This window comes from Mytilus californianus, unplaced genomic scaffold (assembly GCF_021869535.1).
Source record: "Mytilus californianus isolate M0D057914Y unplaced genomic scaffold, xbMytCali1.0.p SCAF_2, whole genome shotgun sequence".
Lineage (NCBI taxonomy): Eukaryota > Metazoa > Mollusca > Bivalvia > Mytilida > Mytilidae > Mytilus > Mytilus californianus.
In genome coordinates this window covers 21,370,756-21,514,934 of record NW_026262668.1, presented here as the reverse complement: position 1 = coordinate 21,514,934, position 144,179 = coordinate 21,370,756, and the positions used below count along the sequence as shown (strand labels likewise).

The 144,179-nt window shown below is 32.7% G+C and overlaps 6 protein-coding genes across 6 annotated transcripts; 3 read left to right on the top strand and 3 right to left on the bottom strand.

The window, feature by feature from the left end:
- The first annotated feature begins 4,011 nt into the window (after positions 1-4,011).
- On the top strand, positions 4,012-9,849 carry LOC127729490 (uncharacterized). The gene is made up of 2 exons (XM_052237330.1): positions 4,012-4,055; positions 7,777-9,849. Exon 2 carries the CDS (start codon positions 7,809-7,811, stop codon positions 8,904-8,906), a length of 1,098 nt encoding a protein of 365 aa, XP_052093290.1. The 5' UTR covers positions 4,012-4,055; positions 7,777-7,808; the 3' UTR covers positions 8,907-9,849.
- An 18,504-nt stretch (positions 9,850-28,353) lies between these two features.
- Positions 28,354-44,122, bottom strand: LOC127729496 (glutamate--cysteine ligase regulatory subunit-like). The gene is made up of 7 exons (XM_052237337.1): positions 43,903-44,122; positions 41,354-41,419; positions 39,479-39,560; positions 38,524-38,583; positions 36,670-36,872; positions 32,757-32,871; positions 28,354-29,513 (listed from the first exon to the last, which is right to left on the bottom strand). The coding sequence occupies exons 1-7, from the start codon at positions 44,026-44,028 to the stop codon at positions 29,335-29,337; spliced, it is 831 nt and encodes a 276-aa protein (XP_052093297.1). The 5' UTR covers positions 44,029-44,122; the 3' UTR covers positions 28,354-29,334.
- Positions 44,123-53,585: 9,463 nt separating this feature from the next.
- LOC127729499 (prefoldin subunit 6-like) lies at positions 53,586-63,552 on the bottom strand. The gene is made up of 4 exons (XM_052237340.1): positions 63,438-63,552; positions 58,644-58,714; positions 56,208-56,332; positions 53,586-53,768 (listed from the first exon to the last, which is right to left on the bottom strand). The coding sequence occupies exons 1-4, from the start codon at positions 63,496-63,498 to the stop codon at positions 53,648-53,650; spliced, it is 378 nt and encodes a 125-aa protein (XP_052093300.1). The 5' UTR covers positions 63,499-63,552; the 3' UTR covers positions 53,586-53,647.
- A 49-nt stretch (positions 63,553-63,601) lies between these two features.
- On the top strand, positions 63,602-87,652 carry LOC127729492 (surfeit locus protein 1-like). The gene is made up of 9 exons (XM_052237332.1): positions 63,602-63,681; positions 73,750-73,875; positions 77,631-77,752; positions 79,564-79,761; positions 81,986-82,064; positions 82,745-82,792; positions 84,482-84,596; positions 86,082-86,163; positions 87,497-87,652. Exons 1-9 carry the CDS (start codon positions 63,655-63,657, stop codon positions 87,600-87,602), a joined length of 903 nt encoding a protein of 300 aa, XP_052093292.1. The 5' UTR covers positions 63,602-63,654; the 3' UTR covers positions 87,603-87,652.
- Positions 87,653-92,489: 4,837 nt separating this feature from the next.
- On the bottom strand, positions 92,490-109,252 carry LOC127729495 (uridine-cytidine kinase 2-like). The gene is made up of 7 exons (XM_052237335.1): positions 108,975-109,252; positions 107,529-107,688; positions 106,672-106,768; positions 103,250-103,392; positions 98,254-98,351; positions 96,095-96,143; positions 92,490-94,264 (listed from the first exon to the last, which is right to left on the bottom strand). Exons 1-7 carry the CDS (start codon positions 109,161-109,163, stop codon positions 94,155-94,157), a joined length of 846 nt encoding a protein of 281 aa, XP_052093295.1. The 5' UTR covers positions 109,164-109,252; the 3' UTR covers positions 92,490-94,154.
- Positions 109,253-109,298: 46 nt separating this feature from the next.
- On the top strand, positions 109,299-138,236 carry LOC127729487 (nonsense-mediated mRNA decay factor SMG9-like). The gene is made up of 13 exons (XM_052237325.1): positions 109,299-109,499; positions 119,048-119,116; positions 120,368-120,503; positions 121,574-121,668; positions 122,853-122,965; positions 124,072-124,183; positions 124,809-124,904; positions 126,034-126,119; positions 126,838-126,932; positions 129,018-129,125; positions 134,004-134,114; positions 135,018-135,150; positions 136,310-138,236. Exons 1-13 carry the CDS (start codon positions 109,383-109,385, stop codon positions 136,386-136,388), a joined length of 1,350 nt encoding a protein of 449 aa, XP_052093285.1. The 5' UTR covers positions 109,299-109,382; the 3' UTR covers positions 136,389-138,236.
- Positions 138,237-144,179: the final 5,943 nt, after the last annotated feature.

Genomic DNA, 144,179 nt, shown 5'->3' with positions numbered 1-144,179 from the left:
TAATAACGCTGATGTCAGTTGGTCTACCATAAGGTATGGAAGTACTATACAATAACAAAGACTTAGTTACATATATATAGCATATAATTCATTGTCACTAATTTTCTCTTTTTATGCATTATGTTTTATTTACATTATTTGTCATGTTGTATATGTCATGTATGCTGTACACTTGGATTACACAATGTCATATTTATATGCGCTTTATCCAATACAATATTTGAATTTCAATTAGGTGCGAATCCTGAAATACCATTTTTACTGTATCTGTCATGTTTTTCTGATGTAGAATGATAAAAACAGACGAATAATTGATGGTTTTTGAATAAAAGAAATAATATGTCAAATGCGATGTTTTAATAAATTCATGATACACATCAGAGATGCAGATCCATCCAGATGTGAAATCGATACACAAATATGTGAATATTAAGAGTATTTCACGAACAGAGCATACAGGAGATTTAAAAGCAGCAATTAAGTTTTATTTTCAGAAAAAAACATAATCGTTAATGTTGTATAACTTAAAACTGGTTTTGTCATTCAGTTTGTTGATATTGAATTAAATTCCGCTATGCTGCTTTCGATATGCGATTCATGTTTACTGTCGAATAATGATCTTGTTCACTGTAGGGCGATTCATTTCTATTGTATATGCGATGCATTTTCATAGTAGGAATCTTCCTCAAACAGAGTCTTAATTCAGCCGTTCCACCAACTAAATAAAGTCAGTAGGATTTGATAATGCTTACTTTGTAAATTATTTTATTGGTGTAAAATCGAAATATTGGGTTGTTACCAAGACAAACTTGATAACATTTAAAAACATACAATATTCAAAGTTCACCAACATTCATATCATATAAGTATATCATATATTTAGATATTTGGACTTTGTATATGAAAGTCTTACAAATTACGAAAATGAATTCCGTAAAGATAGCATTTATTATTATTCTTATTTTTTCTAATAATTAGTCCGAATATATGTGTAAGTTAAAATTTATCAATTCCAATGACATTTTATCATTAAATACACACATCTTGGACAGTTAAGCTCATCCACAGCCACCGACAACTCTGCTTAAGTTTCGGTTTCAGTCTATATCTAGGGTACTATACATCACATACTCAAAAAATGTCATTAATGGATGCAACTTGTATAATAAAAGGCGCAAAGACCTACATTTCACGCCTCATTGACTTGTTACGTTTTCAGTTTGGGTTGATATCTAAGGTGCTATACATTACGTATCGATGCAACTACATCAGTGTGTATATCTTGAACATGCTCGAATGACTTTGGATAATTTATATGTCACATGGATCTTTAATAGACTAAGAATCATACACAGTAAAAAAACGTTCAAGTAACAATTGAGTCACCTTAATTTATGTTTGAATGTCTTGGATATTGTTGTTACAAATAAGCAAATACGTAATTTTGAAATTACAATGATATATTGAAAACAGTTTGTTGTTACAAGTTTTAATGATTTATATCACGGGTATATAAACTACTAACATTTGTTGTTGCGTATCGAAGCGAAATTGGTAGCTAGAACGTCCAAATATTATTTCTTCAAATACTTATGGCCGTAACAGTATGTTCTCAATGTTAATGATCAAAAACAAAGTTTACTGCGTCCTGCCAGCATGCTAGCATTGTATATTGCTTATATTACATGAACACCTATTATGAATTTAAACCACAAAAAAATCACAAAACGCACGTTCACTTTTAGTTTTCGAGTCAATATACCATGCTTTAATTCATAGTGTAACCAAATTTGAGTTACACTGAGTATTTCACGATGCTTACACGTAATTCATAAACATGTTATCACAACTAATGAGAAACAAGTTGTTATATTTCATTTATAGACGGTTAAGGAATAAACTCTGAATTTCGTCATGATTCGTTAATTGTCTTTGTTTTATACCGATCAGGGCAAATTATTGTACGTGCTGTTTCTTGTGCGTTTTGACTCCAAAGCCGACAAATATGGTAGAAATAATTATGTAACTACTGCGTGACATGTTTTCAAAGCTTATCAAAGCAAGTACTTAAATTTTCAAGGAAAGTTCGCCATAAAAATGCGCTGCATGCATGTTCCGATTTTGACACACTACTGAAAAGATAACTTTTCGAAAGTCTGTGAAAATGCATGATATGAACGTGTATCACTTCAAGACTATGTGTCGCATATCATCATGACCTTCGTGTGACAAAATGACCTCAAGATCAAATAACTAGATTTTTATGGATATTTTCGCGCATATCCCTGATATTGGATTGCAATCAGTTGTTCCCGATGAGTGGGCTCCTCTTGCTCCAGCAAGTTCTGTTTCACCAAAATGCAGGTGTAAGTTTAATTTTCAATATGAAATGTTAGTCTTATAAAATAAGCCTTCGTATATAGGTCCATGCCTCATATCTATCGTACAATGATGTGTCATGTCTCAAATCGTCCATACGATGTGTCATGCCTCTAATCGACCATACGATCTGTCATTCCTCATATCGATCAAACTATGTGTCATGCCTCATATCGACCATGCGATGATGTGTCATGCCTCATATCGACCATACTATGTGTTATGCCTCAAAGCGACCATTTGGTGATGTGATATCATATGCCTCAAAGCGACCATTTGGTGATGTGATATCATGCGCCACGTCTACCAGACGATGTGTTATGTCTCAAATCTACCGTAAATGATGTGTCATGCTTCAAATCGACCATACAATGTGCCATGTCTCAATCGACCATACGATTATCATGCCTTGAATCGACCATACGATTTGTCATGCCTCATTGACTGTACAATAATGTGTCGTACCTCAAATCTAGCATACTATGATGTGTCATGCTTAAAATCGAGCATACGATGTATATACCTTAAATCGACCATACGATGTACCGGTATCATGCTACAAATCGACAATGCGATGTGTCATGTTCAAAATAGACCATACAGTGTGTCATGCTTCAAATCGACAATACGATGTATCATGCTCTAAATCGACAATAAGTTGTGTCATGTTCCAAATCGACCAAACGATGGTTCATGCTCCTAATCGACAATACGATGTGTCATGCTCCAAATTGACAATACGATGGTTCATGCTCCAAATCGAAAATACAATGTGTCATGTTACAAATCGACCATACGATGGTTCATGCTCCAAATCGACAATACGATGTGTCATGTTCTTAATCAACCATCGACCATACGATGTGTCATGCTCCAAATCGACAATAAGCTGTGTCATGCTTCGAAATGACAATACGATGTGTCATGTCCCAAATCGACCACGCGATGGATCATGCTCTAAATAGACCATTAATGTGGTTATCTTGTTCAGAATACTCAAATGAAAGTCATAAAGGATGTACCCTTTAACTTATGAGCCATTTTTTTTACATACGCATAACTTATTACGATCGAATTCAGTGTAATGTTATATTGTAGTGTAAATCTAACCAATGAAGGTTGAAAATTAATATATCCTTATCAAAGCTTTTGTCACGTGTTACTGAAATCATATTTTTAACTTTCAAAATAAGTAAGCCTATTATCAATTAGGAAAAAGTCAAAGGTTTCCCAACTTTCAAATGAATACAGGAATTTAAGCATTAAATACATCCGTGCTAAGTTATTATTGACAGGTAGCTTTCCCTTTAATAATAAAACTACAATGTGATTAAAATACCAATCTGTGTCCACGCTTCCTTGTTAGTGAAGCGTGAAAACAGGATCTGTATTTAATCAATTGAGTAACACTATATTTTTTTACACATGAGCACGAACCGCGCAGTAGTTATGGTGACAGGTCTAAGCTGTCATACGAAACACATGTTCGTGGAAAACAATTATTTCATTCCATTAACTCTTGTTCCGTTTTATACAAATGTCCAATGAGAAAAATTACAGGTTAAAGTAAATCCCCACTCTACTTATGGAATTTTAAAGTTATTTATAGATAAAATTGCGGAAGTATGCTCGTTCACTAAATATCTAATATTTAGGTAAAATCATTGCTAATTAAGGTATGTAGATATCATTTAAGTTATTGAAGTTAAACATAATCAAATTTAATTCTTAAACTTTACCAAAAGACTTTGAAACATTGACGGAAATATATAGTGTACAGTTGTACAGGTATCTTAAAAAGAACTGTTACGAAAAGAGAGACATTTTATGAAATTTATAATAATCGATAAAGAAAAATTTGGAAAAAAATATGGGTTGAGTAAAATGTAAATACATTTTTTTATTTTGATAATATTCCGTAAAAATACATTTATTTATACAATTTAAGATCCTTTTATGTTTTGCATGAATATTGTCATTAAATTTCAGTGAAATAGTTGTACATTTCTCGTGTGATTGTATAAATTGATTAATCGTTGTTTGTATGACTCCAGTGGCGAATATTTCATGCTTATTCAGTACGACATGTATATGAAATGTAATGAATAATTGTATCATCTTAACCTCAATAATATCAAACAAACCATTTTCAGGAAATTAGTTATTAGCTTGAAACTGCAGTTGATAAAACTTCATTTATATTTCCTGACCGTGTTATGATTATAAGTATTTGAACTATTTAAAGGAAGAGCTATATTATCATTATAATAGTTCCCCTCTGTTATTTTCTTCAATTCAAACGAACTAGATATTATTATTTTATTTTTATCATTATTATAATCATTATTATCATTATCTATATAGCGGTCATGATTTCAAGTTTTAAAGTGGACTGAAAAACTGTATATTGGCAAGTGATCACATATGTCCAAATTTGTTCGATGGTTATTGTATGGTGTATTGTTTATCATACACAGTTCACTGCTATGTTTAGCGTCTCAGCTTATTTGTCGCTATCATGTTGAAGGTTTTTACCCCTCAATAATCATTATTCTAGTACAGTTGCTTACGACCGGATTCTTTAAAAACGAAGTAGTCTACAGAGTTTTACACGACGACAGCTTCTACCCGAACAGACAGTGATAGTTAACAGAATTTTTATACACGTATTATTTGAGCTTCTATCCGAACTGACTTTAGTTTATAGAGGTTATATTTATAAGTCGAATGACGAATATTAAATGGCAAAAAAACATCGGGTCATTATTACATAATAAGATTATTCAGGTTAGCGGTCTATTCTTGTGATAATTCCTTTATACTGTACTTTATATGTTTGACCATAGCGATAAAACTAGTGATAGAATTTAATATTAAAATAAGAGGATGTGGTATAACTGCCAATGAGACAACTCTCCACCATTTGTTTATGCCCCCGCAACTAAAAGTTGGGGGGTATATTGTTTTACCCCTGTCCGTCCGTCTGTTCTTCCGTCCCATTATAAAACCTGCTACAGTTTGAATGCTAGGAAGTTTTCACTTTGCTGGCTGTTTTTACATATATTGAAGGTGTGCATGTGGTCAGGGTTTTGATTTTTATTAACATTTGCTCTTTTGGGAGATAGTTGAACTTTGTCAAATTGGATTATATACTCGCATAAGAGGTGCATAGAGTTTCCGGATAACTCCTCATACATGGAACCATAGACCTATGTGCTCACATGCTCAACTTTGTGTATTTTAAAATAACACTTTGCATCTGCGGGGGCATCATTTGTGTCTCCCAGACACAATAATATATCAAAAAAAGTCCTACATTTACTTTGTTATAATACAGATACTTCAGAGTGGAGTGCGGGGGCATCACGTTGTCTAGTTTTTATAAAAATGGTTAGTGTATTATATTTTGATACGATTTAACCGATTTATAGCTTATCATATACTAGTATTTATCATTTACTATAAAATGATAAACCATTATTTGCCGTACATAAATTAATAAATATAACTTATATGATAAACATACAAAGCCTTGACGCGTATATGATATATCTGTTGTAACCAAGACTGACGATGTTAACAATGATTTTGTTGCAACCTGGCTTGGAATTTTCTGATTCATCTAAGTAAAATACATATTGCGAGTCTGACCCGGAGAAGGTAAGGCGTTAAAACATCAGGGACGATCTAGGATTTCTTGTTACAAGGGTGCCACACAATTTATATTTTAAAATCGGTTCGACTAAAAAATATACTCATTCGGTATTCAAGAGCTTGCAGCTGTTATTCAGTCTTTATAAATCGTCCCCAGTGTCTGAGCAGAAAGTTGATGAACCAGGGTTATGTCAAAGAACGTCCCGTCCTTTTTCCAAAAAAAAAGTTCATCGGAAGATATCAATACCTAGTTGATAAATATTCCGTATTAACTTCACAAATCATACATGATGGTCTTGAAGTGTAATTTCTAGGTACTGACGTTGTTTACCATCTTAATTACGTGTTCTTTTTTTATTTGTCTTTGTATCTATTTTTTCAACATTTACTGTTTAGTCTATTTTTGGTGATATCCTTTTGACGTGGCTCGGTATTTATACATCCCGCAATTGTGTTATTGTGCTTTGGTTATTTTTGATATTCTTGGGGTTTTTTTTTTATTTTTGCTTGAGTGTCTATATGCCATTTTGTTTTTCTTTGTTGACACAGTTTTTTTTTGTTTTATAGTGATTAAGATTATAGCACAATGTTGACTGCTGTGGTGTCTTCAACGTATACCAACATTTGATAAATATATATTCAACCCATTTTTACAAACAAAATACAACATGTTGTTATAACAATTATTAATTAATAACAGGTAAAATACAGTCAGTATCGTTAAGCATTAAATATTACTCTTTAAAAATTAGAAACAAAAATTAAGTATTTGCAAAATTGTGTAGTAGTAAGAATGACTTTAATAAACATAAAATCAAAAAGACAATAATTATCAAATAGAACACTTGATACTTGCAAACTTGTGTTGAAATAAATTCTAAATTAATAATAAAAAGTCATACAAGCGAGAGGTTTAGCTAGCTATATATATAACCAAGATTAATCCACCATGTTCTACATAAGAAAATACCTGTATACCAAGTCAGGAATATGACAGTTATTTTCCATTGTTCATTTGATGTGTTTGAGCTTTTGATTTTGGTATTTGATAAGAGACTTTCCGTTTTGAATTTTCCTTGGAGTTCGGTATTTTTGTTATTTTACTTTTATTTGAACGTTAATTTGATCTGGCATTCTACAATCAATTATGATAGCCATATGTTTTGTCGAAGGCCATATTTCAAAATAGCTTTATAGCTATTTGTGTTGTGACTGGTCTTATTCTAAAGCCTTAATTCCTATACTCTTCAAGTTATGAAAAAACAGTCATCTTTAGCTTTAACTATAAGTGTTGTTACTGGCCATATTTTTAAATCAACTATAGTTGTTGGTGTTGTAGCAGGCCAGTAAAAGGCCATTTGCTAGCAAAGCTATAAATTTTGACATGGTCATATTCTAAAATCAACTATTATAATAGCTATTATTAACTATTATGTATTACAGTGTTGCAATACGTCAAACTCACCTAATATTGTATATACATGTTCTGTGTATCAACATTTCGTAACCAATCATTGATTGTGTATGGCCAGAAACGAAAATTCTTAAAGAGTCGAAAGGTTAAGCATTTCCAAATCCTCTTCCAAATTTTTTTGACATATTGACCTTGTTTACGAACACTAAGTTTGCGAACGTATCAAATATAACATGTTACAAAGAGTAAGTATTTCTCATAGTTTTGTTGAAAACAGGTGTGCATACAATTCTTAAAGTGAAACTAAAATTATATTTGTCTGTTTTCAGAAAATCTCTAGGTAAAATCTAGTTATCCTGCGATGGAGGATGATTGTGATGATTGTTGTGCATCATGTTGCTGTGTTGGATGTTCAGTACTAGGATATGCATTTTGCTTTAAAAAGATGCGTCGTTCTATCAGAATTCGATTATTTATGATTTATTTAAATATCTTTTGTTTGACATTTGGTATAATAACTGGAGCGATATTTTTCGGACCGTATACTACATATTTTACGTCTACAGATATCCGATCTATAAAAGATCGTCTATCTTTCTTATTTTGTGAAGGTGTGACGATAACAAGTGTCGGTGATCTAAGATCCTCATTTTCTGCCTATATCTTAGATTCGGAACCAATTATAAATGAGACATTTGTACAGACTTTTACAAGTGAAGTGACGATGTATGTAAACCAGGAAGACTACAAATATCATTCATTCTATTTACTTAGTGGTTCCGTCATCAGTGTAGGTGTTTGTGCAGATAGTTTCATACAAATGAATATAATTAAAGGAAAGCACGATCTCAAGGAATTTATCGACAACAATTTTGCGTGTGACAGCTGTATAAAAAAGACCATTAATGTATACCAACATAAGTGTTTACGGACGTCTGATTTCGACGAGGTTCTTTATAATGTTTCAGAATCTGCTGATTATTTCATCTTTTACTTAAGCCCTCTAGAGGATGTATGGGCAACAGCAAAATATCATATAAACCGGACATTATACGATGTTTCTGCCGCACGAAATGCGTATTCCTCTGTTGTTCAGTGCGCATTTACCTTGGACTTAAAACCTCAGTATATTATCGTTCACTTAGATGACACGGGATCAATGGCACAGTATAATATAATGACTGATTGTAAAGGTCGGACTTGGGTTTATCTGTCAACATTTTTTGTTGTCCCATATCTAATCGGTATATTTGTTTGCATACTCATATTTAAATGTTGTAAAGACCCGGATCCCTCGGAGCAGACAGGTGAAATATCACCTAGTATCAACAGTCCTTTACTTTATAATTATCCTAGTTATCAATCAACTGAAATTATTGGACCACCAAAATATGAAGACATTGTAAGGGACGAGGCTCCTCCACCTTATTCCGAGGCGATAGGACCCATTATTAATTAGAATCGGAGTCATATTAATCCATTATTAATATATGTGCGTCACATAACTTAAAGATGATCTTTTTCTAAAGTAGAAATATTGTAATTAAACTATGGACTTTTCTTAGGCGACTATTCTTTGTCTTATTTAATAGCTTGGTTTAAGGAAAGCCTATTAAAGTACTAGTATATATTTTTACTCATGTAAAGTTGCATTGGCTCTCTTTAATGAATGTTTTTTATGAACAAAAACTGCACAGACCAGATAAAAGTAGAATTAATTTTAAAAATTGTCATCATGATGAGAAAACGTTGAACTTTCATATTTGAAATCGAGTTAATGCACATTGATAAAATAACAAAACCATCATACAGTACATTTTTGAATATACGTTTATGCTTTAATTTTGAATAAATATTTTAAATAGCATTAAGGGTTCATCAATATAATCATTGAGCATCTGTTATCACTTTTAAATCATATTTCTTACTTTAAATCCAGCTTGCAATATACGCTCCCTTTCCTAAAAACCTCATTTGTCCCTGGTAGTAGCATCTAAATTTTACATTGAAGACATTATATCCTCATTATTACATGTACTAGTATGTTAATAAACTGAATATGTAAAAGCTTTTATTATGGGCAATTCACTTAGTCCAAAACGCTGGAAATTTTATGTAAGAAATATTAAACGAGTGCATTGACGGTATAGATTCCCTTTAAATGTTGTGAGCAAGTTGTTATTTTGTAAAACAAACAAAAGTATAATTTGTAGAATATTTGTACAAGTAATCAGAATTTTAACACCCACCTTCTTTCCTTAACCAGTTTTATTGTTTGCTTCCATATACATATACTACAACGTCTATCATTTGAATTAATGTCCTTATTAAATATTTGTTCAGTGTCATGTATAAAACTATATCTTCCGTATATGTGAAACATTTGACAGTAATAAACTAAATCAGAGACAATGTGCTTGTTTTATCTAATCATGTTACGATATTTCAAATCGTACGTTTCCTTTCATGATGCCTTTGCTATAGGGTTGCTTCATACAAGGAAGCTATTGAACTAAGAGTTCCAAGAAACCCCCTTCGAAAGCTTAGCAGACGCCCTCATGACTTGAATAATTGACCGTTAGGAAATATCTGTGTTATAGATAACCACGAGTATGTTTTAATTGCCAAAGCCATAATCCCGTCTTTCTTTCCTCGATTGTTACATCATCGAATGACTCTTATAATCGAATGCGTACTTAGTTATACCACGAAAAACACGACGAGTCTATATGGAGCAGGATCTGCTCACCCTTACCCCCAAGTGCTAGGTGGGTTTATTGTTGCTCAGTCATAAGTTTTCTATTTCTTGTTTTATAGAATCGTATTTGTCGTTTCGTTATGTTTTTGTTTTTTTCCATGGTGTTGTCGGTTTCTCTTCGACTTATGCATTTTTCATTGTCCCAGTATCTTCCGATTTTTTATAAGTGTTTGGCAAAATGCTGATGAATTACACAAATATTCTGTACAAATTATGATTAGTAAACAACATATATACCAAAAATAATGTGTATAAAATCTTCCGTTTAGGAATACCAAGAAATTTCTTTAATATCAATAAAACTAATCTAACCCTTGGTACATATGGGGTGAATATCAACAATAAAAATATACAATTAGTGCTAGATAAAACTTCCTGTACAGGTCCAAGAACAGCATCTAAGGAAAAATGAAATAATTTTGATGTTCATAGTACGAAGAAGTGAAAAATTGTAGTAATTAAATACCAAATAATCAAAGCTGGTATATAGACAAGATCCATGTTAAAATTAAATAAAAAAAAAGCATTACAAATAGTATCAACAGGTCAAATTAAAAAGAAAGTACGATTTGAGAGAACTCGCAGTTACTGACAGCTAGTTAAAAGCCAAAACAATTAATAATAAAAAATCATGCATCAGAGACTAAAATCAACTAAAATACATCCCAGGGATTTAGTATTTTAACGTCATGAACAGTCAAAGAAGACATGCCTTGTGCAATGCCAAAAATAAATGTATCAACAGGTAGTAGGATAGTTAGGAGTGACTTCTTTATAGATAAAAATGAACTTTTGTGTGTCTCTATACATCCCGTTTGAAAAGAAAATACAAATTTAGTTATGTTTTAATTTGCTAATGACAAAATCGATATTAGTGCAAGTGTAAACTATATTCAGAGATCTAATTACAACATTGGTACGATAACCCTTACTAATAAGTTTGTTTAAAGGTTCGATGAGTTTACACGGATCACATAATGATTTCCGCGCTTTAAGTACAATATTACCATAAAATTTAGGATGTGAAATACCATTTTTGATAAGTTTTCTAAAGGTACAGCCTAATTTTCTTATCAAATCTTTGTATCTATGAAAGAATTTAGTAAAAGTTTTAAGTAATTATTGTTACGAAATCCCTGACTTAATAATTTACCAGTGATGCATTGATTACGTTCGTTAAAATCTATGACATCACTACACACACGGGCATACCGAACGAGTTGGGATATATAAACACCGTATGATGGAGCCAAAGGCACATCGCCGTCTAAAAAAGGAAAATTAACAATAGGGAATGAAAATCGTCTCTTTTGTCGTAAATTTTAGTATGGAGTTTCCCTTTAGAAATTGAAATGTCTAAATCTAGAAAAGGACAACTGCTGCTGTTTATGTTGGATTTAGTTAAAGTAAGTTCTTTTAGATAAATTTCGGTAGTATATTTAGAGAACTCTGGATTATTTAACGAAAAAATGTCATCCAGATAACGGTAGGTATTGTTGAATGTATCAACCAAATGTAACAATGATGTGTCTCTACTGAGTTTGGTCATAAACTGAGATTCATAGCAATACAGGAATAAATCTGCTATTAAAGGGGCGCAGTTAGTGCCCATTGGAATACCTACTACCTGACGATACACTTATCGCCGAAACGTACATATATGTTATCTAGGAGAAAATTTAAAGCTTCAATCATATCCTCACATTTCCAGTAAGTGTATCTAGCATACTTTACTTTTTCGTCACAGAAAAAAGCTTTAAACGAGTTACAGCAAATAAATTTACAATGAGATTTTTCGAAAGACCATTTTATTAAATATGATTTTTTTTTTCTTTATTAGATTGTGTGGAAGTGTAGTGTAGAGAGTAGAAAAATCATGACTGTCGACAGAACCAAAAGGACCATCAAAAGCATGTATTTTATCTAAAACCTCTAAAGAATTTTTAACACCCCAAAAATAATTAATACCATTATTTTCATAAGCTTTATTACAAAAGTTAATAACCAGTTCTTTGATAGTAGTAAGGGAGGTAGTAAGAAGCACTGGTATATTAGTAGTAGAACACTAACTAGATGCGGAGATGAAACGGAATTTAAATGGTTTTTTTGTGTAATTTCGGTAACCAGTACATGGTAGGGACTTTCAAATGTTCGGAAGATGATTTAAGCTGGGTAGTGGCAGTGATATGCTTGTTAACGATTTGACTCTCAGTGGTGCGTACGGACCTGAATGTAGAGGAATTGATAATTTCGTTTTGAAGAACTTCCGTGTAGTATATGCGTCATACTACCACTACATTATTGGCTGCCTTGTCTGCCGGTACGAACACAAACCGCTCTGCGAGTACTTGGAATTTATTTTTTATTCTAGAAATGGGAATATCATGGACCCTATTATTAATTTCAGAATTGTTTTCAAAATGAGATATTCGAATATTAACAGTATTCATAATTTTATTTAAATAACTGTCTAGAGATTTTTTATCAGAGATTTTTCACGTTTGCACCAATTTTTACAGTAGGCAGACAGAGCGTCTTTAATGACCTGACGACACTGTTTCCAATCTATTATAGATGGAGGACGGTATTTCGGTCCTTTCTTTAGAAAAGTTTTGACCTCACGGTCTTCGACGATGTTGAGGTCTCCTGTAATAACATGACCATAGGGAACATATCTAAAACTAGATGTTTCATAGTCTCAAGTGGAAGGAACATTATTTTCTATATTGACGTCTGATGTAACTGACGTATAATTAAAAATCAAACTTCTGCTCGGTTTTTTTATAAGAATACGAAATAATGGGTGGTTCTATATTATCAAAATATGGAGGTATTTGGCTATAGACGGAAGAGTCATTGAATATGCTAGATAAGTTAATAAAATCAATGCCTCTATGTATATATTTTAATTTAAGAAAATGTCGTTTATGATTTTCAGGTTTATCGATACTAGGAAACAGCCTGTGATGAAAAAAGGCTGTAATAATACGGGTGTATTCATAAAACGGGCTAAAAAAAGAAATTTTGTCACACTCCAGAAAAATAGCATATAATTTACTTATTGGTATCAGACTCAGTTTGCATAATACTTGATGTCTGCCATTATTTTTTTATTATAGATAACAGATCAGCAAGTGTATAATTTATATGATTTTTAATACGTTGATTACGGTTTTTGCGTTTACCATCAGACCTATTATTTCTATGTCGTTTATCAACAATATTAATGACATCGATAGAAGTTTTAGATATGTTCCCCTGTCCTAATATTTTGTCATTGAGACCGAGAGGATAAGCTGTTTGAAGTCTATTTATCCAAAATAATTCGCGAACTTCACGTGGTTTTTCAAATTGCTTGTGTGATTCTCCTGGTTGTTTCGAGTGGTTGGAAATTTATAAATTTAAGATTGTGATTATGCTTATCTAAATGTTGATATACCAAACTTTTGAATATTTTGGGTCTACGAAAGCGGTAAAGGTGTTCTTAATTTCTTTTGTAATACTGTCATCCCGTCTTTCCCACATATTGAATACTGTCTTGTAATACTATATTTTTTTCTAAGGGGACAAAATTTCTTTAGAACATTTCTATTTAAAATTTGTACGGTTTTAAAAAAATCATAATATAATACTTATCGGTTTGCCTGATGTAACAGATTTTTATCGATTGAAGTTGTTATTTGCCATTATTTTCAAGATTTATTTCTTTCCCTTAAGGAAAAACTATTTTTTCACCGTATTTTATACCTTCAACAGACGAACCAGAGTCGATCGACTGAAATAGATCATAAATCACGATTTTGAAAATGAAGGGTAATAGATAGGAGGTTATCATGCGAAGTTCAAAAACACAGTTTAATATTCCAGATAGTTGATCGATAGCAATGGCATCTGCCTTTTGGAAATTACAATTTCTATTTGTTCTGCTTACTGTTTGGTTCTATAGCTGCGATGCTGGTAAAAGTGAACGGTTATTGACCAGTAGTTCAGACGTAAATGAAGAACGTTTACATCAAATGGACCTTTCTATTCAGAACATGATGTCACAGATAAATGGATATGACAACATGATCAAACAAATTCAGACGCTCTTATCCCAAAAGGATACTGAGGTAATCAAATATTTATGTTTCATTCAATAGCCTGAAATGAAATATATTTTACTTACATCAAGATTGTCATTTTAGACATTATGTGGTGAATGCCTATACTGGGATATAGAATTTAGTCATCCCTTCAATTCTACCGTCCAGTAGTACCACCCAGCTAAAGTGGGTCTACTGGGATATAGAATATAGTCATCCCTTAAATTCTACCGTCCAGTAGTACCACCCAGCTAAAGTGGGTTTACTGGGATATAGAATATAGTCATCCCTTCAATTCTACCGTCCAGTTGTACCATCCAGCTAAAGTGGGTCTACTGGGATATAGAATATAGTCATCCCTTCAATTCTACCGCCCAGTAGTACCACCTAGCTAAAGTGGGTCTACTGGGATATAGAATATAGTCATCCCTTCAATTCTACCGTCCAGTAGTACCACCCAGCTAAAGTGGGCCTACTGTGATATAGAATATAGTCGTACCTTCAATTCTACCGTCCAGTAGTACCACCAAGCTAAAGTGGGTCTACTGGGTTATAGAATATAGTCATCCCTATAATTCTACCGTCCAGTAGTACCACCCAGCTAAAGTGGGTCTACTGAGTTATAGAATATAGTCATCCCTTCAATTCTACCGTCCAGTAGTACCACCCAGCTAAAGTGGGTCTACTGGGTTATAGAATATAGTCATCCCTACAATTCTACCGTCCAGTAGTACCACCCAGCTAAAGTGGGTCTACTGAGTTATAGAATATAGTCATCCCTTTAATTCTACCGCCCAGTAGTACCACCCAGCTATAGTGGGTCTACTGGGTTATAGAATATAGTCATCCCTTAAATTCTACCGTCCAGTAGTACCACTCAGCTAAAGTGGACCTACTGGGATATATAATATAGTCATCCCTTCAATTTTACCGTCCTGTAATACTACTCAGCTAAAGTGGGTCTACTTGAATATAGAATATAGTCATCCCTTCAATTCTACCGCCCAGTAGTACCACCCAGCTAAAGTGGGTCTACTGGGATATAGATCATAGTCATCCCTTCAATTCTACCGTCCAGTAGTACCACCCAGCTAAAGTGGGCCTACTGTGATATAGAATATAGTCGTACCTTCAATTCTACCGTCCAGTAGTACCACCCAGCTAAAGTGGGTCTACTTGGTTATAGAATATAGTCATCCCTATAATTCTACCGTCCAGTAGTACCACCCAGCTAAAGTGGGTCTACTGAGTTATAGAATATAGTCATCCCTTCAATTCTACCGTCCAGTAGTACCACCCAGCTAAAGTGGGTCTACTGGGTTATAGAATATAGTCATCCCTACAATTCTACCGTCCAGTAGTACCACCCAGCTAAAGTGGGTCTACTGGGTTATAGAATATAGTCATCCCTATAATTCTACCGTCCAGTAGTACCACCCAGCTAAAGTGGGTCTACTGAGTTATAGAATATAGTCATCCCTTCAATTCTACCGTCCAGTAGTACCACCCAGCTAAAGTGGGTCTACTGAGTTATAGAATATAGTTATCCCTTCAATTCTACCGTCCAGTAGTACCACCCAGCTAAAGTGGGTCTACTGGGTTATAGAATATAGTCATCCCTACAATTCTACCGTCCAGTAGTACCACCCAGCTAAAGTGGGTCTACTGAGTTATAGAATATAGTCATCCCTTCAATTCTACCGCCCAGTAGTACCACCCAGCTATAATGGGTCTACTGGGTTATAGAATATAGTCATCCCTTAAATTCTACCGTCCAGTAGTACCACTCAGCTAAAGTGGACCTACTGGGATATAGAATATAGTCATCCCTTCAATTCTACCATCCTGTAATACTACTCAGCTAAAGTGGGTCTACTTGGATATAGAATATAGTCATCCCTTCAATTCTAACGTCCAGTAGTACCACCAGTGGGTCGCATGTTTGACTGCAGGATGTATAAATACGCAACCACGTTCGGTCGGAAGGGGGTTGTTAAATCCGATGCCTCTTGAAAAATAAGTCCCACAACGTCGATTTATGCACCTTTCAAACGCACCTTCTTTTCGCATTGACAGTCCTTTCCCGCGTTTTATCCCGGTCGACCTTCTTTGCAGAATCCACTGATTGTATTAATTGTAACTTTTTCTCGTCCTGCATATGTATGAACGTTATATTTTACTAAAAATGAATATAAATGTTTGGAATAAATGCCATTAATCGAGTGATAAGTAATTATGAAGGGTATGTTAAAGAGAAAGCACTGTATTCAGATGCTCTAAATGATGCTTTAATTTCTATTGACTTCGAAGGGTTAGGTATGATCATGGATCAGCAAATTCTCCAAAACCATATAACACATTAACTTTAAAAGAATGTTAAAACAAACCATCGTTTATGACTCCCCTATTTTCGTATAATATAAGTTCTTGTAAGTTATATGAAGTATTAGTTAAAGAAAGGAACGAGTTCTTTGCCTTATCACATACAGTATACATGATAAAAAGAGGGTATTTATGTCTTGGATAAAAACACAATTTAAGTCTGGAGTTTTATATTTCAAAGCTTTCTTTTCTTCAATATGTTTATTGTGGTTATTTGATACTATGGAGAGTTTTGTGCAGCAATATATGTTATTTATCATCCTTGTTTTTGAGCGTTGCCAATAAAAAATATACCCATAAAACTCATAAAATGCACCAATATATAAGGTTTTATTTCAATTTTGGATGGTAATGCACTTCATTAACTTTGTCTACCGACAGATGTAAATACAATGATAACATTACCTAAGTATGTCACACTTTTCTGTTTAAGATGTGTTATACAGTTCGGAACACTCACCCAAATGTATTGGGATAACAATAATTGTATAATGTATGGAATAAAGAGTTACTAGGGTTTTTTGCCATTTTAGATTTAATTCCCATATATCAACAGATATTTTGCTGATAATAATAAAAAAGAAATAAGCAAATTTGTTAATTAGATATTAACCGAAGGCTTTCATTGTCATTTTAAAAATACTTGTATTGTGTTAGTTATGTATTTTACCATATTAGAGTCAGTTCCAAAAATTTATAAAAGTGTTTATTGATCCAAAAATAGATTGTTGGTCAAACAAATATATTTAAGCCCCGGTCATATGGTGTGATTACCTATGAGACAACAATCAACAATAATTCAACTGCAGGTCACACTAGGGCCTTTAACAATGAGAAAATCACATACCGTATATTCAGCAATAAAAGGCCCCCATATGAACAATTCCAACGAGAAAAACAACGGCCCGATTTATGACAAAATAATGACGGAAACAAATATGACACAGAGCTTGACTCATCAGAATGGCAAAAAGCACACAAAAAAACTAAAAGACAAAAGACACAAAACACAATCTATGAGTAATGGCCGTTACTTAAAACCCATCGAACTTGCAATAAAGGATACACCAGATACACTTACGTCTGCCTCATATATTGACTTATATCTAGACAATGAGGCTCGGTTGAGAACAAAATTATACGACAAAAGAGATTATTTCAGCTTCCCAATTGTGAACTTTCCATTTCTATGTAGCAACATTATAACAGCGCTTGCATATAGAGTATATATCTCTCCCAGTTGATATTCCAGAGCTTGCATTTCCTGTCATGATTTCTTTCATAGAGGGTTGCTACTTACAAGGGAGCTATTAAACCAAGAGATATAAGTGTGAAGTTGAAATCATCCCGTCGATACTTTTACGGACGCTATCACGAGTTGGTTGACCGATATGGAATATCTGTATCACAGATGACGACGATATGTTCCAATTGTCGTAACTATAATCCTATCCTCTTTTCTTCGAATGTGACCTACCAAATTAGACTTATCATCGTATGTGTACTTACATGAGCAACTCGACGCATGCCACATGTGGAGCAGGACATGATTACTCTTCCAGAGCAGCTGATATCTCCCGCAGTTTTTGGTGGGGTTTGTGTTGCTCAGTCTTTAGTTTTCTATTTTGTGTTTTGTATACTGTTTGTCTTTTGGTCGTCTCGTCTTTTTTGCAATGACATTGTCAGTTTGGTTTTGACTTATGAGTTTGAGTATCCTTTTAATATCCTTCGCCTCTCTGCTTTAAAGCCAATAACAACAGATCAATAAATAAATCATATTCTCATGAATCCAACTCTGGTCCACTTTTGTCGACTTCCTCTTTTATTCATATGAGGCAGACTTCATAAAGTACATGCTCAGAATTATTCTTTTTTTCAAAAAGGAGGCCTTACCCTTTAACATAGATGATTCCCTCTCACTAAATCATATAACTATTTTAATATATCACTGAATTTGTTCTAACCATGAGCAGCACGATGGATTCAACATTAAGAACAGGACTCTTCCGGTGCCGTGAGATCACCCCCGTTGTTTAGTAGGGTTCGTGTCGCTCAGTGTTTAGTTTTCTATGTAGTATTTTGTAAACTGTTGTTTATCTTTTCGTCGTTTTCCTTTTTTTGCAATGGCCTTGTCAATTTCTTTTAAATAAAATATTTCTAATTGTCCCTTTGGTTCTTCCGCCTTTTTTTCCCCATATTACTGAGTATCGCTGTTTAATAGCGTACACTTCAAGGTTCTGCTAAATATTGTATATAGAAGTAACATTAATAACTGGATAAATCTTTTATTTATTATTGCACCTATTGTCTGGTAAAACGGACATTAACATATTGATATTTCTTAAACAGATTAAAAATCTAACTGAAGAAATTACCAGTCTAAAGAGAAAAGGTGAGTATAGAAAACAAAGTTGCTTGAAACGTTATGTCAGTGTATATACAATGTATCAATTAGAGCAAAGAATACAGCTAAGGACAAGCATTTAAGATATCATAACTAAAGACATAGCAATTCAGTAAGGGAATAGCAAGGAGGCAATCAAAATCCATAAGGTCAAACAAACACGGCAACATTTGAAAAGGCAGTCCAGAAAACGCAAGACACAAGAACCGAACTGACGGTGTATTCAAGGGTGCACATATAATGAGGGTCTGTACGGTTGCCTATTATTGCTCACATCCACTTCATTTGAACTCTAGTGGATAGTTGTCTCTTCATTTACAATCATTCCACTGACCTTATTTTCAAACTGGATGTGTTTACATAATGGACAAAAAACTGGTGTTTGCTGCTGTATATCATATTTGTATTTCAATTGTATTTTGATACACAAATCAGACCTTTGGTTTTCTCGTTTGAATTGTTTTACATATTGTTATGTCGGGACTTTTTATAGCTTTTCTATGTGGTATGGGTTTTGCTCTTTGTGAAAGGCCGTACGATGAAATATAGTTGCTAATATTTAAACTAATATATAGACAAATTTAATTACACAAATATTTTTAATTTTATTTTAAAAAAAATGGGCGACATCTTGCCATAGTTGCATTCTATGTTAGCACACAATATAAGGTGGAGACCGAACATTACGTCTTGTAATCCATCAGTTCAATTGTGTTCTTTTTTATAAGCGAGCATTTTCAAGCAGCAGCACTATATAAAAATAAATCTCGATAGGAAACGCAAATTCTGGAATATCGGATCAACTGGGACAAATACACTTCAAATGCAGGTGCTTGTAGAAATTATTTACATGTGCAGTTCACAATTGGAAAAATCAATTTCACCTCTTTTGTTCACAACCGATTCGGAATCAATTCCTAGATGTATGTCTAGATATGAAACATACATAACTATCTTTTGGATCTTTTCTTTCAATACAACATAGGAGATGTTGCATAATTGCCAATGGGACAACTATCCACAAGGAATGAAAAGACGTAGATTTTAGCATGTAGGTCGCCGTACGCATTTCAACAAAAAGCAAAACCCATACTGCATAGCAAGCGATAAAAGGCCCCGACATTACAAAATGTAAAACAAGTTCACTTACTTCAGTTGGATAGATACCACTAGTTAACCAATATTGACCTAAAACGGTCATTTTGATCTGAACAACTCTTAAAAGACTGAAACATAAATTATTAAGTCAAATTTCAGACTTATCCGTTATGGTAATTTCAGTACTGTTCATACGCTTGATTTTGCAGTCAATTAAGATCAGTTAAATCTATATTCAGACTGCTTAATAGGTCTTATCTAACTCTACATATCAATATCATGCGGAATTGTCTGAAACGCTACTGAACAGTACTGAATTGATTGCAAACGAATTGTCTGAACAGTTCTAAATTGACCTCAGTGGATAGGTCTGAAAATTGACTGAATAAATGAACATGACTGAATAATTTATTGTTCAGAATTTTCAGATGATGTTAAGATCAAAATGACCTTTTCAGACTAAAGTTCATTTACAAGTGTACGATCAAAATAGGAACAAAGCACTGAATTGTCATTATATCCCAACTGAATGAGTGGGGGCTTTGCATTTAACTTTTCAGTTCGTCCAACGTATATTCCGTTACAGTTTGCTCGGATAATATTAAATGTAACGTTATCATCATCTGTGGGCAGCAGCTGAACTATGGTAAGTTGTAACGTGTTAACACTTTAAAGATCATCCATGAGAAGGTATGTATGAAGGCTGCTTCGATCATAATAAAAAAGAAACAAGTCGGCAAGATGGAGAGCAAGGTCGATTGCCATAGCCATGGTCATTGTCTTTCCACCAACTGAAACAAATGATTTGCCAAAGAAAATGAAGCATCTTGATGATATCAATTTCAGAGAACTTTTTAGCTGAATCAAAATTGAATGTTATAAAGCACGAATTGCCCAACGCATCGAGGCATTCAGTACGCTTTCAAGTTTATATCCTGTCTTATTAGGAGATAATGTTCGGACTTAGCTAACTCGTTATAACGACTTAGTTTTTCTAACTCGTTATAACGACTTAGCTAACTTGTTATAACAATTACTCGTTAAAACGACTTAGTAACTCGGTCTAAAAACTTAGCTAACTCGTTTTAACGACTTAGCTAACTCGTTTTAACAACTTAGCTAACTTATAACGACTTAAAAATAAGACTACACCCTGACACTAACTGGGTTCCGTAATGATGCACCTGGCCAGACTCTGTAGTCCATTTGATTCTAACTGATATTATCCTTGTTACTGAACTTTCGATTTGATACTGTACGTAAGTTGGTATACTGCGCAATGTATCTATTTAAACAAAAGATAGATGTAAATGATGTACCTTAAATATAATATTACGGTTGAAAGGTGAAACTGAAATGTTATTTTTATTTAATTCCTGCATGGGAAATCGGCAACAATAGCTCGAAGAGTTTAAAATAAAGGAGTAGGACTGGTAAGACCCCTCTATGGCCCCAAAATACAGCGTTTTTACAAAGTTGTTGAAAATGCTAACTTTTAGCTATTTGTTGGAAAGCAGAATACTTTCGTTACATAAATATGGGCTGTTTTTGACAATACAATGGACATGCATCAGGTAATACCATCATTATTTCATGTAAAAGTACTGAAATCTTCAAAATTTTGGGGCATTTGTGCTAATTTTATAACGATTTTTGTCTAAAATGGAAGTGGCCGTACTTGTGTTCAGTCTTAATACTTAAATGTATGTTGTATTTATTGATAATACATAACATATATAAATGTTGAGACTGAACACGAATGCGGCCACTTCCATTTTTAGACAAAAACCATCTGAAAAGTGACGTTTTATGGCATATTTGACAGATTTTTCATATCTAAGCTTGAATTTGAGCCTCTTTGATAACCAAATCAGTTAAAATCGTTAACATAAACTAATTGAATCGACTGAAGTAGACATTTAAAAATTTTAAAAATTGTCAAAAATCTTTTAACAGATGTACTTCGAATTTAAGTCCGAAATCAGCCCTTACAGGACTTTTCCTTTACAGAAAACATACACGCAAAATTAAGACGAAGTTGTAGATGCGTGAATTCATTAGTTTGTCGATTATAATGACTTTGTTTTGTTTAACAGTGGCATTCATGGCTGAATTAACAGGAACTTATATTCATCCGACTACAGGGCGTCATATTGTGTATGACAAAATACATTTGAATGATGGAAATGGTTACCATAGTTTGCATGGGACATTTATAACTCCATATCGAGGATTATATGAGTTCTCTTTTGGTTGTACAGCACATTTAGATGCTAACACAAGAACCCATCTTCGTATGATGAAAAATGGAAATGCCATTGGATATTTATTTTTTGACAACCTCAACCCCGGCTATCCGTGGATAAAAGAAACAGAATCTATTCTCACTAATCTAGAGGTCGGTGACGAGATTTGGATACAAGTAACTGAAGCCACTGGCTCAGTAGAAATAGCTACTGGTGGAATGCACACATACTTTTCCGGTTATCTCATCAATTAAAAATTTCCTACTGATATATTTTTGATTAAAAAAGATGTAGGATTTAAAAATGCGTTTGAATATTTTATATAGCAACAGAGGTTATCAAAATATTCAAAGGGCAAAGTTGACCACTGTTAGTCTTCTTGAGGTATCAGAAGGCCATGTACCGCTGCTTATTCCAAGGGTATCAATAGTCCATGTACGGCAGTTAGTCCTCATGGTGTTGGTGGTACATATAACACTGTTAGTCCCATGGTATATATAAGTACTCCATATGCCACTGTCACATCTATAGGATGTCGGTTGTTAATATAGGTAGTCCCTCAGAGATTTAAACATTCCTATGCCGAAACTTATCATATACCCAGGGCTCGGGATTCCATATACCACTGTTAATAATTTAGGGTATCAGAAATCCTAGCTCATCTAGTCGGTACAAATAGTCGCAAGAACAAAGTAGTGTAAATCTGTTCTGTAAAAAAATAGGAACTGTCAGTAACACGAGTAATGAAAGAATATTTTCACTTGACGCTTTTACTTCTTTTCTGAGACACTGGCAGAAGAAATTCAGATGAACTATATTACTAAGTAATGTAAATCGCTTGATACGCTCGCTACTTGAGCATGACTATCCGCTTTCGGTTTTTAGTGGCAAATTCTCAACACATGTGGTACCATCTCCGAACTTATATATATCGTGTATGTGTTGACCTTATCAGGTCACATGTGTAGGACTTCCATATTTTTGTTCAAAGGCTATACCATATTTATATATATAGAGAAATGATTAAAAACTGATTACGGAAAACCCGCAATCATGGTCTTGAAATCGAAGAATCCTTTTATTGAATAGAAAATCGCTTTCTCGTGACCAAAGCTTCATCAGCACGCTTTGAAATATAGCTTTAATGGTATATAAAATATAGTTTACTTTAATTAGAGTTAGAACACCAATTAACCGATGCTTCAAATGTGATAAATCCAAAAGAAAGATACAAATTGAAGACAAAACACAAAAACTGAGGGAATCGCATGAACTCCATAGTGAGCGAGAACAGGTAAGTCTACTGTAATGCATGCATCACCCGCCATGCAAATCCACAGGAATAGGATACAATTGGTAAAACTACAGATCGCATGACTATTCTGGTATCTAAAGACCATAAAACATGTCGCTGGTGAATTGTTTGTCTAGTGATGACTTTCCTCTTCGGCTTTCAGTCGATAGAAAACATTTGTCCACGGGCCCTAACAATCAATGAGCGAGAGATTTTATTTTACGTTCAGCAACGAGAGAGAATTTTTCAATGCTCCTGGATTGATGCAGGAAGAAAATGTTCTTCTAGCTTTGTACACAACACATGATGAAACATGACATGCAGATGGAAAGACTTAAATATGCATATTCAGTGTGGTGTGTGAATACTATATATTGAAAGGGATATGAAATTCCATTAACGGACACATACTAAGGAAGTGTTTATAATGCTTATAAAGGTACAGTGTAAATGTACAACTGAACTCGCTTCCTGAAAAGGTATACCTCAATTGACCCTTATTCACATACACATTTTGTCTCTGACTTACCAGTTCACGAATCATGTAATTGTAACAAAAGTAAGGTTGAAACTCCCACAGGGAAAATTGAACTTATACCTTTTTGGTTGTTTCCGGCCTGTTTTATGGAAGTAAGTCATGCTATTGCTCCTAGAACGTCCTATAGTTTTGGTCTTGTTCGTACCACACAATGACGACTTTCCAAAAACACATGTGGTGTGCATGGAAATATTTATCAAGATTTTTTATTTTTGGGGAATTTCATTGCTTTTTGCATCTTATATATCTCTGGCAATTTTGATTTTAACTTTTATTTGAATGATATATCGCAAAATGAAATAGAAAATGAAAACTAGATGAAGAAAAGCCATAAAAGTGCTGTTACTTGTCCTTAAAGTTGTTCAAGCCGTAGGATATACCTCACATCTTCTTTAATGTGTTCAAGCTGTAGGATATACCTCACATCTTCTTTAATGTGTTCAAGCCGTAGGATATACCTCACATCTTCTTTAATGTGTTCAAGCCATAGGATACACCTCACATCTTCTTTAATGTGTTCAAGCCGTAGGATACACCTCACATCTTCTTTAATGTGTTCAAGCCGTAGGATACACCTCACATCTTCTTTAATGTGTTTAAGTCGTAGGATATACCTCACATTTTCATTAATGTGTTCAAGCCGTAGGATATACCTCACACCTTCTTTAATGTTCAAGCCGTAGGATATACCTCACATCTTCTTTAATGTATTCAAGCCAAGGGATACACCTCACATCTTCTTTAATGTGTTCAAGCCGTAGGATATACCTCACATCTTCTTTAATGTGTTCAAGCCGTAGGATATACCTCACATCTTCTTTAATGTGTTCAAGCCGTAGGATATACCTCACATCTTCTTTAATGTGTTCAAGCCGCAGGATACACCTCACATCTTCTTCAATTTGTTGAGGTCTAATAGATAACACAAGACCTTTATCAGGAAACCTCAAACCCAAACATTTGAAAGCCTATAAAATCTAAACATATGAAGAGATAACTGACCAAAAGGGCCCTACAAAATAGCCCTATTCACTTAGGTAAACTTTGCATGCGGGAGTTTGAACCTTATTTTTTTTAATAATTTTTTAATTCATTAACGGGGGATTTTTAGAAAAGTTTGTTTAAAATCATGTCAGTACTGAAAGACTGACTACTGAGTTAATGTTACCCTCGACGACCAACAATCCACCATCAGTGGTATCGACCAAGAGCAAGTTAAAAACACATACACTTTATTAATTTTATGCTTTCGAAGCGCTTTTTTCTGGATTTATCGTCATCAGGAACGATCAAATCCAAACATGAGAAACCCAAGGATGTATAAACACGAGAAGAGTAAGTTTGAATATAAAGAGATGACATTAAAATCAAAGGTCTTTAATGCATCTTGTCATTAGAATTATACTTGTTTAGAGGCCTGGAGTCGGGTTTACAAAGAAAATGATCGTAAGTCATGAAAAATTCAGTATACTTGCGGGTAATCAAATAAAAAGTAGTGAAGATAACAAAGGGGGTAATCAAATAAAAAGTGGTGAAGATAACAAAGGGCGGCAAATAAATAAAAAAAGTGTGAAGATACCAAAGGGGGTAATCAAATAAAAAGTAGTGAAGATAACAAAGGGGGTAATCAAATAAAAAGTGGTGAAGATAACAAAGGGGGATAATCAAATAAAAAGTGGTGAAGATACCAAAGGGGGGCAATCAAATAAAAAGTGGTGAAGATACCATAGGGGGGCAATCAAATGAAAAGTGGTGAAGATAACAAAGGGGGGTTATTAAATAAAAAGTGGTGAAGATATCAAAGGGGTCATCAAATAAAAAGTGGTGAAGATAACAAAGGGGGGGGGGGGAGGGGGGTTATCAAATAAAAAGTGAAGATAACAAGGGGGGTCATCAAATAAAAAGTGGTGAAGATAACAAAGGGGGTAGTCAAATAAAATGGTGAAGATACCAAAGGGGGGTAGTCAAATAAAAAAAGGGATGAAGATACCAAAGGGGATAATCAAATAAAAAGTGAAGATACCAAAGGGGGGTAATAAAATAAAAAGTGGTGAAGAAACCAAAGGGAGGATATCAAATAAAAAGTGAAGATTCCAAAGGGGGGTAATAAAATAAAAAGTGGTGAAGAAACCAAAGGGAGGAAATCAAATAAAAAGTGAAGATACCAAAGGGGGTTTATCAAATAAAAAGTGGGGAAGATAACAAGGGGGGTAATCAAAACCATAATCAAACAACGATAGACAACAGTATAACTAACAGAAAAAGACGAACAGACAAAACACTATAAAGGAAACCAATGACTGAGCAAAGCGAACCCAAACAAAAACCGGGGTTGAACTCCTGCGCTCCTGAGGCGTAAGCAGTTTATACTCCACTCGTGACACCATCACTCTTATTGTGTATAAAAAATAGGTGTGATAAGTCTTAATCAGGGAAGTTAAGAATGAGGAAGGGGTGGAATATGAACATATCCGTGGTCATCTGTGCATAACGTAGTAACGGTCAACCAAGTCATGAAGATATCTATGAAACTTTCGAAGAAACGATTTTAACTTTACCTTAAATAATCCATAGCTCAAAAGCTTCATTGTAAGCAGCAAAAATAATCATATCATGGTCATAAATGAATATGATTTTGCTACCGGAAAGATGGATGGATTAGTATTTAACGTTCAGTGGAAAATATTACATCCATAACAGAACTAAAACGTGTTAATCATGTGATATGAATACGAGTCCTGCTTTATCGGTGAAATTATGTCTGTCTCATATCTTGACTTGCATTTAGAAATTGACAACGAGGGGAGGTTGAGAACAAAACATTGCTACAAAAGAGATGAAATCAGCTTCCCGATTTTGAAGTTTCAATCTTAATGTAGCAACATTCCAGTAGCGCCTGCATATAGAGGATATATCTCCAAGCTGATATGGCATTCCAGGGCTTACATTTCCTATCATGATTTCCTTGGTAGAGGGTTGCTGCCAACAAATGTTTCAAGGGCGCTATAAAACCAAGAGTTCCTCGTGGCGAAGTTGACATCATCCCGTCGAAAAATTTATGGACACTATCACGAGTTGTTTGACCGTTATGCAATATATGTTTCACAGATTACGACGGATATGTTCTAATTGTCTTAACCACAATCCTGCCTCTGTTCATCGAATTTGACATACCTAATTAGACTTATCACCGGTTTTGTACATGCAGGAGCAACACAAAGGGTGCTGCATGTGGAGCAGGATCTGCTTATTCTTCCGCAGGACCTGCGATCACCCCCGGGGTTTGTTGGGGTTCGTGGTGCTCAGTTCCTAGTTGTATATATTGTGTGTTGTATACTGTTGTTTATATATATTTTGGTCACTTTTCGTTTTTTTTTTGCCATAGCAGTGTCGGCATACGAGTTCCTTGATATATCTATCACCGCTCTTTTTTAAGCTAGTGTTTTTGTAAGAAAAATTAGCTGTCTTCACAATGTTATACGAAATTTTCGTGAAAATGTTTACTTTTAATTCACTCCTTACGCTGGTTATCAAAGCTTTTTGTTGTATTCGATAATGGCCTTGCGTATTGTCATTTTAATAACAAATAATGTTTTTTCTAGATCTACCATCCTAATCGGTCATGACGCCAGCCGATTGTTCTTCCCGATCTAGTTCCACTGGTGGAAAGAACGTAGTTTTCTGAAACAATTTTCTGAGGAACAACTCGGTCAAAATGGCAAGGTTGTTTTTAGCGTGCGTGAAGTCGGAGGTCGTTTTTTTCAAATTTTACAGGTCGCAAGTCGTTTTTAGAAGGCCCTCAGGTCGGAAGTCGCCTCTAAAAAGCCCAGAGGTCGCAGGTCGTTTTTGACCCTGCGGGAGCCTCATTCTGAATCATTAACTCATCAACTACACTAGCTGCTGAATTTGTATTTTTCTTGGTTTAAAACAAAACAGATAATTCTGTACATTCATCTGAATTGAATAAATAAAATTCTTGAAGTCTTAAATGGAAAGTTTCTGTGTTTGTTGGAAATAACATTTTTTCCTTTAGATGGCCATCTTGTTGGCAGCAACTATCTATCACTATTCATATACAATAAAATAAAAAATAAAATTTACTGAGATATAATTATAAGTTTATTTATCTGTATAGAATAACAACAAGTATATACAAAATACATTAAAGTGTATTCTATAAATAAAATTAACTAAAATACACAAATTTTTAACACACATTCATGTGATCCATCCATATTAATAAATATCTTGAGAAACAAAGTACAAAGTGTTTCTTCTTGTTGGTTTCTGCTACTTAAAACATTCAGCAATATTTGAAAAAATATAGATGACTATTTAAAGTTTTTTTTACATAAACAAAAGATTTGATGTAATTAGAATATTTGTTAAAAACATAAAGACCGAACACGCTACCCACTGCATATATGCTATTAATTTTCCAGAAAAATAAGTTTTGGACACTTTTCCTTTTATCTAATTTAATTTTTCTTATGTTTATTTCTTATTTTAAATTCTGACAATTTTGAAAAAAACAACACACAATTAGAGAATTGGCTAAACTTTCTCATAATCTTCCACTGGCCACTGTATAAAATAAGGAGAAACAGAAAGACAATTATACATTATCTAATATACAACAATCTGTAGTAATACATGAAGCACCATTTCTATTTCCAATCAACTCATCATCACTTTAAACTCTCATTGCATATATTGGTGAGTTTAGTAAATTACTCATCCTATTTCCCATACAAAATTAATACATCATAGTGGTACATTACTCTGTTTGATTTCAGTCCTACTAATAATTTATGTCAAATAGTTTCTACTGTGATGCTGAAATCAATTAGGAAAACAAAAAATCTTGAAGGAAATGCACATATGAAAATTAAAGTATGGAGTGTTTCCATTTTCAAATGATCTAATTTTTGTGTGACAATGAGCGCAAGATAAATCATGAAATATCAATGAGCTATTATATCTTTTGCTCACAAAACCTTACTGAATATAGGTAAAAGATTTGAAAGCATATATGTCAGCTCTATAATTTTAAAGTTTTAATAATGATAAGTAGATGAATGTCTATTTCCTTTTCTTTGTGTCCCTGTAGCCTTTCATGATATATCCTTTAGTTTTAATGATTCCACGACACTTTACCAGGACAGAATATCTCAGGACCCACAATGGTTCCCAGCCTTCTCCATCTTTCTCTGTTGTGTTGGTAGATATCAACTCTTGGAATGATTTTGTTGGTAGTATATCTGTAAAATAAAGTAAAGTAATTAGGATATTCAGGGATTATCCCTAATATTTAGTAACTCCTCTGCTTTTTTCCTAGTGTATTCAGGGATTATCCCTAATATTTTGTTACTCCTTTCCTTTTTCCTAGGATATTCAGGAATTATCTCTAACATTTTTTACTCATGTGTCCTTTTAATCAATGCATCTAAATTATATACCCAGTTAACCATATAGTTCTCATTTTACAAACATAACCGTGATTGTAATCTGGTAAAATTGATTGCAGTGCTATTTTACATACATTATCCCCAATTGAGATTTCAGTGACTTCCCTTTTCTCACAAGAATTTGTGATTTCAAGTGACCATATCTTAAAACTAGAGGCTCTCAAGAGCCTGTGTCACTCACCTGTATCTACTGTTGTTTTGGAAATCATGTAAAATAAGGTTTAAATCATAATAAATAGTATTAGACACCCTAATAATGATTGCACATGAGGCCAAGTTTGGTTTAATTTGGCCCAGTAGTTAAATTAAAAGCAGGTTATCTCACTAGTAACTATACTTACAATAGTTACTGAAGACCCCTTAAAATTTCAGGGCAGATAGAATAATCTGATGAACATTTTTACCAATGTCAGATTTGATCTAAATGCTTTAGTTCCAGAGATAGAAGCCAAAAACTGCATGTTACCCCTATGTTCTATTTTTAGCCATGTCGGCCATGTTGGTTGACAGGCGGGGTCATCCAACACATTTTTCAAACTAGATACCATAATGATGATTGTGGCCAAGTTTGGTTAAATTTCACCTTCAGGCCAGGTGAGCTAAAAAAACTAGGGATGTCAACTCAATAAAAATTTACTAATTGAGTACTCGTTGGATTTACCAAGCGATACTCAAGTACTCACTCGAAAAAAAATCTACAAAATGGAAACACAAAATTATACCTGTTTTATGTATTGTATGTCATTTTCTTATGAACATAAAACCCTCAACATTATTACCTAGGAATAGATAATTGTTCCAGGAATTTTATAGCATAATTAATAGCTCATTAACTACTTGTACCAATTAAGTAAATTGGCAATAATCTAATCAATTAATTAATCTTGTTAATACACATCTTTAGAAAAATAATTACTCAAACAACAGTATTTGGGAATCATAAAAACACATATTTAATGGTCAGCAAAGGGGTAATGATTAGAAACTTACTGATGCCTTTAATCATTTTCTGAGGGTCGACACAGGGTGCAACGAATTTGTTCTTATTTAGAAATATTAATTTGTCAGCTTTTTTTGGGACGAGGCGATTTCTCATCTTTGTTATGTATTTAACATTCCTGCTGATGAAACTATTTGCTCTGACAGAGGTACAGAGGTGGGGGGATGACTATAAGATTAGCTTAAAGTGTAAGCCTTGGAAAGATGCTCTTGTTTATAGCCTACCTCTGTTCGGAGGAATTTAAAATGACAATTAAGCGAACACATTCGAAACGTATTTTAATTTTGATTAATTTTGATTAATATTTAATTTCCTGGGAGGTGCTCTCAATAAAAATATTTTTTGTTTAAGCTTAAGAAAGCAACAACATTCTAACAGGAAACCGATTAGTCAAGTATCATTTTGGTATTCGATACTCGGTACTAACGAGCGATAAACGAGTACTCGAGTACTCGTTGACATCCCTAAACTAGAGGCTCTAAAGAGCCTGTGTCGCTCACCTTGGTCTATGTGCATATTAAACAAAGGACACAGATGGATTCATGACAAAATTGTGTTTTGGTGATGGTGATGTGTTTGTAGATCTTACTTTACTAAACATTCTTGGTGCTTACAGTTATCTCTATCTATAATGAACTTGGCCCAGTAGTTACAGTGGAAAATATTTTGTAAAAATTTGCAAAAATTTGCAAAATTTATGAAAATTGTAAAAAATTGACTATAAAGGGCAATAACTCCTTAAGGGGTCAATTGATAATTTTGGTCATGTTGACTTTTTTGTAGATCTTACTTTGCTGTACATTATTGCTGTTTACAGTTTATCTCTATCTATAATAATATTCAAGATAATAACCAAAAGCTGCAAAATTTTCTTAAAATTACCAATTCTGGGGCAGCAACCCAACAACGTGTTGCCTGATTGGTCTGAAAATTTCAGGGCAGATAGATCTTGACCGAATGAACAATTTTATCCTGTCAGATTTGCTCTAAAGGCTTCTGTTTCAGAGATATGAGCCAAAAACTGCCTTTTTCCCTATGTACTATTTTTTAGCCATGTCAGCCATCTTTTTTCGTGGGCGGGGTCATCGGACACATTTTTTAAACTAGATACCCTAATGATGATTGTGGACAAGTTTGGTTAAGTTTGTCTTAGTAGTTTCAGAGGAGAAGATTTTTGTAAAAGATTACAAAAATTTACGAAAAATGGTTAAAAATTGACTATAAAGGGCAATAACTCCTTAAGGGGTCAACTGACCATTTTGGTCAAGTTGGATTATTTGTAGATCTTACTTTGCTGAACATTTATTGCTGTTTACAGTTTATCTCTATCTATAATAATATTCAAGATAATAACCAAAAACGGCAAAATTTCCTTAAAATTACCAATTCAGGGGCAGCAACCCAACAACGGGTTGTCAGATTCATCTGAAAATTTCAGGGCTGATAGATCTTGACCTGATAAACAATTGTACCCCATGTCAGATTTGCTCTAAATGCTTTGGTTTCAGAGATATAAGCCAAAATCTACATTTTACCCCTATGTTCTATTTTTAGCCATGGCGACCATCTTGGTTGGTTGGCCGGGTCACCGGACACATTTTTTAAACTAGATACCCCAATGATGATTGTGGCCAAGTTTGGTTTAATTTTGCCAAGTAGTTTCAGAGGAGAATTTTTTTGTAAAAGCTAACGACGACGGACGACGACGACGACGACGGACGCCAAGTGATGAGAAAAGCTCACTTGGCCCTTTGGGCCAGGTGAGCTAAAAAAAACAGATGAACAAACATATCTTTTTTTTTTAAATGCATATGTATGTGCATTTTGTACTGTTGAGGATTTAATTGGACACACTTTTGTCAAATAAAATCACTGTTTTGTAGTTTATGGATGTAGCTTTTTATTAAGTAAATCAGGATTTCTTTTACATGTTATAGTCTGGAATTTTAGGGACAAAAAAGTCCTCATATCATACCATTTTAGTGGCTTCATACATATTAAACATAAAGTAAATAAATTACAGATTATACTGTTACCTCTTGGATCATTGTGTGTAAGTAGTTGTATATCATTATCCTTGGCATACTCCACCAAATCTTTGGGCATTACACAACATGATTCTAAGTTAACTTGATTGATGTGTGGTTTCACCTAAATATGAAAAAAAAATATAGCTTATTAAACCTGTAATATTAATCAAACTACAATATAATGCTAAGCAGGGTGCTGCTTGATACGACCGTAGAGGTATAACCCTGAATAGTTGGTGCAAGTATAGACACTAAATTCAAGCTTGATACAGCTCTGACTTTGGACTGTGATTAAATATTTGACACATCATAGGTTTCTGACACAGAATGTATGTGGTCAAAGAACTGAAAAATTTGAAATTGAACTTTTACCTGTTATTGTCCAATATCCAAAATCTAAATACATGGTTAGATTCAGCCTATCCAAGTGCACCAAGTATTTAATTTATTTATTTGTTAATGGACAATACTAGCTAAGATTTTAAAATGCTCCATAAAGGAATTAAGTTTAAGCTGTAATTGGTTGGAAACCTTTTATTAAACTTATTAATATTTTTTGGTGTTTGAATATTGCTACAAATGGGGCAGAGATGGATGTGTATGGTAGTTGAGGTTTATTTGTCATCAGGTAATGATTGAAGTTTTTAAACATATTGTGACTTTGGATGATGGGAAAGGGGAGGAAATTAATATTTCTTGACATTGTTAAACTGTTAGCATTCAGAAATTAATATTGATGATTTAGCAATTTTAGGAATAAATGATGTAGTGGAAATGAAATGCAGAATAAAATTACATCAAAGTTAAAAGGATAATAGAATTATCTTATAATAAACTGAAGCTTTTTTTAAAATTTTTTTGCAAATGTAATCGTGGTTTATAGGGTTGTTATTCTAAGTGGTTGGGATGTTATTTTAATTAGATTTGTGAATTTGTGGCTAGAATTGTTCTGAAAAGTGATATCAAATGATGACATTAATGTTGTGTGTTTTTAGAGTAGATTATCATTAAATTGTCATTTGATGTTATTTGCCTTTAAACAGAAATGTCAATATGGACGAAATTGTTTTTAAGTATATGTGGGAAATGTTTAGCACTCTAATTTGGACCCACTTGAAAACATGGCTCAAAAACAAAATTCTTAATACACGGTAAGAATATGCATATCAAAGAACCCCAATATTTTAAGATTATTTAAACCCCATTGAAATTGGTCAGAAATAAGCAATGCAAACAAAAATTTAATCAAACCTTCCTTTTGTGGTATTGAATCTTGTGACACAATAATAAGTCAATTTCATACAAATCCATACTCTATACTCAAGTGATAGTCCCAAAACCAGAAAATGTTTGTTTTTGACCCCAAATTCTTAAACGGTTAGGGCAAAACCCCCAATTTCTAAACCCTCTTTAAGTGGTTTGGTATCTTGTGGTACAATTTCATAGGGATCCATACACTCATACTCAAATCATTGTCTGGAAACCAATGTCTTCAGACCACAACGACATCTCATTACCATTATGGGGTCGTATAAAAACTGTTCAATACTACTAAAAGGTTTAAATAACATAATCTTTACTCTTAACAAAAGAAACATGTAGACATCCTAACTGTTTATGTAGCAAGGTCATAACTGTGCACACTATTTGATTGTAGTTTTTAAATATTATAAAGCTTTTCCAGTGAGGTACCAGTAAAGTAGCACCCCTAATGACAAAACATATTTACCCTTGCCCAGTTATACAGCTGTTCCTGTAATGTTTTGTTTACTTCAGCACCCCCTAGTGACAGTACATATTTACCCATGCCCAGTTATACAGCTGTTCCTGTAATGTTTTGTTTAGATCAGCACCCCTAGTGACAGAACATATTTACCCATGCCCAGTTATACAGTTGTTCCTGTAATGTTTTGTTTAGATCAGCACCTCTAATGACAGTACATATTTACCCTTGCCCAGTTATACAGTTGTTCCTGTAATGTTTTGTTTAGATCAGCACCCCTAGTGACAGAACATATTTACCCTTGCCCAGTTATACAGTTGTTCCTGTAATGTTTTGTTTAGATCAGCACCTCTAATGACAGTACATATTTACCCTTGCCCAGTTATACAGTTGTTCCAGTAATGTTTTGTTTAGATCAGCACCCCCTAATGACAGAACATATTTACCCTTGCCAAGTTATACAGTTGTTCCTGTAAAGTTTTGTTGAGATCAGAGTGGGGCCCATTACCAACAGAACATATTTACCCATGCCCAGTAATACAGTTGTTCCTGTAATGTTTTGTTTAGATCAGCACCCCTAGTGACAGAACATATTTACCCTTGCCCAGTTATACAGTTGTTCCTGTAATGTTTTGTTTAGATCAGCACCTCTAATGACAGTACATATTTACCCTTGCCCAGTAATACAGTTGTTACAGTAATGTTTTGTTGACATCAGCACCCCTATTGACAGAACATATTTACCCTTGCCAAGTTATACAGTTGTTCCTGTAAAGTTTTGTTGAGATCAGAGTGGGGCCCATTACCAACAGAACATATTTACCCATTCCCAGTAATACAGTTGTTCCTGTAATGTTTTGTTTAGATCAGCACCCCTAGTGACAGAACATATTTAACCTTGCCCAGTTATACAGTTATTCCTGTAATGTTTTGTTTAGATCAGCACCTCTAATGACAGTACATATTTAGCCTTGCCCAGTAATACAGTTGTTCCAGTAATGTTTTGTTCAGATCAGCGTGGGGCCCATTACTGACGAAACATATTTATCCTTGCCAAGTTATACAGTTGTTCCTGTAAAGTTTTGTTGAGATCAGAGTGGGGCCCATTACCAACAGAACATATTTACCCATGCCCAGTAATACAGTTGTTCCTGTAATGTTTTGTTTAGATCAGCACCCCTAGTGACAGAACATATTTACCCTTGCCCAGTTATACAGTTATTCCTGTAATGTTTTGTTTAGATCAGCACCTCTAATGACAGTACATATTTAGCCTTGCCCAGTAATACAGTTGTTCCAGTAATGTTTTGTTCAGATCAGCGTGGGGCCCATTACTGACGGAACATATTTACCCTTGCCAAGTTATACAGTTGTTCACGTAAAGTTTTGTTGAGATCAGAGTGGGGCCCATTACCAACAGAACATATTTACCCATGGCCAGTAATACAGTTGTTCCAGTAATGTTTTGTTCAGATCAGCGTGGGGCCCATTACCAACAGAACATATTTACCCTTGCCCAGTTATACAGTTGTTCCTGTAATGTTTTGTTGAGATCAGCACCTCTAATGACAGAACATATTTACCCTTGCCCAGTTATACAGTTGTTCCAGTAAAGTTTTGTTGAGATCAGAGTGGGGCCCATTACCAACAGAACATATTTACCCATGCCCAGTAATACAGTTGTTCCTGTAATGTTTTGTTTAGATCAGCACCCCCTAGTGACAGAACATATTTACCCTTGCCCAGTTATAGTTGTTCCTGTAATGTTTTGTTGACATCAGCACCCCTAATGACAGAACATATTTACCCTTGCCCAGTTATACAGTTGTTCCAGTAAAGTTTTGTTGAGATCAGAGTGGGGCCCATTACCAACAGAACATATTTACCCATGGCCAGTAATACAGTTGTTCCAGTAATGTTTTGTTCAGATCAGCGTGGGGCCCATTACTGACAGAACATGTTTGCCCTTGCCCAGTTATATAGTTGTTCCAGTAATGTTTTGTTGAGATCAGCCTGGGACCCATTACTAACAGAACATATTTACCCTTGCCCAGTAAAACAGTTGTTCCAGTAAAGTTTTGTTGAGATCAACACCCCTTTATGACAGAACTTATCTATCCATGCCCCATTATACAGCTGTTTTAGTAATGTTTTGTTGGTATCAATCCCCCTTAGTGACAGTCAGAACATATTTACCCTTGCCCAGTTATATAGCTGTTCCAGTAATGTTTTGTTGAGATCAGCAATTCCTAAAGACAGAACAGCTTCACTATCTACTAATTCTTCGAGGCATGTCCAGTATGGCTTGATTATGTCTAATGTTAAATCATCTTCATCTTCAAATTCAGGCAGAGCTAATAACACTGTCTCTATAAAACTCACGTTCAATTCTTTCAAAGCTGAAATGTAATATTTTTAGAATAATGCATTACTTGTTGATTGCTGGCTGTTTATATTTGATAATTAAAAGGAGGTCACTGTTATTAATGTCCTAACAAAGGCCAGGATATTTTTTGTTTCAATATGGAGGTTGATATAAATGTATCAATTTTTTTCTATGCATCTGCCTTATATTTTTCACAAGCAAATTATGTTTTTGCCTTTGTTACCTTGGTTACCATAATGATATTCTTACCTTTGTTTTTTTGTCTTGTTACCAGAATGATTTTTCCTACCTTTGTTGTCTTGGTAAGCAGAATGATAATCCTACCTTTGTTTATTGCCTTGGTTAACAGAATGATATCCCTACCTTTGTTGGCTTGGTTAACAGAATAATATTCCTACCTTTGCTAAATGTTTTGGTTTAACAGAATAATATTCTTACCTTTGTTAGTTTCCTTAGTTAACAGAATGATATTCCTACCTTTGTGTATTGCCTTAGTTAACAGAGTGATATTCTTACCTTTGTTAGTTGCCTTGGTTAACAGAATGATATTCTTACCTTTGTTAGTTGCCTTAATTTGTTAACAGAATGATATTCCTACCTTTGTTTGTTGCCTTAGTTAGTTAACAGAATGATATTCCTACCTTTGTGTGTTGCCTTAGTTAACAGAATGATATTCTTATCTTTGCTAGTTGCCTTAGTTAACAGAGTGATATTCTTACCTTTGTTAGTTGCCTTGGTTTACAGAATGATATTCTCACCTTTGTTAGTTGCCTTAATTAGTTAACAGAATGATATTCTTACCTTTGTTAGTTGCCTTAATTAGTTAACAGAATGATATTCCTACCTTTGTTTGTTGCCTTAGTTAGTTAACAGAATGATATTCCTACCTTTGTTTGTTGCCTTAGTTAACAGAGTGATATTTGTACCTTTGCCTTAGTTAGTTAACAGAATGATATTCCTACCTTTGTTTGTTGCCTTAGTTAACAGATTGATATTCCTACCTTTGTTTATGGTCTTAGTTAACAGAATGATATTCATACCTTGCTAATTGCCTTGGTTAACAGAATAATATTCCGATCTTTATTTGTTGCCTTGGTTAACAGGAGGATATTATTACATTTGTTTGTTGCCCTGGTTTACAGAATGATATTCCTACCTTTGTTTGTTGCCTTGGTTAAAAGAATGATATGCCTACCTTTGCTAGTTGCCTTGGTTAACAGAATCATATTCATACCTTTGTTAGTTGCCTTGGTTAACAGAATGATATTCCTACATTTGTTAGTTGCCTTGGTTTACAGAATAATATTATTCCTACCTTTGTTAGTTGTCTTGGTTTACAGAATGATATTCCTACCTTGTAATTTGTCTTTGTTAACAGAATGGTATTCCTACATTTGTGTGTTGCCCTGGTTAACAGAATGATATTCCTATCTTTGTTTATTGCCTTGGTTAACAAAATGATATTCATACCTTTGTTTGTTGTCCTGGTTAACAAAATGATATTCATATCTTTGTTAGTTGCCTTGGTTTACAGAATGATATTCATACCTTGCTAGTTTCCTTGGTTAACAGAATGATATTCCTATCTTTGTTTGTTGCCCTGGTTAACAGAATGATATTCCTACCTTTGTTAGTTGCCTTGGTTAACAGAATGATATTCCTACCTTTGTTTGTTGCCTCTTTAAGTAGTTCAGCTGGTAGTAGACTGCAGAGAAATATTTTGACTGTAAAACAAAGGGCCCTTTTTGTTGTTAAAATATACATTGTAATGGCATAAATAATATCATACGGTGTATCAATGTCAGTAAAGCAGTTCCAAAACCAATTAAGGTTATATAAAATTGTCAATTATTTCTCCATGCACACAACATTGTCAGCATAAATGAGGCAAAAAGTACACACATGAAAACTTTAATTATTCTTGCATTTTTATTATAACTTCTATTCAAATTGCAGACCAATTTAAATGTAGTTGGTTTGTTTGTTATCTTTTATTTTCTATGTGATTGGCATCTGAAAAAGAACTTCATCTTTCAACTAAAGTATGCAGGTAAACAATTTTATTTAAAAAGCTTATCATATCAAAATGAAATGTACAGCTTAGTGATTCTGAATATATGAGGAAAATTGTCTTTGAATTTTAAGGTTTCTGTAAACCGACATATTTTACTCTATTAGCCTTTCCTAGCTGCAAAGTGCACACTAACATTTTTAACTTTGTTGAGATTTTCTTTAAAGAGAAAATACAAGTTAAAACATTTATGACATTTTTATTTTGTTATTTGTTAATGCATGAGTGTCACAAAAATAAATCACTGGTGAAAATTAGTTTATTTACAAACTTTTCAGGGACTTGATCATTTCAGGTAATATATGCCTAAATTTTGAAAATATCAAAATGCTGATTTTTGAAATATGTGGTCATACCGGTAGTAAGAAAAAAAAAGTTCCTACTTTTACCATTAATGGTGTGGCCAATACAGGGATAATACTGGCAATAGACAAAATGAATTATTTTTTCTCCTTCTATTTAGTGATTTTCAAATTTTTTTGGGAAATTCATCAAACATAAGTGGTTTCATGAAATAAGTTCCAATTGTGGACACAAAAATGTTTTACCTGTTAGTTTAAGGTCTCCTCTTTCCTCCTCAGGTAAAGTTTCTATAAATTTATCATTATTACATGTCAGTTCTGTCTGGTACTATAATAAACACACAAACAGATTACATATTCATGTATATACTTTTTCACTTTTTTGGTCTTTTGGAAAATGTTGTTTGTGCTGTATTTAGACCCCTTTACCAAGAAATTTGTTTTGCATGCACACATATAAAAATTGTGGTTTTTTATCCAACGCAATCATAGGATTGAACATTGTTTTCAATTTAGACTTGTTTATATTTTTTTCGTTTGGGCTTGTATTATATTTGCCTTCGGGTTTATATAATCCGTTCATCCTATTTCGACTCTTGAAAATTCAAGTGTCTATCCTAAATTGAGGTAAATTATATGGCCTTCCTAACATCACTGAAGAGACATTAATTGTCGAAATCCGGCTATGGTGTACAAATTCTTGCACCTCATGTTTGCGGTATACCATCTTTTCCGCAAGTTTATTGTTTTCTGTTTGGTATTAAATTAATAATTAAGATCCATTTTGTTACATCTGGTGATTCGTTTATTTTGGCAATGGCCATGGCAGTCAGCAGGGTTTAAGAACATCCGTTGTTCGACCTGTTAGTCAAATGTGTTTTGTTAAAATATACTTTTTCACTTTTTTGGTCTTTTGGAAAATGTTGTTTGTGCTGTATTTAGACCCCTCTACCAAGAATTTTGTTTTGCATGCACACGTATAAAAATTGCGGTTTTATCCAACGCAATCATAGGTTTGAGCTTGTTTTCAATTTAGACTTGTTCAGATTACATATACATATATATATATATATATATATACAAAAGTTGACATACATTGTTAGTCAGCACATCCATCCAAGTATAAAAAATCTTTCATCTTATATCAAATTTCTCTATTAAAGGATGGCAACGGCATTTAAATTATTGTGAATGTTCAGGCTTTAAAAAAATTTTACAGGCAACTTAATCTATAGAAAGGTGTGATAATTTCTAACGTTTAAAAATTTACTTGTAAAAGAAGGAATTGCATTCACTTTTCCAAGAAAGACCCCTGACTAATTATACTAATTTAATTTATAATTAAAGACTATTCTTTTCTGGTTTTACTGTTTAGTTGGGTTGCTGTTTTATTGAAATATGTCTCCTTTTATCAATATACATGTTGTAATGCAGATCTATAAAGCAATCAGCAGTTATTTGAAATCCTATGACATTTACAATTCCAAACAAGAAAATGTTACTTACATTGTAGATCTAAGAAAATGTTACTTACATTGTAGATCTAAGAAAATGTTATTTACATTGTAGATCTAAGAAAAAGCTACTTACATTGTAGATCTAAGAAAATGTTACTCACATTGTAGATCTAAGAACAATGTTACTTACATTGTAGATCTAAGAACAATGTTACTTACATTGTAGATCTAAGAACAATGAAATATTTCTGTCATTAAGTTGCTGTCTAATTGATGTCTACCCCACATTTCCTTTGATCATATTTGTATCCAGTGATATATGCGTTGTTTGTGTTGCTCAGTCTCAAGTTAATTATATGTAGTGTTTTGTGCAATTTTTTTTCTTTTTCCATGGTGTTAATGGCGTTGTCAGTTTCTCTTCAACAAAAGAGTTTTGTATGTCTCCTTGATATCTTCCACCTTTTTTTAATTACATTATTCAGATAACATGTTTGCAGTGTCCTACATTATATTTCTTTCTGTGTATTTGGTGTAGCTATAAATTGAAGTATTTCTGTGTGCACAGGTTATTTCAGTCTTTTCAAGTAAATTTTGTAAATGGAATTGTATTTCTTATACACAACCAAATACATTTTCATATTCTCTGCAATTTTCTTCCTTTTACCTGTAACTGATTTTTATCTGTAGCATCAATGATAGATCTGAAAGTTGATCCAACACTCTCAGTTATCTGAAAAATATGAAATCATCACTTGTGTTATAAAGTTAACAAACAATAAATTATATGATTATCTACCATTGATAAAACAATTATTTTTATATTTTGATTGTTTTATATTATGATGTTCTCAAATAAAATTGATATAATTTATAGTAATAAGATATCAAATACACTGTGGATTCATATATTTTTGTGGATACAAATTTTCATGAATTGAGGAAAAATAGTATTTTTGTGGATATTCGATTTCAAGGTTTAGGTAATTATAATGTCTCCACACAGACCTATAGAAAATTTGTACTTCGTTCGACTTTAAAATTTGTGGTTTACCTATACTCCTGAAATCCATGAAAATTGATATCCTACAAATTATAATAAATCCACAGTAGCACCAAATGTAAAGTCATTTTATCTAAGCTTAAGACTAGCTGTCAGTAACTGCGAGTACTCTCAGATCTGTACTTCATGTACTTAGTGTCTTTTTGTTGTTGGGATGTACAAGTACCTGTCCAAGTCTACACTGTGTTTTTGTTGGATGTATTTCTATTTGAATCCATCTGATGAGTTAATAGATATAAGAAGATGTGGTATGAGTGCCAATGAGACAACTCTCCATCCAAGTCAAAATTTATAAAAGTACATATAAACCATTAAAGGTCAAAGTACGGTCTTCAACACAGAGCCTTGGCTCACACCGAACAGCAAGCTATAAAGGGCCCCAAAAATTACTAGTGTAAAACCATTCAAATGGGAAAACAAACAGTTTAATCTATATAAAAAACGAGAAACACTTATGAACCACATCAACAAACGACTACTGAACATCAGATTCCTGACTTAGGACAGGTGCAATCAATTGCAGCGGGTTTAAACGTTTTAATGGTACCAAACCTTTACCCTTATCTGAAACAATAGTGTAACATCACAACAAAGACAGACACACTATAAAATATCAATTGAAATGGCTTAACTCAATCAAGAGACATATTAACACGTACAGTGAACATACACTGAACAAATAAATTTGATCTTTGATACAATGTAAATAATGTAAATAAGCCTTTTTCAACTGATTTTTATAGTGTGTTCTTATGTTGTACTGTTACACCACTGTCCCAGGTTAGTGGAGGGTTGGGTGCCCTCTAACATGTTTAACCCCGCCACATTCTGTATGTGCCTGTGTCAAGTCAGGAGCCTGTAATTCAGTGGTTGTCGTTTGTTGCTGTGTTACATATTTTTTTTTTCGCTCATTATTTTGTACTTAAATAAAGCTTTGCTCATTGATGAAGGCCGTACCGTGACCTATAGTTGTTAATTTCTGTGTCACTTGGTCTCTTGTGGAGAGTTGTCTCATTGGCAATCATACAACACCTTCTTTTTTATATATAAGGTATGATATGTATGTCATATACCAGTAAACAATAATTTTAAATAAGTTCCTTTTTCACAATGATTTTGTCATGTTTAGAAAACATATAACAGTTATTTTTTCCCCAAAATTGCACCAATTGACGATATTTCTTTTACTTGCTCTTACTTGACAGAGTACCAGAATGTCCTACCTAAGAGTAGGTAACCTGTTGAAAAATTGTATACTACAGAGTCAAAAGTTGGTACAATGTATATACATGATATAAGTCTATTTCTAAACATTTTTTTTTTTAAGTATCATTTAATATTTTCTTGTATTATCTTCATAATGTATTTATACGAAAGAAGGAAAAAAACTCCAGTCGTAATTAATCATGTTAACTAATATAAAATAAATATTTACAAGTAAAACAGAACCCACTTGCATATATTATTTGTAGAGATTTAATTTTTTTTTTTCTTTTCTTTTAAAAAATTAACTGTAGATCAAAAGTTATAGGAGCTACCAGGTTAAAGAACACTAAAAAATTTAAGTTATTGTTTACTTCTAGAAGTGTCATCCTCAAGCTTGATGTATAATTTAATCCCAGCACACAGTTTTCTCATCATAATTCCTGTGAAATAGGGCAAAATCAGATATATGCAAATTTGCAGGAAACTGTATGCTCTACAACATGGCAGTCTCCATCAGAGTGAATGCATCTGTGCAACTGTTGTAAAAAAGGTTAATGATTTGGGATTCACTACTGACACTAGTACAAAACATGTTTAATGATTTGTCTTTCGACTGTTACCAGGACTCTGCCCTCTTTTATCAAGAATATTTAACTTTAATATATCTAAACAGGAAACATATTTTTACAATTCATCTAGATCAGTGAAAAAATGATTTGTCATGTTGTTCTAAATTTTGACACAGTTAATGACAGTATTTATTGCTAAGTTTCATGCTATTTGTCAAACTGATAAACACATGCTATTAACCTGTTAATTGTAATAATGTCTGATACTAAAAAATCTAGACCCGATTAATTAAGTTACAAATTATAGTTACTTCCAGATCGGCCCACAAAAAAAATAATTAAGAAACAAACACTAAAATGTGCATAGAGAATTTAAACCTCTGTAGTTGGTGTTTCATTTGCTTTCCTCTTCAATCTGTTCCAGTGAACAATGTTCCCTGTGTGCACAACCACTGAACCAACTTTTGGTATAACTAAGGGAACAACGGTAGATTCCTCTGTCATTCTGGTTACTACAGCCAAGAAACCAAACGGTGTTGTTCCTCGATGTAAGTTTAATCTTTAATAAGCAAATTCGAACTTCCCTTTTTTAAAACACTGTGTAGAGTTCCAATAAACGTTCCTAAATATAAACCGGATATGGTCTTTGAATCCGTTTTTGCTTAATTGGTGTTTTCTTCGACGTCCGCGTTTAGTCGAGTTTTACCAGAGACATAAGATCATTTATGTCATTTTTAAGACAAATTTTATTTAAATGCTCATAGTGACTTTTGCAAATTTTGGAAACTACAAGTAAACATAAACAAACCAAAAGCCATTATATTTAACTCAGAATCCATGACAAATCGCCCCACTGGCAAATCGCCCCACACCTAATCGCCCCACTTTTTCACCAACTCGCCCCACTTTTAAAAAAATCGCCCCACTCTTGTTTACCAACTCGCCCCACTTATGAAAAGAGTAAAATCCCATTGAAAATAGGTTGGATAACATGCCCCACTCATGTAAAAGGTTAAAATCACGCTGAAATAAGGTCTGCCAACTCGCCCCACTCATGACAAATAGATAAACCACGATGAATTTAGTAATGCCAACTCGCCCCACTTATGGAAAAAGATGCTATCCCGTTGTATATGTTCCTGCCACTTATAAATAAAATCAATACCTATGAAAACCTTAGATAAACATCATTTGTAATTCTTTTCTTTTTGTTTTTCTTTTCTTTTTGTTTAAATAAAGCAGTAAGAAGTGAGTACCAGTATTTCGGTGACGTGAATGTCAACTCGCCCCACTTGTGAAAAATAGAAAAATTCTGATGAATTGAGTTATCCCAACTCGCCCCACTTATGAAAAATAGGAAAATCCTAATATTGAGTCATGCCAACTCTCTACACTTATGAAAAAGGAAGTAATACCGTTGAATTTATGTCTGCCAACGTACCCAACTGATAAATAAAAGTATGAATAGAATTAATGGCTACCAACTAGCCCCACTTATGAATAAAATGATTAAACTGTAATGAGTGTAGGCCTTCCAATTCTGCCCACTTATGAAAACGATAGAAATGCATCTTTTTTTTTTTGGTTCTTTTCTTTTGGTTGAAATAAAACAGAAAAAAGGTAGCATCAGCATTTATGTGACGTTTTTTTCCTGCATGACATTTTAACATTCAACTATATTAGGAGTGCTTAATATAAATTGGAATTTAAATGTTATCATATTGGTTTCTGATGGATACTTGTCTCATTGGCAATTATAGCAATCTGCTTATTTTTATGTAGATTTCTTATTCTCAATAACATTATATTGTAACGGTTTATTTCTTCCTCTGTGATATTTTATCCTGGGGATAATTTGTCACAGAAATTTACTATTTTAAGTCTTAAAATAAAAGGGTTTACCTTTACGTTGTACGTTAAGTGGGGCGAGTTGGCAGGAGTAATATTAACGGGATTTAACCCTTTTCAAAAGTGGGGCGATTTTTTAAAAAGTGGGGCGAGTTGGTAAACCAGTTGGGGCGATTTTTTTAAAAGTGGGGCGAGTTGGTGAAAAAGTGGGGCGATTAGGTGTGGGGCGATTTTCCAATGGGGGGATTTGTCCTGCTTCCTTTAACTCAAATGGCAAAACCCATAATATTTTTTTAAATATAATAATAAATTCCTGGAAACAGTTAATTATTAAATCTGGGACTGTTTAAAAAAGGGACGACATCAAAAGCTAGATCAATGTAGGAGGGGGGGGGGGGGGGGGGGGGTCAGTGAAAAAACTATGTGAATTAAGTTTTTTATCCTACATTGAACTTTTGATGTCGTCCCTTATACCATGGAAGTATTATATTGTCAATATAATACTTCCATGATTATACCAACAAGAGGCTCTCAAGAGCCTGAATCGCTCACCTGTTATTTTTTTTGCTTAAATCTTTCATCAATGATTATTTTTGCTTTTTAACCATATGTTCCATTTTAGCCATAGTGTATATGTTTCTTGAGGTACAAGGAAATGAAATACAAAATTTATACTAGATTCATTTGAGATGATTTTTAAAGTTAAAAAACATAAAACAACTTGTGTAAAAATTGTCCTTAAAGGGCAATAACTCCTTAAGGGGTCAATTGACAATTTTGGTCATATTAAACTTTTTTGTAGATCTTACTTTGCTGAACATTTTTGCTGTTTACAGTTTATCTTTATCTTCAATAATATTCAAGATAATAACCAAAAACTGCAAAATTTCCTTAAAACAACCAATTTAGTGGCAGCAACCCAACAATGGGTTGTTCGGTGTGTCTGAAAATTTCAGGGCTGATAGATCCTGACCTTTTGAACATTTTTACCCCATGTCAGATTTGCTCTAAATGCTTTAGTTTCTGAGATATACGCCAAAAACTGCATTTCACCCCTATGTTCTATTTTTAGCCATGGCGGCCATGTTTGTTGATGGATCAAAATTTCTTATACAATTCATAAACTAGTTTCCTAAAGGAACATTCATTCAAAGTTAAGAAGTATTAGGCACAATAGTTTCAGAGGAGAAGATTTTTAAATGTTAGCAAACTTGATGAACACATTGCGTAAAATTGTCTTTAAAGGGACATAACTCCTTAAGGGGTCAATTGACAAATTTGGGCATTTAACTTTTCTGTAGATCTTACTTTGCTGAACATTATTGCTGTTTACAGTTTATTTCTATATATAATAATATTCAAGATAATAACAAAAAACAGCAAAATTTCCTCAAAACTACCAATTTAGTGGCAGCAACCCAACAATGGGTTGTTCGATTTGTCTGAAAATTTCAGGGCTGATAGATCTTGACCAATTGAACAATTTTACCCATGTCAGATTTGCTCTAAAAGCTTTAGTTTTGGAGATATAAGCCAAACATAGCATTTGACCCCTATGTTCTATTTTTAGCCATGGCGGCTATGTTTGTCGATGGATTAAAACTTCGGATACAATTTATAAACTAGATATCCTAAGGAACATTTAGATGAAGTTTGAAGGTATTTTGCCCGGTATTTTCAGAGGAGAAGATTTTTAAATGTTAGCAAACTTGATGAACAAATTGTGTAAAATTGTCTTTAAAGGGCAATAACTCCTTAAGGGGTCAATTGAAATTTTGGTCATATAAACTTTTTTGTAGATCTTACTTTGCTGAACATTATTGCTGTTTACAGTTTATATCTATCTATAATAATATTCAAGATAATAACAAAAAACTGCAAAATTTCCTTAAAACTACCAATTTTGTGACAGCAACCCAACAATGAGTTGTTTGATTCGTCTGAAAATTTCAGGGCTGGTAGATCTTGACCAATTGAACAATTTTACCCCATGTCAGATTTGCTCTAAAAGCTTTAGTTTTTGAGATATAAGCAAAAAACTGCATTTGACCCCTATGTTCTATTTTTAGCCATGGCGGCCATGTTTGTCGATGGATCAAAACTTCGGATACAATTTATAAACTAGATACCCTAAGGAGTATTTAGTTAAAGTTTGAAGGTATTTGGCCAAGTAGTTTCAGAGGAGAAGATTTTTGAAATAGTTTACGACGACAGACGACAACAGACGACGGACGCCAAGTGATGGCATAAGCTCACATGGGGCCCTTCGGGCCCCGGTGAGCTAACAATATATTATGTCCCAGTTTAAATCATACTGCTATCTTGGCTCGACACAACAATATACAGGGAATCTTAACCTATGCAGCTCATTGCGAAGTTGTGGAAAAGGGCAGAAAAGCCCTTTTTTTTTAATAAATAAAATAACCAAACCAGTTGGACTTAATAACACATGCAAGTTATTAAAGAAAATATTTGCCCCCCTTGTTGTGCCTATTGCTCTATACGGTAGTGAAGTATGGGGAATATGGAAACAACGTAGGGATTCAGATCCCTTTGAACATTAGCAATTTAAATTTTGATATTAAAGAAATTCTAGGAGTACATTGCAAAACATCAAATGCCGCATGTTTAGTCGAGCTGAACAGATTGCCCTAATGATACCAGAATAGAATCTTCACCAATAAAGTATTGGATCCATATACTAGAGTCAAATAATTCACTTACTCTAAAAATATACAAAGCAAATGAAAAACACAACTCATGGATAATAAATATGAAAAATCTTATTTTAAAACTTGGATTTTATTTTATTAATCTAAATCCTTTTGATTCTGACATCGGACTCTGACTTCTTTTTAACTGAGATTTACTGTGCGTATTGCTGTGTGTTTAAAATTGAGAATGGAAATGGGGAATGTGTCAAAGAGACAACAACCCGACCATAGAGCAGACAACAGCCGAAGGCCACCAATGGGTCTTCAATGCAGCGAGAAACTCCCGCACCGGGAGGCGTCTTTCAGCTGGCCCCTAAACAAATATGTATATTAGTTCAGTGATAATGGACGTCATATTAAACTCCAAATTATACACAAGAAACTAAAATTAAAAATGATACAAGACTAACAAAGGCCAGAGGCTCCTGACTTGGGACAGGCGCAAAAATGCGGCGGGGTTAAACATGTTTTTTGAGATCTCAATCCTCCCCCTATACCTCTAGCCAATGTAGAAAAAACAAACGCACAACAGTACGCACAGTAAAACTCAGTTTGTTTATTTTACATTGGCTAGAGGTATTGGGGGGGGGGGGGGGAGATCTCACAAAACATGTTTAACCCCGCTGTCCCAAGTCAGGAGCCTCTGGACTTAGTTAGTCTTGTGGTTTTTTTTTTAAATTTTAGTTCATTTATATGTTTCGGAGTTTAGTGTGACGTCCATTTTCACTGAGCTAGTACACATTTTCGTTTAGGGGCCAGCTGAAGCTCGCCTCCGTGTGCGGGATTTTCTCGCTGTGTTGAAGACCCATTATAGTGGCCTTGGGCTGTTTTCTGCTCTTTGGTCGGTTTGTTGTCTCTTTGACACATTCCCCATTTCCATTCTCAATTTTGTTATGCAAGTTAAGGATACGTGCTCATTCTTAATAAGTTGAAAAAGGGCGATATTTAAATATACCGAAGCAGAGTAGGATATGTCTTTGCTGCAAAAATTGAGACCGTGACATTGATGAACTATATTTTCTTTTAAAATGATCTACCTATAAATATTTGAGAGATAACCTCATTACAAAATTAAATAATTTGTCTATTCAACTTCCAAGATAAAAGCTAAAAACAGCAAAAATGGATAATATCTCCTATGAGGGAGTTGATAAACGATTTCGATTATTTTGACCTTTGTGATTTGCATGGTTTGGCTGATAATTTGTTTACTTTTAACAATTTTCTTCGTCTATTACATCCTCAAAGATGCTAAAAATGAGTAAACAATAATAAAGATAGTCATTTAGGACAATTAGTCCTATAGGTGTCATTTAACATTTCTGTCATCTTGACTTATTTTTAAATCTTGTCTTGCTGATCCCCATTATTGCTTGTCGAGATTAATAATTCTTCCTCTTCCATGGGTAACCTGCTTTACGCCTCTACCGCTTTGTCACAGGCTTGATGCTGCATGTTTACCAGGAAACAGCATCAAAACCAAACCAGAATACTAGTATGAACAATTATTTTAATTGTTCAAAGTGTACGGTATTTTTGGGAGACAAAGCATCATCTACTGTTGATGCTGCAACAGCCTCAGCTGGTAACTCATTCCACAGTCTTATTGTGGATGGGATTTAAACGACTAATGGTGGCATTGTTTCCTGGAATACTGGAGTTTGTACCTTTTGCTATGGCCTCTGGAGGTTGAGGTTTCTCCTCGTGGAATGAGGTATTGTTGGGTTGGAATAGGCAACACCGGATGGACTATTCTATAGAGCATGCTGGGGTTTCTCCTCACCTTCATTGAAGACCATTCAAGGTGCTAAATTTGAGAGACAACAAATGTAAACTACATGGTAATTTAGAATGTTGGCTTTTAGTGTTATAAGAATATAGAATACCTTCTTTTTGTCAATGTTGTCCCAGCTCTTTTACTCTTTATGAAGCTCCAAAATAGCTTAGGATTGTTGATACTAACCTCATCTAGCATGTTGGGCTTCTTATAAATTGAATCTTTTCCAGTCTCTTTGTTTTATTTTTTACGCCTTGAAAGCTATTTAATTCCTCATCTATTGTAATTTCAAATAAAAGCAAAATCACCGTTCAAAAAAATGGTCAATAACTCAAAACAAAAAATCCATTGAAAATGTTTGTCAATTGATTGTTTTGGTAATACGGTAATCATTTTTGCTCTGTACATGCTGTTTCTGTCTGTCTAGAATAGTTTTCAAGAAATTATGCAAAAATGCTAAAATTATTACTTGAAAATAAATCATCCAAAGGAAATAGAATTGAGAATGGAAATGGGGAATGTGTCAAAGAGACAACAACCCGACCATAGAGCAGACAACAGCCGGAGGCCACCAATGGGTCTTCAATGCAGCGAGAAACTCCCGCACCCGGAGGCGTCCTTCAGCTGGCCCCTAAACAAATATGTATACTAGTTCAGTGATAATGGACGTCATACTAAACTCCAAATTATACACAAGAAACTAAAATTAAAAATGATACAAGACTAACAAAGGCCAGATTTTTTGTCCGAGTCAGAATTTTTTTTTATTTAAGGAAAAAGCCATAACCCCCAACTTGAAGTTTAAAGGTTCTTCCCCTAGTTATCCTCTTCCCAGATCATAGTAAGGGCTGATAGTTTTAATTAAAAACAAGAAGTCACAAAATAACTAATTTGGTTTAATTAAAATATTTTGTTTTAATTTTGAAGATGAATCCTCTCATAAATTTAATTGAAAAAATTCTAAACACAGAAACTCTGGCCCAGGCACTGATAGTTTGAATTTTCACGAAAAGAAACAACACAAAAATATCATAATTTTTTACATTAAATTCATTTGACATGAACTGATTGATACTTTAGTCTGGAAGAACATGACTTATCTATCTTTGAACTAGCTTTCAGTAAGTGTTAGTATAAGATCAATACTCTTATCTTTTTGCCTTTATGTAATTAATTGTTTGGGCTTAGTTTCAATCTAATCAAGCCATTTCCAACTGGTTCCAGTCCAAGGTCTGTTTTTTTGTTTTTTCTGTTTATTATTTGTTTTTTTTTGGGAAGGGGGGGGTGTTACATGCACACCAACATGTTTAACCCTGCCATAATCCTAAACAATTATTTCTTTATATATCCAAGTGAATTAGACATCAAAGATACATGTACCTCTAAAACAAGAAAGTCTGCTTCATATCTGGTTATTTCTTGAAAGTGATACAGAAGGACGACCACATACTATGCTCTATGACAAACATGAAGATTTCAGAATCCCCATTTCTCAGTAGACATACCTCTATCCAAGGATTTACATATCTCAATAGATACATTACAGATGTGCATATTCACACAATACTGACTTCATTGGCATAGTTTGCTCATGGGACATAAACTTATCCAAATGGGTTATGTTAGGCCGTTAGTTTTCTCAATTGAACTGTTTCATATTTTTCATGTCAGGACCTTGTATAGCTGACTACACGGTATGCATTTTTCTCATTGTTGAAGGCCGTACGATTACCTATAATTGCTGACATCCACTTCATTTGATCTTTGGTAGATAGTTGCCTCATTGGCACTCATACCACATCTCCTTACTTTTATATGAGAAAAAGTTTTATTCATAATATCATAGATCTGTGCATTGATGTGTTCTTGTCACAACTCCAGATTTTGAGGCAAGTTTTCTATTGCACATTACAAGACTAATCTTCTAATCTTTGAACTTACTGATGGGTTCCATTACCTATTGTGACATTTTGACAAAGTTTACCCGAGGTGGTTTGGGCTGTTTTGTTTAAGGCCCTTTTAGTCATATAGCTTCAATAGTATTAAATACATAGCTTGGCTTCCAAATATCAGGTTTTGTACATTTTCTAATGAAGTTAAATCTAGAAAAATGTGTCAGATGCACCAAAATTAAATATTGTTATTTTAGTAAGTTTAGATTTGTATGGCATATCATCCAATGATGCATGAATAGCAGGGAAACTTTCCCTGTCAACAGTCCTTTTGGAGTTCTTGCAAACATGACATTTACCGTACTTAGTTTGCCTAGTAAAAATGAAGTTGCGAGATATTAACATCAGTAAACTGTTTGCCACTTAAATACCGGTAATAGAAATAATTCAGTAACATGAAGTTTTATTACAATGACAGTAAGGGGAGAAATTTTAGGTAAGCCTGCAGAAGTTATATAAGTAGAACTGTGAGTAAAAGTAAATGTTGGGTATATATCAATAAGACAGCAACCAAACAATACAGACAACATCTAAATGTCATCATAGAGCCATGCATATGGCACACATACATTTTTCATTGTAGAAATGCAATTCTATTAAAAAAATACCAATATCTAATACTCCTATAACAATAAAATCTGGAAAAAACCTAGCACTCGATTAGTAGTAATGGAGGATTTCAAATGGCTGGATGGATCATTCCCTCCCCCCCCCCTTACTAATTACTATTTATACACCCTCTGATTGATCGACATATACACCCCTTTGGTTGGATGATATTAGTTGCAGTACAAAGTATAGCTTCAAGCTTTCTCATTTATATAGAAGTTGTACAAAATTAGCTTTCTCATTTGTATAGAAGTTGTACAAAATTAGCTTTCTCATTTGTATAGAAGAGATACAAAATTAGCTTTCTTATTTGTATAGAATTTGTACAAAATTACTTCCAACTTTACCCAATAGTACCTTACTTTGCTTAACTTTAATCAAATAATTTGCAATCTTTCCAAACTACCCGGTATGATCTATGACAAACATAAAGATTTCGGATTCCCCATTTCTCAGTAGACATACCTCTATCCAAAGATTTACATATCTCAATAGATACATTACACATATGCATATTCACATAATACTGACTTCATTGGCATAGTTTGCTCATGGGAAATAAACTTATCCAAATGAATCATCTCCCCCTCACCAATTACTATTTATACACCCTCTGATTGATCGACGTATACACCCCTTTGGTTGAATGATATTAGTTGCAGTACAAAGTATAGCTTATAGCTTTCTCATTTTGTAGAAGTTGTACAAAATTAGCTTTCCCATTTGTATAAAGTTGTACAAAATTAGCTCACTCATTTGTATAGAAGTTGTATAAAATTAGCTTTTTCATTTGTATAGAAGTTGTACAAAATTAGCTTTCTCATATGTATAGAAGTTGTACAAAATTAGCTTTCTCATTTGTATAGAAGTTGTACAAAATTAGCTTTCTCATTTGTATAGAAGTTGTACAAAATTAGCTTTCTCATTTGTATAGAAGAGATACAAAATTAGCTTTCTTATTTGTATAGAATTTGTACAAAATTACATCCAAATTTACCCAATAGTACCTTTATTTGCTTAACTTTAATCAAATAATTTGCAATCTTTCCAATTTTCAGACTTCTTTTTATCTGTATTCTTATATAACCAAGAAAAAAAAATTGATCAATACTTCTAAAGCATGTCTTGATTGAACCTAAATGTATGTTTCACTGATTAAAATCAGATCAGAGAATTTTAATCAATGTTTATGGATCTTATTTTACAAAAGCCTGATACAGAGTTTATTTAGCAGCAGCAGCCTTGACTTGAGCTTGCTGAAACTGTTGCTGTAATTTAGTAATGCCTTCTTTACAGGTGTCTTGTTTCTTCTCTAAATCTTTTATTGATTCTTCATGTCTTTTTCTAAAAAATATAAAATACCATATTTAATCCTGAATGCTGGCATGTACTCATTTAACCTCATCATTGTTAATCTTCTGTCAGACATGGTTATGCTATAGCCAGTATAACAAATAATTATTTACAATGATATTATTAATGCTGATTATTCCCCATGCAAAACATTGCTCAGACACCAAAAATAACATCAAATTGTAATACAGACTAAACACACATTGTTTAAAATGATGAAAACCTTTAACAACACATTATGCTTTTGAAAATTTCAGAAAAATGAGAAAAATTCAACAAACAACTTCATAATAACAGGTTTACAATGTCAACATGAGCACAATCTTTCTGTGAGGTTTCAGGGATCTTGGTTAAAAACTGTAGGAGGACTTGATTACTGGTACCATGTTTTGTAAAAGTTGCTGAAAAATGACTTTATAATCCGCATGTCTGGAAAAAATAGACATACAACAATTCCATAATAGCTGGTGCACAACTTTAACATGTGTGCAAGGTTTCTGTGAAGTTTCAGAGAAGTTGATTACACAAAATAAGGTATCCACTTTCCCCCGCCAGTCCGCCAAACATCATCAAACTATAAGCCGGTTCTGAACTTTGTCCAACTTAACCAAAAATCATATTGCCTTTTTCTGGGGGTATTTCTAAGCCAGGATAAACCTGGGCCCTAGTACTACACTGTCAATCCTGCCCAAGGGTGAAATTGAAGTCAAGGGCAAGTAACAAGGTCTATTATAAATAATCTGTTAACACAGAGATACATGTTGTATGTCTCACCTTTTTGTTATTTTAATAGTACAAGAGTGCACACGCTGAAATGTCTCGCCTTCTTTACTAACCATTGATTTTATGTTGATAGTCCTAAATACAAAGCTTTACTACAAGTAACACATAAACTTAACATGATCCAAGAAAATGAGGTCAAGGTCAGATAAACCAAACGAGAAATACATGTACACCTTACAATCATTCAATAAACCAAACATAGTTGACCTATTGCTTATTGTTTCTAAGAAACAGTCTTAAACAAGAAAACGTAACATTGACCAATTAACCATGAAAATGAGGTCACGGTCAGATGAACCATGCCAGACAGACATGTACACCTTACAATCAATTTAGGCATTAAATATAGTTGACCTATTGCTTATAGTACTTAACAATGAAAACTTAACATTGACCAATGAACCATGAAAATGAGGTCAAGGTCAGATGATACCTGCCAGACACCTTACAATCCTTCCGTACATCAAATATAGTTGATCTATTGCTTATAGTTGAAGAAAAACAGACCAAAACACAAAAACTTAACACTGAGAAATGAACCGTGAAAATAAGGTCAAGATCAAATAAAACCTGTGAGACTGACATGTACATCATAAAATATTTCCATACACCATTTATAGTTGACCTATTGCATATAGTATTAGAAAAAAAGACCAAAACTCAAAAACTTAACTTTGACCACTGAACCATGAAAATGAGGTCAAGGTCAGATGACACCTACCAGTTGGACATGTACACCTTACAATCATTCCATATACCAAATATAGTAGACCTACTGCTTATAGTATCTGATATATGGACTTGACCACGAAAACTTAACCTTGTACACTGATCCATGGAATGAGGTCGAGGTCAAATGAAAATTGTCTGACAGGCATGAGGACCTTGCAAGGTACGCACATACTAAATATAGTTATCCTATTACCCATAATAAGAAAGAAATTAACATTACAAAAAATGTTATCATTTTTTTTCAAGTAGTCACTGAACCATGAAAATGAGGTCAAGGACAATTGACATATGACAGACGGAAACTTCGTAACATAAGGCATCTATATACAAAGTATGAAGCATCCAGGTCTTCTAGCTTCTAAAATATAAAGCTTTTAAGAAGTTAGCTACCACCGCCACCGCCGTAGGATCAATATCCCTATGTCGAGCTTTCTGCGACAATAGTCGCAGGATCGACAAAAATGAAAATGTTGAAATCAAAATAGCAATACTTTAACATGTAAATTATGCAAAATATTCAAAATCAATGAACCAATGCTATTACAACTACATATCAAATACATTGACCTAACACTAGTGGTTCCCCATAAACTGACCTAATCAGAAACTAATACATGTAAACTAAGCAAAATTTTCAAAGTCAATAGACCGTTACTAAGGGAAGGGGTCAAATAATCTCCATGGAAATGAGAAGTGCAAAGGTAATAAAAATGCACACCAAATATCATTGACCTAACATTAATTGGTTACCCATAAGCTGCCGCCGAAAACAGCATGCCTATGTCTTGCTTTTTGACTCTGTCAAGGCAAGACAAAAACTGCCATTCGCTTTTTTGTCATTTCTAGGTGACATTTAAGTGGGGACAAATAATGGAGTTTATTTGCATTTGTTTATTAATAATAGTGCCAACTTACACAAGATCAGCAATATAGTCTATTCTTTTCTGTACATTTGACTTGGACTCATCTAAATTTTGTTTGACCAGAACAGGTCCAATCATTTTATATACACTGGCATCTTTTTCTAATCTGTCAAGCTCCTAAAATAAATATTTAAAGTATTTTTTTCCCTGTATTACCAGTACTAGAAGTACCATATCCTGATACTCTGAAATATCCTTTTATGTTTATACATCCTGTACAGCCAAACAAATCACATTTACATAATTCTGACCAGATGTGATTACATATATTTATACACACAGGCACTTGTATTATAATATATTAAAATATACTAGTACACACCCACGAAATCGCAGGCATTTAGAGCGTGGTTGAATGTATGTAAACTGTTGTAGGATGAATTTTTGTAAAAGATTTTATGACTGGAGAATTTCAGGAAAGGTATCAAAAGTATCTTAAACATGAACTGATGTCAATGTAACATTTTGAACTTTTCACCAGTTCAAAATATTGGATGTAAATCTAAAGAATGTGAACGCAAAGGTCAACTATTTGTAGTAACATGAACGCACAATTTTTAGGAGGCGAGTTGCTTTGTCACCATGCTTTTTGTTTCGTTGTTCAGAAGACAGAATAATCGATATGTTTACCTTTTCAATTTCAGTCACTCGAAACGGATTCCACTAATGAAATCAGATTACTATGTGACATTTGTAAATAAGATTGGAACTATGAATGGAGCCATAACAAAATACTCAATAAACAATGCGATTTGTGCACAAAACCATCATATTTTACTGAAATCTGGAAATGGTGTCAGACTTTTAAGAAACAAATTAATTCTAATATGGGGTGCTTATTACGTCAAATGAATAGAGCCATAATAAAATACTCAATAAACCACAACCACTATAAATCGACGACATCACAATGCGATTTGTGCACAAAAACGTCACATTTTACTGAAATGGCGTCAGACTTTTCAGTGGGAAACTTTACTATATCCATAGATTTTCACATGGCCTGGGTTGTCATATTCATTAATTTTATCCCTTGCTTACGCTCGGGATAAAATTCCAATATAACGACCCAGGCCATGTGAATATTTTCAACAAATCTATGGCTTGCATGAATTATTTCTTAAATAAAACATGATTACATTGTATATATACCGGTTCCAGGGGTCCCAAGAAATCAGATTTTTATCGCTTCCAGGAACTGAAGGAATGTTTGATACCCGTTCCTGTAGCTCAGGTACCCAAAACATTGTATGTAATCAAGTTTACCAAAATTCTGTGCAATTTTAAAGTCCTAAACGGAAGTCTTGTCTATGACTTTTAAAAGTCCGTCCGATGACGGAAATAATATCCGGATGCCTTTATTTTCGTTTTCCTCCCAAAATAACCCAAACAGAATAATCATAAGCGAAGATGACAAATGCGACTATACTAGGTACCTATAGCATGTATAGGAGACAGAGGCATGATGATTAATTTACTGTGGAAGGAAGAGAAGCAACACACAAAATGAGGTCTTCTCATTTAATAGTATAGATTGGTAATTTTTTCTTCAGAATCCTGTGAAGTCAAACAGATGTCAGTGAGAGGTCATTTAAGAACATTTACCTAGAAAAGCAGAGTTCTTCATATACTTTTACAAATATGAAATTCATTGAATATCCGTAATCATACTTGACATGATTACACAAGTACATGTTTACATACAACCATAACAATTTTAGCAATTAAAACCACTCTGAAAGCCATCTTATTTTTCTTTGTAAGTTCATTGTACATGCACTGAGCTGTAGGCCTTATGTTGGCTAATAATAATCAAAACTATACATGTAGAATTGTATTTGATGTCATTAAGTAAATATTTGTGTTGTCAAATTAAACAGTTTTGTCTAACTGGTTACTCGGACAATCTATCGACAGAATTACCGGTCAACCAGTAGTTAAGTTGACGTTTTAAAGGTCTTCTCGATCTGAACTCTACAAATGCAAGGTTTTATGATAAGATGAATTGAAGTTTATGCTTGAACATTATACACATGTAAGGCTTGGCTTTGAGCAGTCCTAGTAAAGTTTTATTTTTATTAATCCCATACTACCATATCTGCTATTGTGTTTGTAATAACTTCATATGGAGAAGATGAAAATCTTCTTGATCTGGGCGAGTTGACAAAGTTTGAAATCGGTGAATGTTTCATTTTCTCTGGTGTCTCAGAAAATTCTATGGAGTCTTTCAATTGATCTGTCAAATTTATTAGCATGATTTACTACCATTTAAAAAATTTATTAATAATTTCAATACACATTTATATCAAATATTTAAAATTGAAAAAAAGTCTGGTTAACTGATAAGCGTTTTTTGGTATTCGATCTTCGGTCATTCCGACGGTTAACCGTTGACAACACAAGTAAACATATATGATATTTATGATACCTCTTTAACTAAAGTGTTTTCTGTCAACTGTCCTTCAAGTTGTTGTCTTTGTGAAATATGTTTCTGCAAATCTAGAAAACAATTAGGTATCTTAATTAAGACATATAATTTAAATTAATATTTATCAAGTTTATTATATTAATGATATTTTAAAACACTACTTAGTCTGTATATATATATATATATATATATATGAGGTACATGTATCATATTATAACGCCTGCATTCACAACTCACCAAATTAAATGAGAAATAGTTCCCCAAAAAACCAGGCTAACTTTCTTTCCCTAAAATGAGTGATACTACATGTATATCCCATTATTAAAATAATTTAAAAGATGATGCCCTTTCAGTGAATATTTTACAGTTTGATGACCGTCAAAGTATTATTTGAAAATATCCCATTGATTTAGAATATGAATCAAAATAAGGAAATGTTCAGTAGAATTCGAAGTATATAGTTGAACTTTCAACAAGACCAATACAGGTGAACCTGTGTCTCTGCATGCAATTGATTTAGGTAACATGTATACCGGAGCATAACTGATCATTCCAAGACCAAATACTAAAATCATTCACTTATAAAGGAGACAAGAAAATTTTCCTTGTACAATCAGCAATGATCAGTGTTTTAAAATTTTAAACTATGGCCATATGGGCAAACAGGGAGTGGCTACAAGGCAGATGTTAAAATTGCTTCCTAGCTACAACTCAACATTATCAAGCAGCAGACCAAATATTAAATCATTCAAATTCCCTTTCATAGAACTGTAGAAGCCAAGAAAACTTTGACAAAATTTTCTTTGGTAAGGACAGACAGAAAGATGGAGTGGTTACTAGACCTGTTTCTGCCTCTGCAACGAAGGTAAAAATCCGATGAATTTAATTAAACATACATTGTATCTATAATATTAAAAATTCAAATTTTAGCATTTTTTGGTATGACAATATTTTTATTTATTTATACAGTACATGTATTTTACCAGCGCATTATATAATATCTAAATTACTGTAAGCACTTTATATCAATTCACATATACAAGTATTTACAATAAAATTTAGCATATATGAGAAATGATCACTTATAACTTTTTAAAAGATGAACAAAGAGATGTTAAAATTCATAAAAATCTGAAATGAAATTCAGTTACAATGTATTATGAAAACAAATCATTCACAGAAATATGTTTACGAATAAGAATAAAATATTTATAAGTATAAAATCCAGTCAATTGGATTGCTACAAAAAACACAAACTATACTAGCTATAGTAGATGTAGGTAAATGTGTAACATTTACAAATAAATGGGGAATGTGTCCATGGGACACAGATGATGCCCCCGCTTGCATATAACGTTATAAAGGGATATAACTCAAGAACTGTAAAAGTGATGCTACCCAAACTTGTACTTGATCTGAGTTTTGTTGTAATAAGAATTGTGCATAAGTTTCATAACATTTGGTAGAGGCAAACTAAAGTTAGAGAACGGAAATGAAAAATTCATGAATTTTTCCATTTGTAAAGAGGCATAATTCTAGAACGGCAGTGATTTTGCTAGCGCTCGTCATTTTTGTCATTTTCGAAACGGTTTTCGAAATGACGAAAGTATTCCAAATCAATTTTGTCACTTAAATTTGGAAAGAGTAAAAATATTTTCGAATGAAAATACTCTAATTCTACCTGTCTTATTGTTTCTGATAAGTTTATAACCCTCAGCTAATTAACATTTACAACAGGTGTTATAAGTTGTGATTACAGATAATCCGCTTATTGCCATCGGATGGGTCACTAATCCGTTAATTATGTATCAACCTCATAATTGATCATCATAATTATTTTCCCCAGTAAAATCAGTCAGTCGCATTTCAATTTCAATATTTATCAAACGAGCACAATTTGCAGTTCGTTTGTCGTAGTTTTGTCATTTGAGTTTTACCTTGTACAGTTCGCATTTTAATTTTAATATTTTTCAAACGATCACAATTTGCAGTTCGCTTGTCTTAGTTTCGTCAAATGAACGTATTTTTGTCATATTTGATATAACTTTTAATCAAAAACTTTCGACAATTTCAATTAAAAAGATAGAACTTTATTCATAACATTCAGAAATGTTTTCACGAGTCAAACGTGCTTCTTTTACGATGAACTGCGCATGCGCAAAAGTATTCTTATGAATTTAAAGACACTAAAACGTAAAATACGAAATAATTAAGTATCAAACTAAACGAGAGAGACAAATATAGTTCTTATTTAGCAAATTTAATTTAAAAAATGATAATTTCCTGCTTTTTTTAAACATGAACCAATCTGTAGATGAATCCGGATTCATTCTGTATTTATTATCAACTTGTCACTTCCCGTTTTCATTTCATTTGGAAATCGAAAGAAAACGTGATCTATTCATGATAAATTTACAATTTAAAGTCATTAGAATTGTTCAACTTATAGAATTAATTCTGAATATCGCTTTAAAATGTTTTTAAGGATAATGAGTATGAATAATGCAGTGAAATAGTCCTTACAAGTTCATTTATGCAGTGATTCCTGGTTTTAAAAAAAAATGGATCCCAACTTTTACTGATTAGGGATGTACCCTGAAACTAACTGAAGTGAAATTGTGAACTAGATTTCTAGATCTTATATCCTAATCTTCGTATTAAAGTGCCACATCAGTAAAGCCATGCAGTAACTGCCTAGTATGCCTAAGTCCTTCAAAGTCTGACAAAGATGTATAGATAGTAATATACATCCTAGGTCCCTTGCTGCTACCCAAAATAAGGTTGATTTTCATCCCGCGCAAAAGTGACTAAAGCCCTCAAAATCCTAGCTTAAACCCTGTAGAACGGTAATAGTGACGCCACCAAAATTGAAAATATCTGTGTTTTGTGGTAATAAGCATTGTGTATAAGTTTCATAACATTTGGTTGAGGCAAACTAAAGTTAGAGAACGGAAACAAAAAATTCAGCAACTTTTCCATTTGTAAAGGGGCATAACTCTAGAACGATAAAAGTGACGCCACCAAAATTCAAACTTGATCTGTGTTTTGTGTTAAAAAGCATTGTGTATATATTTCATAACATTTGGTTGAGGCAAACTGAAGTTAGAGAACGGAAACCAATTTTGGGACGTACATACAGACGGACAAGGGTTAAACTTAATGCCCCCTCCTGTACTGCGGGGGCATAAAAATATTAAACCACCAAGTACATGATGTTTTTTTTTCTTTTCTAAAATGCTAGTTAACTGACATAACTGTTATCCATGATGAATTTAATGATTGTGATAGATGTCATTCATCATGTTCATCATCGTTGTTCTTATCTGTGTTGATTGAAAACAATTCTTTAACATCATGAAAATCAAATACATGTACAATGATGTACAAGGAAAATAAAATTTTTTTATATAAATTTTGAAAAAAATATATGTATTTAATTGAATAAATAAATTATGCAGTATTTCATCATGTTCATAAATTGTTTCAAACAACGTTTAATACACATGATACATGGCTAGTCCAAATTATTATGATGTCTTGAAAGGATTTCTTATTTTTTTTCTGCCACCTTCGAAAACAAATTTAAAATAGCCTTACAGGAAGGTCAGGATGGGATATACAGAAGAATGAATAATGGGCAAAAAGTGCAGAATAAAGGGCACTGCCGTTGTGTAATAAAACTTTGTGTATTTAAAATGAATGTTGGGTTACTTCCCTTGATTTATACTGTTTTAAGTTCCTTTCCTTTAAATAATGTAAATTTTTAAAAGAATATAAATAAAATATAAATTGAACAAATAATCATAAAAGGATGGTAATTAAATGATTTTAAATGTCTTAGGACAAATAAAAAAATAATAATTTGAAAATTATTTGAGGGTTCTATACTTCCTTTCATGGCTTAAATTGAAATTTATATAATAACTATGACCCATGATTACAGTTTGAATGTGTTACTTATCATGCATTAAAAATCTACTTTCATAAAAAAAAAAAATAAAAGATCTACTTGAAGATAGATAAGCAAATGTTCTGATTGCAATGAATAATGGTAAAAAAGATATGACCTAAAAAATTTAAAAACATACTAAAAAAGAAGAATGTTAGATTGAACAAGTTGAAAGTTTAAAAAGATAGAGAAAATTTATAAGTACAAGGGTACTATAAACATAATACATTGAGATGGAAAGTTGAAGAAAACACACTTTAACAGACAATTTCTACAGCACACGGTTACATTTACGACAGAATTTATGTCGATTAAAAACCTCCTGATCTGAGTCCTAATCTCCTGACCAAAAATTTCCCAAACTCCTGATCTTAGTTTCACAGTCCATCACATGTATGAGAGAATAATGCCATTATGGGGTGCTAAAATATAAAGGGAGAATAACAGGCAAAATTTTTAAATAATAGAGAAAATGGTTTAAAAAATTAAAGAATACAGAATTAAAGGAACCCCATCCAGACCCTCTTTCAAGACGTCAAAATTATTTGGATTAGCACATGGCCGAAACGACCAAAGCCGAAACCTCTTGTTTCCACGCATTCCATTGCATGACCATGGACACATGCACTTGTTTCTATCCATTGCGAGGTCGATTATCTATTATATATCGATAGTCGACCTTCCAATGGAATAAACAAGTGCCTGTGACCATGGATATCAAAAATTTTAAAATGACTTTTAACAGTATGACATTGCTGGTCATAAACGATGGAGATGGACATTTATCAACCTATCTCAGTATCTGGTTCCCACTTTTTAACAAGATAACGTGAAATTAGTTGTACCTTTCTGGAATCCGTCATATTTTTCTATATCACTCTGCAATCGTTTCTGAATTTCAGCCATATTGAAACAGATGAGATTTTCTGGCAAACTAATCTTGATTGGTCAATTTCAGAGCACTTATCCAATCCAATTAAACGTTTCTACTTCTACTTCTACTTTTAACATTAAACTCGCCTTCTTCTATGAGAGCTGCTAATATTTGACAGACCTGACAAAATGAATTCTTCAGGCATTAGAAAACAGGTTAAAAAATTATGTTTAGTTAAATAGCTTCAAAATGTGTGTCAAGAAAAGTAATGTTTCAGTAAACTATCATTTGCAATAGTTGTCATATTTCAAAAGCATGTATGTATGCTCTATAATATCTTCCTCCTTTCTTAGAAGCACCACCCCAAGCAAAAAAATAAAATAGCCTTTCAAAACGTCATAATTATTTGGACTACACCATGAGTAATAGACTTCTTACTGGTCCTTTATCAAAATTCTCACGGGTCTAGAAACACTGATGAATTTCAACGTCTATGTTTAACTGTAAATATTTTAAAGTTGCATGTACATGATGTACAGTCATGACAGTATTGTGTGATTTTATTTGGGTTATAGTTTAAATGAGGATTTCCTCGATCTCCTATATTGGAGGTGAAGATTAATTACAGATACTGATACAGATACAGAATAGTGTAACAGGTGTAAGGGAGGACACTGTATCGGTACATATTATTTAGTCCAAATAATTATGACGTCTTGCAAGGCTATTTTAATTTTTTTTTTCTGTGACGCCTTCCTACACCGTAAATTAAAATAGCCTTGCAAGAAGTCATAATTATTTGGACCAGTAGGAAGGCGTCACAGAAAAAAAAATTAAAATAGCCTTGCAAGACGTCATAATTATTTGGACTACAGATTATTATGAACATTTGCCTACCCAGTTCCCCAGCAAACCTGACCATGACTGGTCCTGAGACTACTATGACACAGTTAAAGTAGTCTCAGACTGGTCTTACTACTAAAAAGTTCACCTTCCAGAATACAATGCAATAAAACGTATAAAGGTTGTTCAACAAAGAATTCAAACACACAAACACATATTCACAAATACCTCTTGGGATTCTGTTCCGGGGACACATTTATCATCCTTTGATTTTCGTTGTCTACAAATAGAGTCCCTAGTGTCAGTCAGCGGTAGGTCTTTTCACTGCTGAACACCACAGCACACCACCGAACACAGCAAAGCAAAACACTGCTGAATACCCCAAAATGATCTTAAACTATGAAAAAAACAATATTTTATTATGTTATTTTATCTATTTCACATATTTTAGTAAAAAGTTTAACAAATAAAAAAGAAACAAGACCAATTATTAACACCAAAAAGAGTAGGAGAGTCATCAACACTGCAAAACACCGCTGAACACCCATAATTATACCTTTTTATCATTTATTTTACCTTTTTGTTAAAATTAAGTAAAAAGTTTAACAAATAAAAGGAAATGAGACTAAATTTTGACATCGTGATTGTGAGTATGAGTGTAAATTATGTAATAATTTAATGAGGAATTATCTTTTTGTTTATTTACAGTTCATTTAATTTAATAAATTCAAAATCAGAGTTACAACTAAATTGCATTCCACAAACAATTTTATTCCAACTTTTTACATCAAATACTACTTAATTAACTAGAATTTAACAATTCAGTAAAAGATTTTTATGCCCCCGCCGTAGCGGTGGGGGCATTAAGTTTTACCCTTGTCCGTCTTTACGTACGTCCCAAAATTGGTTTCTGTTCTCTAACTTGAGTTTGCCTCAACCAAATGTTATGAAACTTATACACAATGCTTATTACCACAAAACACAGAGCAAATTTGAATTTTGGTGGCGTCATTTAACCGTTCTAGAGTTATGCCCCTTTATAAATGGAAAAATTGCAAAATTTTTAGTTTCTTCTAAATATCAAGTAATTTTTAAAATTGGAGTTATCTTCCTTAGTCCATGATTATAGTTGAATCAACTACAATCAATGCTTTATACAATGCAATGTTTAATTTTGACTTCCACTGATAAAACACAGATCAAGTTGAATTTGGGTAGTGTCGTTTTAACCATTATTGAGTTATGCCCCTTTATAAAATGAAAGATTGCAAAATTTTTAGTTTCCATTCTGTCACTTAAGTTTGCTCCAATAAAACATTATGAAACCTATACACAATATTCATTACCACAAAACTAAGATCAAGTACAAATTTTTTGTTTCCGTTTTCTAACTTTAGTTTGCCTCAACCAAATGTTATGAAACTTATACACAATGCTTATTACTACATAATACAGATTGAGTACGAAATTTGGTGAGAACACTTTTACCATTCTTGAGTTATGTCCCTTTATAAACATAAAAATTGCTGAATTTTTCGTTTCCCTTCTCTAACTTTAGTTTGTCTCAACCATATGTTATAAAACATGAGAATTTGAGTCGAATTGGTGAACATGAATTTGACAGCTAGTGCCCCTTTAAGAAATATAACTTTTATTTGTTTGTTAAAAAACTAAGGAAGGATCAGGAAGGCGAAATTTAACTACAGAATGACAAAGCAGACCCAAAAAATGACATAAATATATTTATTGAAAGAAATAAAAAAAGAATTCATCTGCCCAGAACCAAAATAATACCTTCAATAGTTATATAGAAATAGACATTTAATCTGAAAAAAAATCAATAATGACATCAATATATATCATGTATATGTAGTTGATTTCCTGAAACAATAACATAATAAATAAACTTTCACAAATGCTGTGAGTATTCTCCGTTAAATTATTCTTTGAAATTGCGATAAAAAATCAACAAATTCAGCAGTTTTCTGCTTTTATTGACACACATTATTGTTTTTTCATAGTTTTAATTCACTTTTTGGGTGTTCAGTGGTGTGCTGTGGTGTTAGGCGGTGAAAAGACCAACCCGTCATGAGTGTGGACAGTATATAACTTGCAAATTTCTTTTGATACACCTTCCAAATTTATTTATTTATATTTTATGCATAAAATAGTAAGTCATTTGTAAGTAGGGAGAGCAACAAGAGGAAATGCAACTTTTGACCTATTCTTAACCAATAGACCATCACTAGTTATCAGATGTGTATCATTACCTGGAATTAATAATCACGATATAGTATTTATTGATTCGAACACATTAGCAAGAAATTCAAAACCTGTACTTGCTGTACAGAGAAAGGTCTATATCTGGAAAAGGGCAGACACAGATGAAATGAAAGAGAGAGCAAAGGATCTTGCAAATAGTTTCCACCAGTTGTACAATAAACACAGTCCAGTCTCAGAGATGAGAGAGTTTATAAAATCAGGCCTCTAAAACATCCAAGAGATTGTCCCATCAAAGATGTCGTCAACAAGATACCACCAACCATGGATCAATGGAAATGTGAAATGCATTGCAAAAAGAAAGAAGAAAGCATACAAAAAAAGCACAGAAAACTAAATCAGCAGCAATAATTTTAAGCATTATAAGGAAATAAAGAAAAAAGCCAGAAACCAATGTAAGAAGGCATATTCCACCTATGTTCATGACATCATAAGCCCAGAAGTAAAGTCAAACCCTAAAAAATTCTGGAGCTTCATCAAAAGCAAGAGATGTAATAATGGAGGAGTGGCACCACTTAAGAACAAAGATGGCCTTACCTACTTGGACAACACTACCAAAGCTAACTTCTTGAACTATCAGTTTTCTTCAGTTTTCAACAGCAAAGAAGACAAAACCAACATTAAAAATAAAAGTATGAAAACACAGCTATTTCCATCAATGGAGGACATATAAATTTCTAAACTTCTGTCAAACCTAATAACATCAACAAAGCATATTGACCAGATGAGATAACAACAAGACTGCTCAAAACAGTTGCTACAGATATTTCAAGCATATTTACAACATTGTTCCAAGCCTCAATAGACCAAGGTACATTACCACCTGACTGGAAAAATGCCAATGTCGTTCCAATTTTCAAAAAGGGAGACAGAAGCCAGGCATCAAATTACGCTCTGTCTTACTCACTGCCATCTTGTGCAAACTTCGATCTAGAACACATTATCTGCAGTAACATCAATAAGCACCTAGAGAAACACTCAATACTGAATGATGCCCAACACGGATTCAGGAGAGAGCGGTCTTGTGAGTCCCAGCTCATACCATCCAGAACCTTGCAAGGAATGTCGACAATAAGGGACATATGGACCTTATTCTACAAGATTTCACCAAGGCCTTTGACAAGCATGACAAGGTACCACACAAAAGGCTTCTACACAAGATACACCATTATGGTATAAGAGGTACAACTCTGACCTGGCTAAGAGACTTCTTGGAAGACAGGCAAAAACATGTCCTACTTGAAGGGCATTCATCCGAGTCGGCACCTGTACAGTCTGGGGTACCTCAAGGAAGTGTATTAGACCCGCTCATGTTTTTGCTGTTCATCAATGACCTACCAGAGTATGTATCAACATCAAAAGTCAGGCTATTAGCAGATGATTGTGTTTTGTACCATCAGATAAAAAATACAGACGATACTGACAAGCTCAATAAAGATCTGGACGGATTACAGTCAGGGGTACTACTTGTACAAGTAAATATTAATATACTTATATAAGTAAATTTGTAAGATACTTATACAAGTGTATTTTATTTACTTGTATAGGTAAATTATTTTATTGTCTTAGTTATCAATGGTTATGTTCCTTAGACATTCAGATTTTTATACGACCGCAAAAAAATTTTGTGGTCGTATATTGGTATGACGTTGGCGTCGTCATCGTCGTTGTCCGGCGTTGTCGTCGTCCGAAGACACATTGGTTTTCGCACTCTAACTTTAGTTTAAGTGAATGGATCTGTATGAAATTTTTCCATAAGGTTCAATACCACAAAAGGAAGGTTGGCATTGATTTTGGGGGTTATGGTACCAACAGTTAAGGAATTAGGGGCCAAAAAGGGGCCAAAAATAAGCATTTTTGTAACTTTCAGACATAACTTGTGTGTTAGTGTATGGATCTCTCTGACATTGTACCACAAGGTGTCATATCACAAAGGGAATGCTGGGATTGATTTTGGGGGTAATTGCTTCCAAATTTAAGGAATTAGGGGCAAAAAAAAGGGGCAAAAAACAAGCATTTTTCTAGTTTCATGACAATAACTTGTGTGTAAGTGTATGGATCTTTATGAAATTGTACTACAAGGTTCGATATCACAAAGGGAAAGCTGGAATTGAGTTTGGGGGTAATTGCCCAAAATGTTTAGGAATAAGGGGCCAAAAAGGGGCCAAAAATAAGCATTTTTCTAGTTTCCAGACAATAACTGTGTTCCAGTGTATGAATCTCTCTGAAATTGTACTGCAAGGTACCATACCATAAAGGGAAGGCTAGGATTGATTTTGGGGGTAATTGCCTCAAAATTTTAGGAATTAGGGGCCAAAAAGGGGCAAAAAAACAAGCATTTTTCTAGTTTCAGGACAATAACTTGTGTGTAAGTGTATGGATCTTTATGAAATTGTACTACAAGGTTCCATATCACAAAGGGAAAGCTGGGTTTGAGTTTGGGGTTAATTGCCCTAAACGTTAAGGAATTTGGGGCCAAAAAGGGACCAAAAAACAAGCATTTTTCTAGTTTCATGACAATAACTTGTGTTCAAGTGTATGGATCTCTCTGAAATTGTACTGCAAGGTACCATACCACAAAGGGAAGGCTGGGATTGAGTTTGGGGTGATGAATCATAAGGGAGTTCAAAAAATTTGGGGGGGGGGATTTTTTTTTTTAATTTTTTTTCTTTAAAATTTGTTAGTTGGTTATTTCTGATTTATATATAAAAGCAAATAATAATGATATGGTTTGAATAGGTAAATTAAATTTTTAGCTCACCTGGCCCAAAGGGCCAAGTGAGCTTTTCTCATCACTTGGCGTCCGTCGTCTGTCGTCGTCGTCGTCCGTCGTATTCTGTTATCGTTAACTTTTACAAAAATCTTCTCCTCTGAAACTACAGGACCAAATTTGACCAAACTTGGCCACAATCATCATTGGGGTATCTAGTTTAAAAAATGTGTCCGGTGACCCGGCCAACCAACCAAGATGGCCGCCATGGCTAAAAATAGAACATAGGGGTAAAATGTAGATTTTGGCTTATATCTCTGAAACCAAAGCATTTAGAGCAAATCTGACACGGGGATAAAATTGTTTATCAGGTCAAGATCTATCTGCCCTGAAATTTTCAGATGAATCGGACAACCCATTGTTGGGTTGCTGCCCCTGAATTGGTAATTTTAAGGAAATTTTGCCGTTTTTGGTTATTATCTTGAATATTATTATAGATAGAGATAAACTGTAAACAGCAATAATGTTCAGCATAGTAAGATCTACAAATAAGTTAACTTGACCAAAATGGTCAGTTGACCCCTTAAGGAGTTATTGCCCTTTATAGTCAATTTTAATACAAGTAAAAAATTAGTCGTACTATCTTCTTTTCTTGAATTTCTCATTACTTCTTTGCTCTAATAGAGTTGTTAATTGTCTGTCCTTTGCAGATGTCTTTACTAATCATTTAAGTGTAATTTCATGGACAATGAAAATCTCATTTGTCTGTTATCTTCAGAACACTGCTCATTTACAAGCCACCAAGGGGTAATTTTTGAAGGCCTTGCACAATTACTTAAGATCTTTGCGCAATTAGTTTCTTTGTTGAATTAATGAGATGAAACATTGAACTCTAATCAAAATTTATGAGTTAACCTGAGAAAAATTGTTAAAGGCATGTTTCTACATCTCAAAACTTGAGAATTTTAGGGATTGTAAAAAAAATTTACTTATACAAGTAAACTTTTGAGAAAATTAAGGGGAGATTATTCAAACATTATAAGAAAAAATGAACATAACAATATTTACTTATAAAAGTATATTATTATTTACTTCTTCAAGTAAATAAAGATTACTTGTACAAGTAGTACCCCTGACTGGATTACAACAATGGGATTTAGCAGACTGGCAGATGGAATTCCACCCCCAGAAATGTCAGCTGCTTAGGGTTACTACTAAAAGAAAAATTATACCAGCGAATTATAAAATACATGGACATGTACTCAAAGAAGTCCGCAGCAAAATACTTGGGGGTTACTATACACAAAATCTCAACTGGAACCAACACATTAGCAAAATTATGAAGAAGGCTAACTAAACCAAAGCATTTCTCCAACGAAACATCAGAAGCTGCCCTAGCCAAACTAAAGGTGTAATACCACCAAATCATAGTACGTCACATCCGGTTGCATACGAAAATAGGTCGAAAAAAAATATTCCCTTGAATTTGACAGTTGTAGGTAATTGATCCTACATTTCATTGCAGTAAAACATTTCTGAGTCATAAACATATACCTTGGGTATTTCAAAGCACCATCATTTCTTTATTTGGAGTTTCTATAGAATATTTTGGAAACTTGAGGTTACATGGTTACTAAAGCTTGTACACAGGTTAAAAAAGGGGGAAAATTTGATTGGTTAACTTCCAGTGATGGTTATTTTCTTATATGCAATGAAATGTTATGTGAAATTTTTTCTATAGTACTGGACAGGATAAATCTTTACTCATGCCAAGTATTTCTTTATTTGAAACAAAGATAAATTCTGCACAATTTTTTGAAAAGTGCAAATTTAACAAAGACTAATAGGGGAAAATCAATGGTGGTATTACACCTAATATGGGAAGCTGTACATGCACCTTTGACCTTGTGAGTACTCTCATGTGTTAAAATTTCTTGCTATTTAAGTGAAATATTACAAATAATGAAATATTCTGAGTGGATTGAGTCTCCAAAATACATTTTATGAGAAAATTTCCTTGAAATAGGACTTTACCATGAATATTAGTTGACAGAACAAGCCATACTTAGAGTTTTGGGGAGCTTTTTCTCCTTATTTCTTATATTCTGCTATACTAGAAAATTTTTCCTAAGAAATACTTTAATAAATATATAGTTTTAAGTAAATGAAATTATTTTTAAAGCAGTAACAGCAATTTATTCACCAAAAAAGAAGTTTTTTATGTCCCTCTCTGGAACGCGGCGTAAATTTAAGTTTTACGTAAGGACTTATTGAAACCTCCTTGGAGACAGTAAACTTTTATACGGATAGTTCATTCAGCTTGAATACTTCAATTAATCATTTATAATAACATTTCTATCATAAATGAGTGAAAATTACCCCAAAATTTTTATTTATTGGCCTAAAAAGTAGAAATTTTGAGGAAATGAGAGGTATAAATGGACCAAAAGAGACCTTATTAGGAAGACAAAGAGGTCCATTAGTAGTATTTATCATCCTAAAGTCATCTTTTGTATCATATTCAACTGTTTGTAGGCAGATGAGATAAATATTTGATCATTTATTGGTCCACACTATATTCTATCATGATGCGGCTTGGTTTGGATTTTTCGAAGAAATTTTGCTTGAATCGCTGTAGATGTCGTCTTACATTATACTAAATTTTTCTCAAACTATTGAACTGATTATGACAAAACTTGACAGGAATGCTTGAAATAACCAGTATTACATAGGAAAAAAGTCACATTCATTTAATTTAACAAAAAAGTCTTCTTTAGGTGTAATACCACCAAATCATAGTACGTCACATCCGGTTGCATACGAAAATAGGTCGAAAAAAAATATTCCCTTGAATTTGACAGTTGTAGGGAATTGATCCTACATTTCATTGCAGTAAAACATTTCTGAGTCATAAACATATACCTTGGGTATTTCAAAGCACCATCATTTCTTTATTTGGAGTTTCTATAGAATATTTTGGAAACTTGAGGTTACATGGTTACTAAAGCTTGTACACAGGTTAAAAAAGGGGGAAAATTTGATTGGTTAACTTCCAGTGATGGTTATTTTCTTATATGCAATGAAATGTTATGTGAAATTTTTTCTATAGTACTGGACAGGATAAATCTTTACTCATGCCAAGTATTTCTTTATTTGAAACAAAGATAAATTCTGCACAATTTTTTGAAAAGTGCAAATTTAACAAAGACTAATAGGGGAAAATCAATGGTGGTATTACACCTAAAGCACTTTGCTAGCAGACACTTATAAGACCATTAATGGAATACTCATGTACCATCTGGGACCAGGCAACTAAGGATAACAAATACAAACTAGAATCAGTGCAGTTCTTCCCCAACACAATCCGAATCTGGAATGGACTACCAGCATCCTTAGTAACATGCACAACCCTTGAGTCATTCAAACAAGGTGTGCAAGGCATCCAGATATGATAGATAGTGAAGTTGTTTTTAGCCAGATTTTAATGGAGCACAACTGCACTGTATATATATATATATATATTTATATGCACGTTTTCCACAATGTTTTCCTCGCATTGAGTATGTAAATAGTCAACGGTATGATAATACCCCCCTTGGAGGCCTGTACTTAACCGGAAGAAGAAGAAATAATATGTAAAAATAAAATTGGGGTATGAATTTTTGGGTAAAGTAGTAATTTGGTCCAGTTTGAAAAGGTCAAAAATTAGTAGGTCTGAAGCTGTCAGACTGAATTATCGACACTGTAACATTAAATTGTCCATATTTTGAGTTAGAGCCGATAGACTTTTCTATAATTTTGATATAATTGTCCCAAAAGTAGTATACTACACTGCAAAAATCTTTATTGGATAGAGCATGTGCGATTTTTTTAAATTTGCGTTTTTTGTCTAAAAGAAATGTACTACGAAATAACTGTGTTCTCAGGCCTTCTGTATTTGGAGCAATTTTCTGGTTTAGCTTACTTTTACTTAACACAGTTGCACATAGATGAAATGCTGGTCAAAGTTTTAATTCTTGTCAGATTTTGCTAGTCTGTAAAAGTTTTAGCAAAGTTAAAGAGCTATTGAAATGAGCATGATGAGTTTGCTATTATATTAAATTTTATTTAGAAAACATGACCTATCAACATGATCAACATGGTAAAACACATAATAAGATAAAGCTAAATCATTCTTGTATCAGAAACAATTTTGTAGTAAGAATAGGATACAGTCGAATGTCAATGTTCTTAAACAGTCTTTTTCTGCCTATGTGAATAGTAAAAATTTTGATAAACTCAGTGATCAGGGCATATAATGTTACCCATGTCAATCATTCCTTGCTTCTGTCAAACAGAAACCCCATTAATTGATATAAAATTAATTTGGCATTCAAATGATCATTTTATACATGTTAGTGCAACCTTGGAATTGTAAAAAAAATAAAATTTTCCATTTATTTATTTTCAGATGAAGAGAATAATGTCACAATGTTTGCATCTGATGAGATTACAGTCTACCAAACCTTTACAGAGACCAAGAATAGATCCATACATAAAAAGTGGACTATTTAATGAGGGAGGAATTATATTATTGGTACAGTACAAGTATTATTGTAGGCATGGAAATTTCAAGGATGGGTTTGATTACTTTAAAATGTAATAGATTAAATTACAATTACTTTGCTAATTTGATGACTAATGTAATCGATTACATTACAATTACCCCTAGATTCAAATGTAATTGATAACATTACAATTACTCCTCGATTCAAATATAATCAATTACATTACAATAACCCCCTAGATTCAGATGTAATTGATTACATTATAATTACCCCCTAGATTCAAATGTAATTGATTACATTACAATTACCCCTAGATTCAAATGTAATCAATTACATTAGATTACTTTCCTTTAAAGTAATCATGATTACTTAGGATTACTTACGATTACATTGTATACTGTGATATTAAAAAATATTTTATAAACTTTTTTATCCTTTCATAAAAAAGCTACTCTTTGTGAAAAATTTTGTTTTTTTTAAAGACATGTATTTTAATTATATTCATGTTATTAAGAACTTGGACATGGAGCAGTGTAACATGTGTATTGTTTGATAGCATAGACGAGTATCATTTCTCTGATAAAGAAATAACACTGTTTTTATAATTTTTTTTAGCCCATTTAAAAAATAAACCTGAACAAATACATGAATAATGTCATAATGACCCCACAGACAATAAGACTACTTGATCATTAATTTACACATACATATGTTTTTACAGGTGTTAATTACAGCTTCATTTTTTTAGCTCATCAGGGCCCGAAGGGCCCCATGTGAGCTTATGCCATCACTTGGCGTCCGTTGTCTGTCGGCGTCGTCTGTCGGCTTCGTCTGTCGTCGTCGTCTGTCGTTGTAAACTATTTCAAAAATCTTTTCCTCTGAAACTACTGGGCCAAATACCTTCAAACTTTAACTAAATGTTCCTTAGAGTATTTAGTTTATAAATTATATCCGAAGTTTTGATCCATCGACAAACATGGCCGCCATGGCTAAAAATAGAACATAGGGGTCAAATGCAGTTTTTGGCTTATATCTCAAAAACTAAAGCTTTTAGAGCAAATGTGACATGGGGTTTAATTGTTCAATTGGTCAAGATCTATCAGCTCTGAAATTTTCAGATGAACCGAACAACCCATTGTTGGGTTGCTGCCACCGAATTGGTAGTTTTAACAAAATTTTGCAGTTTTTTGTTATTATTTTGAATATTATTATAGATATATATAAACTGTAAGCAGCAATAATGTTCAGCAAAGTAAGATCTACAAAAAATTTTATATGACCATAATTGTCAATTGACCCCTTAAGGAGTTATTGCCCTTTACACAATTTGTTCATCAAGTTTGCTAACATTTAAAAATCTTCTCCTCTGAAACTACTGGGCCAATTACCTTCAAACTTTAACTAAATGTTCCTTAGGGTATCTTGTTTATAAATTGTATCCGAAGTTTGTATCCATCGACAAATATGGCCGCCATGGCTAAAAATAGAACATAAGGGTCAAATGCAGTTTTTGGCTTATATCTAAAAAACTAAATCTTTTAGAGCAAATGTGACATGGGGTAAAATTGTTTAATTGGTCAAGATCTATCGGCCTTGAAATTATCAGATGAATCGAACAACCCATTGTTGGGTTACTGCCACAGAATTGGTAGTTTTAACAAAATTTTGCAGTTTTTTGTTATTATTTTGAATATTATTATAGATATATATAAACTGTAAGCAGCAATAATGTTCAGCAAAGTAAGATCTACAAAAAAGTTAATATGACCAAAATTGTCAATTGACCCCTTAAGGAGTTATTACCTTTTAAAGACAATTTTACACAATTTGTTCGTCAAGTTTGCTAACATTTAAAAATCATCTCTGAAATACAGGTGAGCGATTCAGGCTCTTGAGAGCCTCTTGTTTGACAAACAATAGATAAGCTTGGGTATTAAAAATTAATTGTCTAAATTCTTAATTAAGTTATAAGAGTTTATTTTCATTTTGTATATGAAAAATTTCCAGACCTGATATGCTTAGAACATGTAGAAAGCACATATCAAATATGTATGGAAAACAAAATTTATACAAATTGTAAAAAAAAAGAAAAGAGTTTGGTTCTAAATTTCAGTGTTATTTCAGTAGGCTCATTTATGTCTATGATCAAAGTAAAAATTGGATTCAAATCCCCCAAACTTATGTTCTATGCTATTGAAGAATGTCCATGTAGTTATAACTTATTTTTGTGTAAACTAAAATTGGAGAAAAAATCAGAAGGGAACACCAAATGTTTTCAAAGCATATTCTTGTATCACATGGACTCAATCTCACAATGAAACATTTGGACGCCAATGGACGGTAAATTCATTTAGTGAACTGTTTACAAAGTAAATCACACATTTTCACTCTACATGTCCAAGATTGGTTTTACAAAACTTGTTATATAGAAGATAGGATCAATCAAAGTAAATACTTATTTGATGATTTTTTTATTCATGCTTGTATATCAAAAACTATTTCCATATACAAAATTTGTAATCAGCAAGTAATCATATGAATGTAATCTAAAAGTAATCATGATTACACCAGTTTTTTTTACATTGTAATCGATTAAATTACAATAACATGTAATCAGAAATTACAGGATTACTGATTACATATGATTACATTGTAATGTAATCAATTACAGATGATTAAAATTACTAATAACGATTACCCAATACCTGCATGGAATGCCAGTTTATAGAAATACCACTTTTTCAATTGATTTGATACCTGTATGTAACTATCAAGCTTCCTATATTTAATGTGACATACTTAAATAGACTTATCACCAGGTTTGTACTTATATTAGCATGATTAACAACACAACGGGTGCCACATGTGGATCAGGATCTGCTCACTCTTCTTGAGCACCTGAGTTCACCCCTTGGTTTTTGGTGGGGTTTGTGTTGCTCAGTCTTTAGATTTCTATGTTGTGTTTTGTGTACTGTTGTTTGTCTTTTGGTCTTTTTCTTTTTTTGCCATGGTGTTGTCAGTTTATTTTCCACTTATTAGTTTAGATGTCCCTTTGGTATCTTTCGCCTCTCTTCTTAAACAGAACATTGTCATTGTAGTTGTATAATTTTTTTTTTGGTTGAAACTGTGTTAAGTCTAGGATAACATGATTTATTTATTTAAACTATGTCAGTACATTGAGCAAAGGAATAAATATTCTAATGGGGATAATTTCCATATGACTGATAAATTTGTTAAATTATAAAATCAATATATTTCTTAAGGCAGGGTTGGTTTATGTACATAAGAATAAAGATGAGTGTTTGAAAAATGTTAAGCAGGCACAATGACTCAGTCAGTTCAAAGGTGCAGGGATGCAGTTAGCCCATAAAACATTTACATGTTAGTACAAATCAGTGTATAGTAAACATGGTAAAAGAGTTTTACTCTGGTAATGGAAATGATATGAATCAAACGTATTACGGTACATGTAGGAATGTTACTGTAAATTCCGAAATTATTGCGTGCATTTATTTTTGCGAATTTGGAAGAATGGACTAAAATGGACTAAAATGCGAAATTTATTATTGCTATTTCACGAAAATCTGAATACAGTTATATGTATATATCTATAGCTATATGTATCAGATATCAGAATGCGAGTTCTTATTATTGCCATACTCTTTCCGTCGCATTATTCGCATTAATAAGAACCTCGCAATAATTTCTGAATTTACAGTAACATTATTCAAATTTCTCATTGTTATGATGTCTAAAATACATGTTGTTTCTGCATTTTTTTCAGACTGTCCCTGTAGCAGCTTTCTGTCTTGGAGTATGGCAAATTCAGAGACGTCTAGAAAAGTTGGAGCTCATAAAAAGTTTAGAAGAAAAAACAGGAAATAATCCAGTTCCTCTTCCCAGCAAGTATGAAACATGATTTTGTTCTCCATTCAATGCCTGTACTTTGCCATTATGTAAATAGAATCATGCATAAATAAATCCCATATTTTGATGTGATATTTTTGTTGCATAATACAATGTAACATGCCACAAAGTGTGTCAATTGAAAAAATTGTCTTTGAATTCAGGATATGATCCAAAGTTTCTGTGGAGGACACTGTTAGATAATGAACTTGATAATTGAGGCAGAAATCCAAGTGATTGTAATTAATGGTATTGTTAAAATATGGGATTCACAGATAAGGCACACACAAAAATATATTGTGTATCTGGTTTCAATTTGGTTCGATTTTTTTATTTGTCAATTTTTTTTATTGAACATTATATTTGTATAATTGTGGAATATAAACAAAATGGATAGGATGGAAGCATTTTCAACCTGTTCAGAATATTGAACAACATTTTGGTAATGTTTTTATTTTGTGATTCTGATATGATACGTAGAAATACCTATATAAACAATGTAATTGGTCGGCCTCATTTGGTCATATAAACATCTAGTTTGTTCCTGCTGAATGATATCTCATGTTTAAGTTACTGGTTTATATGTTGGAGTTCTTAGATACTAAGTGACATACTTTTATACAATTTTATGTCTGTTCCAAAAATTTACTGTAACTAAAACACAGTCTTCTCTGTGTTAGATTTAGTCTTTAATTCCAAGTTTATTTCTCAAATACCAAGTGACCTATGTTCAGCTGCCTATATATATATATGTTGATATAAGATACTGTGGATTTATTTGTTTGTCGTGGGTACTTATTTGTGTGGATTAAGGCAAAATTGAGTTTTCATGGATATCTGTTTTACAAGTCTGCATACAAGCCTATAGAAAATTGACCTCCTTTGAACAGTTGAAGAACATTTTAGATATGTAGTTCACCTGTACCCTAGAAATCCATGAAAATTGGTATCCCATTAATGATAATAATCCACAGTAGTCATGGTACTGTTGGAATGGATGTATAGAAACATATTGCCTCCACTAAAAGTAAAGTACCCAGTCATGGATAAAAGGGATTATAGGAAATGAAGCTGCAACACAGCACAACCAGAAAGATGAAAATACTATTTTGTATAAACAATAGCCTAAAGCTTCTCAGACTTCAGTTTAATATTATTTCTCAAACATTTTTTTAAAATCTTGTCATGAGGCCTTTGACTGGATAAAATGACTGATTTCAACCTAAATTCCATGTACATGATATAGGGTTCTCAGTAAGGCGAGTAAATGAGTCCTGTACTCATCATTTTCAAAACTTGTGAATAAAAATATGCGTCAAGATTGTAAAATATTGTATTAACTAAGCACACATATCATTTTACAGCAATTTAAAAAAATAATCAAAATGTTAAGTCATTTTCTTGCTCTATATTGTCATGGAGACTGAAATGATCAATTATATAGCAATAGAATTTCTTCTTCCTACTGTTGGACTCACCATGGCAAAAAATGATGAGTCCCTAGGTTTCACCTTCAAAAATCTGGATCAAGACCCCTGATCATGTTCACTTATTCAAACCTGTATTTCTTCCCTACAAAGATCTACGACATAATGTCTGTTTGACTGAAACTATCAATATGTTTCCTTATTAGAGCTATTGGCCTTAGATAGATTTTTTTAGCTTGAAACCCATCTAATATATGAATATTGAAGACTGTTGACCTCTCGATATCTTTTGGTGGTTTGTGTCTTATTGTATCCACACTTCTTCAATTCATTGATAAATAAAAAAATCATTACAATGCTTATAAATAGATTTATCTTTTACAGATTAGATGACATTTATGATTTAGAATACCAGTGTGTAAAAGTTCGAGGTGTATTTGACCACTCTAAATCTATAGAACTTGGACCTAGAACAAATATAAAAGATGCAATGTACTCTTCTGGTCATGGTGGTAGTTTATTATCCTCTGGTAGACAGACTGGTTTCTGGCTCATCACACCACTTAAATTGTCAGACAGAAAGTAAGTTTTCAATTTTGGGTAACCGTTTTGATTCCTTCAGGTAGATTATATAGAGAATAAGTAATCAATGATGGGTAACAGGTAGATTATATAGAGAATAAGTAATCAATGATGGGTAACAGGTAGATTATATAGAGAATAAGTAATCAATGATGGGTAACAGGTAGATTATATAGAGAATAAGTAATCAATGATGGGTAACAGGTAGATTATATAGAGAATAAGTAATCAATGATGGGTAACAGATAGATTATATAGAGAATAAGTAATCAATGATGGGTAACAGATAGATTATATAGAGAATAAGTAATCAATGATGGGTAACAGATAGATTATATAGAGAATAAGTAATCAATGATGGGTAACAGGTAGATTATATTAATTCAAAATCATGTATTTAGGTTTTTGATTTTGGGCCCAGTTTTCAATTTGGTCCAAACCGGGGTCCAAAATTAGAATTTGTTTGATTTCATCAAAAATTGAATTCTTTATGTTCTTTGATATGCAGATTCTAACCATGTATTTAGATTTTGATTATTGGACTATAACAGGTAAATGTCCAATCTCAAGTTTTTAAGTTCTTAAACCACATTCATTCTGTGTCAGAAACTATACTATGTCAAATATTTAATCACAATTCGAATTCAGACCTGTAGTTAATAGAAATTGAAAGTAGAGTAATAGTTAAAAATAAACACATCATCAAATCTAATTTAAGAGGTATTAGATATTTTGAAAAATAATTACAGGTAAGTTTATGGATTTTTTTAAAGACATTGTATTAATGAGGAATGATATTTTGGAAATTATTTTTTTCATTTTTGTCTCGCCTTGACGGAGTCAAAAAGCGAGACTGAGGTATGCTGTTTCCGGCATCCGGGGGGCGGCGTTGTCGTCAACAATGTATTAGTTTGTGATTAGGTCTAGTTTATGGTGAACCATTAGTGGTAGGTCAATGATATTTGGTATGTAGTTGTATTAGCATCGACACATCTCATTACCATGGAGATTATATGGCCCCACCCCCTCAGTCATGGTCTATTGACTCTGAAACTTTGCTGAGTTTACATGTATTAGTTTGTGATTAGGTCAGTTCAAGGGGAACCAATAGTGGTAGTCCAATGTTAATTGATATTCAGTTGTATAAACATTAGCACATCTCATTTCCATGGAGAATATTTGGCCCCGCCCCCTCAGTCATGGTCTATTGACTTTGAAACTTTTGCTTAGTTTACGGCATGTATTAGTTTGTGATTAGATCAGTTTAAGATGAACTGCTAATGTTAAGTCAATGATATTTGGTATTCAAATTTATTGGCATTTGCAAGTATCGTTTCAATGGAGATTATATAGCCCCACCCCCTCATCATGATTCATTGACTTTGAAACATTTACATATATTACAAGTTAGTGTTTGTGTTTAGGTTTGTTTAAAGGGCTCGACTTATAATAAGTCAATGGTATTTGGTATGCAGTTGTATTAGCATTGCACATCTCATTTCCATGGAGACTGTTTAGCCATGTACCTTCAGTCACGGTTCATTTACTTTGAATATTTGCATAACTTACATGTTAAAATATTGCTATTTTAATTTCAACATTTGCATTATCAAAATTACAAAAAGGCAAGACATATCTCTGTGATAACAGTTTATTTTTGTAAATTTTTTTGAAGAACCTGGTAGTAGGTTTGTTTGTTATTCTGTATACATTAATTTTTTTATGAGGTGAACCCCTTATAAACTTAGCTTGCATTGTCCATTAATAAATAAATGAATTGAATTCTTGGTGTACTTGGATATGCTGAATCTAATCCTATATTTAGATTTTGGATATTGGACCATAATAGAGTCCAATTTCAAATTTTTCAGTTCTTTGACCACATTCTTTCTGTGTCAGAAACCTATGCTGTGTCAAATATTTAATCACAATCCAAATTCAGAGCTGTATCAAGATTGAATGTAGTGTCCATACTTGCCCCAACTGTTCATGGTTCTACCTCTGCGGTCGTCTTAAGCTGCAGCCAGCTGAGCATTTCATTCACTTATGCTTAGGAATATTTAAATATAAAGCAATGCATACAAGATGCCTTCCCATAGATGCTAAATTGAAAGCTCAGTTTTACATTGTCTATCAACCATAAATCTAGTATATATATGTGAAAAGTGGTCTAAAATGAAAAGAAATTAACAAAGTTTGATATTAATATAAATCTCTCTTATAGTGCCACAATTTTAGTCAACAGAGGATGGATACCTAAAAATAAAGATGAAAGAAAATTATACAAAAGACCAGAAACTCAGGTAACTTTAATAATATTTTTGAAATTTGATTTCACTATTCCAACATTACCTTTGGACTGAATGGTTTTGTAGATAAATATAGATTCTATTACACCACTCTATGGATTAAGATATTTATCAATTTAGTTAACCTTATCCGTCAACTTAGAGGGGACAAATATTGTAGTCAAAGGAGTAAAGTGCTAGAACCAGTTAACCTTAACTGTCAACTTAGAGGGGACAAATATTGTAGTCAAAGGAGTAAAGTGCTAGAACCAGTTAACCTTAACTGTCAACTTAGAGGGGACAAATATTGTAGTCAAAGGAGTAAAGTGCTAGAACCAGTTAACCTTAACTGTCAACTTAGAGGGGACAAATATTGTAATCAAAGGAGTAAAGTGCTAGAATCTAATTCTCTAAATGATTTAATAGAAAAAAGCCACTATTCCCAATGTATGTGGAGGAATTTGAACAAGAAAATATGTAATCAATTTGAGGTTTATCACAATTTATAAAACTTATTAGAACCAATTCAAATCCATACAGAATTAGAATATGATTGATTACCATCCAGCAGACAATATAACTTTCAAATGAAGATGATAAAGGTTTTAAAGTGTGATGATCAGTCTTTAGCTTTCTGTGGGGTTTATTGTTGACTGCTGGTTGTCTTTACCTCATTTTTCACTTTTTGTTTTCAGCCAGAAGGGGAGGTTGAAATAGTTGGAGTTGTGAGGACAGATGAAAAGGTAAGACATCATGTTTTAAAAATGTTAGATGTTAAAAATTATTTAAAAAGATAAATTTTTAAAACCAAGAAAGTGTCTTACAAAACTTTTGTTATGCTGATAAATGTAAAAGAGATACATCCAACATTGTCCAAATAAAAAAAAACATTTGGAAAAATGTTTTCTTTCCACATTCTAGAAGCACTGGAATGGTAAATGTGTATAGGACATCTGACTATTTGAAGGGACAGATTTTGACATATGTTTTTAACAGTATTATATTTGACATACAATTTTCCTCAAAATTTGAAATCAAATTAATCATTTGTAGCATTAGGGAAAAATCCAATATTTGTTTCAGTTCCAGGTTTGGCCAGTGATTGCCTTAATAAGGAATCACCTCAATTTCTGATTATAAAGAGTGTTTTGATTTGAAGAAATATATCTATCATTTTTATATGACCGCCAAAAAATTTTACGGTCGTATATTGGTATCACGTTGTCGTCGGAAGATATTTGGTTTTCGGACAATTAAGTAAATGTAAATAGAAATCTATGAAATTTTAACACAAGGTTAAAAACCACAAAAGGAAGGTTGGGATTGATTTTGGGGGTTATAGTCCTAACAGTTTAGGAATTAGGGGTCAAAAAGAGGCCCAAATAAGCTTTTTTCTAGTTTCCAGACAATAACTTGTGGAACGGTGTATGGATCTCTCTGAAATTATACCACAAAGGGATGGTTAGGATTGGCTTTGGGGGGTTATGGCTCAAACCGTTTAGGAATTAGGGGCAAAAAAGAGGGAAAAACAAGGGTTTCCTGGTTAATGGACAATTTAAAAGCAGTGTAAGGGAGGTAATCCAAACACATTTAAAGAACAATGTTGCGTATGTTTGGATTTACCTCCCTTACACTTCTTTTAAATTATTTATAAAGAAATGTTGTATTGCCTTGAGGCGGTTAGCTGTCAATTTATTTTTAGAAGTTACTATTAAAGGCAATCTTTTCTCATTTCAGATTTTTTTTTTTTTGGGGGGGGGGGGGTCAATATGCAACAGCATAGTGTATTGCACAAAAGCAAAAACAAGGGGGGTAAATTTTTTTTGGGGGGTGGGGGTGGGGTGGGGGGGTCAATTCGCAACAGCATAGTGTATTGCACAAAAGCAAAAACATGGGGGGGGGGGAATTTTTTTTTTTGGGGTGGGGGGGTTGTCAATTCGCAACAGCATAGTGTATTGCACAAAAGCAAAAAATTGAATATAAATTCAAATCATATAACCAATTCTAAGTACTTTGACTACAGTTATTCTGTGTCAGAAACCTATTATGTGTCAAATATTTAATTACAATCCAAATTCAGACCTGTATCAAGCGCGAATATTGTGTCCATTTTTGCCCCAACTTTTCAGGGTTGGACCTCTGCGGTCGTATCCAGCTGCGCTCAGTGAAGCATTTTATTTTTACATGTAAATGGTTCAATATCTGAAACTTTAATCACAAAGAATACAATATATCTACATAAAACTAAGTATCAAACTTTTCATGCTAAGTTTTATTTATATTTTTGACTTCTTAAATTCTTTTCAAATAGTAGCATCTGAAAGGTCATTTGAACTCGACCTTAGTTTTGTGGTCCATTTACATTTAAATAGTTGTTAAACTTGTTGTGGTGCTAAAAGACATGGTACTATATTTTGTCAACTTTCTTTCAGAAAAATAGTTTTACCCCAAAAAATAATGCAGCACACAATCTGTGGTATTACAGAGACATAGAAGAGATTGCCAAAAATCTTGGAACAGTCCCTGTTTATATTGATGCAAACTTAGGTATATTATCTTAACATTTTATCTTGGAACAGTCCCTGTTTATATTGATGCAAACTTGGGTATATTATCTTAACATTTTATCTTGAAACAGTCCCTGTTTATATTGATGCAAACTTAGGTATATTAATATTTACTTTCTCTTTTAACAATTGTAACATTGATAGTTTGGTCGGACTCAGTTCATGTTTTTACTATGACGCATGCCTACTAATTTCACAATAACAGTAATAGGGTATTTTGCAGCAATTCATTTTCATATGAATATTTTAAATGTCATTCTTCAAAATCATTACCACTATTTATAACATTATTCAAAAAACTGAATATAACACTTTTAAAATTTCTGGATTTACATCATCAGGAACACTCACACATAAGTCAGGATTTACCATCAGCAGGAACACCCAAACACAAATCAGAATTTACCATCAGCAGGAACACCCTAACACAAATCTGGATTTACCATCAGCAGGAACACCCTAACACAAATCTGGGTTTACCATCAGCAGGAACACCCAAACACAAATCTGGATTTACCATCAGCAGGAACACCCTAACACAAATCAGGATTTACCATCAGCAGGAACACCCTAACACAAATCTGGATTTACCATTAGCAGGAACACTCACACACAAATCTGGATTTACCATCAGCAGGAACACCCTAACACAAATCTGGATTAACCATCAGCAGGAACACCCTAACACAGAAGATTTGAACATCAGAGATGTTTAATTACAAGAAAAGCTATTAAGTTTATTAAGAAAAAAAAAACACTGAATGATTTGATATCTGTCATAAATTTTGAAAATTTATTAAAATGGGTTGAGAACATGGTCAGATAAAGTTCTTCAATACTATTTTTATTTTTTAATTGATCTGTATACAATTTGAGCTATACATTTTTCGTGTCTGTACTGTCCCCTTAAAAGTGTGGACTACTGTTTACTATTGAAATGTTAGGACAAACATTGATTAATTTTGGAAAGGAATGGATCATAAAATGAGGTACATACATGTCAAAGAAACAATTATTATGATTACTCAAGAAGATTTCAAAAGACAAAATATCATCAGCATTATTACTAGTTAAAACTTTTTTAGTTAAGGTAAGACAATTCCTGAGAAAATGGAATGCAAGATATTTCATATACAGCAGTGCTGAGGGCTATATTCCATTACAATAAATGTGGGAGGGTATAAAAGGAAGATTATTTTTTAACGTTGGTTGTAGGTTATTTATGGTTTATATTCATTTGAAGTGTGCAAAAGTTCTCAAAGAAGTTACTTACTACCCTCCCATGTCCAATTTAATGGACTAGCCATTAGCAGTCACCTTTCTAACCTTTGACTTCTGAGAAATCTTATAGTTTGGAATATTGCATGTATTTATATTTTCAAATTCTTTCTGGTAAGTATCTTTAAGATTTTTACCATTTCTTTTTACACTAGTTTAAAATTTTTACACTTTTGTTTATTTTCAGCAAGCACAGTAAGAGGTGGACCTATTGGAGGTCAAACGGTAGTCAAGCTGCATAATGATCATGTATCATATATTATAACATGGTAAGGACAAGTCTAACCTTTACGGGTCAAACTTTCTAAGAATAGTTTGTAATATGTTATAATTTCGTAAGGAAACATAGGACCTTTGTAGTCAAACAATTGTTAAGTTTCTGCTAAAGTTAATTTGATAGAGACAACTTGTGATAGAGCATTGTTATTTAAAAAAAGTTGCATTGCTATCAGTAAATATCAGTTTGACAACTATTTCGAGGCCCTGCCCCCTAGGTCATGGATTAGTGACTTTGAATTAATTAGCAATTTTCAGTGTTAAGTTTTCTGCTTAAGTTAGTTTGATACTGATAGGATCTATTTGTGATGGATCAATGATATTTTGTATAAAGTTGCATTACTATCAGTACATATCAGTTTGACGATTATTTTGAGGCCCTGCCTACTACATAATGGTCCAGCGACTGAATTAATAAATCATGTTGCTGTCCAACAGATTGTCTTTTTCTGAATTTTATGCGAACAGGTGAGACATATCTCTGTGTCAACAGTTTATTTAAACAGGGAAGCAATATTTTGTCCAATTGGTGTTCAAATAGTAGTTAAACTTATTATTTAAGTCTGTAATAAAAGACAATATAAACTCATGTGAAATGTTGTAAGAAGAAGACACTCACTTGAGAGACTTTTATTCTTTACATAAATATATCTTATGTATAAAGAAAATGTATTGGTGTATTATTTAAACATTTACAGGGTGATGGTCAATAAATTACTGTCTTAGATTCTCTGCATAATACAGGGAAAGTATTCAAAATTCTGTGGTTTACCATGAAACATCTACATTTATAAGTCAATCTTTTCTGAATTATGCCTTCACAAGAAAATATATGCCTGTATAAACCATGTAGGTTTAAGTTATGAGTTAAAAGACATCTGTTCTTTAACACATGTGAATTTAACAAACAGATAAATACAACAACCATATTTATTTGTTCTAATAAAGCTGTATAAGATCTGTCTGCAGTCCATAAAAACAATAACATAATACATAAAAAGGATTAACAAAAATATTTGACAGTATATACCATGCAAACAACTTACTCAACCACAAAAAAAAAACACACAAACAAAACATGGTCCAGATAGCCAGATTGTTTCTGCTTCATAAAAAGAATGTGTTTTAATCTTATATTCATGTTCAATAAATTATACTGATAACAAACAGTACACATGCTTTATTCAGTGGAGATAATATAGAGAAAAAAAATTATAATAGAGATAAATATTTGTATATATATCCATTAAATGGTTATTATATAGCTCTGTTGACAAAATTTTTGGAAATTTACCTTAACCCAATTTACTTCTATAAATTTTTCAGGTTTTCCCTTTGTGCAATAACTGGATTTCTGTGGTATAGGAAATTCGTCAGACCAGCTCCATCAAAATTGTTACATGAGATATATAGGAGAGAGAAAGGACTGTGACGTTTATTATTTATTTATTGTTATATATTTGAATTAAACATGGTTTTATAGTTCTGTTGTTTGTACTAGTTATGAATGATTTCTCCAGTATGTCATGTGTAGTCCATTCTTTACATTAGTTGAAAAAAATTGTCAACTTCTAATTGGAGTTATTGCCCTTGAATGACAATTTGTAAGTAATTGTGGTTCTTTCCTTATTATTTTGAAAACTATAAAAGATAGAAACTTAAAGGCAAAAATGATCAGTAATCAAGATCTACAAATATGTCAACAGTCTCAACATGGCAAAATTGTCAGTCAACGCTTTATTTGAGTTATTTGCCTTTACAGCTCTTCTATAAAAGCATGCAAAGCAAACCTTTGATCAACTTGCTTGCTATGTTTGTTTGGATGTTTGTAAACAAAAGGTAGGTAGTCTGTTTCAGTCTGTTTACTATATAATGGAATTTGATTGGACAATAAACATTAACTTCATTGCATGTCAATTTTTATTGTCCAATCAAATCCCAGTATATATAAAACAGACTGAAACTCCGCTACCTATTGTTTGCAAACATCCAAGCCAACATAGCAAGCAAGTTGATCAAAGGTTTGCTTTACATGCTTTTATAGATGAGCTGTAATGATGAATTTAACCTATTATTGCATTTGTGGTGAATGCTTTGGTGGATAAAAAAAACTCTAAACCACAAATATAATCAGCAAGACAAGATCTTAAAATATGTCAACATAGCTGAAATTGTCTATCAACTCCTTAAAGGAGTTATTCCTTTGAATGATGATTTTTACTAATTTTTTATGGCAAAAACTATAGTAGATAGAAAACCAAATAGAAAATAAATCAGCATTCAAGATTAACAAAAAATAGATTATAATCATTAATTATACTTTTGTTTGCCATGTTATAGAGTGGCCATTGTTGAAGATGCACATAGATTCCAGTGAGCAACACCGGTTCCTTGTAGCCTATAACATGTGTATAGTTCTTTCAGCAATGATGATGTCTTTCTTCAAATGGTTTTTGATTTTCCCCTTAGTCATGACATTTTATGACTGAAGTTGCAAGAAAGAAAACAAAATGGTTCCAAGATCTATTAAGAGTCAGAAACGCATTTTTTTTGCTATATAAAAATAAGAAGCTGTGGTATGCTTGCCAAAAGGAAAACTTTTCACCAGAGATGAAAGGGTGAGAAATTTAACATTTATAGGGCACTGTAAAGCCTTCCACAATATTCATATTTAGGATGAGAATATTTGGGACTTTCATTCACTTCTGTGTTGATATGAATTATCATTGATATGGTCATAATTATAAATTAGCTGTTCTAAGGATTTTCTACACCACGAATAGATTAGCTTTGCTGTATTTGGCAAAACTTTTTGGAATTTTGGGTCCTCAATGCTCTTCAACTTTGTACTTGATTTGTTCTTTTTAACTTTTTTGATTCGAGCATCACTGATGAGTCTTTTGTAGACAAAACGTGCGTCTGGCGTACAAAATTTTAATCATGGTATCTATGATGAATTTTTTAGCACTATATAGACCAAATTTAACATTCATCAGGATCGGCAAAAGCGACCTTGCTTTCAAAGTCAAAACAAATACTTGATACAAACTGAAAGTTTTAATGAGTGGCAAAACCTTAACCCATGAAATTTCAAAACATTTTGTGTGTCAAAAAACTACAATTTCTCTGGGATTTTGATGTGAATTTTTGATTTTGTCCCTACAGGCGTACAAAGAAAAGAAAAGTAAAATCTTTGAGATGTTCCCTTCAGGTAAAAATTTAGTTGTATTGTTTTGGTTTATTTGGGCAATAGATATCTGTACAAAAAAAGGTGATTTAAATGGGGTAACTGCTGAGTAAACAAAAAACCTCTCCACACTTTGAATATCCATGTGCTTAAAAAAATGTGTTCCTAATGAATCCTAATATAAATTCCACTGCCGCTAATCGAAATTCACCTTCAAAATTAGTTTGCAGCTAGATTGTTCAACAAAAATGAAAGTGGATATCCACAAATATTCCCATGCAATGCCAGAAAATAACAAACATGCTCCAGATTATCTTTTGGTCATCAGTGAACTGAAGAACTTGTTCTCTCTCCTTTCCATATGACATTACTTGAAAAACCCAAAGCTTCATATATCTTGTTAGCAGACCTAAGAAATTCAAAAGTTTAATTTACCAACATTTAGAAAAACACAAACACAATTTTAAATTTATCAAATTTCAACCACTTCAAACCATCCATATACAACCAGGACAATAACAGAAACAGTTTGAAGATTCCTGTAAAATTTGCGAACTGTCTTGGATTAAACAACTACAGACAGCGTATCCCCTGTAGGTCTAAATAACAAAATCATGGGCCAAGGGAACATATCTAAAACTTCCTCTATTGATATGACTATTGTTGATACAAGACAGCGCAGTCATAGGTCTCATGGCAATCACATTAATCGCAATCAACGAAATAAACATTGTTTTAATTTTACACTTGATGATTTTTTATCTATATTTAAAAAACAATGGTACACATCAATTATTATGCAAACTGGGTAAAATGTCAATTAGTAAATTACATTATATTTATAACGAGTGTGATACAATATCGTTTTTCATTCCAAAATATGAGTGTACACAGATTATAACAGGTTTATGTCGAGCCTGCGACTTTTGTTGCAGAAAGCTCGACATAGGGATAGTGATCCGACGGCGGCGTTAGCTAACTTCTTTAAAGCTTTGTATTTTAAAAGGTGGAAGACCTGGATGCTTCATACTTTGTATATAGATGCCTTATGTTACGAAGTTTCTGACTGTCACATGTCCATTGTCCATGACCTCATTTTCATGGTTCAGTGACTACTTGAAAAAAAAGTTCAAGATTTTTTGTAATGTTAATTTCTCTCTTATAATGAGTAATAGGATAACTATATTTGGTATGTGCGTACCTTGCAAGGTCCTCATGCCCGTCAGACAGTTTTCACTTGACCTCGACCTCATTTCATGGATCAGTGAACAAGGTTAAGTTTTGGTGGTCAAGTCCATATCTTAGATACTAGAAGCAATAGGTCTAGCATATTTGGTGTATGGAAGGACTGTAAGGTGTACATGTCCAACTGGCAGGTGTCATCTGACCTTGACCTCATTTTCATGGTTCAGTGGTTATAGTTAAGTTTTTGTGTTTTGGTCTGTTTTTCTTATACTGTATGCAATAGGTCCACTATATTTGGTGTATGGAATGATTGTAAGGTGTACATGTCTAGCTGGCAGGTTTCTTCTGACCTTGACCTCATTTTCATGGTTCAGTGGTCAATGTTAAATTTTTGAGTTTTGGTCTTTTTTTCTAATACTATATGCAATAGGTCAACTATATTTGGTGTATGGAAATATTTTATGATATACATGTCAGTCTGGCCAGTTTTATTTGACCTTGACCTCATTCTCACATTCATAGCTCAGTCTTAAGTTTTTGTGTTTTGGTCTGTTTTTCTATTACTATAAGCAATAGGTCAACTATATTTGTTGTATGGAAGGATTGCAAGCTGTACATGTCTGCCTGGCATGGTTCATCTGACCTTGACCTCATTTTCATGTTTTTTTAGTCAATGTTTAGTTTTCTTGGTTAAGTCTGTATCTTAGAAACTATAAGCAATAGGTCAACTATATTTAGTGTATTGAATGATTGTAAGGTGTACATGTATTTCTTGTTTGGTTTATATGACCTTGACCTCATTTCTTGGATCATGTTAAGTTTATGTGATAGTTGTAGTAAAGCTTTATATTTAGAACTATCAACATTATATCAATGATTAGTAAAGAAGGCGAGACATTTCAGCGTGTGCACTCTTGTTATCACAATAGACTGTTCCCTCAAATTGACAAACCTAAAGATCATAAAAAGTATTTAAAAAAAATAAAATCCTGGTATCTATGATGAGTTTATTTATATACATTAATAGATGTATTGATTTCATTAATTTGTCTAGTATTTTTCATGACACTACCGTTCAAAACTTTATACCTCCATATTTTTATCCACTTTAATCATGTTAAAATATCTTCTAGACCCGGTCATGCTTTAAAACTTCAATTTTCACAGGTTTGTCTGTACTCAGCACACATTTTATTGTGTAAAAACAGCCATTTTTGTTTAAAACCTATGATGAAGTTAACAGTCTGCAGAAAGACATGTCATCACCCACAAGGACATATTCTTCTGAGTATAAATTGACAAGTCTTTGTTCTTACACCCAATGCCAGGTTTTTAGCAGGATAAGAAGAACAAGTGTGGTTTGACCCTGTCAGGGATTGTGAAATTTGAACCCACTATCTCCTGCACTCAAAACCAAAAAGAAAGTAACTATCACATGATTACCTTAATGAATAAGCCTAATAAGAAAAAGTTTCTACCATAATATGACAAATTATTTTATTTCTCTATATAAATTAAATTCACACTGAGTTGTCGTTCTTAATGCATGACACTATTTCATGTTGCATTCAATCCCTAATTCAGTATCAAATGTAGTTCATAAATAATCAGATATAACATTCCATGAAATATTCTAGCACTTGAAACATTGCATCTAAATTTTTTTTACCTGAAAACAACTTCTAAAAAACATTTTCAGATGCTACAATATGTACATGAATAGCCAATGAGTTTTTTGTACAGTAAAATGAGATTGTCTCCCTTATCACACAATCTAACAATAGCGTAGAAACTAAATTCCCTTCCCCCACCACCCTATAATAGAATATGCATCACTCCTTAATTGAAGGAATAAAAAATGACAATTCTTCCAATCTTTAAAACATTCACAGTTTTCTCTCATATATGTTTTTTGTTTTTAATTATCTTAAAAGACAAAACAACAAATGATCTTTTATATTTTTTAATTAAAATATGTTCAATGAAACAACCAGGATACAGTTCAGATCAACTGATATAAAATCAATAATAAATTATTTTAGTTTTTGTATCACTCACAATTGTTCTGTTATGTTTTCTCTTAGCATCACCACCATTTACACATATACTTGTGTCAAACACACCTCAGGAAGAAGTATTTAATCAAAATAAATAAAAGGAAGTGAGGTATACATAAATGAGACAAAACTTCTAATTAAAAAAAAAAAACTTTCAAGTTTGCATCTAAATGATCTATATTTGTTACCAAAAGGTTAATTAAGTATACTGTAATGTAAATTAATTAATAAATTAATACTGTATTTGTGGAGTTGCCATCTTCAATATGGAATTAACAGTTGCAATGAACAATGAACACATGTTGAGCATGAAAAATAATCTCCAAAAGGTATGAAAATAGAAATATCCATATGCTTATAATAAAAGTAATCATAAAATACACTTTCAAGACGATACGAAACATAGAAAAACTAGTTTACAATATGTATGAGAAGCAATATAAAGAAAATTATAATTTAGAAAAGGAAGACTTCAATTTTAAACCCTTAAATTTAAACCTGTGACAACTAACATGTTACTCTACTATCTACAGAGAATTAAACAAAAAAAATGTGAATAAGACCCCTGACATGTGACCCCTGAATGTGACCCTTGACATGTGACAACAAATTACACATAAACAATTGACAGTATTGACAACTAAATTTCAACATCAGAAAAAGTTAATAATGTGTGAAACCTTTAGCATGTTTATGTCTTCATTTTTTAACCTGATCCTTGATGGGTATAGATGATAATGACGAGTATCTCATAACGATGCCACATTTTCATATTGACACTTGAACTGATATACTATAAATTCAAAAATTATTGCAAGGTTATTATTAATGCGAATAATGCGACTTGGTGATTATCGCAATACATTTTGTTATAAGAACTCATATTCTGGTATCTGATACATATATATGTATGTAGATTTACCTAAAATCACAATAATTAATCTTGCATTTTTGTCCATTCTTCAAAAATCACAATAATAAATACACACAATAATTTCTGAATTTACAGTATATAATGATAATTAAAACATTTTTTTATTATAATACAACTCTTCAATTTAGACATTTTTTGTCTACAACAAATGCTGGTTTAAACTACCTCTATAATTACGTGTCAGACAGTACCTATAGCAGAACAATGTTATCAATGAACTTAACTTTGATGTTATATGTGAAACTGATGTAAACAGTAATGTTGTATAGCACTAACAGGTACCAAAATAAAATATACCATCATGAAATCCCAGACCAATAATGTAACCCCCTTTTTTGGTAAACATACTTTCCATATAAATCTTGTATGTGTTTCTCTCTTTTAAATTCAAAAACATACTAATAAGTGTCATCTATTCATATAAGAATATACTTCTTACACGCTACTCAAATTTCTAAAAATTGCACCACTTCATTGTTAAAAATTACTTAATGAAGTATTTCATTCATTAAAATAATTGATAAATGCAGTCTTCTGTTGTTTCACTACATGTCCTGCGACCCATTTAATAGTAAAAACATCAATAGGAATATCCCACTATTCATTGATCCAAATACATGATCAATGCGGTCGTCCCACAAACGAATCAGAGTTATGTCTGGATCTTTTAACTGTTTGTTTTGTTGGTCTTAATAACTCTTGAATATGCTGTACAATCAGATCTATAGCCACTGAAAAAATTTTAACATAGTCATTAAAAAAGTTATAGAAAAGATTAATAGTATGTACATTTGATAATAATTTGAGACTTAAAAAAGATATTGACATAATTTTGATACTTGTCTCGCACAAATTAACTGCAATGATCTTTGATTGGTCTGACAAGTATTTTGATATATGGGTGCAAGAAGGTATTATCCCATTATCAACAGAGTTGACAACTTTTTAAAACTAATTAAGGGTTGATTTAAAACGTGTATTAATATCACTTCCCATAACTGTCAATATGCATGATATGCTTTGACAGAGTATAACATATTATAATTAGTGGATTAAAAGTTGAAATTGAAAGGAAATAATAACAAAAGTTTGGTCAGAGAATTATTTGAATTGAACACATTTTTCTTGAGTTTATTGATGTGCAAAATAGGTTGATTAACTCACAAGCTGAATAAATGTCTGAAGGGCTTACATGTTAAGTTTGTGAGTCATAGGTTGAGTTTACACATTAATAACCTCTAGAAAAAATGTGTATAATTCACAGACTCAATTTCCGTAATTTTTTCTTTCAATCTCAACTTTCTTTTCCACAGAATTTCATTCATGCTAATTGTCAATGAATATATCACAGTGAAAAAGAAGTGGTGTTTACATCGGTTACAAAAGTAGTTTCAGCATCATGGTCTATGGTAGTAAAAACCAAGGTAAAAACTCCTAACAGACCAATCACATTCAAGTATTTGTAGATATGCAAATCATACAAAAATCATATATACTAGATTGAGGGACTAAGGAGCTTCATTACTTATTAATTATATTACACTGAAGATTAAAAGTTGTAGATTGTATTTTAATTCAATTCATAATTTAATATTTTCCAGAAAAGGGCATTGAAAATGTACTTTTTTCAACGTAAAAAAATTAAAAAAACTTATTTTATTGAAATGGGGATTGCAAAAATACACTTCCTGTATTCAAATGTCAGACTAAAATTGTAAAAAGACATTTGATGGGGACTGAACTAAACAAAAATATCAGATTTCTCAGGTAAAGAGTTTTGAAATTATATTAACTGTTTCAAGCCAATCACTGATAAGTGTAACCAAAATTATTGATTAATTACAGTTGAGGATTGCACAGATTTATCAAGTAAAATTTAGACCTTAATAGAATACCCTTTTTATATCTAGATTTCATAATATGTCTTTTCTTTTAAAAAATAATTTCTTGTTCTTTTTTAATCATTCATCTTTAAGACATAATTTATAGAACACTTTATGTAGGCAATGAATAAATCTATCAGTTCTAAATAAACATATATTTGTGTATTCAATAATAGGTCAAGTATTTGTGTATTGAGACATATAATGAAGGATTGTTTAATTATGTACGACTGAGGATGATTAGTAATTTGGTCAATATAATTGGCATTTAAGGAGGTGGGACATGGTAATTTTGGCCCCACCTTGTCTCTGATTGTTTGATGATCATGGCAAAGGTAATTCATACTGGTATTGTATCATTACTCTTACCAAATAAAATGACAAACTAGCCTGCAAATTGACAAAACTTATGGACATACAAACTTCAATGAACTGCTCCAAAGATATAACCCAAATTTTTCACATTTCATATGTGCATATGTGCACAGACATGAGAATTTAGGGAATTATATCTCAGTGTGTATACATTTTTTAGATTTAGTAGCTAACCTGTGCTAATTCTTGTTTGGGAGGCCGGTGCCTTAGGAAAGATTTGGGACAATAGTTCCAACCTTTCCTACAATATTACCCAGAATGCATAAGTTTTTAAAACAATGAATTAATACGAGTATTGAGTACCTGTATTATCAGCTCCTCTTGGAATGATGACGTCTGCATACTTCTTTGTCTATAAAAGTAAGAAAAAACATGTATGGCAGAAATAAAATGAAGCCATAGATTATAGAGCTCAAAAAGATAAATTCAATCTAAAGGGCATATGATACATTTACAGGGGAGGTAATGACGTTGAACAAATTACCTTTGAATTTTTTTAAATCAGATATTAAAATATACAGCAAAAAATGCTGTTCTTTTGACTAAAATCATGAAAATGTAAAAAAAATGGATAATTTCCAAAGAACTGAAAATTCAAAGCACACTAATGTAAAGAAGATATTCCAGATGCTTTTTCAAAAACTGCTTGTGTTTATCTTTTGAAACAAAAATGTTAAGTATGTTTTTCCAAAGGATAGAAATGTCCAAGAAACCGAAATTTCCAGTACATGTCTAAAATTTTGACCCCATTTATCTCTAAAAGTAGCACATGAAGGTACATTTTTTATTACATATTTGAATTGACTAGGTGAAAAATAGCTTATATGCAAACTTTCGTCAATAATTCACCATGGGATGAAAACTGTATTGTATGCCCTTAATGAAATTTTTTACTGTATGTCTTATTACGGTTTTTGTGTTGAATGGTAGCTGTCTCATTGATATATAAACCAAACATTTTCTTTTATACATTGTCAGTCTTTTTTCAATTTTGTCAAACTAAGCTAAAGATATTTCTCAAATAAATAATTTTCATATTGTATTGAAACCCAGTAATTCAAACTATTTAGTAGCTTAAGTTTCAGCTAAAGGTACATCTAAGATCTTAGCTCATTCAACCTCTACTGTTTAAGCTATACAACCTCATACAACAGTTTTTTCTCATGTTGTGCTGTTACACCACTGTCCCAGGTAAGGGAAGGATTGAGCGCTCACAAACATGTTTAACCCCCCTACATTCTTCAGGTGCCTCTTCCAAGTCAGGAGCCTGTAGTTCAGTGGTTGTTGGTTCATGTTTGTCATATTTGTTTTTGGTAAATTGTTTTGTTATTTAGTTTTCTCATTTGAATTGTTTCACATTTTCCATGTCGGGCCTTTTTTTGCTGACTATACGATATGGGTTTTACTCATTGTTGAAGCATGTACGGTTGCCTATAATTGCTTACATCTACTGCATTTGGATAGTTGTCTCATTGGCAATTATACCAAATCTGCTTATTTTAATACTTAGCAAATAAATGAGGAATGTGTCCATGGGACACGGATGCATGGACACAGATGATGCCCCCGCTTGCATATCATATTAAGTTATAAAGGGACATAACTGAAGAAGAGTAAAAGTGATGCTACCAAAATTTGTACTTGATCTGAGTTTTGTAGTAATAAGTATTGTGTATAAGTTTCATAAAATTTGGTTGAGGTAAACTTAAGTAAGAGAACAGAAACGAAAAATTCAGCAAATTTTCTGTTTGTAAAGGGGCATAACTCTAGAACAGTTAAAGTGACACCACTAAAATTGAAACTTGATCTGTATTTTGTGGTAATAAATATTGTGTATAAGTTTCATTACATTTGGTTGAGGCAAACTAAAGTTAGAGAACGGAAATGAAAAATTCAGCAATTTTTCCATTTGTAAAGGGGCATTACTCTAGAATGGTTAAAGTGATGCCACCAAAATTCAAACTTGATCTGTGTTTTGTTGTAATAAGCATTGTGTATAAGTTTCATAACATTTGGTTGAGGCAAACTAAAGTTAGAGAACGGAAACCAACTATGGGACGTACGTAAGGACGTACAGACGGACAAGGGTAAAACTTAATGCTCCCTCCGCTACGGTGGGGGCATAATAAAATAATTTTAATTTAAATAAATGGAGAATGTGTCCATGGGACACAGATGATGCCACTGCTTGCATATCATATAAAAGTTATAAAGGGACATAACTGAAGAACGGTAAAAGTGACGCTACCCAAATTTGTACTTGATCTGAGTTTTGTGGTATTGTGTATAAGTTTCATAACATTTGGTTGAGGTTAACTTAAGTTAGAGAAAGGAAACGAAAAATTCAACAACTTTTCCATTTGTAAAGGGGCATAACTCTAGAACGGTTAAAGTGACGCCATCAGGGTCATAAAAACATCATCTTGAAGCATTTCAAACTTGTCTCCTTGTTATCTACTCACTGGTAAACAGAATTCTTCAAAGGCAGGTTTGACTAGTGATGTGTATTGATGTAAAATCTGTTCTATATCCCTTCCTCTTTCTCTTGTATCACGTAAAACTAAATGAGAATAAAACATATATATATATATATATATATATATTCCTAACATCACTGAAGAGACATAAATTGTCGAAATCCGGTTATGGTGTACCAATTTTTGCACCTCATATTTGCAGTATACCATTTTTTCCGCAAGTTTATTGTTTTCTGTTTGGTATTAAATTAATAATTCAGATCCATTTTGTTACAACTGGTGATCCGTTTATTTGGCAATCGCCATGGCAGTCAGCAGGGTTTAAGAACATCCGTTGTTCTGCTAGTCAAATGCGTTTTGTTAAAATATACTTTTTCACTTTTTTGGTCTTCTGGAAAACAATGTTTGTGCTGTATTTAGACCCCTCTGCCAAAAAATTTGTTTTGCATGCACACGTATAAAAATTGCGGTTTTTGTCGAGCCTGCGACTTTTGTTGCAGAAAGCTCGACATAGGGATAGTGATCCGGCGGCGGCGGCGGCGTTAGCTAACTTCTTAAAAGCTTAATATTTTAAAAGGTGGAAGACCTGGATGCTTCATACTTTGTATATGGATGCCTCATGTTACAAAGTTTCCGTCAGTCACATGTCCAATGTCCTTGACCTCTTTTTCATGGTTCAGTGACTACTTGAAAAAAGTTAAGATTTTTTGTAATGTTAAATTCTCTCTTATTATAAGTAATAGGATAACTATATTTGGTATGTGCGTACCTTGCAAGGTCCTCATGCCCGTCAGACAGTTTTCACTTGACCTCGACCTCATTTCATGGATCAGTGAACAAGGTTAAGTTTTGGTGGTCAAGTCCATATCTCAGATACTATTAGCAATAGGTCTCGTATATTCGGTGTATGGAAGGACTGTAAGGTGTACATGTCCAACTGGCAGGTGTCATCTGACCTTGACCTCATTTTCATGGTTCAGTGGTTATAGTTAAGTTTTTGTGTTTTGGTCTGTTTTTCTTATACTGTATGCAATAGGTCTACTATATTTGGTGTATGGAATGATTGTAAGGTGTACATGTCTAGCTGGCAGGTGTCATCTGACCTTGACCTCATTTTCATGGTTCAGTGGTTATAGTTAAGTTTTTGTGTTTTGGTCTGTTTTTCTTATACTGTATGCAATAGGTCTACTATATTTGGTGTATGGAATGATTGTAAGGTGTACATGTCTAGCTGGCAGGTGTCATCTGACCTTGACCTCATTTTCATGGTTCAGTGGTCAAAGTTAAGTTTTTGAGTTTTGGTCTTTTTTTCTAATACTGTATGCAATAGGTCTACTATATTTGGTGTATGGAATGATTGTAAGGTATACATGTCTAGCTGGCAGGTGTCATCTGAACTTGACCTCATTTTCATGGTTCAGTGGTCAAAGTTAAGTTTTTGAGTTTTGGTCTTTTTTTCTTATACTGTATGCAATAGGTCTACTATATTTGGTGTATGGAATGATTGTAAGGTGTACATGTCTAGCTGGCAGGTGTCATCTGACCTTGACCTCATTTCCATGGTTCAGTGGTCAAAGTAAAGTGTTTGAGTTTTGGTCTTTTTTTCTTATACTATATGCAATAGGTCAACTATATTTGTTGTATGGAAGAATTGTTAGCTGTACATGCCTGCCTAGCATGGTTCATCTGACCTTGACCTCATTTTCATGGTTCATTCGTCAATGTTTAGTTTACTTGGTTAATGTTAAGTTTATGTGACAGTTGTAATAAAGCTTTATATTTAGGACTATCAACATAATATCAATGATTAGTAAAGAAGGCGAGACATTTCAGTGTGTGCACTCTTGTTATAATAGGTTTGAACGTTGTTTTCAATTTAGACTTGTATATATATATATTCCGCAAATTTTTTTCTTCTTCCCTCGACGGGATTGGAACTCATGCTATTGGGATATCGAGACAACACCGCCTGCACTGTGTCCAGCGCTCTAGACCACTCGGCCACCTAGACTGAACTTATGAATATAATATGTGTTTTCAGCCGTGTATCACCTTCACTGGTGATCCAATGGATAATTTACAGTTGTTACTACACATAGGCAGACATACATATATATAAATTTACAGTGATTGTATGCTTCTAATAAAATGCTCCGCTGGTTGCAGCTTGATACGACCGCAGAGGTCAAACCCTGAACAGAGTGGGCAAGTATGGACACAACATTCAAGCTTGATACAGCACTGAATTTGGATTGTGATTAAATATTTGACACAGCATAGGTTTCTGACACAGAATGAATGTGGTCTAAGAACTTAAAAAATTTTAATTTACCTATTCAAACCATATCATTATTATTTGCTTTTATATATAAATCAGAAATAACCAATCTAAAATGTAAATTTTAAAGAAAAAATAAGGAAAAAAAGGAAAAAAAAATCCCTCCCTCAAATTTTTTGAACCCCCTTATGATTCATCACCCCCAAACTCAATCCCAGCCTTCCCTTTGTGGTATGGTATCTTGCAGTACAATTTCAGAGAGATCCATACACTTGAACACAAGTTATTGTCTGGAAACTAGAAAAATGCTTGTTTTTAGGCCCCTTTTTGGCCCCAAATTCCTAAATGTGATGGGCAATTACCCCCAAACTCAAACCCAGCTTTCCCTTTGTGATATGGAACCTTGTAGTACAATTTCATAAAGATCCATACACTTACACACAAGTTATTGTCCTGAAACCAGAAAAATGTTTGTTTTTTGCCCCTTTTTGGCCCCTAATTCCTAAAATTTTGAGGCAGTTACCCCCAAAATCAATCCCAGCCTTCCCTTTTGTGGTATGGTACCATGCAGTACAATTTCAGAGAGATCCATACACTTGAACACAAGTTATTGTCTGGAAACTAGAAAAATGCTAATTTTTGGCCCCTTTTTGGCCCCTTATTCCTAAACGTTTTGGGCAATTACCCCCAAACTCAATTCCAGCTTTCCCTTTGTGTCATGGAACCTTGTAGTGCAATTTCAGAAAGATTCATACACTTACACACAAGTTATTGTCATGAAACTAGAAAAATGCTTGTTTTTTGCCCCTTTTTTTGCCCCTAATTCCTAAAATTTTGAGGCAATTACCCCCAAAATCAATCCCAGCATTCCCTTTGTGATATGGAACCTTGTGGTACAATGTCAGAGAGATCCATACAATAACACACAAGTTATGTCTGGAAGTTACAAAAATGCTTATTTTTGGTCCCTTTTCGGCCCCTAATTTCTTAACTGTTGGTACCATAACCCCCAAAATCAATCCCAACCTTCCTTTTGTGGTATTGAACCTTATGGTAAAATTTCATAGAGATCCATTCACTTAAACTAAAGTTAGAGTGCGAAAACCAATGTGTCTTCGGACGACGACAACGACACCAACGTCATACCAATATACGACTGCAAAATTTTTTTGCGGTCGTATAAAAATGGAATAGCATCCTGTAATTATACTAAAGAGATGAGTAGATTATCATTCCTGTACACTTAAAAATACTTTGTGTATTGCGTTTAAGATGTCCTTGTTTATAATTCCTACGAGAAGGTAACACCTCCCGAAACGAAAGATGATTTTTATCAGCTATAGTTAGAGGAGGGGATAAGGCGTCTGCGCACTGCTAGACGGTGTTGTCGTAGAAGTATGAAGTGAAAAGTACAGGTTCCAGCCCCGATCTGGGAGGAAGTAAAGAATCAGATCTACTCTAACATTGTTAGGTTGATTTTCTAGGCACTTTATATATATATAATATATATACATAAATCCATCAGTACTTTGTCATTGCTTGCATTTGTTTGTCTTTTTGTCAGGGTTTTATCTATATTGTTTTTTTTGTCAGGGTTTTATCTATATTGTTTTTTTTGTCAGATTTTATCTACCGGTATATTGTTTTTTTTGTCTTTTTGTCAGGGTTTTATCTATATTGTTTTTTTGTCTTTTTGTCAGGGTTTTATCTATATTGTTTTTTTTGTCTTTTTGTCAGGGTTTTATCTACCGGTATATTGTTTTTTTTGTCTTTTTGTCAGGGTTTTATCTATATTGTTTTTTTGTCTTTTTGTCAGGGTTTTATCTATATTGTTTTTTTTGTCTTTTTGTCAGGCTTTTACTTATATCATTATTTTGTGCTTTGTGTCAATTTCATGAGTTAAGACATTTCCAACTGATTTTTACAGTTAGTCTTCAGTTGTGACAACTAGTGCTGTTACACCACTGTATCAGGTTAGGGGAGGGTTGAGTGTTGGAAAACATTATTAACCCCTGCTATATTCTTATGTGTAAAGGCTGTATGGTGACCTATATTTACATTCTCATCCTTTAGTCTCTGGTAGATAGTTGTCTCATTGGCAATCATACCACATGTACTTATTTTTACAATATTAGTTATACTTTCACTTTCACTTTATAATTTCACAACAGGTTTACATTTACAGTGGAAGGAAAATTTTGCAGTCTTTTATTTACATTGAAATTTTTAATTTGAGGATGGGTATCAGTTCTGCAGTTTTACCATGATTATCAACAAATGTTCTTTTTTTTAAGTGTACACTAGTACTGTATGGCATAATGCCCCATCTAGAAAGCAACAAATAATAATGGAAAGATTCTACCACAAACTCCAAGGGGTTTTAAAGTAAGACAGCGGGAAACATTTTTGTACCTACAAACCTTCTAGAAGGAACAAATAATCAAATTTATCACTAAACCTAAATGGAGGGGTTTTAAAGGTAGAATTGATTCGTTTCAGACACATGGATGATTAAACAAGACAGACTGACAAGCTGATTGATGAAGGCCCTAATTAGGTTAAAACTTTTTTTTTCTTTGCGACATTACAACATATTTCAGAAAATTTAGACCTGGTAAAATTTGTACATCAACATCTTTTCAACAAAATTTACAAAATTAAGTTTTCTCACAATACTGTCATGACTCTAAATCAACATACTACCTCTTCTAGATAACCTTGTGTCAGGATCTGTGTCAACAAAAAGCTTCATATGAAACTTATCTCTCAATTCTTTGTCAGCAAAGGCAAGTATTCCTTCAAACAATACAACATCTGCTGGGTAAACTGGATGACACGACTCATCACTACAAAATAAATGGTTTATTGACAGATATGCATACTGGGTAAAATGTGTGACAATCCTCATTACAACACCAAAAATGGTAAACTGCCACTCATTTACTTTGTTTCATTCATGTCAGTATTTATTGTCAGTAGGTGGCATGATGCAAAGCATACAACGTACCTCCCTATCCAGTAGCAATTCAATTCCCACCCTTCACCCAAGTTGGCTACTCAGATCAAGTATACATATCTATATATATTATACACGTCTAAACATGAAACAACTTTAGGACAGACGATCTCCATCAGATAACCCATAGTTATACAGGGGTAACACTATAATATATATATATAATTCGTCTCAAATTTAGCCCAACAATGTTAGATCTGTAAATTTGCAATTTTGCATACATATATATATATATATATATATAAAATGACTGAATAATAGCCAACGATAAATCTTACGGGGCGATGGATCATATAAATATGATACAGTACACTACAAAATATAATATATAACCAGTTTAAAAGGGTACAACATCACCAAAAAATGACAATAAACGAACAAATGTAACTATAAATATTTCGGATAACAGATATCCTTCATCAATATGAGCACGATGTAAAATGAATCAGATAAATCTATTCTGATTATTAAACTATAGCAATCTTGAATTCTATACAATAAAAAAAGTGAAACAGTTTCATCCGAACATCATATGTACATAATGTAGAGACGCTAATAAATTTTTTAAATTTCCAAAAAACGACTCAAAGACATGCCTAAAATGAAAATAGTAATTATAGATATGAACTGGCACAACTTTAAAATTCCAAAATGACGTCAGTTAAGATGTTACAACAACTGCGTGTAAATACATTCCCAAAAGAACAGCACTGATCGATATAAGCTGGTAAAATATGACAAACAGAGGCTGCGTATTTATCATTCCAAATAAATAGCAGTTTTATAATGAAAAGAAAAAATAATGTAAATTTGGGCTAAGGTTAAAAGTTGGACCTGGATGCGTACTTGTATATCCCTACCAAATGAAAAGAACCCTGGTATTTAAACTAGTAAAATTCCAAAAGAATCCTTAAAACTGTAAGAGTCAAGTAAGGAAGCCGGAGTAACTGGAAACAAATGATGTCAGGAAAATGAGTGACTCATTCTATGTTTTTTCATTTATGCCCTCTCAGGAAACTGTCCTTAGCTTTCTTATCCAAAACCTTTCCCGAGCAAGTCTTTCGGCCCTTGACCAACCCTCGTTGTGGTCTATGATAGTGATGGTAAGGTTTTTGAGATCAGCTTGGGCGTGCCCAGGTGATCTCAAATGACGACTTACGGGGAAGTCGGGCTTGCAGGTATAGTCACTTCGATGACCATTCATGCGTTTGTTGAATGACTGTTCTGTCTCGCCAACATACTGCATGCCACATCGACACTGCAGAAGGTATACAACATTCTGGATTTTGCAAGTTACATTGCAAAATATAGTGTACACAGACCCAGTGGAGTGGCAAGTAAATGTTTGAGTATTCAGTATTTGTTGGCAAGTCAGACATCGTCTGTTACCACACGACTTGCACCATCCTGCAGTTAAACAGCTTTTATTAGAGGAGACATCAGCTCTCTCAAATAAGTCTTTCAGACTTGCTGGTCTCCGAAAAGCTAATAATAATTTAGGGTGCTTGGCAATAGTTTGCCAATTGGCATGGATCAAACGTGAATGGTTAGTAAAGGCGGGATTGTATGTTAAAACAAATGGAACTATTTTGCTGCGCCTCTTCTGTTTGTATTGTAATAGGTCATTGCGGCTGTTATTGTTAGCACGTGCAAATCCCTGGTATCCGGTCGTTCCATCCCCAAACCGATCCGGCCCCAAGTCGTTTCGGCCCAAAGTCGATCCGTCCCAAGTCGATCCAGCCCACGTCGATCCGGCCCAAAGTCGATCCGGCCCCATAATAAAATATGAATAAACTATATTGACTTTGGAGAATTTTTTTTACTAGTTTAAATACCAGGGTTCTTTTCATTTGGTAGGGATATACAAGTACGCATCCACGTCCAACTTTTAACCTTAGCCCAAATTTACTATTATTTTTTCTTTTCATCATAAAACTGCTATTTATTTGGAATGATAAATACGCAGCCTCTGTTTGTCATATTTTACCAGCTTATATCGATCAGTGCTGTTCTTTTGGGAATGTATTTACACGCATTTGTTTAACATCTTAACTGACGTCATTTTGGAATTTTAAAGTTGTGCCAGTTCATATCTATAATTACTATTTTCATTTTAGGCATGTCTTTGAGTCGTTTTTTGGAAATTTAAAAAATTTATTAGCGTCTCTACATATGATGTTCGGGTGAAACTGTTTCACTTTTTTTATTGTATAGAATTCAAGATTGCTATAGTTTAATAATCAGAATAGATTTATCTGATTCATTTTACATCGTGCTCATATTGATGAAGGATATCTGTTATCCGAAATATTTATAGTTATATACATGTATTAAGTCAACCATGTCAACTTGTCTACTTGTTTACCCTATCTACTTATCGACCATGTCTACTTATTGACCATATCAACTTTTACCATCTTATTAACCTGTCATGAAAAAAAATAACCATTTTATAATTGAATAAATGGAGAATGTGTCCATGGGACACAGATGATGCACCCGCTTATAAATAATGTTATAAAGGGACATGACTCTAAAGTTTAATAACATTTGGCCCTATAGTTTCAGTGGAGGAAGATTTTTAAAAGTTTACAATGACGGATGCCAAGTAATGGCAATAACCCACATGGCCGTTTAGGTTTGGTGAGCTTAAAATGGGGGTCTATTTTTTTTTTGCTGTTGCAAAATATGGAAAATGTCAATTTTAAAAGGGAGACATCTAATTTCTCATTTTTGGCCTTAAATTAGGTAACAGTGTAGTTGTATTCTTCATACATAATATTCATAAAGCTATTCCCACTGACAAAAAATTGTAGAAGTAACTATTATAAGTTGAAAGGTATTGATGATAAAAAGTAAACAGGTACGCTACCCTACTATCACCACTTTTCTCCTTTTTATAACATAAAAATAAGAAGATGATTTGGTATGATTGCCAATGAAACAACTCTCCACAAGAGACCAAACAACACAGAAATTAACAACTACAGGTCACCGTACGGCTTTCAACAATTAGTAAAGCCCATACCGCATATGCATACCTTTTTTTCCCTACATAGCTAATTATAACATACCTTAAAATCATAATTTTCTCCCTTTTATAAAATACCTTTTGTTCTCTACATAGTTATACCCCGGTATCATAACTTTTCTCCCTTTTATAACATCATTCATTGTATTTTTCATTCTTTCCCAATCGAATGCATCTGAAATGAAGTTAACATACTTGAATATAATAAAAGAGTGAATCATTCAAAAATCAATATTTGCCACCAAAAAAAAAAATTATATTATATTAGGAGGATCCACAGTCCTTCAGTGGTTATACTTATTCAAGTCATGTTAATTTACTTGAAGATGTAATATTTACTTGTGGAATTTGTAAGATTTTAATTTTCATTTCAAGATTTGAATAATCTCCCCTTAAATTCTTCTCCAAACATTTACTTATACAAGTATTTTTTTAAAACATCTTCAACATTTTTGTGTTAAACTTGTTAAATTCTTAAGTTTTAGTAGCTAAAAACATGCCTTTACATCTCAAGACCTAAACAAAGAAATTTACTGCACACATATGTTAAGTAATGTGCAAAGCCTTAAAAGAGGGGTTGGACAGGGGGTACCCTTCTCCCACCTCCCGCCCCCTCCCACTTTTAGAATCTTTTTTTCCCTCCTCAAAAGCTGTCCACCCCCTCTTAAAATTGCTCCTTTGAGGCTTGTAATTATAATAAAATATAAATAAGCAGTGTTTACAGATAACAGATCTAGATCAATGAGATTTTCCCTGTCCTTGAAATTTTACAAAATTATTGATTGTTGATTATTACTAAATTCAACATTATCATGATTATTACTAAAATTCAACATTATCATGATTTTTACTAAAATTCAACATTGTCATGATAAATACTAAATTCAATATTATCATGATGATTACTAAATTCAACAATATCATGATTACAGTACCTGGATGATCGAAATTAAATTCGCCTTTTAATGCCTTCTTTTTTTCTTCTTCATTCAGAGTTTTGTAAAAAGAATCTTGATTAATAATGGCTACCCTCCTTTGTTTTCTGTCCATATCATCTTGTCCTAGCTGAGACATGATCTTATCACATACTGATGACTGAAAAAAACAATGTCTATTTATAGTACATCCTAACTGAGATATGGTTTCATCACATACTGATGAATACTAAAGAATACAGATTTTGGTCATAGCTGATTCGTTTCCGATGCATATTGGCATGATATTGCCTCCAATCTATGGATCAAAAAAATATTTCATTAGTGGACAGGGAAATTTATGAAAAAAAAACAATGTTTGACAAGTGATTTAGAAAGGAATATGACACTTTTTATGCAATAAAATGGATGAAACATTAACTAAGGCAATTTTAATCATGTTCTAATGAAGCAACAAACCTATTTTGCTAAAAATTAGAATGTTTTGAATATAGGCTCTGGAGTAACAAATTTAGATTATGATACTGGAAGCCGTGAAAGAAAATACTTCACAAAAGGTTGCTTGTTTGAAATAACAAACGACTAATCTGTATAAAAGAGGGGCGAAAGATACCAAAGGGACATTCAAACTCATAAGTCGAAAATAAACTGACTACGCCATGGCTTAAAAAGAAAAAGACAAACAGACAAACAATAGTACACAAAACACAACGTAGAAAACTAATGACTGAGCAACACGAACCCCACCAAAAACTGGGGGTGATCTCAGGTGCTCCGGAAGGGTAGGCAGATCCTGCTCCAAATGTGGCACCCGTCGTGTTGCTCATGTTAGTACAAACCCGGTAATAAGTCTAATTCGGTAGATCACATTAAGGAAAAGGGGACGGAATTGTAGTTACGACATTAGGAACATATCCGCTATCATCTGTGAAATGGATATTCCGTAACGGTCAACCAACTCGTGATGGCGTCCGTAAAATTTAAGAATGGACATGAGGGATATAGTGCAATACTTTGAAATATTTTCTGAAGAAATAAATCTTTTACGTATTTGAATTTTTTTACTTATAAGAGAAAAATTGCTGTTTCATCGACTTGGTAAAAATGGAAAAATTGCCAGTGATGAAAGCAATTGAAAGTGACTATCTTGTACGCTCGGGCGACTGGATATTGCTACATGTACATGTACTTATGGTCATGATGGTAGGGCAAAGTAAAGTGGTGGATTGGACAGCAACTTCTTTGCCCCAGTCACACGCTTGCATAAACCCTGGTGTCTTAGTATAAAACAGAGATGCTGCAAAGTATACAGCTATTACAGGTTATGCACCCACCTGTGTACATGTAACAAAACTAACATGGTGTGCCCGAAGTGATCACATTTGATAACCAGAAGCGTACAATGATACGTTACATTGTGTGAAAAAGATAAATTATCATATTAACCTTTCCCGATGCTGTTCCTCCGGCCACTCCAATAACGAATGGACGGGGTATGCGTTCCATGCCGTTCATTTTTAGTGCTAGTTCACCATCTGCAACTGCCGCCATTCTCAAAACTTTGTTTGTTGTAAAACTACGAAGAATATTCTTTGCATATCCTGAAAATATGAGCATGTGCTTGAATCTGGTCATTTTATCAAAAGATATCTATTATTGCATCATATATTTCTTCTGTGACTTTATATAGTATTTGGAACCACGTGTTTTACGACAACATTGTTTTTTTTATATCAAAGCCGGAAATCCTTTTCCGAAATTGTTCCCTATCTAGAATTGTATCTTAATTTCCGGTAGAAATGTGTATTGAGCCTGATGCTTTTTTTCTAATTAGAAATTTTTTACCACGAAAACATGTCAGAAACTTCAGATCATCGGGACCATCGGTCTGAACGAGACCGTGACAGAGGAGGTGGAAGAAGACGCCCAAGGAGACGAGATGTGTTGCCAAGTGGAAGGGGAAGAAAAGTAGTATGTTGAAAGATTATACTTGTACAACTTTTTTTGCCCTGGAAGTCAAGAACTTGCACCATTTCTGATTTTTTTTTTTAATTGTGTGATCAGGTTTTGTCGATCAGACTTGTATCAGGTTTCATGGTTGTATACTAGTTCAAGTAGTTGCAGAACCATTGGCATTGCTGATAGTCGTAACAAGAGTCAAGACATTTTGGCACCAAATCAACATCAAGACATTTCAGGACCAAGACAAATCATCAGCTCGGTTTTTCTGTCTTTATTTTCCTGTTGACGTTAAAAGTTAAAAAAAATAAATAATTAAAAATGATTTAACAATACTGTCATTGACTGTAAAACAAAGAATTTTGATAGTGATTTATTAAAATCCGTACATTGATATGTAAATATGCAATACAAAATTTGATTGTGTTTAAATAAACATATTTATCAAATTACAATTGATTCAGAGTTTTCCATTCGGCATTGAAGCCAGGTGTGCCGACCACCTTCTTTTGAAAGCTGACCACCTTTCCATTTAAGGAGGTGTTTTTTTTTCAAATTCCGGATTTTTGTTGGTTCCGCACCGTAAAAATTTAAATTCTTATCGCGCCTTGCTGATTTGGTTTTCATTGACAAATATGGCCGATCGTCAAATTTCAATGTTTTCTTTAAATATGAGGCAGGCGTTACCTGTGAAAGGGGACGAAGTCTGTATGAATTATTTTTTTTAATTCAAACATATTTTAACTTCAAAATCTGTTCAAAGAAGAAACGGAAATACCCTTACACTTCAGATTTCGGTTCTGTTGTTCGGAATTTTAGTTGTGACGTTATTTATGTTATGACGTCATATTCAATGTAAACAAAGAAACGCTATCAGGTAACGTTTTTTCATATTAAGCCATTCAAGGAATTATTAAAAATGGAATTGGTATTGCGTTCCTTCCTATATTTTACTAGACTGATAAATATATATTTTACTCAAAAACTCATGCAAACGAGACCGGAAAAAGGAAGTAGATTTCTGCGCAAATGTGGGAAAATAAAAAAGTCTGAAAATAAAAAAGTTAAAAAAAAGTTAACGATTTTGAGTTCATTAGTAGAATGAAAATTTCGGGAAATTTTCCCGATTTTTTTTTTTTTTATTATTGATTTTTCTACCGTAATAGGGGACTTCGTCCCCTTATTAATCGGAGAAAGAGAAAGGCAGATGACGATGGTGATAAGGAAAATTCTATGCCAAATAAGTCAACTAGTTGTAATGAAATGGTTGAAATTGAAAAAAAGCATCAAAACAACAGAAAAGGCACGCAAGTGAAGATAAATATGAACATGATGAACAGGACTTTAAATGGCTAATCGTCACAGAGGAAGATATTACTGTTCTGTGTGCCAAAAATACAGCACTAAAGCGAGGAACAGGACAGAAACTTGGATCGATAGGCCAAGCATTCGCAGGAGGAGGAAGTCCTGCAAAAGCCATCTGCTATCCGAGATGCACAAAACTATTTATTTTTGTTCAATTCCATTAAATATGAATACAATACTAATCCTTCCTTTTGTGACCCCCACCCACAGTAAAAAAAAACCCGGTTGGAAATGTTTAAGAAAAACAAAACACCAGGTTGCAAGTGGTTTTTTCAAAACACCCACCTTACCTTAGTGAAAAAAGGAGAACATTGAATTGATTGTAGTTACGGTGCAGTCCAGTGAATTCATGCACCTAAGACTTTTAGCTTCAATTAATTTGGTTATCTCATAAAACCAATAGTCATGATAATCGGATAACATGCATAATATTTTGTGAACAAATTCATGACATACTTTAATTTCATAAAATCTTCTTGATGTTAGTTTCATCATTAAGATTTTATGTAATGTGTGTCAAAAATTAGGGAAACCCCTGTTTTGACAGTTCTTCAAATGTCCGTGATTTCGTGCATGCCTTCTAGAAATAGCTTATTTTGAATACAGGAAAGATCTTATACTAGGAAATATAGTTCAGTTTGAACCAAACAGACATCCAAGGATGCGGAGCAAACTTTATTTCATTTTGATAAAAATTTGACTTTAAAAGAAACTATTTTTTTTTTGATATATGTAATGTAATTCTTTTTTATAGAAAATGTCTATATATGGTTAATCACAGGATTGCAATTATAAATTTATGCTTGAACTTATCAATTTTAATCTTTTTCGTCCCTTTGGAAGACTTAAACAATTCCAAGAAGGCTTTTATTTGTGTTTCATTGTGGATATGACGAAATCAGGTAATGGGCGATATCACTGCCCACACGGACACAGGGGATTCTACTGTATGCATTAATCATTATTTTATGTAAAATCATAATAAGTTTTGATATTTTCTCAATGAAGATTAAAAGTGTACAGCTTGTGTTTGCAGTTTGGGTTATAGTTTGATCCATACACTTCTAACATGTCTAAGGACAGCAAACATGACAAAATACCTGTAAATTATATTTCAATTGTGTTAACATTACAAGCCAAAACGTAAAGCGCTTACAAGCCATATTGAGTAAAAGCCCAGAAGTTGAGAACCACATAAAATTGTCAACATTTGGAATTTCCTATACATGTACTTTCACAATGTTAGACAAATATAAGAAATAATAGTAATATTTATCATTATAACAATTTTTTTTTTATATTTATGATAATGTAAATGTTAATGACAGTCTGAGTGCTATAAAAAGAAAAAAAAAACCAAAAAACCAGAACACTAACATTTGCTTCTTCTGACCATGGGAGTAGTATACTGTCAATTTATAGTGCAAATAAATATATAACTTCATGAAAGACTATTAAACCCAAATAATTACACAAAATTTCCAAACAGAAACATGTATTAGATATAAGAAAACCTTATTCAGTATTAGGCCATAGTTGACACAGAATTAGTTGTTAATAATAAGGTGAAAGCTTAGCTTGGAATATAAACATAGTAGCTTTATGAGGTGCCAATTTGTCTTGATACCGAACTGTTTTTTTTTCTCGGGTGTGGAATTGTCTTTCATTGATTTCGAATTGTTCTGGTGCTGATTTGCTACTTAGGTGCCGAAGTCTACAATTCCCTCATTGTTCCATCAGCCCTTAGTTCGTTTGCCCTAGATTATGTATGTATAATACACCTTATAGCTATTATTCCTTTTCGGGAAAAAAGCACTTAGACAACTTTGTTTCAAGTGTTGCAAAAGCATAGCTAACAGTTATGGGCTGAGGGAGGAAGTAGTGTCAATTTTAAATTTTTTCCTGAACTGTGTATTGCTACCTAAAGTAGACTTAGCCCCTATATGGAAAATGCTTACCAGGCTGTAGCAGATTAATTTAGGTTAATAATTTTTATACGACCGCAAAAAATTTTTTGTGGTCGTATATTGGTATGACGTTGGCGTCGTCGTCGTCGTCGTCCGGCGTCGTCGTCCGAATACGCATTAGTTTTCGCACTCTAACTTTAGTTTAAGTGAATGGATCTCTATGAAATTTTACCATAAGGTTCAATACAACAAAAGGAAGGTGGGGATTGATTTTGGGGGTTATGGTACCAACAGTTAAGGAATTAGGGGCCAAAAAGGGGCCAAAAATAAGCATTTTCTAGTTTCCAGACAATAACTGTGGAACGGTGTATGGATCTCTCTGAAATTATACTACAAGTTTCCATACCACAAAGGGATGGTTAGGATTTGTTTTGGGGGGTTATGGCTCAAATCATTGAAATTATCTCCCTTACACTGCTTTTAAATTATGTATAAAGTAATGGTTAATGAACAATTAAGATAATTTAAAACAGTGTAAGGGAGGTAATCCAAATACAATGGTTTGGTTACTTCCCTTACACTGCTTTTAAATTATGTTTAAAGAAATGCATATTTATAAAGGAAGACCAGTAAAAATATCTGCAAATGTTGCATCTTTTTTTTTTACAAAAAAATCCATATGAAAGATTTGACACTATATTTTAAATTCTATTATAAAATAGATTAAGTTAGCACTATGGTAAATTTAAATGGGTAATTATGGTTTGGGGGGAAAAAAAAGGGGGGGGGGGGGTAAAAAGAAATTGTGGGGGGTAAATTTTTTCTCATTTCAGATTTCAGAAATTAAAAAGAATTATTCTTCAAATATTATTTTTTTTTCAAATTTCAAATATTGAAAAATTTCAAGAAGTAATCTTTAATTGCACAGTATGGCGCATTAGATTTGTAAAATCTTTGACCACATTTATTTATTTGTTATGCCGAATCTAACCGTGTATTTAGATTTTTAATTTTGGATCCAGTTTTCAAATTAGTCTACATTAAGGTCCAAAGGGTCCAAAATTAAACTTTGTTTGATTTTTACAAAAATTGAATATATGGGGTTCTTTGATATGCTGAATCTAAACATGTATTTTGATTTTTGATTTTTGGCCCAGTTTTCAAGTTGGTCCAAATTGGGGTCCAAAATTAAACTTTGTTTGATTTCAACAAAAATTGAATATATGGGGTTCTTTGATATGCTGAATCTAAACATGTGTTTAGATTTTTGATTATGGGCCTAGTTTTCAAGTTGGTCCAAGTTGGGGTCCAAAATTAAACTTTGTTTGATTTCAACAAAAATTGAATATATGGGGTTCTTTGATATGCTGAATCTAAACATGTATTTAGATTTTAGATTTTTGGCCCAGTTTTCAAGTTGGTCCAAATTGGAGTCCAAAATTAAACTTAGTTTGATTTCAACAAAAATTGAATATATGGGGTTCTTTGATATGCTGAATCTTACCATGTATTTAGATTTTTTATTTGTGGGCCCGCTATCAAATTGGTTCATATTGAGGTCAAAAGGGTCCAAAATTAAACTTTGTTTGATTTCATCAAATATTGAATTATTGGGGTTCTTTGATATGCCAAATCTAACCGTGTTTTTAGATTTTTAATTTTGGGTCCCGTTTTTTAAATTGGTCTACATTAAGGTCCAAAGGGTCCAAAATTAAACTTAGTTTGATTTTAACAAAAATTGAATTCTTGGGGTTCTTTGATATGCTGAATCTAAACATGTGTTTAGATTTTTGATTATGGGCCCAGTTTTCAAGTTTGTCCAAGTTGGGGTCCAAAATTAAACTTTGTTTGATTTCAACAAAAATTGAATATATGGGGTTCTTTGATATGCTGAATCTAACCATGTATTTTTATTTTGGACATTGGACCATAATAGGTAAATTAAAAAAATTGAAGTTCTTAGACCACATTGTTTCTGTGTCAGAAACCTATGCTGTGTCAAATATTTAATCACAATCCAAATTCAGAGCTGTATCAAGCTTGAATGTTGTGTCCATACTTGCCCCAACTGTTCAGGGTTCGACCTCTGCGGTCGTATCAAGCTGCGCCCAGCGAAGCATTTTATTGGCTCATATCTCTGAAACCAAAGCATTTAGAGCAAATCTGAGTAGGATAAAATTGTTCATTAGGTCAAGATCTATCTGCCCTGAAATTTTCAGACCAATCAGGCAACCCGTTGTTGGGTTGCTGTCCCTGAATTGGTAATTTTAAGGAAATTTTGCCGTTTTTGGTTATTATCTTGAATATTATTATAGATAGAGATAAACTGTAAACAGCAATAATGTTCAGCAAAGTAAGATCTACAAATAAGTCAACATGACCAAAATGGTCAGTTGACCCATTAAGGAGTTATTGCCCGTTATAGTCAATTTTTAACCATTTTTCGTAAATTTTTGTAATTTTTTACAAAAATCTTCTCCTCTGAAACTACTAAAACAAATTTAACCAAACTTGTCCACAATCATCATTAGGGTATTTAGTTTAAAAAATGTGTCCGATGACCCTGCCCGCAAACCAAGATGGCCGACATGGCTAAAAAATAGTACATTGGGTAAAATGCAGTTTTGGGCTCATATCTCTGAAACCAAAGCATTTAGAGCAAATCTGAGGAGGATAAAATTGTTCATTAGGTCAAGATCTATCTGCCCTGAAATTTTCAGACCAATCAGGCAACCCATTGTTGGGTTGCTGCCCCTGAATTGGTAATTTTAAGGAAATTTTGCTGTTTTTATACGACCGCAAAAAAAATTTTGTGGTCGTATATTGGTATGACGTTGGCGTCGTCGTCGTCGTCGTCGTCCGGCGTCGTCGTCCGAATACATATTGGTTTTCGCACTCTAACTTTAGTTTAAGTGAATGGATCTTTTTGAAATTTGACCATAAGGTTAAATACCACAAAAGGAAGGTTGGGATTGATTTTGGGGGTTATGGTACCAACAGTTAAGGAATTAGGGGCCAAAAAGGGGCCAAAAATGAGCATTTTCTAGTTTCCAGACAATAACTGTGGAACGGTGTATGGATCTCTCTGAAATTATACTACAAGTTTCCATACCACAAAGGGATGGTTAGGATTTGCTTTGGGGGGTTATGGCTCAAACCGTTTAGGAATTAGGGGCAAAAAAGGGGGAAAAACAAGGTTGTCCTGGTTAATGGACAAATACTTTAGTACAAAACATAATTTAAAGCAGTGTAAGGGAGATAAATCAAATACATCATTGAAATTATCTCCCTTACACTGCTTTTAAATTATGTATAAAGTAATGGTTAATGAACAATAAAGATAATCTAAAACAGTGTAAGGGAGGTAATCCAAATACAACGTTTTGGTTACTTCCCTTACACTGCTTTTAAATTATGTTTAAAGAAATGCATATTTATAAAGGAAGACCAGTAAAAATATCTGCAAATGTTTTCATCTTTTTTTTTTACAAAAAAATCCATATGAAAGATTTGACACTATATTTTTATTAATTCTATTATAAAATAGATTAAGTTAGCACTATGGTAAATTTAAATGGGTAATTATGGTTGCCAACTCCATTGGAAATTTGAATTGAGATTATGACCATATCTTGAGGGAAAGAATTTTTTTGGGGGAAAAAGTGGGGGGGGGGGGATAAAAAGAAATTGTGGGGGGCCAATTTTTTCTCATTTCAGATTTCAGAAATTAAAAAGAATTATTCTTCAAATATTATTTTTTTTTCAAATTTCAAATATTGAAAAATTTCAAGAAGTAATCTTTAATTGCACAGTATGGCGCATTAGATTTGTAAAATCTTTGATCACATTTATTTATTTGTTATGCCGAATCTAACAGTGTATTTAGATTTTTAATTTTGGGTCCAGTTTTCAAATTGGTCTACATTAATGTCCAAAGGGTCCAAAATTAAACTTTGTTTGATTTTAGCAAAAATTGAATATATGAGGTTCTTTGATATGCTGAATCTAAACATGTATTTAGATTTTTGATTTTTGGCCCAGTTTTCAAGTTGGTCCAAATTGGGGTCCAAAATTAAACTTTGTTTGATTTCAACAAAAATTGAATATATGGGGTTCTTTGATATGCTGAATCTAACCATGTATTTAGATTTTTTATTTGTGGACCCCGTTATCTAATTGGTTCATATTGAGGTCAAAAGGGTCCAAAATTAAACTTTGTTTGATTTCATCTAAAATTGAATTATTGGGGTTCTTTGATATTCCAAATCTAACCGTGTATTTAGGTTTTTAATTTTGGGTCCTGTTTTTTAAATTGGTCTACATTGAGGTCCAAAGGGTCCAAAATTAAACTTAGTTTGATTTTAACAAAAATTGAATTCTTGGGGTTCTTTGATTTGCTGAATCTAAACATGTGTTTAGATTTTTGATTATGGGCCCAGTTTTCAAGTTGGTCCAAGATAGGGTCCAGTATTTAAACTTTGTTTGGTTTCAACAAAAATTGAATATATGGGGTTCTTTGATATGCTGAATCTAAACATGTATTTAGATTTTTGATTATGGGCCCAGTTTTCAAGTTGGTCCAAATTGGGGTCCAAAATTAAACTTTGTTTGATTTCAACAAAAATTGAATATATGAGGTTCTTTGATATGCTGAATCTAACCATGTATTTAAATTTTTTATTTGTAGGCCCCGCTATCAAATTGGTTCATATTGAGGTCAAAAGGGTCCAAAATTAAACTTTGTTTGATTTCATCGAAAATTGAATTATTGGGGTTCTTTGATATGCCAAATCTAACCGTGTTTTTAGATTTTTAATTTGGGTCCCGTTTTTTAAATTGGTCTTCATTGAGGTCCAAAGGGTCCAAAATTAAACTTAGTTTGATTTTAACAAAAATTGAATTCTTGGGGTTTCTTTGATATGCTGAATCTAAACATGTGTTTAGATTTTTGATTATGGGCCCAGTTTTCAAGTTGGTCCAAGTTGGGGTCCAAAATTAAACTTTTTTTTATTTCAACAAAAATTGAATATATGGGGTTCTTTGATATGCTGAATCTAACCATGAATTTAGAATTTTTATTTGTGGGCCCCGCTATCAAATTGGTTCATATTGAGGTCAAAAGGGTCCAAAATTAAACTTTGTTTGATTTCATCAAAAATTGAATTATTGGGGTTCTATGATATTCCAAATCTAACCGTGTATTTAGATTTTTAATTTTAAGTCTTGTTTTTTAAATTGGTCTACATTAAGGTCCAAAGGGTCCAAAATTAAACTAAGTTTGATTTTAGCAAAAATTGAATTCTTGGGGTTCTTTGATATGCTGAATCTAAACATGTGTTTAGATTTTTGATTATGGGCCCAGTTTTCAAGTTTGTCCAAGTTGGGGTCCAAAATTAAACTTTGTTTGATTTTAACAAAAATTGAATATATGGGGTTCTTTGATATGCTGAATCTAACCATGTATTTTGATTTTGGACATTGGACCATAATAGGTAAATGAAAAAAATTCAAGTTCTTAGACCACATTCTTTCTGTGTCAGAAACCTATGCTGTGTCAAATATTTAATAACAATCCAAATTCAGAGCTGTATCAAGCTTGAATGTTGTGTCCATACTTGCCCCAACTGTTCAGGGTTCGACCTCTGCGGTCGTATCAAGCTGCGCCCCAGCGAAGCATTTTATTATAAAAACTAGCAATGGTAGACAATCAAAAATGGTGTCTGACACATATTGAATTGAAATATATTATTTCATTAGATGAGATATTCATTCAAATATGTTTAAAGATTTTATTAATAAGCAGAATCTTGCTATGACACATATCATGCATATAGACAAATATAATTTTTATAACGTAAAATAGTAATATCAAAAGTCATTTTATTACCTTTAATCCATGAGTAAGGATGAATATGGCAGTATCTTTATATGTTGATTAGGATTTTATTAGAAGTTGTTGAGATAAACAGTCTTTTTAACTGGTGTAATAACAATTGGTTAAACTAACATGACAAACAAGAAGATAATGCACACAAACTTAGAGATACATGTCAATTCGACAGGGAACACCTGAACATAACCTTATTTTCATTGTTTATTTTCTTTGTAACAATGTAAAGATTTATATGATGTAGTTATTTTAAACATGTCAACATGGTTAAAGACTGTCAATTTATCATTCAGCAATACTATACTTGATCAAGCAAGGGAGACATTTCATTGTGTCTACTCTTTTGTCATGATTTCGTCATTTGCTTCATAACATTTTTAATTGTTGTTTGTTAACAGGAAAGGGAATATGAGCCAACTGAAGTTGCCAAGCCACCAATTATTCTTGCGAAGCCGTCACAGGAACAGGTAATGTACATGTACAGCCAACTATAATGGAACATCAGGAAATTTTTGTACAACTTTTTGTGGATTATGCATTTAGAAATTCCTGTAAATGGTATGAAAACTCAACTTTGTAAGCACTCATGAGTTCTCAGAGGGGTGTTCTCCAAAAAATCAATTTATTGAAAGAAGGGACAACGTCCTAACTGGAAAATGATTAATTGTGTATCATTTTGGTATTCATTACAGTGTACTACTGAGCGATACTCGAGTACTCGTTGACATCCCTAGTTCATACAATGTAGTGTGTTTTATATCAACTTATTACTTTCTTATTTATAGAGCATGTAGAAGAATATAAAGTAAGAAGATGTGGTATCTTTTACAATGAGAAGACTATCCAACAGAGTCCATATAAAGTGGATTTTTAGCAACTATAGGTCACCGTACGGCCTTGAGCAAAAAACAAAGAGCAAAACCTGTACTAATAGTCAGCTTTAAAAAGTCAGGACATGACAAAATGTAAAACAATTCATACCATCAAACCAACAGCCTGATTTATGACCAGACAATAAACAAAATCAAGTACGACAGACACCAACCAACAACAACTATTGAATAACATGCTCCTGACTTGGGTGAAGCAGCACATATTGAATATGACAGGGTTGAACATTTTTGTGAGCTCAACTCTCCTCCTAACTGGGGACATTGACTGTTACAGCATATCATTAGAACAAACTGTAAAACTGAGTTAGAAATAGCTAGACTATTCAGATCCATGCAAAAAAGCAACGAAGAGTGTCAGAATGCTAGTTCAGAGCCAGTAACAACTAATAAATGAATTGCTAAAGACATTCATAAACAAAAAGAATTATTTGAGACAGCAATCAGCAACAACCACTGGATTAAAGGGCCCTGAACTAGGACAGGCACATAAAAAATAAAGGGGTTACTTAAGTCATGTGATTGATTTTGTACTTACATCCTGTTCTTTTTAATGATCACATGATCAATTTAGAATTATGTATCATTCACAAACAATGGTTAAGGTCATTCAATACCAACTTTAACACAGCGAAATCAACAGAGTTTACACATAGGTTACTCTACATGTGGATTTAAGTTGGAGATATACTGTAAAAGCCATAAGTATCTGTGTGTCTGTGCTAAATATAGATATATCAAACATTTTATGTGAAAGCAGCTTGTCATATTAAATGATAATTAGATATTTTGATTTTTCTTTAATGTTAATTTTCTTAATTCCTGTAGACTCTAAGTCAAGTATCAACAACAAAGTCACAAGATAAACCTGTGGTGATGGTGAGGAAAGATGACACACCTGTATCAGGGGAGACAACTCCACAGTTACACAGACATTTATCACAGCAAACACTCAGTTCTGACAGTAAATTTTTATTGCTTTGTTCAAGAGATAATGAATATCTTACTTCATAACTTTATACAATTATTGAGTTTTGATGAGGTTGATACAATGATTTATCAACCCCAGAGATGTGATATTCACAGAGGCCAACAAGAAGGTGAATATCACATCCCTAGGGTTGATAAATCATTGTATCAACTGATATTAAGAGTCAACAACTGTTTTACTATTTGACCATTCATACATCTCCAATTTTCAGTATTTGCCCAAGATCTTTAACTTATATCAAATATATTATCTTCTTTTGCAGTTGCTAACTTTAATAAGTTGAAATATTTAATTAAATTTAGTTAAAAAAAAATAACAGCAACGAGAACTTTCATGAGGTCATAAATCTATGTCATTGAAGCTGACTTGAACAACTATTTAGGTGCAGATTAGCTGTTCAAATCTTATATTAACCTTTAAGGATTTTCCCGGAAGTGAATATAAAGTTTTACACAAGATGATTCCTTATGCTTTTAGCCATTGAGAATAAGGAAATATTATAATATAATAAAAACATTGAGTATCAATTATTTGATGCATTGGAAGTAGGTAAAAAGGAAGAAAAAAATATAGATAAAAAATGTACATTCTTTACATATAAATGTAGTCTGTATTGATGATTCAAAACTTTAAAAAAAAAAAAAAAAAAAGTAGCACCTCATTTGTCATTTATGCACCATATATCACTCAATCAGATATAACTTTCAAAACAAAACTTCTGCAACATACTAAGGAGTTTAATTGGGTGGAGTCAAGGATCCCAGATGGAGGAAGGGTCATGGGAAAAGGGTATCATATTACATTATCACTTTATTCTAATCTTTTAAAAAAAAACCAGTAAAGCAGACATTAGTAACAATACTTGGTGGCATTCTGTTTGGAATATTATTTAATTATGTAGATAATAACAAATGTATTAATTTATGATATTATCTAGATATGTATGGAGAGTTGTCTCATTGGCACTCATACCACATCTTCTTATTTATATGTATAAATGTATTACTTTCTATTAAGATCACACTCCTAAAGTAATATTACAGGTTCTAGTCAGAGTAGACTTGCTTTACCCCCGGAAATGAAACACCCTGTCAAACTGGTGGATGATAATCAGAACTGGATAGAAACTGGAATGGAGGTAAGGTCTAAGGGGGTTGAGGGTGCTTGCTGTAGGTTGCACTTCTGCAAATATCGACAATGCAATTTCCCATAGGAACTCCTTTTACAGCTCAAACTCTGCCATTTTTACTATAAAGTTTTTTTTTAAAATTATATCCTATAATGAAAAGTTCATATTTGCACTAGTATTTTTTTCAAAGGGCTGCTTTCCATGTGTATTTATACTGGTAACATTCCAAAGTTATGTCTTTATGAGATGAAACATAGAGATCATATCTGGGAACCAGTACGTAAACAAAACAAATTATATCTATGAATATTATATATCTCCCCAAAAGAGGCATGGTTTGTGAAACAGCTGTATTTACAAAGTGCAACCTGTTCACCTCAAACTTGATATGTCAAGTTATGCTGGTGATAGAATCATAAATCTAGATTATTTCATTAGTTGGTGGAAAGGGGGGAGCTAGCAGTTATGCTTGTAAAAGAAATATTAATGAAGGTTAGTTGCTGGGGTAACTGGGTGGGAGAGCTTGCTGTACCCCAAACCATGACTCATTCAGTTAGTTGAGATTGTTAGGGCTATCAGACCTACAGTTCTGGATGCATTAAAAAATATATGAAGGTTCACATCCATTATATATCAATGTGCTAAAACCAGTGCAGGTCCAAATATTTTTGGGTGTAATGCCCCTTTAAAACCTAAATTAAAATTTCTGGTCAAAATGTCTTGTAAGCACTCTCATTCTTGTAATTCTTTACAAATTTTGATGAAATATTAAAAAGCCATGGTTTAAATAACTTGTTTATTTGTGTGTTGAGTTGCTGTTCCATATTTATATAAGGTTGTGTTAAAATTGCATGTTGGATAAAGTTGAGGATAAAAACCATTTTATATTCAAATGTCTTTGGTCATCTTTTCAATGGTAAAATATATATCATATGTGATTTTAATTCTCTTACTACATGTAAAATATACACACTTTAAAATTACAATCGAGATGAACAGTGTTTATTCAGTTTCATTCATTGTTTTCTATCATTTCAGTTTTTATGAATATTAAGTAAAATTCATAGGTTACTCATTCAAAGACCATTAAAATTACCACTATGACCTTTAAGGCTATTATGAAAAATTAAGTCAACATAATCTCAAAGTATATTTTTTAGAAGGCTATGTTAATTATAGAATATATATTACAGATGTTAGTAGATCAGACAGATTTCTTAGTCATTGGTGTAATAGGTGGGCAAGGTGTAGGCAAATCCACCATTTTGTCTTTATTGGCAGGAAACTCACCTGAAGACACACTCAGGTAATATAAAGTGGTTTTCTGTGGGATGGAGATTACTGAAGATATCTAGTACACGAGACAGTAAACCAAGCACATGTACTGTAAATTCAGAAATCATTGCAAGGGTTTTTATTAAGGCTGATAATCATGATAAAAACGACTTGGTAGGTAAGGCAATAAAATGAATTCTGTAATCATATACATATGAATGTATGGAGATTTTCCTGAAATTGCAATAATTAATCACCTATTTTTGTCCATTCTTCAAAAATAATAATAATAAATTTACGTAATTATTTCTGAATTTTAAAGTATATAGTGTATACAACTAAATCCCTCTCTATGGATGTTAATGATGAGTCTTATTGGACAGTAAACCGAGTTAAAGAAGGCTATGTTAAGTTCAGTTACAAAATACAAAAAAAAATATGAAAAATCTACTCTATTACAAAGTATCAAAATTAAAACAAAATAAATCAAGACAACTTCTTACTATTTGATTCCTTGCTCAGGTCTGGTAGAATTAAGTGTGGCAGAGTTTGTTGTTTATGTTTTAGTGTCAATAAATGAAAATAAATGGATAAACCAAATACGGAAATACCAACATCAAGTTTTATTATTTCATGTTAAAAAAGGTACATAATAAAAACAGTAAACTGCTCCTTGTTACTTTTAAGTGGCCAAAAACAATATTTTACCAATGATAACAAATCTAGATCAACATTGTGACTGATTTGATTACAAATATTATATTTAATAGACACCTATCTTTGGCCTTTGTTAGTCTTGTATGTTTTTTAATTTTAGTTCATTTATATGTTTTGGAGTTTAGTATGACGTCCATTTTCACTGAACTAGTACACATTTTTGTTTAGGGGCCAGCTGAAGATCGCCTCTGGGTGCGGGATTTTCTCGCTGTGTTGAAGACCCATTGGTAGTCTTCGGCTGTTTTCTGCTCTTCGGTCAGGTTGTTGTCTCTTTGACACATTCCCCATTTCCATTCTCAATTTTATATGTTGACTTACAAAAAGTATAGATGTCATGTAATTATTTGTTTTGTCTGGTCGCTCTAACAGTAATTATCCAGCATCTCTATTTATTTATATGAATTTTTTGTTCCATTCCAGAAGTTACATATTTGCACCTCAAAATAGAGAATGCCAGGAATCTTGTGTTCACCTGACTGATGGTATAGATATGTTTGTTACTGGACAAAGAGTTATATTCTTAGATACACAGGTATGTCATTCTGGAGACATTGAAACAGCAGGTCTCACTGAGTTCTATTGAAATAGCTTATTCTACCAGTACTGTGGATTCATTTGTTTTTGTGGATTGACGAAAGTTTAAATTTTCGTGGATTTGCCAAAGTCTGTAAACAAGCTATATATAGCCACAAATTCCACCAAAATTGGTATCCCACGAATCATACTAAATCCACAGTATTGTCATTATGAAACATTACACCAACTGAATGATCCCTCCATCAAAAAGCTAAAAAAAATCAGATTCAATAATGTTCAAAAGTACAGTATTCTGGAATTAAAATTCTTCAGTGTAATAGGGAAGAAGTTAATTCTTTGTCAGAGACTGACAAGGAAAAGTCTTGACACTCAACACAAAAAGTGCTTGTCAACTGGCATAACTCTTGAGATCTTTATAACACATCTACATGCAGACTGCATATGTATTGTACATATTTGTAATTATATATTTCTGTCTGCTGTGTCTATGTTTATCATCACAGTGTACTGGACAAACTTTTTTCCTTGTAAAAATCAGATCCAGTATAAACACACAATCATTTTATGTATTATTGTAGTAATTTTTTTTGTCATTTTATAGTAGTCTTTATGTATTTCAGCCTATATTAAGTGCTTCTGTCTTAGAACAGTTTATCAAAAATGACAAAAAAGTATCCACAGAATTTACAACAGTAGAGAACTATATGGAAATACAAGTAAGTTTTGTTTTCTTTTATTTCCATTCTTTTTTTCATTGAAGTTTATGTCAAAACTTTTAAACATTCTAGCCAATAAGCACATTTCAGGAAAATACTTCTATATGTCTAACAATTTTTTGAGAATTTCACTTGTCTCCCCCACTGGAAGTTAAGCAACCAAAATATTAATTAATACAATAATTTCAATTACAATTACAAAATATTACAATTATTACAATTAAAATATCACAATGATTAGAGTTATTGCAACTTTAACATTATTACAATTACAAAATTATTCAGAATTGAATATGGTGTTTACTTGTACTGTAAGATGAAGAGGAATTACATTTATTTTTACATTGTTGTTAGTGAAGATGTGCACTATTAAATTCTGCATTTACTGAATTTTGAATGATAAACATACAAACATTAGATAATTAATATATTGTTAATCTTTAAATGTAACATCTTGATTGGAAACAAAATGAAGAACAGTAAAATATGTCCAAGTACATGAATAAAAAAAACATATCAAGAAAAATTCCTTTTGGCTTTTGTTTTTCTGAATTATATAATTGGAAATGTTAAAGCCTTTATTTGTCAAAAGCTGGAGTTTGATTTTGAGTATTCAATTATATAGAACGATTTTAATAATGCAATATATAATAGAGAATAGAAATGGGGAAAGTGTCAAAAAGACAACAACCTGACCAAGGAGCAGGAAAGGTGTCCATTTACCATGCTGTATTTTCTATACCCAAGAATATTTCAAAGGATCACAAGTTCCTTTAAAAACTATTCAAACAAAACAAAGTTTAAATAATGGATACGTTTTTATGGACAAACATCCGTGAAAAAAACTAGGGGATTTTTAAGAGTAATTTTTAAGCACAGTGTACATGACAACATTTAATTTTAGCCTGTTTTCACATTTGTTGTGCCTAATTCCTGTAACTTCAGTAAAGGAGAATATATGTAGAAGTGACTGGTTTTTGGCCTCTTTAAGTTTAGTTTGATAAAAGTATTTAAATTATATCAACATCTTCCATAGTCTGTAAGATATCACTCCTTTTTTACCTTAAACCCTTTGCATTTTATGAATAACTGGGATGTCTGGCAAAATTATTTCATTTCTTTGTTTTAGGCTCTCCAGCAGACAGCTTTTCTGATGACAGTTTGCCATATAATTATAGTTGTACAGGACTGGTTTACAGATACCAGTTTACTCAGGTAGGATACTCATATAATTATAGTTGTACAGGACTGGTTTACAGATACCAGTTTACTCAGGTAGGATACTCATATAATTATAGTTGTACAGGACTGGTTTACAGATACTAGTTTACTCAGGTAGGATACTCATATAATTATAGTTGTACAGGACTGGTTTACAGATACCAGTTTACTCAGGTAGGATACTCATATAATATAGTTGTACAGGACTAATTTACAGATACCAGTTTACTCAGGTATGATATTCATATAATTATAGTTGTACAGGACTGGTTTACAGATACCGATTTACTCAGGTATGATACTAATGAAGAAAAATAATGTATGTAGGATGTTATCTTGTCTTTGGAATTTGTTCTTGTTAGATTGATTAATAGCAAAATACTTAATTGAGATGAATATATTCTTTCATTAAACAAATATGTCAAATATGACATGACTATTTTAGATTACCTTAAGGGGGTACCCAACACTTTGACAAAGATAGATATGGATCATTTAATTTTCATTTTAAAGAATTAACTTCCTTAGGTGTTCTGTACCCCCATAATTAAACAAGAAAAGTGAATTTGGTGTTGGCCAATTTAACCTCTGCAGAAAGTTATTAATATAAGATGCTCTGAATTTGAAATAGTCTGTTGTTTTTTTATTAAGAATTCCATAAAATTTGTAAGACAATTATTTTCAGATGTTAAAATCTTGTTTTAACTTGTAGGTTTTTACAAACAGCAGAAATGTTGAAGCCTTCCACCCCATCAACTAGTCACGATAGCTCTCCTGAAGAAAACGCTGATTACTTCCCTAATGTTGGTAGGTTTCAAGTTTGATGTCTCTGTCATAAAACTGCATAACAAGCATGGAATATTGTCAATTGTTCTAAAAATGCAAAGAAATAAAGCAAAGCATCAGTTATTCAACTTTACGGATGTGTTGTTAATAATGGGTGCAATTTAGGTACTCCTAATTACGGATTCTAGGATTGTTTGGAGGTCAGTTCAGATCCATTTTTCTATGATTCAGTATGGAATTTAGTGTAACTAGTATAATAACTGATCCTCAAAATATGTGATTTTTTAACAAACGTTTAGCGAATTGATTTTGAATAGCTAATTATGCCCCTAGGCCATTAAGTGTTACCCTTGTCCGTCTGCACGTCTGTACATCCGTACGTATGTCCCAAAATTAGTTTCCGTTCCCTTACTTTAGTTTTCCTCAACCAAATGTTATGAAACTTATACACAATGCTTTTTACCACAAAACACAGATCAAGTTTGAATTTTGGTGGCATCACTTTTATCGTTCTAGAGTAATGCCCCTTTACAAATGGATAAATTGCTGAATTTTTCGTTTCAGTTCTCTTACTTGTTCTCTTACGAATTTGAGTGGCGTCACTTTTACTGTTCTAGAGTTATACCCCTTTATAAATGGAAAAATTGCTGAATTTTTTCATTTCTGTTCTCTAACTTTAGTTTGCCTCAACAAATGTTATGAAACTTATACACAATGCTTATTACCATAAAACACAGATCAGGTTCGAATTTGGGTGGCGACTCTTTTACAGTTCTCTAGTTATTTCCCTTTATAATGTTATATGCAAGCGGGGGCATCGTCTGTGTCCCATGGACACATTCTCCATTTATTATACTTATATATCAATTTCATTGAAATCATGATTCCAAAAGATGTTTCTCAAATATTTAGATTTTTGAACAAAAAACCACAATTTTGTCCAAATTTCACTAAAAACTAAAGGGACCTTCATTTTATAAATTATTAAGTATTAACACCGTGCATAAGAATTATGGAAATCGCTTGAGCCAGCTGAGGCAATCTTGATTTAACATAAAACATAGAAGTGCTGTTGGACAGACAGAGTTATTGATATAGAGGATCTATAGGTTTTTTGTTGAGCCTGCGAAATTTATTTCGCGAAAGCGAGACATAGCAATCCTAGATTCTGTCGGCAGCGTCAACATTTAGGTTCAGTCTGTGGTTTAAGTTTTTTTAGACATTAATAAATTTGTCAAACCTAAATGGAATTTTAAAGAAAAACAAGTAGATACAGTTTGGGGTTAAAGTTTGTTACACATCAATTACTTTGTCAAACTTTCATAGAGTTTTATGTAACTTTGGCAGAAGCTTTTTAATGATTAAGAGATAATGTCTGAAGCAAACCTTTGAAAATATATTTTTTTTCATTTTGAGTATTTTTCTGATAGATGGACTTCATTTTTTACAGTTTACATTTACAGATAGTCTGGGATTAAATTTTTTTGACATGATAAATTTGTAAACCTTCATGGATTGTTATGAAACTTAGACAGAAGCATATCTTTAAGACCAAGAAATAGCATCTAAAGAAAAAGTTTAAATTTATTTAAACTGGTCATATGTTATTTCAAAGGAACAACTGTTTATGCAAACAGATAGAAGTATTTACTTTCACTTCAGGCACTTGTTACTCATCAATCTATCAAAAGATACTGATTTTTGGCAAAATAATTGTTTTGCTTTATCAAAACATGACTAAAATTGCCTTTAGTTAATGGTCAATCCATTAAAGGCATTAAAATGTCATTTTCCTTTCCAAATCGCTTGTCAAAGTTGTTTATTTTTGTCAATTTTTCTCTGCTCCCCTTGAAGTATTCATACTAACCACATATTGGAGGCAGCCCAACTATGAGTGAAATCTGTATTCTTAAGATTATTACTGCAGACAAATGCATGGCTTAGCTGATAGGAGAATAAGGAGAACAATGGGAAAAATATGCATTCAACACACATTTTGAAATAGACAATTGATTTAAGATCCCTTTAGTTAAAAATATATATTTATTTATTCTCCATCTGGTGTATATGTAATCCAATATTAAATGTATTTTAATTTTGTTTCAGTGTTTATATTAAACAAAGCCAATAGAGATGATTTCAGTATACAGAGTTATGGAAGTATGCAGTATACACTGAAGAAAGCTTTTGATACATCCAAATTAAATATTTTAGGTAAATAAAAGCGTAGAAAACCAATAATTTCAAAGCTTAGAAAGAAAAAATTATTCTCATCAAGTTAAACAAACGATGCTTTACAGTGATTCTGGATAAACAATTAAAGATGTATCTGCTTTGTGCGAAATTAAAAATATTTGATTTTTTATTGCGGTAAAGATTGCATGAAATGCAGTCAAAATCTTTAGATCACTGACTTAATAGCTATATCATCCAAGTCTCATCTCCAACTTTAATGTTCCAATTGTCATAACTACAATCTGTTCCTCTTTTTCCCAATTGTGACCTACCGAATTAGGTTTATCACCGGGTTTATACTTACATATGAGCAACACGATGGATGCTACATGTGGAGCTGGATCTGCTCATCCTTCTAGAGCACCTGAGCTCGTCCCTAGTTTTTGATTGGGTTTGTGTTACACAGTCTTTAGTTTTCTATGTTGTGTTTTGTATACTTTTGTTTGTCTTTTGGTCTTCTTTTTTTTTGGCCATTGCATTGTCAGTTTGATTTTGACTGATGAGTTTGAATGTCCCCTTGGTATCTAAGAGTTCAAACAACATAGTGCACCAGTGTGTACATTATACAGATAATAAATCCATGCCCATGTCAAGCAATATTGATTAATAATATTTACTCAGATATTCATATTAAAATGATGTTTATGTATATAATCATACTGGTTAATAGGTATTTTTTGTTAAAAACTACATACATTATTCATGGTGTATGAATCTTTCTGGTCTAAAACAAAATTTCAAGTTCAAGTACAATTATGGACAAAGGTAGATAACTCCAATTCAAAATAATGTTTAATTACTCTTCAATGCTTAGAACTGCTTTAATTTTTTTGTTGATTTCCAGAAATTGATTTATGTTGTTTAAGGTGTATAAAAGTTCCCAAAATATACAAGAAAAGGAATAGTGTCTGTATTTTTGTTCTTCATGTGACATAGAATTTGTATATGTTGGAAGATGACAGATTTATCACAAAAATTACATTAAAACTACATTTTTAGCTTACAAATAGCTTCATTAGAATTAAAAAGAATATAGTCCTGGCACTCATACCACATCTTCTTATTTATACTGGTGTACCAAAGGAAGATTTATTACTGACAACAGAAACATCATATCCATGTATACTTATTAACTTAAACAACATCACCATTGGAATGTCCAATATAGGATAAAGCACATTTTTTGGATACGATTGCTGTCAGGCAATCTGTAGACTTTTACCATTGATTCCTTTCCAAGGCTCTCACGTCAACCGTTTTGTGATTACATTAGGAACAACTCAGATTCTTAAGATTGTCCTGTTATAAAAAGTAAAAACAAACAAGAGATTGAATTTAAACATCTTTCTGTTAATTTTCTTTCTCATAATCCTCATGTTTTGATATCTCTCTTTTTTATTTGCGTTTATTTTTCAATACGGAAAATCAGAATTAAGCAGTATTTATATTTAGGGTATTATATATTTAGAATCACATCAGAGAGGGAATTCAGCGGTTTTGTTAAAATGCGAGAGTGGTTCCGAATACAACTATTTATGTCAGATAAGCACTGCAGTGATATTTTTCCTAATACATTGTGTATGTTACCTTTATGAAACTTTGATATTGAACTTCCATAAAGAAATGGAGAATCACAATCAAAGACGTATAACTAACATATAATATACATCCTTGCTACAATTGACCTCAATCAAATCATAATTCTAACGGTTTATTTACATGATTAAATGCATGCGTAGTTTTCTTGACCTCAAGGGGTATCAGATTAAATAGTTGCCCTGGATTCCCCACTCTGTTGATTGATTTGAAACCCAAGAGATCCTTTCTGTGTCTATCTGCTATTTAGGGTTATTGTTGTTGCATGATTTTAAATCATGTGCAACATTTAAATAAAAAAAATGTTGTCAACAACGTACTGGTAGAAGTGGAACACCCCGTCAGCCAAAATGGGAGTCTTTCCATATTATCAGCGTTAAGAAACTACGTTAAGAAACTATGCGGTATTGGCTTTGCTCATTGTTGAAGGCCGTACGGTGACCTATAGCTGTTAATTTCTGTGTCATTTGGTCTCTTGTGGAGAGTTGTCTCATTAGCAATCATACCACATCTTTTTTATACATACCACTTGTTGCTCATTGTTGATCAAATGTTTTTAAAAAGTCAAATTCCTTTAGCATGTTGTAACATTTAAGTAATTATCAGATGTGTTTATTTGCTATTATTCCTGTTTTGTTAAAATTTTGAGTAGTTCAATAATGAACTACCGGTAGGTCATTGATAGATTGTAAACATGTGGATAGACTATTCTATTTAAGTCAGGGGTACACTTTGGATAGACTATTTCATTCAAGTCAGGGGTTAAAATCTGTAAAAACTGACTTGTTATATATGGCACATGAATCAAAACAGTAAGAAAGCCAAATCAAATACAAAGTTGAAAGTTGAAGAACATAAAAATCAGGGTTTAGTTTAATCCATTAGAATTTTTTGTTAAATTGAATTGTGCAAATCGTTGTCTTAAAATTTATTTTAAGTTCCAGATATATATGTTTAAATGCATCTTTGCAGGTTATTTATTTTTTTCAACTCAATTGCCAAAAAAATTGTAGCTCGAGATACCGTTTTCCCAAAAGCTTTCATTCATGATAGAAGTTACAATCTTGCCCGCGAACATCATTTAAATGTGTGCAGTTTTGCAAGACGTCTAGGATTTTAACATTTTGGGCCATATGAATCCTAATCCCAAAGAAAGACCATATTGACTTTTGTGTGCTTATACAAATGTATATTTTTGACACTAAGTATGTGGGATTGATAACATTCAGAAGGAATCTATACTAATAAAGGAAGAGACCGATTTCATTGAGCCACAACTGAAACCATACAAAGTCAGAAATATTTGTGATATGACGTATAAATGTAGTGTTTTGTACTTCCTAAATTTGTCTTTGAAACAATCTCTTTTCTGCAGAAAACACCAATTTTTGAGAAAATATCCAAATTCGGAGACCGTTATTGATCTGTGTCTTATATGCTTTCATGCATGCTCAATAAACATACTGCCCGCGAAATCTAACTAGTATAGGACAATGGTGTTGATTGAAAATTACAACATTCCAGGCCCTTTTGTTTTCCACTTAATTAATAACCAATTAACAAGTTCTGGGTCAATTCCAATACCGATCCCAGTAGTACCTGTTACCAGTTACATAATCTGTACATTCCGCCTCTGTCAGGCGCACCACCAAACGGTGTTTTGGGGATTTGCTATATACATGGATCATAATCACACCTGAACTACGTCATTAGACAGGGATTGACACTTTGACCCAAAAAATATATCTACAAGTAGTTTCCGGTTGTAGTAAGAAAAGCAGGATCAGTTCAAACAGAAAGATTTTTAAAGCAAAGGAAAACTGTACGCCTTACAATCAGCATGACTTTGTCGAATGACAATACAAATACTAAATAGCCAGAGTGAAAATAAGGCGTAGATCCTTTAATTCAGTCACAAACCCGCGTTGTCGCTGGTGTGTTCTAGTATTTTTAAAATGAGAGGGTTTGAATTTCCAAGAATCAAGCAAATGTAGAGCAAATTTAAAACACAATAATTACATTGTTCATGTATAAATATACACTTGTATCAGAGATTGGCTATTTTTTAAAGTTGAAAAACGATATGCAGATTGAATCAAATAGGGAATACATGTGCAGTTGAATTATTTTTGAGAATAATATTAATATCAATGAAAACAATGGCGATCGTATCCCTCAGAGCAATCATGCTCTTTGATTTCAAGAGGTTATTGATGTGTAAACTGGGGTGATTAACTTTCAAACTGAATAAACATCAGAAGGAATTTGATGTAAAGTTTGTGGGTCAGCGGCCCAGTTAACACTTCTATTCAATAATCTCTGGATAAAATGTGTTTAATCTTAATAATTCTTAACAAAAACATTTGCAATATTTAAATAACATTTTTTTTCATTAGCTACTATTTACCATCAAATCCACAGTAACTTTTAACATATCATAACTAAGGAGTTAGTCGCCATATTGACATGCTGCTATCCATAAATCATCAATTGATGCAGTAGAATCAAAAATGAAACAACATCTACCTCAAAAATCTATTGTAATGAGATAATGTTAAAATTTGAAGTGTAAAAGTAACACTTGAAGGTTGTACTCAAATGACATCATGTTTTGCCATGACGTTAATGCGCCAAGATCATTCATGAAATTTTGGGGAATATAATTTTATTTTAATTCTATACATTTTAACAAGCTCTACTGCATTATGTTCTTTTTTATGCACTATAATAGGAATAACGTTCCTTTAAATTTATTTTCAATTTCAATTTACCTTGAACCTAAAGATCCCATACATATGTATCATGTAACAATAGACCACAGTCAAATTGACATAGTGTTGCATAGATATATAAAATAGCTTCAGCAACATGGTTGATCGAAGTGTAAACAAATGGGAAAAATCTAATTTAACAATCCTGTTTGAGTATTTATAGATATGCAAATCATATAGGTTTTATCTAATGAGCAAGTTGACACCATTTTGTATGATATCATTTGATCAATAATATATTTTGCATGTTGAATCAAGGAACTTTGAAAAGACTGTGCTGCATTATTTGAGGTTAATTTAATTGATTTAATATGAAGAAAAGCTGGTTTCAATGTTAGTATGATTGAAGTTATCATAGTTAACTTTCCTTCCAGAAAACAAATTCTATTTGTTTGACTTCATTATTAAATTGATAAAAGGAGATATTGGTTATATGTTAAATAGACAGTAATCACAGATTATTATTAAAAAAAAACTTTCTATATTTCAGAAGGTGTAACTATGGCTGATGGAAAAATTATTCCTGGATTAAATCATAAAACAATTGATTTAGATGTAAATTTGTTCCTGCTACCAAATATAGAGGATATGAAAACAGAAGGTATTGACTTATATAAATATCAAATGTTAGGACAAAAAAGAAAAGAATTGTAATGAAACATTATTGTGTTTAATGTTTGCAGGTATCAGTCACATATTTGAAGGTTTCAAACTGAGCAAGTTGGTGAACAATAAGTGGATACAGTTTATGATAATTTGCAGCCCTCACATCACAGTATGTGCTAAAAACTCCAATGCCATCAGTCATAGAATTGTTGGCATATATTTTTTTCATGTTGTTCAATCAAAATTAACATTACATAAAGCAGAAGGTCCAGTAAGGGCTAGTTTTGGCCCAAAATTCGAAGCACATCTGATGAAAGGTTTTTGACATTTTTCAAACACTTTAGTGTCTACTTCAGTCGATTCAATTAGTTTATGTAAAAGATTTGAACTAATCTGGTCATTAAAGATGCTCAAATTCAAGCTTAAAGATGAAAAATCTATCAAATATGCCATAAAATGTCACTTTCAGATGGTTTTTGTTTAAAATGTAAGTGGCTGCATTCGTGTTCAGTTTCAACCTTTATATTATGCATTATCATCAAATACAACATATATTAAAATATTAAGACTGAACACAAATGCGGCCACTTTCATTTAATGATCATCACATCTATTCACAATAAAGTATTTCAGCATTGTTGACAATGATCATCACATCTATTCACAATAAAGTATTTCAGCATTGTTGTCAATGATCATTACATCCATTCACAATAAAGTATTTCAGCATTGTTGTCAATGATCATTTCATCCATTCACAATAAAGTATTTCAGCATTGTTGTCAATGATCATTACATCCATTCACAATAAAGTATTTCAGCATTGTTGACAATGATCATCACATCTATTCACAATAAAGAATTTCAGCATGGCTAACCTGTTTTCTTTTATTTACAGATCCAGTGTCCTTGTTGTTACCGGATTACAGGGGATATCCAAGTTTTGATAACTTGATAAATTCACTTCGTCAACAGATTTATTACATGCCAAGGGAACACTTGACACATGCCACTTTGTCTGAGAAAAATTGGTAAACATTGATTTTTATTTGAGGTTTATTATCTGATTAAATGTCAACATAAATGAATTATATCAAAGGTCTCTAATTCTCATGGTATGACAGAGGATCTGTGGTAGTCTCAGTTTAGTTTTTTTATAATCATTTTAGATTCTTGACCATTTTAAAGAGCTTGACACATGCATATTGTGTAGACACCTGTTCATTATTGCAGATCCCACGTTGGCCTTTAAATGTTTTTTTTTTGTGTGTGTTGGGTTGTTGTAAAATGATTGATTTACACATTTGAAACTTATTCAACTTTACATGGGAATGAGTGTCAAAAACTGTTTATATTTTCATACACAGTGTAAGTGAAACATTTTTTTTTCATTGTATGTATAAAACTGACTGTAAATGTACTGATTTCATTCTAGGATTTGCTTAAATTAGCTTCTGAAAAATTGGCCATCAAAAAAAAATGTGAGCCTCTACCAATAAACCAATATTGCAAAATATGTGTTAAAAACAATTTGTTTCCTTTCAGTGAGTTAAATAATTGTTCTCTCAAAATTATTTTACACTGTTTAAGAAACATAAGGTAGTTTGTAGTCCTGCTTATCACAGGCCTCATCCAGGTCCCTTCAACAGATGGAGAATCATTCTCAGTATCAACACATTGAGCAGGTTCACTAAACAAATCTTCCAATTGAATGATTTTTTTTTTAATTTTGCAAATGTATAAAGCCATTTTGGTTTATATATAATATCTGTATTGTTTAAAGCCATTTTAATTTATGGCAAAAGTACAACTTTTAAGATCTTCCAAACGATATGAGATTTTCTTTTTCGTCTGGAAATCATTTTGATAGAAAAAAAAAGTAAATTGACTTCTTTTGTTCTCTGATTTAGACAGGACCAAAACCTGTTCATCATTATACTTTCAATCATGATCAGTTATTAACAGGGTTTACAACAGCCTGTTAATTTACAATAGGATGTTGTCCTTCCAAAAATATGTACCATGATGAAAAAGTTTTATGTCAGCCTTGAAATGGCTTCATCTATTTTAAAAATCCATACAGTTAGATAAAACTAAATATTATCTTGTTGATTCATTTTACTGACATCACAGAAGAAAAAGCTTAGTCTAGTCTAAGTGTTTTTTACCCATGTACATTTCTATTTGTAGGTTTCATTATGCAGCAAGAACTTGGGATGCAGTAAAGAAGTCTCAATTAATGGCTGAATATAACAGACTTTTACATTGAAACTGTTAAATGTTATAATGTGCACAAAGCTTACAACTGAATATGATATCCAAATTTTATACTGACCACAAGCTTAAAGCAAAGGAGAGGATATAGGAATCTCTTGAATGTATAAAGACACTTTTTTACATCAGATAAATGAAGTGAAACAAGTGATGGATGCAGACTCACATTCTTAAAGTATCGAAGTAAAGTCCAATAAAATGTTGTGACAGACTTTGTTGATTGTGAACTATTCCAAAAAGGTATTGAATGAAGTCAGACTTCAAGCCTAAGAAATGATGAAGAGAACTTTATACTAAAAAAACACTAATTAAAAAGTAATTTTGTGGTCATGAAAGATTCAGTAAATGTATATTGCATTAGCTATCTGCTTGTATTCTGTTCGCAAGATGGTGAATTATCAGTAATGATAAACACATGTTAATGTTTTGATTGTTTGCCTTGTCAGATGTTATGAATACTTTACATTATGGTTTAATCAACAAAATTTGGTATGAAAAGTTATAGCAAATATGAAGATAAATTTTTGCTAATATGTCAGCACAGATGAAATTGTCAGTTGTCTTCTTACAGGAGTTAGTGCCCTTAAATGACAAATCTTATTCTTTTTTGTGTTTTTGCAAATAAGACATTATGTCAGAAATTATATTCTGGTTGTACAATGTTTGAGATTGTCAAAAGTTGAAGATGCATAGACCTAGTGAGAGACGGAGGCTCTTGACAGTCTCTAATTATGGGATTATTGGAATTTGGCTATTTTTTTAAAGTAATGTGACAAAACCATCTTGTGAATGCAACTCCTGGACTTTGACTTTTGTTTTAGTATTGTGATAATAACACCTGGTGAACACACTTCCTCTGAGACCATTTGTCAGAAAGCTATGATACAATATAGGATTTTTGCCACCAGGTGTAGTTTACTATATTATTCTGTCATTTGGTTCCACCATTTTTTTTACTGGAGTTATGGGACTTTGAATACTTTTTGTCCCCAGCACAACCTGTGGCGGGGGGACATAGAAAGACTGGGTGTCCGTGCATCTGTCTGTCCAGTCTTGTTAGTGCTCTGTACAATTCTTGCCAGATTTTTATATAACTTATAACATAGGTTTATATCAGTAATGTCTCTGACAAGTTTGAAAATCCGTGCTGATCAATTATTTTTAAAAAGAGTTAGTGCCCCTTGGACATATCAATTATATGGAAAATTGTTGTTTTTAGAGCTCTCACGTACAATCCTTGCCAGATTTTTATGAAACTTATATCATAGGTTTATATCAGCAATGTCTCTGACGAGTTCAAAAATTAATGCTGATCAATTATTTTTTAAAGAGTTAAGCCCCTTGGAAATATTAATTATACAGAAAATTGCATTGTTAGCGCTCTCACATGTACAATTCTTGTCAGATTTTTATAAAACTTATTTCATAGGTTTATATCAGCAATGTCTCATGTGAGTTCGAAAATCAGTACTGATCAATTTTTTTTTAAAGAATTATGCCCCTTGGAAATAGTAATTAGTCCCCTACTGACAAAGTCGAAGGGGACTTTAGGTTTGCACTCTGTCTGTCTGTCTGTCTGTCTGTCTATCTGTCTGTCTGTCCGTCAGTTCGGCAAACAGTTTTCCACACTTTTTAAAGGCAGTGCTTTAATGCCTTTATATGTGTGCCGGGTTAATTTTTCCTTCCGCCATGTCTACGTGGGGGGTCCATAGGCCATAATAAAAATCCGGAAGTGTTGAATTCTTTCCTCTTCTTTTTGTGATATAAAATGTTTTTCGTTTCATTTCATTTACATTGGGAAATGAAGAAACAATCAATGTGTTTTGTTTGTTCTAAAAACTTTTGATAGATTTTTATTTTGTATTATAAGCAGTTAACCGATTGACAAACTATAATTATTTGAATTCTGTGTGGAAAGAGGTCAGGTTAATTTCGAGTAAAATCTGCAATCTAAAGATGTTTTTAAATCATTTCAGTCCTTGATATAACAATGAAAGGTCGACTGAACATGAATTATATTGCATATACTAAAAAGAAAATGCCCAACTATATGAAACAGTATTTAACTATAAACATAGATAAACAAGGTACAAACTGGACATAATGCACTAGTTCATAAACAAGCGAGAACAATCACCTTCATATAAAAGAGGGACTAAAGATACCAGAGGGACAGTCAAACTCACAGATCGAAAACAAACTGACAACGCCATTGCCAAAAATAAAAAGACAAACAGACAAATAATAGTACAGATGACACAACATAGAAAACTGAAGACTAAACAACACGAACCCCACCAAAAACTGGGGGTGACATTGCTTCATAAAACTTGTTCAATATCATTAGAGAACTCTAAATCTTAAATACTGAAAGCCACCTCTGATAAGTATACTGTACTATGCAAGATAATGATATAACTGGACTAAAAATACACACAACCTGTAATTAACTGCCTTTACAGCGCTTTCGCGCTTTGATTTCTTCATGCTTGAAGATATTGATTTGATATTTGGTACATAGTTTTATCATGACAAGTTAAAGATCAAATTCGAATTTTGTTCTGGTCTGATGATTTTGTCCAGAGTTATGGTCCTTTGACTTAGAAAATTAACTCAAATAATCAGTTTTCCACACTTTTTTTCGTCATGCTTGAAGATATTGATTTGATAATTGGTATATAGTTTTATCATGACAAGTTACAGATCAAGTTCGAATTTTGTTCCAGTCTGATGATTTTGTCCAGAGTTATGGTCCTTGGACTTAGAAAATTCACCGAAAAAAATCAGTCCCCACTTTTTTTGTCATACTGGAAGATATTGATTTGATAATTAGTATATAGTTTTATGACAAGTTAAAGATCAAATTCGAATTTTGTTTCGGTCTGATGATTTTGTGCAGATTTATGATCCTTGGACTTGGAAAATTCAATCAAATAATCAGTTTTCCACACTTTTTTTCGTCATGCTTGAAGATATTGACTTGATATTTTTTATATAGTTTACACCATGACAAGTTATAGAACAAGTTGGCATTTTGTTCCAGTATAATGAATTTTTAACTGGTAGGGGAATATGTATTGCCATGCAATACTCTCAGAATGCTTGTTATATGGGAAATTGTATTGTTCAGTTTGTTAGCGCTCTCACCTGTACAATTCTTGCCAGATTTTTTTGAATTTTATATCAAAGGTTTATATCAGCAATGTCTTGGGTGAGTTAGAAAATCACTGCCAATCAATTATTTTTAAAAGAATTATGCCCCTTGGAAATATTTATTATATGGGAAATTGTATTTTTAGCGCTTTCATGTGTTCAATTCTTGCCAGATTTTATCAAATTTATATCAAAGGTTTATAACAGCAATGTCGGGGACAATTTGACAATCAGTGCCAATCAAATATTTTCAAAAGAGTTATACCAATTGGAAAAATTAATTATATTGAAAATTGCATTGCATTTGCTCTCAAGCCTTCATTTCTCCAAGATATTTATAAAAAAAGATTGAGTATTGTATTAGTGTCACTTTGTGAATGCAACTCCTCGTGGTTCATTTTACAGAAAGGTCTCGTACTTGTTGGGATTGTTTGCCCTCATATGCAGTTGACCATATTATACTATCATTTTGATTTGACCATTTTGTGGGAGTTGTGGGAATTTTGCCATATTTGTTACTATCATACCACAATGACACATTGTGACACACAAATTTATTCCTCTTTTCTACAGCACAGGGGGCATTTAGGTACGCCTTAGCAATCTTGTTTTTTTCTTCATTATTTGACATTATTTAATAATAGTCAACTGGACCATGTTAGATACTGCACGATTTAGAAACAATTGAATGCTTAGGCCAAATTTTGGGCAATCTTACCCAAACACAGACACACTTCTACAATCATGACGTTATCAAAACTGTAGCTAATAATCGTGAATTGTCTGTATGACAGCTGATTCTTACCTGTTAACCTGACAGGTAAGCAAGAACAAACATTTATCAATCCATTTAAAGTTGTTTCTCATGTTAAACTTGTTTGCAACTAAATAATTTTAGCAATTAATGATTTTGTTTTTGTCTAACCTGCGATACATAAGGATTACAATTCAACGGAGTTGGTGAAAATATTTGTATTAAGCTTTATATTTCAGAAGGAAAAAGACCTTGATGCTTCATACCTTGCATGCTGATTCCTTATGTTATGAAGTTTCCGTCTGTGATATGTGGATTGTCCTTGACCTCATTCTCATGGTTCAGCCATTGCTTGAAAAAAAATTAAGATTTTTTTTTGTCATGTGGAACACTCACTAAGAGTAATATTATTTGGTAAATGGGATCCTTGCAAGGTCTACAACTCTGTCAGACAGGGTTCACCTGACCTCAACTCAATGTCATTGATCAGTGATCCAGGTGAAGTTTTCCTGGTCCAGTCCATATCTTATATACTATAAAGCAATAGGTCACCTATAGTTTGGTGTGTGGAATGATTAAAGTGCACATGTCTGACTGACAGGTTTCTCTGACTTTGACCTCATTTTAATATTTCATTGGTCAATGTTAAGTTTTTTGTAATTTGGTCTGTTTCACAGATACTATAAACATCATATCAGCTGTATTTTGTTGTAAAGAATTATTGTAACTAAGGTGTACATTTCTGTCTAGCAGGTTTCATCTTGATTTGACTTTTTTCGTGGTTCATTGGACAATGTTTAGTTTTCAGGTACTAAAAGCAATAAGGCAACTATATTTGGTAAATGGAATGATTGTAAGGTGCATATTTCATCTGACCTTGATCTCATTTTCATGGTTCATTGGTCACGAGGGTATCACCAGCCCAGTAGTCAGCACTTCGGTGTTGACATGAATATCAATTACATGGTCATTTTTATAAATTTCCTGTTTACAAAATTATGAATTTTTGGAAATATTAAGGATTTTCTTAACCCAGGCATAGATTACCTTAGCCGTATTTGGCATAACGTTTTGGAATTTTGGGCCCTCAATGCTCTTCAGCTTTGTACTTGTTTGGCTTTATAACTATTTTGATCTGAGAGTCACTGATGAGTCTTATGTAGACGAAACACGCGACTGGCGTATTAAATTATAAGCCTGGTACCTTTGATAACTATTTACACCACTGGGTCGATACCACTGCTGGTGGACGTTTCGTCCCCAAAGGTTTCACCAGCCCAGTAGTCAGCACTTCGGTGTTGACATGAATATCAATTATATGGTCATTTTTATAAATTTCCTGTTCACAAAATTTTGAATTTTTGGAAATACTAAGGATTTTCTTATCCCAGTCATAGATTACCTTAGCCGTATTTGGCATAACGTTTTGGAATTTTGGGCCCTCAATGCTCTTCAACTTTGTACTGTTTGGCTTTATAACTATTTTGATCTGAGCGTCACTGATGAGTCTTATGTATACGAAATGCGCGTCTGGCGTATTGAATTATAAGCCTGGTACCTTTGATAACTAGTTACGTTTTTGCGGTATTGTCTGCTTCTCTCATACACTACAAGTAATAAGTCGACCATGTTTGGTAACATTTGGAAATCTGTAAACTACTGTCGGTTTAATTTATCTTTTGTGTAAACCAAATTCCAACTGAATTTTATATTTTGTTCTTATGTTGTGATGTAACAATACTGTCCCATGTATTGGGGAGGGTTAAGTGCTCGAAGACATGTTCAACACCGCCACATTCATTTTGTGCCTGTCCCAGGTCAGGAGCCTGTAATTCAGGGGTTGTTGACTCTTGCTGTATTTCATATCTGTTTTTAGTTTAGTTTTTGGGTCATTGTTGAGGATCATAGGATCATCTATAAATGCATTTATCCCCGTCAATTGGACTCTGGTGGATAGCAGCCTCATTGGCAATCATACCATATCTTTTTTTTTATTATATTCATCAAGAAAGTATTATAAATAAATTCGGGACCAATGTACGAAATGCCATGCTGTAAATTCCTGTATTTTCCCTCTCTGGTAGGCCGTAAATTGTTTCTTTAACTTATACTGCCTAATGTTCTATGATGGACTAATATTTTATACACTATTAGGACGGATTTTGATAATTGTTTCTAGTTTTTACTTCTAAAAAAACACCCACCAATATAAACGACTAATTGATTGATGGTATAGTATTTTGATATATGTTTGTCATGAAACATTTAAATGTGGACATCACTACAAACCAGTAAAAGTCTGAAATGGCCTATATTTGTACTCGACTGAACTGATTTTTACTCGACCAGTCTGAATTGGTCTGAAATTTACTTGATATTACTCGACAGTAGTCTGAACCATACTAAACAGTCTGAACTTGTACTCGACCAGTACTTAACCATTTTATACGAGTCTGAACCATACTCGACATAGTCCTAACCATTCTCGACCAAGTCTGAACCATGCTCGACCTAGTCTGAACCATACACGACCTAGTCTGTACCATACTCGACCAAGTCCTAACCAACCTAGACCTATTTTTTGTATCTATCTATTGTATTTCATCAATTTAGGAACTGCTATACATACATATATACATATATATATAAAATGTATATCACATTTAAAATTAAAATTAAAAAAAATGATCAAATTTCTGGTTGGATTAAAAAAATATCATGTAATAAATTAAGTTCGTTATCAAAATATATATAAAATAGTATATAAAGCAACTTAATAAATGTTAGAATTGACACCTTTGTTTTGTAAAACCAAAAATTTAATATAATAATGATAATAATAAAACTTTCATAGCAATCCTTGATAACCTTTTAAAAAAGGAAACGTATTCCAAAGTTGCAGTAGAAATTTATTTTTAATTAAATTTAAATACGTTTTGTCAAAATTAAAGACATGGCATACAAGAAGCACTTGAATAAGGTTTAATGGTGTAATTACCTCAGTACAGGTGTGTTTTACAGGTGAAAAGAAAACCATATTTTTCTTAAACTCGTGTATTACTTATCTATTGAATTCAAAAGGCCTTGTTATTTAAGTTTTACAGGATGTTGTAATTTTCAATGAATGTTATTTACTTTTGTTACTCTCTGACCAGGTGTGATCTTTTTAATCAGTGTGCCCCAAACAGGATGTATTACTTTATATTTTACCCCTAATTAGAAGAAAGATTTTATTCATTTCTTTGTTGTTTTATTCCTTTTTAATATATATATATATATCCCAAATTATAAATAGGAAAAGATATATTTCTGATATAAGGTTAAACAATGTCAGTGATTTTGTAGGCTGTTGTTACCTCATTAAAAATAGTTATATATCTATTGTATGTGACCATGAAACCTAAGTACAGAAAGTCACAAATTTGATAGGACAAAAAGTCACAAATAATTTGTATACAATTGTTTGAATATTTATGAGAAAGATCTTGAAATGTTTACTTTTTATTACACATAGATATAGGAAGATATTCATATTACAGTTGAGGAAATTGTTCATAAGACTTGATAAATAAAGATTTATAAAATTTTAATCGTGCAAAGGATATATTTCTTGGCACCACGAAGCCATTCGTATACACTGTAACATTTTGTTTTCTTAACAATTATTTGATCATTATTAGTATTGTTTCAAGAAAAATACAAAAATGTTTTTAAAAAATAAGTGTTTTATTGTTAAAAAAAAAATAATCTCAAAACTGAATTGTGACTTTTTGTCCTGTGACTTTCTGTCCTACATTCGATTTTATTTAGGATTAAAAAAAAAGTTTTGTTTAAAAAAACACATGCCAAACAAAAAGCGCCTTATTTCTAATAAGGTTT

Excerpts from the sequence above, each read along its gene's own strand:
- LOC127729490 (XM_052237330.1), top strand. The coding sequence starts at position 7,809 with ATGGAGGATGATTGTGATGATTGTTGTGCATCATGTTGCTGTGTTGGA.
- LOC127729487 (XM_052237325.1), top strand. The coding sequence starts at position 109,383 with ATGTCAGAAACTTCAGATCATCGGGACCATCGGTCTGAACGAGACCGT. Across the intron at positions 120,504-121,573 it reads GCAAACACTCAGTTCTGACA|GTTCTAGTCAGAGTAGACTT; the intron begins GTAAATTTTTAT and ends GTAATATTACAG. Across the intron at positions 124,184-124,808 it reads TTATATTCTTAGATACACAG|CCTATATTAAGTGCTTCTGT; the intron begins GTATGTCATTCT and ends TATGTATTTCAG.
- LOC127729495 (XM_052237335.1), bottom strand. The coding sequence starts at position 109,163 with ATGACCAGATTCAAGCACATGCTCATATTTTCAGGATATGCAAAGAAT. Across the intron at positions 107,689-108,974 it reads GAGGAACAGCATCGGGAAAG|TCATCAGTATGTGATAAGAT; the intron begins GTTAATATGATA and ends TGTTTTTTTCAG. Across the intron at positions 94,265-96,094 it reads AAGAGGAGCTGATAATACAG|TGGCTATAGATCTGATTGTA; the intron begins GTACTCAATACT and ends AAATTTTTTCAG.
- LOC127729499 (XM_052237340.1), bottom strand. The coding sequence starts at position 63,498 with ATGGCTGAAATTCAGAAACGATTGCAGAGTGATATAGAAAAATATGAC. Across the intron at positions 58,715-63,437 it reads ATATGACGGATTCCAGAAAG|ATTTGCAGAAACATATTTCA; the intron begins GTACAACTAATT and ends ATTGTTTTCTAG. Across the intron at positions 56,333-58,643 it reads AAAACACTTTAGTTAAAGAG|GAGCTTGACAGATTAGAAAA; the intron begins GTATCATAAATA and ends TATTTATTTTAG.
- LOC127729496 (XM_052237337.1), bottom strand. The coding sequence starts at position 44,028 with ATGACAGAGGAATCTACCGTTGTTCCCTTAGTTATACCAAAAGTTGGT. Across the intron at positions 36,873-38,523 it reads TAAAGAGGCAACAAACAAAG|CTTTGAAAGAATTGAACGTG; the intron begins GTAGGAATATCA and ends ATTACATTTCAG. Across the intron at positions 32,872-36,669 it reads AGCTATATAACTGGGCAAGG|GTGAAACCACACATCAATCA; the intron begins GTAAATATGTTC and ends TTTCATATTTAG.
- LOC127729492 (XM_052237332.1), top strand. The coding sequence starts at position 63,655 with ATGAATTCTTCAGGCATTAGAAAACAG. Across the intron at positions 79,762-81,985 it reads CTTAAATTGTCAGACAGAAA|TGCCACAATTTTAGTCAACA; the intron begins GTAAGTTTTCAA and ends TCTCTCTTATAG. Across the intron at positions 82,793-84,481 it reads TTGTGAGGACAGATGAAAAG|AAAAATAGTTTTACCCCAAA; the intron begins GTAAGACATCAT and ends ACTTTCTTTCAG.